Source organism: Carcharhinus amblyrhynchos, chromosome 6 (genome assembly GCF_965287045.1).
Source record: "Carcharhinus amblyrhynchos chromosome 6, sCarAmb.v2.hapA, whole genome shotgun sequence".
NCBI lineage: Eukaryota > Metazoa > Chordata > Chondrichthyes > Carcharhiniformes > Carcharhinidae > Carcharhinus > Carcharhinus amblyrhynchos.
The window spans coordinates 85,346,478-85,468,373 of record NC_137329.1 but is presented as its reverse complement, the minus strand read 5'-3'; the positions used below and the strand labels follow the sequence as shown (position 1 = coordinate 85,468,373).

General features: G+C 41.5%; 1 protein-coding gene across 2 annotated transcripts; it reads right to left on the bottom strand.

Annotated features, from left to right (window-relative positions):
* Window positions 1-610: 610 nt before the first annotated feature.
* LOC145344064 (rho GTPase-activating protein 8-like) lies at window positions 611-84,994 on the bottom strand. Of its 2 annotated transcripts, none has more exons than XM_080190849.1 (13): window positions 84,885-84,994; window positions 60,059-60,164; window positions 59,068-59,211; window positions 51,991-52,078; window positions 50,396-50,527; window positions 43,490-43,576; window positions 37,292-37,390; window positions 27,337-27,447; window positions 25,910-25,983; window positions 23,606-23,683; window positions 15,085-15,213; window positions 6,350-6,453; window positions 611-1,709 (listed from the first exon to the last, which is right to left on the bottom strand). In XM_080190849.1, the coding sequence occupies exons 2-13, from the start codon at window positions 60,084-60,086 to the stop codon at window positions 1,512-1,514; spliced, it is 1,272 nt and encodes a 423-aa protein (XP_080046975.1). In that variant the 5' UTR covers window positions 60,087-60,164; window positions 84,885-84,994; the 3' UTR covers window positions 611-1,511. The 2 variants fall into 2 exon arrangements, with proteins under 2 accessions (XP_080046975.1, XP_080046976.1); XM_080190850.1 differs by lacking the exon at window positions 84,885-84,994 and adding an exon at window positions 81,986-83,153.
* Window positions 84,995-121,896: the final 36,902 nt, after the last annotated feature.

Sequence of the window (121,896 nt, the reverse complement as noted above, 5' to 3'; positions counted from 1 at the left end):
CCCTTAAACACAAAACATTAAAACTTCAATTCATGGGATGCAAACAAAAACAAAGCCTAGGAATAACAAAAAGCTGTGGATCGAAAGATCTTTCATATGAACCTTAGAATCTGAGTCTTGTGCTTTTTTTTAAAACTCTGACCAAAAATAGCATGAGGCCTTGTGACTCTTTAGATGTGCTGCATATAAAGCATTAAACTCTTTCTAACTGTTCAGGTGAGCCATTCACTCACAAGGTTAACATTTAGCGCACAGATGGGGAAATCTTCTCATCAGAATTTCAGGATATGTGATAGACTGGATTGTCCATGGGTCTATGTCACTGGGCTGTGAAGGTTGACTTATCAGTTTTCTCCTATAGGGACATGGGACTTGGTAAAGGCTCCTATCTTTCATGTCTTAGCCACCAAATCAATTTTTACATTGGTTGGTGAGGGCTGTGTTTTAATGTTGTATGAATTATAAAATATTTTACTCTTACAGTTTATACCAGCAGTAATGATTACCACAGCAACAATAAACACAGCAAGCCATCCACAGAAGAGCAATCAGAAAGGAAAGATTCTTCAAGTGATTGCATGTTAAATGTTAACAAAACCAGGCAGTGTAATCTATGCCACATTTTATTAATTTAACAAAATTATAAATACATTGTGGATGAAGCTGTTAAAGTATGAATTGTAACACGTGGGCTGCTTTCCTTTCATCATTAGCACCTGGGACTGAAGCAACCCCAGTGCAAGGAGTCCAAGTTTCCTCCTCCAACAAACAGCTCAATATGGAAATAAGCCACGGTCCTCTCAATCCAGCTGTTAACATTCCCAGATCTCGCTGCAGACATTAAATGGAAAATATCACCACTCCCTCACCTCAGAAACAAGTTTTCCCATGTGTTGCCTTCAATAATGTAATGTTAATTACATTTGAGCTTATTAATTCTTGTTAGACACTTCTCCCTTACATTAATGAAATAGAATAGGCAAGCATTGGACTCTGGTAGTTCTCATACCCCTTTAGCAACAATGCACAATAAAAGATTAATACTGTTTTAAGGCACAAGTGCATGATTCATAATAAGGTTCTATCCACACAATGTTAAAGTCATTTTATTTTCATGTTTTAATCTCTGTACTACACATACCAATGGTGCAGCGGCAAAACAGAGTCAGGGCCCAATTCGCACCTCCCCACTACACAGTTGAAACGAGAATTCGATAAATAAAAGGAAAAGTAGCAGGTCTATGAAAAGTCTACAATGCTTATGAACCAGTGGCATTATCAAAACAAACACTGACTTTTTACATCAAGTTTTCCTGTTGTATAATTATCCAGTCAAAAAACTTTTGATCATTTCAAATCACTTGCTTCTTCACCATCTTTGTATCAGCAAGTGACAAAGTTCAAGTATCATGAGCTGACATCCACTCAGGTCAGAATCTGTGGGCAATATAATTTAATACAGAAATTGGGATCCATTCTGTTCATTGACTTCTTGAGGTTGGCTGCAGCGTTTATGGCAGAACCTCATTGGGCAGAACCCTGGAACTGAAGACTTGGCTATAGTACTCGATCAGCAGCTCAGTAAACATGTTTATTGGTGGGAGGGCGTGCAGTGTTGCAGGTCCTTTTGTGGGCCAAATCAGATTCACTCCAAAGACACATGCCAAGTTTGAAGGGTTCATTTTATTAAAAATACTCTCCTGGGACACCTAAGACATAATAGAGTTGATTAGATTTTAACAAGATGTAGAACATGCTGGATTATCAATGAACACAATGATTTATTTACCTGCTAAGAGTCTCCACTGCTCTAAGCTAGTCTGATTATAGTATTAGCATGGGGTACATGGCAAAGACTGACCCACAGAGCAGTCTGACTCGCTGTGAATGTGACTGCAGTTTCAATCTAGCTTAGAGCAATCTGGAGCTGGTGACACTTATGAGAAGACTCAACTGGCTGAGTATGAAATTCAGCATCATTTTTTAAAAGCAAGGAATGTGTTTCCATGTGTACTTAATTATTTTTTTCTTTTTTGATTTTGTTATCTGAGCATAAATAGCTCTTACACTTTTAAGGTTATATTTCTAACAAAGCTCAAAATCTATACCGTGCAATTGTCCAATGGAAAAACAAAGTGAAGTATCTTCTCTCCTGGACATTAAATGGTAATACCACCATTGAATTCTCCATTGTTAACATCCTGGGGATTACTATCGATGAGAAGCTAAACTGGGCCAGTCACAGAAATGTGTGACAACAAGAGCAGGTCAGAAGCTGGGGATTCTGCAGTGAATCCCAACTCCCTAAAACTCTTCCACCATCTACAGAGTACAAGTCAGGGGTGTGATGGAATGCTCTCCACTTGCCTGGATGAGTGCAGCTCCAAAACTCAAGAAGCTCAACACCATCCAGGACAAAGCAGCCCACTCGATTGGCATCCTTTTCACTAGCTTCAAGATTCACTCCCTGCACCACTGATGAAAATAGCAGCAGTGGGTACATCTGTGAGATGCACCTCAGCAACTCACCAAAGCTCCTTCGAAAGCACCTTCCAAACTTGTGACCTGTACTGCCTGGAAGGATACACACAGCAGATGCACGGGAACACCACTGCATCCAAGTTCACCTCCAAGCCACACATTATTCTGACTTGAAACTACATCACCATTCCTTCACTGGCATTGGGAATCTCTTTTCCTAACAGCACTGTGGCAGCACCTACACCACACAGGCAGCAGCAGTTGAGGAAAGCAGCTCACCACCACCTTTAAGGATAGGGTAGAAATGCTGGCCTCATCATTGCTGCTGCTCCAATCACACAAACAAAGATATTAAAATAAGCACAGGACAAATAGAGCTTTTAAAAATGATCCTGGCACTTCATTGACAGCACGCAACAAATAAACATAATTTTCCAGTCAACTGATTAATACCAGTGAAATGTGGAGTAATTATGCTTCCAACAGGATGGCACAATGATGATAATATTGGGGACTTACTATGCACCAAATATATTGCCCTGACTCTATCTTCCAGCACTGAACTGTACTGGAGGAGCTTTTCCAAATACGCAATTTTTTAAAATTCAGAAATAAAATGCTACATGAATGCTACATAAAAGCGGAGGAATTTAGAGTAGCTAAGAGTAGTGGGTGAGAAGAGGATTGGGAGAGGTTTAAATGTGAACAAAGATTGACACAGAAGTTGATAAAGAAGGGTAGGAGAAACTATGAAGCTGGGCAAGCGCTTAATATAAAAAAGGATAGCAAGAGTTTTTATAAATATATAAAAAGGAAGAGGCTGGCTAGGGTGAACGTTGGTCCCTTAGAGGATGAGAAGGGGGACTTAGTGGTAGGGGATGGGGATATGGCTGAGGTCTTGAATAACTTTTTTGTTTCAGTCTTCACGGAGGAGAACGTGAATAATTTGCCGGGTGTTAGCGATGGAAAGGTGGTAGGACTGGAGGGTCTCAACGACATTACTGTTACTAGAGAGGTGGTGCTCGACAGACTGGAGGGGCTGATTGTGGACAAGTCGCCAGGACCGGATGGAATGCATCCGAGGGTCCTGAAAGAAATGGCGGAGGTGATAGTGGATGCCTTGGTGGTTATTTTCCAGACGTCACTGGATTCTGGGGAAGTGCCGGAAGATTGGAAAACGGCTAATGTTACGCCGCTGTTTAAGAAGGGTGCCAGGCAAAAGGCAGGGAATTATAGGCCGGTTAGTTTAACGTCTGTTGTAGGTAAAATGTTAGAATCCGTCATCAAGGAGGAAATAGTGAGGCATCTTGAGGGGAATTGCTTGATAGAGCAGACGCAGCACGGTTTCGTTAAAGGGAAGTCGTGTCTGACAAATTTACTGGAGTTCTATGAGGATGTGTCTAGGGCGGTGGATAGAGGAGAGCCGGTGGATGTGGTCTTTCTGGATTTTCAGAAGGCGTTTGACAAGGTACCTCACAAGAGGTTATTGCAGAAGGTCAGGGGACATGGAGTTGGGGGTAGGGTGTTAGCGTGGATAGAGGATTGGTTGTCAAATAGGAGGCAGAGAGTGGGGGTCAATGGGTGCTATTCGGATTGGCAGATGGTGACTAGTGGAGTGCCCCAGGGGTCGGTGCTGGGGCCTCAGCTATTTACCATTTATATAGATGATCTGGAGGAGGGAACCGAGTGTATGGTGTCGAAATTTGCTGATGACACCAAGATTGGTGGAACGGCAAATTGTGCGGAGGGTGTGGAGAGTCTGCAGAAGGATCTAGATAGGCTGGGCGAATGGGCCAGGAACTGGCAAATGGAATTTAATGTTGGCAAGTGTGAGGTGGTCCACTTTGGTAGGAATAATGGTAGGGAGGATTATTACTTACGTGGAGAAAAACTGCAGCAGGCGACGGTGCAGAGGGACCTCGGGGTCCTTGTGCATGAGTCGCAAAAACCCAGCTTGCAGGCGCAGCAGGTGGTCAGGAAGGCGAATGGGATGCTGGCCTTCATAGCGAGGGGGATTGAATATAAAAGTAGGGAGGTCTTGCTGCGGCTGTATAGGGCATTGGTGAGGCCGCAGCTGGAGTACTGTGTGCAGTTTTGGGCGCTGTACTTACGCAAGAATATTTTGGCCTTGGAGGGAGTGCAGAGGAGGTTTACTAGGCTGATGCCGGAGTTGAGGGGGTTGAGCTATGAGGAGAGGCTGAATAAACTAGGCTTGTACTCGTTAGAGTTTAGAAGAATGAGGGGGGATCTCATTGAGACGTATAAGATGATGAATGGGATGGATAGGATAGAGGTGGAGAGACTCTTCCCGCTCAGAAAGGATAGTAGGACTAGGAGGCACAGCCTCAAGATAAAGGGGGGGGCGGTTTAGAACGGAGTTGAGGAGGAACTTCTTCACTCAAAGGGTGGTGAATCTCTGGAATTCTCTGCCCGTTGAAGTGGTGGAGGCTACCTCGCTAAATATTTTTAAGACGCGGGTTGATGGGTTTTTGATAAGAGAGGGGATTAAGGGTTATGGGGAGAGGGCGGGAATGTGGAACTGAGTCACGACAGATCAGCCATGATCTTATTGAATGGCGGGGCAGGCTCGAAGGGCTAGGTGGCCTACTCCTGCTCCTATTTCTTATGTTCTTATGAAGTAATGGGCCCTGCCAGTTCCTCAAAAAAAAACTATATTTGAGTGTTTTTCAGCCCAACAAGGATTAATTACATCACAAGTTTTTTACAATAAAGGATAATAACGAACTATAATCCATCAGACACATTTGGAAGATTGTCCAGTGTGGCGTGTCACCAATAGTTTAAAATACATCATTTCAGTTTTCATTCAACCTTAGCTTATATCCACTTGTTTTGATCAAAGGTAGTTTATTGAAGGTGTAGTTATTCTGACTGGACTTGAGTAAGAACACATGTACCCCAGGCAGCCAGATATTTGAACCAATAGGATGGCCAGCTTCAGCTGAGTTGCTCCAGCCCATTAATTCAGATCAGTTCTAAATTCAGGACTTAACTACTTGCCCAGCTGGAAGTGTCATCATCATCAGGATCTGTACTAAAAATCAACAATCCAAAGAATTTGAATTATGGCAGAATTATACTTAGGAACTGGTTCAATGTCAGCATTCAGTTTGGATTTTTCAATTATATTTGTAAAACAAAGCTAGCTCTTTCATCAAATGGAATCAACAGCTCCTTGAATAGCAGGTTCATACTACAGAATTGCACAATAGTAACATGTTCACCAACAGCCTAATATGTGGCACTGTAAATCTAAAATTTTCCTGAGTTCACTGATACTACCAGGACATCCGCTTGAATGTTAGAATAGGCTTCATATTTGTGTGCTTGGGAAGGAAGGAATTAGTCAGGGAGCCAACTCCTACTAGTCACCTAGTGACCTCTGCTTAAAATTGCACGTGGTCCTCAGAGTGGGAGCAGATCAGATGCAGTTGTGATTCCGTCTTTGCGTGAAAGAGTCACAGCCACCTATCAAGCTCATACTCAAGGCCTAGCAACTTCAGCATGGTACTTAGAGGCTTTCAGAAGAACTATATAACGAAAGTAAGCACCTCAGGACAGCAGTGGAGAAAGTAAGGGGTGGGAATTTGTTGCAGCACCAAGTGGGCCAATTGCCCAGTTTCCCCATTGATAGAGCATTGTCTGTATCACTGATCACTCTCATCAACCACAGGCCAGCCTCAGCTCACCGACTTTCTGCAGCCTTATTTTAAAAGAAAATTTAAGCTCCCCTCCTCCCAAGGGATAGCATTGCATTTGTGAATCACAAAATCATGCACATATATGCATGACACGATCTTTGTAAATAACATACAGAGCACTGCAAGACTTTTTTTCCAATACTCACCATGTTAAGAAAGCATATCAGGTACTTCGCAACAATATAGTTGTGTTCTGGAAGGCTCTGTATTATTTGCTTGCATCGAGTTACTCGCAGGCTGCTTTCAACAACTAGAATCAGAAGTGTATGTATCAGATAGAGGTTAAATCAATTGCATAAAAACAGTAGTCACAGGCACATTATCAGCTTTGTGTCAACTTGCTTGGCTGAGCAAGAGGTTCTGTTCCAGAAGGTTGCAGATTTTTAGTAGTGACCTGCCGTGATGAACAGTCTCCTGAAGCATGGTGCTCAGACATGTCGAGAAAGCAGATTCTTAGCCCGTAGATTCCTACTTGTCATCTAGTAATCTCTGCTTAAAATTGTACACATGGTCCTCAGAGTGGGAACAAATCAGATGTAGTTAGGGCTACAAGTGGACCCGGCCTGGGGGACCCCGCCTGGATCCGGCCCTGGGGCTGTTACCTCATTTGGCTGCATCTCCTGCAGAGGAGCATGTGGCTAAGGAGAAGGAAGCTGGTGGTGCTCCTGCTGGTGACAGTGTGGCTTTTGCCTCTCTTCAGAGGTGCAATGAGGAGCTGCACAAACAGCTCCCTTGACACAGTGAAGACTCGAAGCAAGGAAATGCAACTGAAGTGAAAACGTGAAGCAGCTTGCAGCAAGCTGGCAATCTGTCAAGCAGTGGAAATGCTCTCAGAGAAAAAGTTTCTTTATTAGTGTCACAAGTAGGCTTACATTAACACTGCAATGAAGTTCCTGTGAAAATCCCCTAGTCGCCACACTCTGGCGCCTGTTTGGGAACACAGAAGGAGAATTTAGCATGGCCAGTGCAACTAACAAGTAGACTGCAGGAGGGAACCGGAGCACCTGGAGGAAACCCATGCAGACATGGGGAGAACGTGCAGACTCCGCACAGACAGTGACCCAAACTAGGAACTGAACTGGGTCCCTGGCACTGACAGGCAGGGGTGCTAACTACTGTAACACCCAAAGTCCTTTGAACAGCAGCATTCCAATGGCCATGGCTGGAGTTCACCAATGTAACAAATCAAAACTTTAAACTAATCACAGTCTCCCCAGCTTTTCAGTTTCACTGAAGATGTTCTCAATGTGCAGTCACAACCGTGACTATGACGAGTTGCTAACTCTGGCTGGGAAATTCAGAAATGAGGATTGGAGCAGTTCTTGATTGATATTTTAATTACTTTAATAACTAATTGACAGACCCGAGGAGACTGCTTACCTTCCATCCAACCCTTCAGAAACCTGGGAGGACAGGATGATCCTGATCGGACTATATCAATTTTAGGAGATTTAACTCCCCTCACATACTTCCCTTGCTTGAGAAGATTTCTTCCCATTGCCTTTTATAGCACTCACTCTCTATCTCTGATTTTGTAGCAGTTTGTGCTCTACAAAGCCCATTGACTTCATCCCCAGAGTCTCCTTAAAAGTGCTTCTGGCATATTCAATTGTTATGCAAATGTAACATCACTTCATTCTCACCACCACACGGGCAGGTCTCTGTGTTCACTCTGTGCTGACATATTTCTGTGTATATAAAGCAATGAAGCAAAGCACCTCTGGCAGTGCTTTGTTTAAAAATGAAGTTTCAACACTTTAATAAGACAGGTTTCCTGTTTACTGATTGGCAGTAACAAATCGCATTGTAATTCATTCAACATTAAGTTATTTTATATTAAAAACAAATGAAAATTATCTGGCAAACATCTGCAGCACTAAATGTTTAAATTAAAAAGGACTGCCACAACCAGCACCACAGACTCTCTCTAACCCTGCAGCCATCAATTTCATTGAAGAGCAGTTTTTGAGAAGATATTTTGCTGCCATTTGTTTAAGACAATCTGGATGGGGGAAGGCAGCAAAGAAATTGGATCCTTGAATCAAGCCAGCAGGTTTGGATTTTATTAATGGGAACATTCTCTTCAATAAGTATTGCAGAATACACAATCTGTCCCCATAATTTTCCAACTTGCAGTCAAATATAAAAAGACGCATCTTTTTTTCTTGTCCCGTGCAGTTCTTTTCTCAGTTGCTCCTTTTCCCCCCTCTTTGCCAGCACCAGTCCTGATATCTCACCCAGGGAGCGCATTCTGTGATTACTGATCTGCTGGTGAATCTTTGGAACATCACAGGCATGATTTTACAGCCTCGCTCGCCCCAAAACCATAAACTCCCACCCGACCTACGCTAACTGACCTTTCCATGTTCCGCCCCTCACCCACTCCGATCACCGTGGCAGGTGGGGCAGCAACCCCAGTCTGTATAGCGTGCAAGAAACAGTACTTTACGCGTGATAATAATAAATCATATCAAATCAAGGAAACATTCTGGCCCACATTTTAACCCAACAAATTCACAAGCGCATTTTGGACAAGAGTCACTCAGTTGTGGTCATGAAAAGTTATTGTTCCCCCTTCTGGTATAGAGGTCAAATATTTTTACAGTCAATCTAGCCGAACTCATCAAACTGTCCTGCAATTAACAAAACACTTGGGCAAAATTGGATTGCAGATCTACGTTAGAAAATCTGAAACTGCCTGGATTAAATGCAGCCAGTCAATGAATGCAGAGAGAATTTCAGAATTCAGCTGCCAGAGAGAATGATGGATATGTCAGACAAAAAATGAACCACATTTTCAGACAAAAAATAGTTTACAGCAATTTATGTGCAACAGTCAGCATGATGTCTTCTGTACCAATGTTATCCACATATATTTTGCAGTGTTTTCTTCCTCTAATTCTACTGAATACTAATGTTTAAACAAGTGCAACTAATTAAATGCAATATGCTGCAAGCAGAATGTAAATGTTTTATTAGCATAACTCAGCAGTTACATCAGGCCTGGAAGACAATCCATTATTTCATTAAATGACAAGCAAAGACAAAAAGAGCTAAGGGTTAAACTGTTTGTTTTTAAACACATGGTCAGAGCTCAGCTTAGCATCTTCTGAACCTCCATGTGTTGCTGGAGATTGGCATACTACTCCAGACAATGATAACAGGCAGGCCAGGAAAAATCTAGAAATACTTTTTTCGGTTGAACTGGCAGAATAAGGCCAAAATCAATCCTCTCTCTCATCAAGGAAAATTACTTGAACGTTTCTCAGTGAAATGGTAAACTTCAACTACTGAGCTTCACTAGGAAGGTAGAGAAAACACTAAGGACATTCTGAAAACCTCCCTAAATAAATACAAACATCTTCATTGACACAGCAAAATCACTTGCCTTTGGATGCATAAACTGGCAAGAAACATCTGCAAAGGCACCAATCACCTTGAGCATAACTGGGTGGGGCATGCAGAGGTGAAGCATAAACAATGGAAACAGAGCACAGAATCCAGAGTGTCTTACCATCCACCTCATCAAACACCACCTACCAAACTTGTGGCAGAGTTTGTGGTTCCAGGATTGGACTATTCAGCCACCGCAGACCCCACCTCCCAGGAGTAGAAGTAAGTCACCCTCGACCCTCAGGGACTGCTGAAGAAAGAATTGATTTTTTGGGTGTGGTACAAAATACTGAGTTATTGCAACTCAAACAACATTAATTCCTAGATTATACCAAATTACTGATCACAGCCAAGGTAACAACTTAAGTTCTGCATCTGGCATCAGCACCCCAGTGCTTAGTTGTCAATGTAATTGGTGTCTCTCTAGTTAAGGAACTGTAACACTGAAATGCACAAAATGACAAGATACCCTTCATTCCCTGCATAGAAGCCAACCTGTTGTATCTCACTCAAATATCCATTCTTAACGTATGCTACCATATATTAAGTTGATTTTTCCCTACACCCTAGCTCTGCATCCTCTCCTTCCCCATTCTGTACTCTATGAATGGTATGTTTTGTCAGTACAGCGCACAAGAAACAATATTTTTCACTGCATACCAATGCTATATGACTATAATAAATCAAATCAAATAGAAAACAACAGATCCAGCACACATTTCAAATTGTACTAGTGACTATGGCTTTGCTCCTCACTGCCTTAATCTTGTGGGTTACTAGGAAACCATTGGTTCTTCTGAGATAACAAAAAAAGCAGCAAGGCTTGCATCAGAAAAGTAAGTTATTATCTTGGCTTGAGTGCTGACTTTAAGACAATGGACTGGCTCTAACCTCCAACATGTCTGTAAATGCTGAACATTACTTCATGCACATGTTGTGAATTTTAGCGCATAATTCATACGTTTTAGAATGTAATTTGTAGTTTTAGGAATTAAAAATGAGACATCCGGTTGAGAAACTGGCAAAAATTACTGATGTAAATGCAACCCAAACAATGAATGTGCCATCTCTAAGCTTGTAATGGAACCAGACAGTCTGGAGAAAGTATTGTTAGGACTCCATTAGCAACATAAATTATTCATATGAGTTACAGACCCAGAGAGTTGCATTGAAAGTAAAATAATTCCTTTGCATTTCTGTTTGAATCTTCTCAGGGCATGCCACATTGCCATAGGGATAGTGATTCAAGGTGGAGCCCTGGTTAGAAGGTTACTTTGTTAAACTTATGTGTGTGTGCTTGCTGACAGAAGCAGACAGTTCAGTCTGGGTTTTGTGAGGGCAAAACAGCTGGAAGATTTGTTATAGCTTGCAATCCACAATGGTCCTCAGAGCCTTGAGGCAGAAAACAGTGAGCTTGAAAAGTTAGCTTGGAAAGAGCTCCACAAAAGCTGTGGGAGCTGACAGGGATAATATGTCCAAAGCCAGGATGAGGAAGAGTCCATAATCATGAGATCTTCAAAGACAACTGGAGAATTGTTTAGCCAAAAGCTAATAGAATGATCTCCATGTAATTTGTACCTCAAGGGAGAGCTGGAACACCAAGGAGAGTTAAAGTAAACTCTGGAAGCTGTGACATACCTTTTGGATTGATCCCAGGAAAAGTGAATAAACCTCCAAGATTATGTAAGATAAGGGAACTCTAACAGTGAAGTAAAAAATAGAACTTAGTTCACAGCGTAATTCTTTGAGTTACTTTATTAAATTAGTGGCATTTGCTTTGCTTAATTTCTCTTCATACATGCAATAGAGGTTGTCCTTTTTTGAAATCTTGTCGTGTCATTCTGTCAGTTAAATGCTAGATGTTTGGATTTCTTTGATAACAGTCCCTAACAAGCTTGCAACACGGGCTCCATAGCGGAGGAAATGGAAGCAGCAGTGGATAAGGCCAGATTGGACTTGCTTGTTTGTCATACTATTACATAAATAATAAAAAACATTACATAATAGTATCATTGCATACAAGATGCAGTCCTCATATCTACTGCTCTGCTGTGGGTGGGTGGGCTTTGATTTGCATCTGGATTTCCAAACTGTACTTCTTTGAGATGTCTCTGTGCGAGTTAGGCAAGGAAGGACTATGTGGGAGCAATTCTCGGTGTGGATTTTGTTATTTTTTTCTTCAAGTATTTTTATAATGGGCTACACAGGTTTCAAAACTCTGTGGGAATGTTATGTAAAGTAGTTAATTTATTTCACAATATACCAATGAGAATACAGAGACACAGAAAGGATGACACACATAGACCTTCCCTCCAATCACCGCACACTAGTATGGTTTCAGTTGCCCAGCAACTGTCCAATCTAGCTGAGCTCAGGAGTAAGATGGGCTTTTTTTTTCAGTTGTATACTATATCTGCCAGGGTGAAACCGTGAAAAATGAACAGATGGCTAAAGATGGTTAGCGTTAAGAAAAACACGCAAAGTATCAGGTATAAGAAGCAAAGTAATGCAATTTGTTTTGCCAGGAGCAGGGTACTTGCTGAAATTGCTGGTGAGACAACAACCATTGACTCAACATGTAAATCTCAGCCAATGAAGCAAAACGCTGACACAAGACATGAAGTAGGATTTATATCAAAGAGACATTAATGTGAAAATAACAACAAAACTTGATGCAAAACTGGGGAATATTCTTTGCTGCAAGTTCATGTTATGTAGTGAAGTCCTACTGAATAACACTCCAAAAACCATGGGAAATATTTTTTGGATGGCAGGGTTTCCTACCCTCCCACCTCAAGAGTCAACAGAGAAGATATTCCCAGCTTCCGCAGCCATTTAATGCTGATGGGGAGTTAATTGGCTGAGGGCGAGATGTCCGCCCCATGTTAGGATGATGTCCTGCCTTAGAGATCTGCCGGCCAATCCAACATTGCAGTTCCAGCAGCACCGGTCTGAGCACTGGCCAACTACTGACAGTCCCTGAAGAAGCTAATGGAAGCCCAACCACGCAAACCCAGGGTATCGGAGGGGGTGAGGAACCAGGTATGAGAGGCTGGATGGGTGGATTAAAAGGAGGGGTGTGATGTTGTGAAGAAGTGCTGCCAATGAGCACAAGGGGCCGGAAAAGCAGGTCTCCCTCCACCCCATCCGCCAAACAACCAATCTTCTGCCCGACACCATGAGCGTCTGTTTACCCTTGTGGAAGTGAATATTGAAGTTCAAAAGTTTTCACATGTCTACCTTCAATCCACTTGGAGATTGCTGGCAGCTTGATTATATTGGAGTGGAAAAAGTCAGGTAATTTTTAGCAGCCATATTTAAGGCTTGTATCCATTTAAAAGGAAGATTAGCTCCTGTTTTACAAAGCTGTAATGTAACAACTACAGATTCTGTTGTTATGCTCAGAAAGCTCAAAGGTTAACTGAAAAACTGCCATTTACAAACACGAGGGTCTAATTTAGTGACACGTCCAATGATGTCCTAATTCAATGGTGAACTATGCATCAGCACTTAGTACTTTGCTCTGCAAATTCACAGATGTGGCAGGCTTAGCTCATCTTCTGGCATACATGCAGCATATTTACAAAAGTGGCAACAAAAAAGGATATTTTGTTTTACCAGTCACCGGCAAGCAGAACAGGTAATGATAATTTCCAGTTGCAAAGCTTCATAAAAACTGAGATATTGACATTAGGTTACAATGCACTGGCACCTGTCCCAATGGAATAAAGTTATTGACAGGTAGAAACAGTGGAGTAGTGACAGGAATTAGAGCAGTTGCTCCTAATGCAATGCGAGTGCAATGTAGCTTACATCAGGAAGTACAGCTTCCAACTTGAAGGAGGTGCTGGACAGTACTGTGAAGATTCTGAAAGTCCAATCTTTGAACTCCAGAATATTTTCTGCTCTCTGTGTGAGATAGAAAGCAAGCATTATCAAATTATCAGTCCACATGATAGGAAGGTCGATGGCTGTTCCATGGCATGTGACTTCGAACTCCATTTGGAAGTCATATATCCTTTGCAGACCTCACATTCCCACTCTTTCACTGTTTGGATCCCAGCCCAGTGCTCACATCTGGACCACTTGTAATATATATTCTCTAGCTTGAATGACCTATATCTAGGACTCACGAGCTGAGAGCAACTAGCTCCAATGCCTGGGACAATGATTTTAAAAAAGCTGGAATTCTGGCCTTGCATTGTGGAAGAAAACAACACTGAAATGTTCCCAAACATGCCTGAATTCCTGATAACAAATGGACCATGTCACAAGCAATGTTAAAAGTGACATTAAGAAACATTTCACTGAATTGGTGAGGCAATTATTTGAGTACTTTCTCTCAATGGGAAACACAAAGAGCATCACTACCTTTCACAAATTACTTTGCAGTATTTGCAAATAAGAGAACTTTCTGGACATCTCAAGGTTGAGTTCCAACAAAAAGAATTGGTTATTTAGAATCCAAATGTGAGACTGAATTTTCAGACAGGCCTATCGAAGTTTTGATACTGTTCTTAGCTACAACTCGGCTTCTCAAAAGTGGATTTTCACCATTCAAAGTTGTCATCAGCACCTTTGCGTAGAAAGCGTTTTAAAAATATCACCCCAAACATTATGCATATATATTCAAACAACCACATCTGTCGTCAGAGTGGCAATAATACTAATGAGATGTTATTAAGTTATGAACTAAAAGCAGGAACAGGTGATTTAGCATCTCGGGCCTGCTCCGCCATTCAATATGATAATGGCTGATCTCATCTCAGCCTCAACTCCACTTATTCTCCATAACCCTTCAACCCATTGCTAATTAAAAATCTGTCTATCTCCTCCTTAAATGTATAAAAGCAAGTTACAGTGGATGCTGGAATCTGAAACCAAAAGAGAAAATGCTGGGAAATCTCAGCAGGTCTGGCAGCATCTGTAGGGAGAGAAAAGAGCTGATGTTTCGAGTCCAGATGACCAGCTTTGACAAACAGTCATCTGGAATTGAAATGTCAGCTCTTTTCTCTCCTGACAGATCTGCTGAGATTTTCCAGCATTTTCTCTTTTGGTTCCGCCTTAATGCATATGTGTATAAAAATTTTGTACAATGCTTGGGCATTAAAAGGGGTTAAAATATTAAACCGACATGCGGATATAAGTATAGGACCAACTGGTAGATCTGGAAGCAGCTCAGGGGATATACAGCAAATTTAGGAACCTCTGATTTACAATATTAACTAAATAAATAGGATCACAATGGCAATCACATCATTACAATGTGCACGGGTTACTACACCGACTCGGCACCACATTAAGAAAGAGGCGGAGATAAAAAAACACAATCGGATTTGTGATGTTACAGCTACATAATTCCTATCCAACTGTTTACATATATATCTGCAGATATTGGATCAGATAGAAAATGGAGAACATCCCATATTTCAGATTGTGTACTTGAATTAAAGTATCGAGTGGGAAGAAAAATAAAACTTCTGCTTACTTCCAATACTTTGGACCTGGTCATAAATCTGAGAGGTTAGAAGTGGCTGTGGAAGCTCCCGGAGGAACGTTTTCAAGATAACAGCAGGAATATGCTCATCGCCATACTCCTCAAATTTTACAGGTTTACCTGAAAAAGATATAATTAATGATATGCCTTTTCTCACTATATTATGTACACAATGTATCAAAAGTCTTATAGATTTTGCACTCTTTATATTCAGCATTCTGAATTACTTCCTTTGAGCTTTGTCTGTCCTTACCACATGTAGCTTTGCTTCTCATTCTAACATACACTTCATTAATTGGAGATCCTCCAAATGCTGATTTACATAAGAACATAAGAAATAGGAGCAGGAGTAGGCCATCTAGCCCTTCGAGCCTGCCCCGCCATTCAATAAGATCATGGCTGATCTGTTGTGGCTCAGTTCCACTTTCCCGCCCTCTCCCCATAACCCTTAATCCCATCTCTTATCAAGAACCCATCAACCCGCTTCTTAAAAATATTTAGCGAGGCAGCCTCCACCACTTCAACGGGCAGAGAATTCCAGAGATTCACCACCCTTTGAGTGAAGAAGTTCCTCCTCAACTCCGTTCTAAACCACCTCCCCTTTATCTTGAGGCTGTGCCCCCTAGTCCTACTGTCTTTTTTGAGCGGGAAGAGTCTCTCCACCTCTATCCTATCCATCCCATTCATCATCTTATACGTCTCAATGAGATCTCCCCTCATTCTTCTAAACTCTAACGAGTACAAGCCTAGTTTATTCAGCCTCTCCTCATAGCTCAATCCCCTCAACTCCGGTATCAGCCTAGTAAACCTCCTCTGCACTCCCTCCAGGGCCAAAATATCCTTGCGCAGGTGCGGCGCCCAAAACTGCACATTCTCCGAGCTGTTATCCTAAAGATACATGGCACAGCATTCTTACTGGCAGTGGAGGGAGAATCTGCTGGATTCTTGTTTCATTAGCCCTGTTGCAATCATGGTTCCGATGGACAATCCCAACAGCAAGCATCCTCACCTGACCCAGAATGTATTAATTCTTCCAGTGTTTTCCACATAGCTTTGTAGCTTCCTGTCACTGCTTTTATCCCATCTCTCCAACCCCTCCCCCTTATCTCCACACTGTCTATTTGCTTTCCATTCCTCATTGGTACCACCTCCTACCTCATGCTGGGCACCCAGGTCTTTCCCATAATCTACTCTTGTTGACCCAAGCCAACTAAACCCTCACCAATATGCTTTCCTCTGCAGAAACTCAAACCATCCTCTCCACTGCTCCCACACACTGACATTCTACTCACCCTAGATCTTCTGTATTCCTGACCCCATTCACTTAGAGTAATAGTCACAGAGTCATAGAGGTTTACAGCATAGAAATAGGTCCTTCGGCCCAACTTATCCATGCCACCCTTTTTTTAAAAAACAGCCCCTAAGCTAATCCCAATATCCCGCATTTGGCCCATATCTCTCTATACCCATCATATGCATGTAACTACCTAAATGCTTTTTAAAAGACAATTGTACCCATCTCTACTATTACCTTTGGCAGCATGTTCCAGACACTCACCACCCTCTGTGGAAAAAAATTGCCTCTCTGGACCCTTTTGTATCTCTCCCCTCTCACCTTAAACCTATGCCCTCTAGTTTTAGACTCCCCTACCTCTGGGAAAAGATATTGACCATCTAGCTGATCTGTGCCCTTCATTATTTTATAGGCCTCTATAAGCTCATCCCTCAGCCTCCAATCCTCCAGGAAAAAGTCCCAGACTATCCAGCCTCTCCTTATAACTCAATCCACCAAGTCCCGGTAGCATCCGAGCAAATCTTTTCTGCACTCTTTCTATTATAGGAAGGATATTTAATAATATCCTTCCTATAATAGGGTGACCAGAATTGCACATAGTATTCCAAGTGTGGCCTTACCAATGTCTTGTACAACTTCAACAAGACATTTCAACTCCTGTTTTCAATGTTCTGACTGATGAAACCAAGCATGCCAAATGCCTTCTACACCACTCTGTCCACCTGTGACTCCACTTTCAAGGAGCTATGAACATGTACCCCTAGATCTCTTTGTTCTGTAAGTCTCCCCACTGCCCTACCATTAACTGAGTAAGTCCTGCCCTGGTTCAATCTACCAGAATGCATCACTTTGCATTTGTCTAAATTAAACTCCATCTGCCAATTGTCAACCCACTGGCCCAATTGATCAAGATCCTGCTGCAATTGGAGATAACTTTCTTCACTGTCCACTATGCCACTAATCTTGGTGTCACCTGCAAACTTACTAACCATGCCTCCTATATTCTCATCCAAATCATTAATATAAATGACAAATAACAGTGGACCCAGCACTGATCCCTGAGGCACGCCACTGGTCATAACCTTCGGTTTGAAAAACAACCTTCTAAATCCATCCTCTGGTTTCTGTCAAGAAGCCAATTTTGTTTCCATTTAGATACCTCACCCTGGATCTCGTGAGATTTAACCTTATGCAACAACCTACCATGCAGTACTTTGTCAAAGGCCTTGCTGAAGTCCATGTAGACAACATCAACTGCACTGCTCTCATCAATCTTCTTGGTTACCCCTTCAAAAAACTCAATCAAATTTGTGAGACATGATTTTCCACTTACAAAGCCACGCTGATTGTCCCTAATCAGTACTTGCACCTCTAAATACTTGTAGATCCTGTCTCTCAAATTACCTTCCAACAATTTACCCATCACAGACATGAGGCTTATTGGCCTGTAGTTCCCAAGCTTTTCCCTGCAGCCCTTTTTAAACAAAGGCACAACATTTGCCATTCTCCAATCTTCAGGCATTTCACTCATGATTATCGATGATTCAGATATCTCGGCTAGGAGACCTGCAATTTCCTCCCTAGCCTCCCACAATGTCCTGGGATACACTTCATCAAGTCCCGGAGATTTATCCTATCCTAATGAGCTTTAAAACTTCCAGCATTTCCTCCTCTGTAATATGTACACTCCTCAAGACATCACTATTTATTTCCCCAAGTTCCCCAAGATCCATGCTTTTCTCAACAGTAAATACTGATGAGAAATATTCTTTTAGGATCTCACCCATCTCTTGTGGATCCACACATAGATGACCTTGTTGATCCTTAAGAGGCCCTACTCTCTCCCTTGTTACTCTTTTGCCCTTTATGTATTTGTAGATACCCTATGGATTCTCTTTTGTCTTATCTATCAAAACAATCTAGTGTCCTCTTTTTGCCCTGCTGATTTCTCTTAACTCTACTCCTACACGCCTTATACTCGTCAAAGGATTTACTTGATCCCAGTTTCCTATGCATGTCACTTGCCTCTTTGTTCTTCTTGACCAGGGCCTCAACATCCCGAGTCATCCAGCGTTCCCTACTTCTGCCAGCCTTGCCCTTCACTCTAAGAGGAACGTGTTTACCCTGAACCCTGGTTAACACACTTTTGAAAGCGAGCCACTTATCAGATGTCCCTTTGCTTTCCCACAGACTTACAAACAAGGTGGCCAGGGACCCGGGTTCAATTCCTGCCTCGGGTCACTGTCTGTGTGGAGTTTGCACATTCTCCCCGTGTCTGCGTAAGTTTCTTCTGGGTACTACAGTTTCCTCCCACAGTCTAAAGATGTGGAGGTTTCGTTGATTGGCCATGCTAAATCATTCCCTAGTGGGGGCTAGCAGGGCAAATACATTGGGTTACGAGGATAGGGCCTGGGTGGGATTGTCGTTGGTGCAGGCTCAATGGGTCGAATGGCCTCCTTCTGTACTGTAGGGATTCTATGATTTCACACTTCCAGATCCCACAGTTCCTCATTTCCCTCCATCCATGTCTCCTTCACCCAATCCTCACATAGCAATACAGCAGGATGCCCAAGCACAACTCCCTTCTCCCCAGTGCCACATCACTTCAACTCGTGGACCATACAGCTGCCATCCCCGGGCCGTACTGCAAAGAATTCTTCCTGCCAAAATAGACATTTTCATATTTTCCACATTATACTCCATTTGCCAAATTTTTGTCCACTCACGTAACCTATCTATATTTCCTTGTAGCTTTCTTATGTCCTCTTCACAATTGACTTTCCTATCTATCTTTGTGTCATCAGCAAGTGTAGTGACTATACATTTGGTCCCTTCATCCAAGTCATTTATAGAAATTATAAAAAGTGGAGTCCCCAGCATTGATCTTGGTGGCACACCACCTGTCACATCTTGCCAAATGAGCTATTTATGCCTACTCTCTGCTTCCTCGGCTCGTCAAACTTCTATTTATGCTAATATGTTACCACTACACCATGAGCTTTCAATTTTACAATAAATTTTGATGTGGCACTTTGTCAAATGCCTCCTGAAAATCCTAGTGCAGTACATCTACAGACTCCCCTTTATTTGCAACAGATGTTATTTTTTCAAAGCATTCTAATAAATTGGTTGAACATGATTTCCCTCTTACAAAACCAGGTTGACTCTGCCTCATTACCTTGAATTTAACTAAGCACTCTGCTGTTGAATCTTTAATAATAGTGAATATTTTTCCTATGACAGATGTTACACTAACTGGCCTGCTTTCAGTGTTTCTTCATTTTGAATAAAGGAGTTATATTTGCATTTTCCAATCTAATGGAAACTTCCTTGAATTTAGGGAATTTTGGAAAATTTGTATCTAATATCTTGCTAGACTTATTTTTTAAGACCGTAATGTGAAGTCCATCCTGGGAACTTGTCAGCTCACAACTGTAACAATTTACTCAGTACCACTTCCCTGGTGATAGTAATTTTCTTGTATACCTCCCTCCCTTTTCCTGAGTTACAGCTATTTCCAGGATGTTACTTATATCCTCTATATTGAAAACGGATAAGATATTTGTTCAACAATCATCTTATCTTTCATTATTACTTCCTCAAACACTATGTACAAGGCCAATGCTCATTTTTGTTAACTCTGTTTAAAATTCTTACTATCCGTTTCTTTATTTCTAGTTACCTTTCTCTTGTACTCTTATTTTTCCATAAAATTTTAGTCATTCTTTGATGTTTAAAAATAACCTGTCCATTGTTCTGGCCTGCCACCCATTTTTGCACAATTATATGCTTTTTCTTTGAGTGTAGTTTTGTGTTTAACTTTTTTAGTTAACCACAGATAGTGGCTCCCCTCCCTGGAAGGACGTCTGTCAATGCATTGCCATTGACCTAGCCCTTAACCTAATTTGACAGTTCACTTTAACTAGCTTTGCTTTATGTCCTCATAATTGCCCTTGAGTTTAAAATATTAATCTTGGATTCATTCTTCTCGCCCGCAAACTAAATGTAAAATGCAATCACATTATGACCGCAGCTATCTATGGGCGCCTTCACAATGGGGTCATTTAATTAATACTGACTCATTGCACAATATTAGATCTAGTACAGCATGCTTCCTGATTGGTGCAAGAATGTGCTGTTCTAAGAAATTATCCTGAAAACATTCTATGAACTCCCCATCTAGACTACCTTTGCCCATCTAATTTTTCCAGTCTATATGCAGATTGATCATTGCTGTACCTTTCAGACAAGCTCCCATTATTTTCTCCTTTATACCCCATCTGACTGTGTGGGTACCTGTAATACCATTCCTATAAGAGACTTCTTGCTTTCATTACTTTTCATCTTTACCCAAACCACTTCTACATCCTGGTTTCCTGGACCACTCTCCCCAGTACTGACACCAGTGCCCCACCAAGCAGAATCCACTTCTTCCACACCAATCTTTGAACCACACATTAATTTCCCTAATTGTATTTGTCCTATACCAATTTGCATATAGTTCAAGTAAAAATCCAGAGATTATAACCTCTGAGGATCTGCTTCTTAATTTGGTGCCTAGATCCTCAAGATGACTAAGCAGAACTTCCTTCCTTGCCTGCCTAAGTCATTGGCTCAGGGAAAACACATTTGCATTAAATGTTTGCTTTGGCTCACTGCGTTAGAGGTCAAGCTGCAGACACTGATGTATCAGGGAGGGAAAAATGATACTTAGATCAAGTGACAATTGGAAAATGTTGGTCAGAGCATCTAATATTTCCTCTCTGACTTCCTTCAATACCCTTGGGTACATTTCATCCAGCCCTAATGATTTATCCACTTTGAAAGATGCTAATCCCCTTAATACTTCCTCTCTCCGTTTATTTATCAGACTCCATAATTCACACTTCACAACCTTTTCTTTGAAGTTAGTATTACATTTAACTTTTTAGTTAACCACGGATGGTGGCTTCCCTCCCTGGAAGTTTTCTTTCGTGTTAAGAGTATTCTGAAATATCCCTTTAAATGTCTGCAATGTTTGTATTATCCCCCTCTTTTGTGAAGGCAGATGTAAATTATTTATTAAAGAGCTATACCCACAGGTTACTTTTTTGTTTTTTTTAATGAGCCCTAGTCCTTTCTTAGTTATCCTTTTACCATACTGATAAAACATCTTTGGATTCTCCTTGATTTTGTTTGGAAGTATTCTTTCCTGTTTCCTTTTTAATTTCACCTCCTCTTCTTATACTCCTCTCAACTTTCTGTAGTATTGGCATCTGACATTACTTTTCCTTTTCTGCCTTATCTACCTTGACTTCCAAGGGGCTCTAGATTTGGCCATCTCACTCTCTTTCTTTGTGGGAATATGTTTACTTTGAATCCCTTGAATCTCCCCTCTGAATGTCCCCTATTGCACTGACACTTAATTACCCTCAAGTAGCTGTTTGCAGTCCACTTTTTGGCTAAATCTCTCTTCAGCTTAGTAAAATTGACCTCACCCCAATTTAGAACTTTAACTCCCAATCTATCTTTGTCCTTTCTTATAATTGTTAAAATTAACTGAATTATGATCACAACCAGAAAAATGCTCTCCCACCGCCACTCCTTCCACATTCCCAGCTTAATTTCACAAATCAAGCCCATAACCGCATCCTGTGTTATTGGACTTGCTATCTCCTGCCAAAAAAGGTTCTCCTGAATGCACTTCAAGAATTTTGTTCCCTCATTTCCTTTCACACTAAATCTAACACAGTTAATATTGGGGTAGTACTGCTACTGGTCCATTATCTTTGCACTTCTACCACTACCTTGTTCTTCTACCTCTGACAGTTCTACCATACACACCCAGTTGTGCCATTGCCCCATTTTTGCTCCTTAACTCAATTCAAATAGTCCAATTGGATTAAATTTCTAACATACCATCCCTCCCCACAGCTTTTTTTAAAATTCATTCATGGGACATAGGTTTCACTGGCAGGTCAGCATTTATTGCCCATTCCTAGATGCCACTGAAACTAAGTGGCTTGCTAGGGCATTTCAGGGGCCACATTGCTATGGTTGTGTAGTCACATGGAGGCCAAGCCAGGTTAAGATGGCAGATTTCCTTCCCTAAAGGACATTAGTGAACCAGGTGGGTTTTTCTGACAATTGGCAATGGTTTCATGGTCATCAGTAGATTCTTAATTCCAGTTTTTTTTTATTGAATCCAAATTCCACCAACTACCAATGTGGGATTTGAACCCGTATCCCCAGAACATGAGCTGCATTTCTGGGATTAATAATCTAGCGATAATACCACTAGGCCATCGCCTCCTACTTCGATCAAAATTGCAACCTTCCCTCCTTTTCTTTTTCATCACCCCCTCTATCTTGTCAGAAAACACAGTAACCAAGAGTGTTGTCCTTCCTTAAGCCATGTTGCTGTAATAGCTTTGATATCACATTGCCACATTTCTATTTGCGCCCTCAGCTCATTTGTTTCATTCGCTATACCACTTGAATTGAAGTATATAAGCATCACCAACTTCCTTTTTTAAATTTTCTAACCTTCGTTTCCTTTGCCTTCCAGATTTATTCACAACTTTTCTGCCTTCCATTTCTAATTTTGCCCCATCTAATTCACCTTAGACTCTTGACCCCTGCCAAACCATTCCTAACTTGTCAAATATGATGTTTTTAATGGAACTGCATTTAATAGATAACAATGCTCTGAGCTAAAATACAAACTCATGTTTGTTTGAGAGGAAATCCCATGTCTAGGTCTTTAGCTCAACTCAGCTTCTCAGTGACTGGAACCTGAGAATGATTCTCCAATGTTTACAATACTAAATCTTGCTATTCCCCAGCTAAGAGACTGGAGAACAATTGTGTCCATGACTTCTAAAGTAAGGGGATCAAATGCATTTGTGTAAATGACAGGAGCCAGCACACTTAATCCAGAATTTTATCTAAATATGTATCAGTATAAAATCATATTTTAACACTGTTGCCACCTGAAGGGCAATCGACCAATAATCCACATTTGTGAAATCACTCATCATCTGTTTGTGAATACAGCTCTAATAATAATGAACAGAAATATTACTCAATCAAATCATCACCAGCATTGGGTGTCATCAAATATGTACCTGGCACTAAAACAGAGGGTCACTGAATGCTGAATGTTCTAGATATCTTTTTGTATTGTGAGTTAATGCCATTTGTGACTACATTGACACAGAAAGCTAGGTGGACACCTACCCAGGTTATATTGTTTCTGGATTTCCTTTATGACCTGGATGTTGGCTGATCGTCTGAACAAACCTTCAGTTTTAAGTGCTGTAAACAAAATATTGAAGTTTCCAGTTAACTGTTGTTTCTGTCAGTGACAATATTACTGCGCGCGCGTGCACACACACACACACACACACACACACACACACACACACACACACACACACACACACACACACACAATCTGCTAAATGCAATTCAAGAAAACTACATGACAGCATTTTCTGGTATCTTGCTATTGGGTAGGACTTTCATATACATACATACCATGATAGTACAACCACAATTTTGCATCCAGTCATGTTCCTAAGCAGGAAGGCATGAACAATGCATCCTCAACTTCCCAATATATATAGCTACTGGGCCAGGCTCCTCACCAATAGTAATAAACATAGAAATCTACCCATCCCATTCTTCACGCTTGGAAGGAATTAAGAATTGAAATGCCAGTGACTATAGGACAAAGGATGGTGCATTCTAACAACACAGAAGTTGATGTATCAAATTGGGGAAATAAGGGCTCGCCAAAATATTTGTTAAATTTGATGTTCTTTCAAATAGTGAATGATGGATACTGGGGTGTCAACCTTGACAAAATTTTAAAATGCTTAAAAACGTCTTCTGAATCCCAAGGTTAGGAGAGATTATAGTCCTCAACAACTGTGACATTATCACTGCAAATGTGAGCAACTTGCAGAGACAGCAGCATTAGTAATCACGGTGCAGATTTCACCCACAATCCACTGCTGCATTTCTGGTCTATCTCCATCATTAAGAAGAAGAGTTGAGCAAAGGTGAAGCAAGGAATGGGGAGAGAAAGGTAGAACCTCCAGTCTTTTTTCTTAAAATACCACTAAGCAACAAACTTTAGATTAATTTTGAAGGACGATGCCTGGGATTGTGTTGCCCCTCAAGTTGTAGGTGCACAACACTGAAGGATGCATGGAGTGGAGGGAGTGGAATACGTGCTGGAAACAAGCTGCCAATCAACAAGGGGAGGTTAATGATCAACAACAAGATCCAATTAACCATAAGCAGCCATCAATATGTAGCCGTGCGCTTCATGTGATGAAACCACCTGAAGAAAGTGAGACACAATTTGGAACCCATTCCAAGTGCAGAAGAGAAATCTGTCCTTGGCACCAGTCTAGAGTAAGAGTGACTCACCTGACAAAGGAACAGTGCTCCAAAAACTAGTGGTGTTTGCTACCAAATAAACCTATTGGACTTTAACCTGGTGTTGTGAGACTTCTTACTGTATTTACCCCAGTCCAATGCTGGCATCTCCACATCATCAGTCTGGAGAACAGCATGGTTTACAGATTGTAAAAGTTTTATCTTTATTTCCTCTAACGATCACAATCACAACTTTCATGTCTCTGTAAATCATAGGTAGGTTCTACTCGCATCATCGGACCCTGAAGCTCCCACTCAATTCAACGGACTCCAGGCTAATGCAGTGGAACACTCCAGGAAACATGTAGTGGTGGGATCATAGCAGAAAGAGATGATTAGAGCAGTAGAAGTATTCTATTTCTCTGGCCCCCCTCCCCAATTGAGCTGGGTCAGTCAAGTTAAATTTGGCCCTTATTCGAGTTGGGAAACTAGGAAAAAGCTCCTACCTAGCTAAAGAGTTAAAGAAACTGCAAGACAAATCATAATGATTAGGGGGTGTCAAACAATGGCTTAAAATCAAAATATCTGAGCAGGGAAAGAAAGAGAGACAGTTAAGATTTGAGGTGCTAGAAAAGGATGAGTTGGAGCAGAAGACCATGATACACAGGGACAAGAACATGTAGAATGCAATACTCGAAGTTTGGGAAGGATATGCAGCAAAGTTGAAGTACAACAACAACGTTAACAAAATAGGAATCAGAGAGGCTGAGAATGATTCCTATCAGAGAACAAGCTTTTTTCTATAGGTAGAAGTCACCCAACATGTGGAACAGTATGTAATAATTCTGAATTAAACTCAAACCCATTAAGAGACATCAGCAGGAAATGAAATGATTGAAAATTCAAACCTTGGTGCAGCTATGACAGTAAAGAGATGTACAACTTCCAGGTGAGGCCAGAGGAGATAGTAAGGCCAAGAAGTTGATGATTAAAGGTCAAATGGTGGAGCCAATAGCAAGAGGTAGTAGCTGGTCTAACTTACCAGTAAGAGTAAAATTATTCATTCTCTGACGAAGGGAAAGGGCTACAAATTGCTCAAAGATAGTCAAATTAAGAGTAAACATTCTTAACACATAAATGAGGAATGAAACATACCTTTCTGCTTCAGGAACAGCACAGTTTGTCTCATTACCAGAGGAATAAGCTCGCCATTTCCTTTGTTTCGGAGACTAGGTATTTTCAAAAAGTAATGCATAGTCACATTTGTATAGGTTAGTTGCATGGAAATCACTTTTATTAAAATATCTTAAAATAAAATGTTCACTTTGTGAAAAGGCCCATTTACAGGAAGAATGTGAACTAATTTAGCATCTTTAACATAGTAAAACATCCCAAGGTGCTTCAGAAGACGATAATCAGATAAAAAGTGACACTGAGTCAACGAAGGAGACATCAAGAGACCAAAAACTTGTTCAAAGAAATGTGCTTTCAGCAGCATCTTATAGGGAGGAGGGATAGGTAGCAAAGTCTAAGAGGAAGAGAGTTGTTTTTACAGGATGCGGTATTGCAGCATTTACCATCCATCCCAAATTGCCTTCGAGAAGGTGCTGGTGAATGGCCTTCTTGACCTGCTGCAGTACAAAACTATTCGGTAGGGAGCATAGAGCTTAAGGTTCGGCCAGCTTAGTGTAGGGCAAAAGAAGGGAAGAGAATGCCAAAATTGGAGGAATGGTTGCAGGATTGGGGCATGTTAAATGGAGCCAAACAGAGACAAGGCCATTGAGAGATTTAAACATGAAAAATCGAAACTTTTCTGGTCTAGGAGCTGAGACAGGTCAGCGAGCGCACAGATGATTGCTAATAGGAAGTTGGAGCAATTTAAGATAGGAACAACAGTTTTGGATTACTTTAATGTCATGGAGGGCGACAACTAGGAAAGTACTGAAATAGTTGAGACAACAAGTTAATTAATACCTGGGTGAAAGTTTCAGTAGCAGGCATGTCTGGGTGCGAGCTATGGTAAATGGGTGACGGAGGTGTAAGTAGGAATCTGGATAATGGACAGGATAGGGGCCAAGAAATTCAGTTCAAAGTCACATAGTCTGGCTCATCCGTAGGCAGTGGACACGGATGGGGGTGCAATCAATAGTTACAGAGTAGAGTTTGTGATGGGGGTTCAAATCCCACCACCCCCCCCGCCCCCCCAAGTTACACTGATCATGGGCTTCATCTAACCAGCAAGACTCTATATCTGGCTGTGAGCACATCTGCAAGATGCAGATGTGGTTTTGCTATCTTTGTCAGAATTCCCACAGCATTTCAGTCTCCTTTCCAACTTCCGTCAATATTGTTTCAATACCCCACAGAGAAATGGCATAAAAGTGATCATATTTGTTAATAAATTTGAGCATCTTATAATAACATTCTTTTGAGCACTGTTCACTAGGAAACCGACTGACAATCAACTTAGCAACATATTCCAAGTTTTAATGTTTAGATGAATTTTGTTTTAATCGTGCTTCTAAAATAACTTTATAAAATTAATCACAATAAAAGCAGGAATGAAACAGAAGAAGACTTACTATTGCAGACTGACTCCAAATTGTTGATGGGGAAGTGGAGGTCGAGGTGGGGGTGTCCTTGCTGGTCGAGGTGCTCCCCCCTTTTGGGAAGCTCGCAACTTTTCATCGTACCTGAAAGAAGTCACACTGGTACGATTAACATAATCCTTCATAATAACCCCACCAAAATCTTCCTTTCAAGTTAAGTTATAAAGAGTAGAAAAAGCAGAATATTTTTCAAAGGAAGAGACTGCAGAATGCAGCCGTGTGGAGAGTCCATGTACATGAATCACAAAATGTCAGCAAGCAAGTACAACAAGTAATAATAAAGGCAAATGGAATGTTGGCCTATATTGTATGGGGTCTTGCTGCAACGATACAAAACATCGGGGAGATCACATTGATAGTACAGTTTTGGTCACCTTAATGAGGCACACACTCGCATTGGAAGCAGTTCAGAGAAGGTTCATTCTACTGATTTCTCGAATGAAGGGTTTTCTTGTGAGTTAAGGTTAAAAATGTTGGACCTCTACTCATTGGAGTTTAGGAGAATGAGACATGATCTTATTGAAACGTGTAAGATTCTGAGGAAGAGCTTGATAGGGTAGACATTGAGAGGACATTTCTCCTCACAAGGGAATCTAGAACTAAAGGGCACAGTTGCAAAATAAGGGATTTCCTCTTTCAGATGGAGATGAGGAGGAATTTCTTCTCTCAAGAGGGTTGCTATGTTTGGGATTCTCTCTCCTAGAGATAGTTGACTTATTGAATATATTAGACAGATTTTTGACTGACAAGGGAGTCAAGAATTATGGGGAACAGGCGGGAAACTGGAGTTAATACCACAATCAGATCAGCCATGATCTTATAGACTGGCAGAATGGGTTCTCATTGTTACACTTTCTGAAAGAAAGTTATGTATTCTGAATTTCACTCAGTACTGCCCTGTGTATTCAGAAACAAGACTGGACTGCCATGCTGACTATTCTCCTTCAATGGAGATAGAGAGCTTCAACTCCACTCCCATGAAACAATACAACAATAGACTTAAAATGACAAAACTGTTTCAATCTCTATATACAAAATCAGCTTTGCAATTTAAACATACCATCTGTATCTCAGGATCACAAACTAGCCCTTATAATCATGTGTAGAAGTTAATGTTGCACCTTTTCAATAAATTGTATCCTCAAAAATGAACATATTGCTTGTTCTAAAAATTGACATTCCAGTGAACTGCAATGCAATATCATATTCAAATGTAAATAGTCTAGAAGCACAAGCCTGTACCTTATAAACATTGCTGCAATGGACAGTGCTTATATTACAAAAGAGGAAATAATTTCTGTTACGTGTTGTGGAAAAAGTAATAGCACAATAATATAAACCTCATCATCTGATGACAGGAGTTAATTATCTGCTTGAAACACTTTAGTTTAAAATTGGTAAGAAGTTGTTCGAATCTATTTATTATGTTTTTTTAAGATTCAAGTACAAGAACATCCAGATCCTTCTGTACTGCAGCATCTGGCAGTCTCTCGCTATTTCAATAATATCCTATTTTTCCTATTCTTTATAAATTAATTTATAACTTGAAAGGGGCGATTGTGGTGGGGTAATTACGAGAGCTTACTATATTAATCATATTTACAACTGTGAATGTGCCACGCTAGCACTTAAACTGAAACTATTTAGCCCAATTTTATTTCTCTGCCTCGTCTCTATATTGTTTTATAATCTCATTTTTCAAACCTCTATCCAGTTTCATTTTATATAGTCTCATGTCCCTATTTGAACGACCCTCTGTATTTTTTGGGGGGTGGATTCTTCTGACTTCCTCCTGCATTTTTCTAACGGTAGTCTTGAACCTAGTCCATTCTGTGGTGTCTGAGCCACCAATAAAAACAACCATTTACCACTTTTTCCTTCAAAACATTTCAGAATTTTGAAAGCTTTCATTAGATTTTTTCTTACCTTCCTTGCTGCAGTGAAAAAGGCTGATGTTTTCCATTTAATTCCTCGTAAGTACAATTACCCATTCCTGCTACCATCTTGAACAATTTGGCTGCAGCATTTCCACACATCTGATAGCACTCCAATTGGGTATCCAGAACTACACCTAATACTCAATTCGGCCCAATGCAGGACTTCTATGATACCATGTCTTTTAGAAATTCAAATATCACTTCCTAGTTCTTGTGTTCAAGGACCCTTTGTTCAGACTTCAGAGTCTGATATATCTGTTCGCTGATTCTGATTCTGTGGTCAGTGACACAGTGATGGTGGAAGAGAGAATAAAAAAAACAGGGAAGAAAGAGAAACAAAGAACAGAAGAAAGAGCGAAAAACAAAGCAGAAAGGAGATGGGAGGAACAGAAACATTCACTATTTCATTCACTGAAGAAATACAATTCATAACGGATTTGGAGGCCAGTGAGCTGACAGAACAACTCCCCACATTTTATGCTTCCCCAGATAGGAAAATTGCAAGAATTCTTCACCTGGAAGTCAAAGCCAGCAGGATGATTTATACTTTCACGTGTTTCAAAAACACTTGCCTCATTTCCAAATTGTTAAAACAATTCACTTTGACAGACTCCAAAACTGCAAATGCAAACACTGATTTTACCAAAAATTTGCGCACAAGGAATCGTGGTAAATTCAGGCGCGGGCCTGTAACACGATCTGCACCCAAATCCAAGCAGATCACGCCTTTACCGATACCCGATTTGGGCGCAGATCCGTTCCGCACCCCAATCGGGCAGCCCGACGATTTAAATGCATTAGTGCGCCCAACTCCACTGCCAAACCCCATTTTACCATCTTTGGATCTGTTCTGGATCCGTGCTGTTACCAACCTGCAGAATAAAAATCCAAAGCCGATTCCTATTCTGCAGGGGAACGTCCAAAGCCCATCCCCCTCGAACACCCTTCGCAGACCCGCCGCTAACCACTCCGGGGCACACAACCACCACCCCTGCCCCCACATCAGACCCTCCTGAGAGGCAGGCCCCCCCCGACAGAATCCCCCAGGGAGGTAGGCGACACCCCTGGGAGGCAGACGCCCCCCCCCCCCCTCGGCAGATCACACCCTACCTCGATCGCTGCTCTCCCTCCACCATCCTTCTGATCTGCAGTCGTTGGACATCCTACCGCACCTTCCTGGCCTTCCACTGGCATTCACCAGAGGAGTGGGGTGGGCTCAGATGGATCTCTGGTTGGCGGGGGGGAAATGGTGGAGATTCTCTCAAGTCCATCCCCCCCTTGCCCCATCATCCAGGGTTAGGCTACTGAATTGGACGATCAGCCATGACGATGACGAATGGCAGAGCAGGCTCGAAGGACCAAATGGAGGGGTCTGCCGGGGGAGCCTGCCTCCCAGGCAGTCCGATCGTGGCTCATTTCCACCCCCCCACCCCATCCCGGCGCTCTCTACTGTTTTGTCTTTCACAGTAAGAAGTCTCACAGCACCAGGGAATTCTTACTGTGTTGACCCCAGTCCAACGTTGGCATCTCCACATTTTGTCTTTCGCGCTCGGGCGCGCTGTTTCAGATTTCTTTTCGAACTGCGCGTGCGCAGTTCAGAGCTCCGATCGTTCTGGCAGTGCTAAGCCCCACCCACAGTGCAGACTGGATCGGAGCCGGCAAAAAGCGCATGGCACACTGGAACGAGGAATCCAGGCTTGGATCTGTAATACGCCTGGATCCTGCCCTTAGCCTCCGATTGCTAAAATCCAGGCCCTTAACCTCGAAAAAAATGAACAAAACCAAGCTATTACACCATATTTCCTTGCCACACTTCAATTATACACTTCATGGGCAGGATTTTCTAACCCCACATGCCCCAAGACCAGAAATTCCCATCTGAGATCAACAGGCCTTTAAACAGCCCACCAAAATTTCTGTCCTTCCCGCTATGATTCCTGTGGCAGGCAGGATGGGAAAACTCTGCTCGGTATGTTACATAGAAATATAGAAGGTAGGAGCAGGAGGAGGCCATTTGGTCCTTCGAACCTGCTCCGCCATTCACCATCATCATGGCTGATCGTCCAATTCAGTAGCCTAATCCTGCTTTTTTCTGATAACCTTTGATCCCATTCACCCCAAGTGCCATATCTAGCCGCCTCTTGAATACAATCAATGTTTTGGCATCAACTACTTCCTGAGGTAATGAATTCCACAGGGTCATCACTCTTTGTGTGAAGAAATGTCTCGTCTCCATCCTAAATGGTCCACCCCGAATTCACAGACTGTGACCCCTGGTTCTGGACTCGCTCACCATCAGGAATATCCTCCCTGCATCTATCCTGTCTAGTCCTGTTAGAATTTTATAAGTGTCTATGAGATTCCCCCCTCATTTGTCTGAACTCCAGTGAAAGCAATCCTAACCTAGTCATTCTCTCCTCATACATCAGTCCTGCCATCCCCAGAATCAGCCTGGTAAACCTTTGCTGCACTCCCTTGAGAGCAAGAACATCCTTCCTCAGAAAAGGAGACCGAAACTACACACAATGGGGGCAATTCTCCCAGAGTGCCCTGTAACTTTTCTGGCGGATTGGGCTGGGAGATGCAAATCGCTGTTTTTTTTCTGGGATTTATGCATTCGCCAGGGACGAATGCGCATCTCCCAGAGCTGGAGAACAGTTGGAGTCCAGAAAGTGCTGGAAACCGGTGGGAAGTCAGATAAGTTATTTGAAGCTTTTTGTTAATATAGTTTAAATATGTTTAGCACGTGGTTATCAGGAACTTGTCAGGCCTGACTGAATCTCCCACCCTTTCAGAAGTACTTAATTCTGGCGGGGTTCGACTAGCTCCCCATGTTCAGAGAACTAGCGGGAGACCTCACTGGAATGAAGGGGGAGGGCAATCGGGGCCTCCCAGTACCAGCCTGGGCACCCAGTACTGCCCAAAGGGCAAAATGCCCATACCTAGAGACACCTTGGCACTGCCCATTGAGTGGGGGTGGGGGGTTCCTGCTTCCACTCTGCATGGCAATCAGTCTGGGATGGAGGGAGGGCAGCGATTGGGGCGGGCCATCGCCACTGCTGGGGGTGTGGGCTGGACATTGGGGTGCTCTGGGGCAGGAAGGAAGTCAGAACTGGCCCAGGAATTGTTATGGGAGCCATGATTGAGGGCTGGAGGGGCAGCGCCGTGGGGGTCCCAGGCTGGCCAGCGTTTGAGCTGGCCAGCAAACGGGAAGATGGACAGATCAGGGAGACGACAGATCGGGGCCACTGCGCAGAGTTCCAGGCCTGTCAGACTCAGGTGTGAATAGGCCCTGCCTCGCTGGGTTTTTAATCAGATTCACGATTAGGACCTCTGCAGTCACAGAGTGCAGAGATTCAAATATGAAGTTGAACTGAGAAAACAGTCATGATCTAGAACACTTTTCCCACCAATTCAGCATTTCTGGGAGAATCGTCCTCAATATTCTAGGTGTGGCCTCATCAACACCCTGAATAACTCAACAACACATCCCTGCTCCTGTATTCAAAACCTCTCGCTATGAAGGCCAACATGCCATTTGTCTTCTTTACCAGCTGCTGCACCTACATGCTTCAGTAACTGGTGCACAAGGACACCCAGGTCCCGCTGCAACCTCTCCTCTCCCAATTCACAGCCATTCAGGTAGTAATCTGCCCTCTTGACTTTGCTTCCAAAGTGAATAGCCTCGCACTTATCCAAATTACACTGCATCTGCCATTGATTTGCTCACTCACACAACCTGTCCAGATCATTCTGAAGGATCTGTGCACCCGTGTCACAGTTCATCCTCCCACCCAACTTGGTATCCTGTGCAAACTTTGAGATGTTACATTTTCTTCCCTTGTCCAAATCATGAATATATATTGTGAATAGCTGGGGACCCAGCACCGATCCCTTGGCACCTCACTAGTTACTGCCTGCCAATTTGAAAAGGACCCATTAATTCCTGCTCTTTGTTTCCTCTTTGCCAACCAGTTTTCTATCCATCTCAAAACACTTCCTCCAAATCCAACAACCCACCCACCCATCCCCAACATCCATCCATCCGTCCATCCCCCCCCCATCCGTCCGTCCGTTCCCCCCATCAATCTATCTAGCACGATAATCTCTTGTGGGATTTTGTCAAATATTTTCTGAAAGTGCAAATAACCACATCAACTGGTTTCCCCTTGTAACTCGTAGAGTTAACATCTTCAAAGAATTCCAACAGATTTGTCAAGCACAATTTCCCTTTCATAAATCCATGCTGACTCTGTCTGATCCTGCCACTACTGCTCTGCTATAAAGTCCTTGATAATGGATTCAAGAATTTTCCCCATTACCAATGTTAGGCTTACTGGTATATTCTACAGCCATCTCCAATTTTAAGCAAACAAGTATTTCAACACTAGTCTCAATGTAAGCTGTAATTAGATGTCCTTCATACACTGATTAATAGCTACACTACATCAATGAGGAGGCTCAGAGTGAAGATCAAACTTTTGTTATTCCAAAATCTAGTCAACTCTGAACAAGCACATTTCTTACTAACATAGAAATCACATTATTGCCCTTTTTTTTCCCTAAAAGGTCCAGTAAAAATAGCAGTAAATTTGGCGCAAGACCATCTGATAGATTTTATTGAATCATGTCATATCACATAACAGAATTTATCGCTTTATTGACAGTGTTCCCACATTCCATGAAATGTTTATAGTTACTTGTTGAAATTTCGCTCGGTAGTTATTGCATCATATTTAGCTTTGATAGCTTCAAGGAAGAGGCTGTAAGAAGCATACAGATCTTTAGGAACAAAGTTAAATCAAACTACTGTCTCTGATGGCTTTACAGTAGCTCCGACATCTACAAGAGGAAGAATAAGTCTTATCACAGAAATATACAACACAGAAGGTCATTTCCATTACTGTGACTGTGCCAGCTTCTTTGAAAGATCTTTCCAATTAGTTCCACTCCATTTCTCTCTTTTCATAGTCTCACAGTTTGTTTCTTTACAAGTATATATTCAATTCCATTTTGAAAGTTACGACTATTCTAGTTCCAACATCCTTGCACGCAGTGCATTTCAGATCACCATCAGCTTGTTACATTAAAACAAATTCCTCTTGTCACCTGTTTTGTTTTGCCAATTTGGTTAAATCTATATCTTCACTGACAGTGGAGACAATTTCTCCCTATGTACTTTTATCAAAATCTTTCATAATTTTAAACACCTCTATTAAATCCCCCATTAACTTTCTCTGCTCCAAAGAGAACAATCCCAGCTTCTGCAGGCTTTCCTCATAACTAAAGTATCTCAGCCCAGTACTATTCTAGTAAATCTCCCTTCCCACAATCTCAACATAAGAACATAAGAAATAGGAGCAGGAGTAGGCCAACTAGCCCTTCGAGCCTGCCCCGCCATTCAATAAGATCATGGCTGATCTGTCGTGGCTCAGTTCCACATTCCCGCCCTCTCCCCATAACCCTTAATCCCCTCTCTCATCAAAAACCCATCAACCCGCGTCTTAAAAATATTTAGCGAGGTAGCCTCCACCACTTCAATGGGCAGAGAATTCCAGAGATTCACCACCCTTTGAGTGAAGAAGTTCCTCCTCAACTCTGTTCTAAACCGCCCCCCCCTTTATCTTGAGGCTATGCCCCCTAGTCCTACTATCCTTTCTGAGCGGGAAGAGTCTCTCCACCTCTATCCTTCACCTCTCTCCACCTCTCTGCCTCCACACCCTTCTTAAAATACAGTATCCAGAAGTGTACACACTTCTTTAACCAAGGCCTAACTGGTAACTTATAAAGATAGAGCATACTTTTCTTTTTGGACTTTATTGCTCTATTGATAAAGCCAAGAATTGCACATGTCTTTTTAACCACCTTACGCAATAAGTTAATATCAGAAGATTTATATACTTTGCATATTCATAAGAGTTGGCAATTATGCAGGGGAGAGAATTGAAATAGTAATAAAAATGAAAGCAAAATACTGTGGATGCTGGAATCTGAAAACAAAAAAGAGGGAACTCTGGGAAATCTTAGCAGGTCTGCCAACATCTGTAAGGAGAGAAAAGAGCTGATGTTTCGAGTCCTTTTGACAAAGGGTCATCTGGACTCGAAACATCAGCTCTTTTCTCTCCTTACAGATGCTGCCAGACCTGCTCAGACTTTCCAACTGAAATAGTAAACTCACCCCATTGTTACAATTTCTCTACAGAAGCATATGAATGCAAATAATGTAGTTGCTTGGAGAACTTTATGCATGCTCACTGAGGTTCTCTGAATGACAGTGATAATGGGACAAAGGGTTAACATTCACTGGGGACATCAAACCAACAAGACATTGGTCAACCATAATACAACCAGCTTTCAATGGAAGGGGTGATGAATGTGGTATGGGTCTAAGTGTTGATATCAACTACTCTTTCGTAGGTAAGACGGTCTTCATGTACCAGCCTAGACAGTAAAGCTTCATCAGACAACTCAATTGTGAAGGGTGCCAAAGGTGAATTTAATCCTGTGCTCTGCACTTTACAGTAGGTATTTCTGCTAAATATTGGGAATAGAAACTTCACTCATTTTTCCCTTCTCTGGCCCAGAACAGCCAACATTGCCTCAGCATTGGCCCAAACATGATCACCTAACTCAACACAGACAACGGGACATCCTGAGTCATTTCTGCTGGAGATGGTAATTAATATCTATAGTCAATTTCAAATTAAGCACTGCACAAGGAAGTTTTGCTTTAAAATCAAGAATTTAAGACTGGGCAGTTGTATCGTTGATTTACAATTTGCTGCTGGAAAAACAAAGTTGTTATTATATCTCAGATGATTTGAAGTTAATTTAGAGTACTTGAAGGGAATGCAGAAACAATGAAGGGATAAGTCATAGTAATTAAATAAAAAGAGGAGAATTAGCCTCTCATTGGAGAATTGTAGAGATGAAAAATTACTCATTATATTGTTCTTCTGTATTTAAGTTCAGCAATTTCATTTTTTACATGCCTCTATACAACATGCTCCAACTGTATAACTGGTTGGACATAAGTCACTTGAGCTCAAACATCTCTTTCTGTCCATTCTCCGGGTGGAATTCTCCAAGACCTCACCAGTAGGTTCAATGATGGGTTGTGGGGATGGGGGGATATAGCGGGAAGGCCAGAAATTGATTTCATGCCGGTGTGAATTTATAGGGGGATCAGTCATAGTGGATCAGGAAACACGCTGGAAGCCAGAGTGAAACTTATTTGCACCCCATTAATGGGATGCAGATGAAGGCCCAACACCCGATCCTCTGCGGTGCCCAAGGGAAAACACGCTGGTGTGAAACATGTTTGAAACAACGTGTCGTGCAGATGTCAGGACTCATCCGAGTGCCTGGGACTGTATCTGGAGTTTTGGATGGAGGCTGACGACATGCCCATACTTCAGAACAGCACAGCAGTGGATTGGGGCCGGGGGGGGACATCTACTGGTGGATCCTCTAGATTCAGCACATGGAGGATAGAGGGGGGTCCATCTTCCAGCTTCAATATATTCCCAGAGATCCATCTTCATTCTTGGGTTAATAATTCAATTTCAGTGTTTCTAGAGATCCACTGTCACTTCCAGCAGACCCACCTCCTTTATCAATAGTGGTTAATTACGTTGAGCAATATGTTTGCAATATGGCATCTGGATAGAATGGTGAAATACGTAAGAACACTCCACATTCCTGCCCCCGCCAAGGGATTGAGTCCCCAGATAAAAGAATTTCGCCTTTAGTTGGGTACTGGATGAAGTGGCCCCACCAATAGAATATTTCAGTTTCTGGAACAGTTACAACAGCAAGAGAGGAAAGATAAACCTTTGATATTAAATCCCTCTTTGAGTTGCGTGTCTCGTTAATTTTCTGTGCAATAACAAGAATCTACAGTTCATGCCTCGCCATTGAGAGATGCAAATTTAAGACAGCGAGACAATTTAGGCACAATCTGTGCCTCTGTACCTTATTTCCATACATACCGGGTTACTTCTAATGGGATGATGAGCTGATCATAGTTCAAATGTTCCCTCAGTTCACTTAAGTAATTTACGTAAATGACTTTCTTTCCAAATTTATGACTGAAAGAAAATTGGACAATCAATTAGAAAATTTAAAATTGTGCCCTATTGGATTACAAATGAGTTCACCATCCTAACATTATAAATCAATATTTTTTCCACTGGTCAACTCCATCAAGAATGCTTTTGGAGATAGGAATCATTTTATTCTAGCAAAATTTCTAATGATTTGGGCAACTGTAGAAATTGGTACACGGTAGATCATGTGGGTTTCTCTGCTAATGGTGTTTCCCATTTGTATATATTTTACATACATGTCATTTCTGCCATTGGCAGCATTTCAGTAAACTTGTTTGACAGATGCAGAAATTGTTCATGGTATATACACGGTTTCATGATCTGCAAAAATAATAGAAAATGCAAACCATGCTCCCCCGATGGCCCAGTGAATAACTCAGCTACAGAACAGGTAAACCAGCCAACTCTGAGCCAGCCAGCCTATGCTGATCAACCAACAGAAGTTACCCAGCAATTCACAGCAACTACTGTAATACAGGGGAGTAAAAGGAATGTAGTTGTAGTAGGAGACAGGATAGTTAAGGGGGTAGGTATGTTCTCTGCAGCTGAGAGCATGCATTCCAAAAGCTGTGTTGCCACAGTTAAGGATAGAACTATGGAGGGGAAGGATCTAGCTGTTATAGTCCACAGAGTAAGAAAGAGGTTCGACTGCAGGAGTACGAACAACTAGGGGCTAAATTAAAAAGTAGAACCACACAGGTGCTAACCTTTGGAGTACCTGAGCCACAAGCAAATTGGCACAAGATAAATAAGAGTTGGTAGTGTGAGAGAAATGGGTTTTGATTCATGGGGGAGACTGACACCAGTACTGGGGAAAGAGGGAGCTGTACCATTGGGATGGCTTTCACTTGAATCAGGATACTGGTGAATCATAGAACTAGAGCTGCAGAGAGAGCTTTAAATTAAATAATGGAGAGAGGTTCACATGAGGGGAGATTTGGAAAGTACATGTTAATAGTGCAGGGCAACATTACAGGTAATGATAAACAGAGCATGACAGGAATGAACAGAATGTAAAACAATAGAGAGCACCAGCAGACAAGGTTATATAGTAATTAACAATAAAAGGACAGGATTAAAGGTTATTTATCTGAATGTAAATAGCACAGATAGTAAGATGGACGAATTGATAACATAAGTAGACACAAATTAGTATATGATATGATTGCAACCACATCCTTGTAATGGCTAACTGACCGTGGCTGGGACTTAAATACTTAAGGATATTTGACATACGAAGGATGGGAAGAAATGGAAAATGAGGTTGGGGGAGGTTTGTTTAAACAAAGATGAGGATCAATGAGATATTGAGAAATGATCTTGGTTCAGAGGATCAGGATGTAGAGTCAGATAAGAAAGAAGCTACTGGTGTTAGTAGATGCTACACAGAAATAATGGAGGTTCATAAGAAAGCTACTGTAAGAATTGCGGGTGATTTTAATCTTCATACAGATTAGTGTTCAAACAGGAGATTGGGAATATTTTAGACAGCAGCCAAGAATGATAAAGAATAATAAAGAGGAAGGAATTGGAATACAAGCGAAAACTAGCAAGAAATATAAAATGAACAGTAAAAACTGTTCATAAAGTATATAAAAAGAAAAAAAGTAGCTAAGTGAGTGTCCTAAATTGAGCAGCTAAAGATCATTTAGTTGGTGAGACTGGGGAATTAATGGGAAAAGAAGAAAAATCATAGGCTTTGAACAAGTCTTTTGTATCTGCCTCTAAAGTACAATAAGCAAAAAGCATGCCAGAAATTGTAGAAAATCATCTCTTGATAAGGGAGGGAGGAACTTGAAACAATCACAGTCACAAGAGAAAAAGTGCTAGGAAAATTGATACAACTTAAATCTGACAAGTCCCCTGGACCTAACGGGCTGAATCCTAGTATCTTAAAAAGAAGTGGCTGCATTAGTTGTAATCTTCCAAAATTCACTGAATTCCGGAAAAGTCCCTGCAGATTGGAAAACCATCTCATGACTGACATATGGAAAACATTAGGATCTATTATTAAGAAGGTAGTAGCAGCACATTTAGAAAATCATAATACAATCAAGCAGTCATGATAAATGGAAAATTTTCAACTTGGCAAGCTGTAATAAGTGGAGTGCCATGGGGATCAGTGCTGGGACTCAACTAGTCATGATCTATATTAATGAGTCCGATGAAGGGATGCACTATATCATAGCCAAATTTATAGGGGATGCAAAGAGGCTTCAAGGTGATTTAGACAAGTTGAGTGAGTAGGCAAACACATGGTAGATGCAGCACAAAGTGGCTAAATGTGAAATTATATACACAATGGAACAGTATTATTTAAATGATGATATATTGGGAAGTGTGGATGTACATAGGGATCTGGGTGTCCTTGTGCACCAGTCAATGAAAGAGGAGAGGCAGATATAGCAAGAAATTAGGAGGGCAAATAGTATGCTGGCCTTCATTGCAAGTGAATTTGAATTCAGAAGTAAGAATGTCTTACTGCGGTTATAGAAGGCCTTGCTGAGAGCGTACCTGAAGAATTGCGTGCAGTTTTTTTACTCAGAAAGGACTGAAGGAAATGCCGAACAATAATAGGCCAGTTAGACTTGCATCAGTGGTAGACAAATTAGTAGAATCAATCCTGAGAGATAGGATTAATTGTCATGTAGAAAGGTATGGACTTAACAGGAATAGTCAGGATGGATTTATTAAAGAAAGGTCTTGTCTCACAAACCTGATTGAATTCTTTTAAAAGTGACAAGAAAGATCGATGAAGGCAGTGTGGTGGATATTGTCTACATGGATTATAGCAATGTGTTCGACAAGGTCCCACAAGGAAGATTGTTCAAACAGTAAAAGCCATGGGATACTGTGGCAAATTGGATCAAAAGTTGGCTGAGTAAAAGAAAACAAAGGGTAATCGTTGATGAATGCCCTTGCGAATAGAAAGTTGTTTCAAGTAATGTTCCACAGTGTTTGGTGTTGGGACCCTTGCTGTTTGTGTTATATGTTAACGGTCTGGATGTGAACATGGGGGGCAGGATTGAAAATTTGCAGATGACACAAAGATTGACCATGTAGTGGATACTCTAGAGGATAACTATAATCTCCAAAATGGTATCGATGGGTTGATGGAGTTGGCGGTAAAGTGGCAGATGAATTTTAACATAAAGAAGTGTGAAGCACTTAGGAAGGTCAAACAGTAATAGGGAATGCACAATAAATGGGAATCTACTAAGAAGGGTAGATGAAATAAGAGCATACAAATACACTGGTCCGTAAAAACAGCAATTCAAGTAGACAAGTTGTAAAGAAGGTATATGGAATGCTCTCCTTCACTGGCAGAGGTATGGAATATAAAAGTAAGGATATAATGTTGGAATTGTATAAAACACTGGTGAGGCCACAACTGAAGTACTGATGCTGTTCTGATCACCAAATTACATAATTGCTCTGGAGAGAAAGTAGAGGAGGTTTACATTAATGTTGCCTAGGGTTAAAAAAATGTAGTTATGAGGAGAGGTTGGATAGGTTGAGTTATTTTCCTTAGAACAAAGAAGGCTTGTTGACTAATTAGCCTTGGTGACTTGATAGAGGTGTACAAAATTCTGAAGGGAAGAGATAGAATGAACAGGATAAAATTGTTTCCCTTTGAGGAGAGGGGGGGGAATTCTAAAATATGGGACACAGATTCAAGATAAGTGGTAGTAGGTGTTGAGGGAATGTGAGGAAGGCTTTTTTTTTACAAAAAGAGTGGTGGGTGTCCAGAATTCGCTGCTCGAGTTGGTGATGGAAGCAGTAACCCTAAACTCTTTCAGAAAGTATCTGGATCTGCATTTTAAATGCTGTGAACTACAGGATTATGGACTGAGTGCAGGAAGGTGGGATTAGAAAGGGCAGGCACCTTGATGGATTGGCATGGACAAGATGAGCCAAATGGTCTCTGTGCTGTAACTTTTCAATGGTTCTATGGATATACTTGTCATAGAGGGAATGCAGTGGAAATTCACTAGACTGATATGGGGTTAGTGGGACTGTCCTATGAGGACAGATTGGTTTGACTGGGCCTATATTCACTAGAGTTTAGAAGAATGAGAGGAGATCTGATTAAAACATGTAACATTTTAACAGGGTTGGATAAACAAAACGCAGGGAGGATGTTTTCCTTGGCTGGGGAATCTAGAACACAGTAAAAAGTCTGACAACACCAGGTTTTAGTCCAACCTATTTATTTGATAATAATCTAGAACCAGAGGACACAGTTTCAGGATACATGGTAGACCATATAGAACTGAGATGAGGGAAATTTTTTTCAGTCAAAGGGTAGTGAACCTGTGGAACTCCCTACTAACAAGGCTGTGGAGGCCAATTCACCAAACGTATTCAGGAAAGGGACTAATAACTTAAATAGCATTCAGAGGAATGGGGAGAAAGCAGGAACACGGCATTGAGATTGCAGATCAACCATCATATTGAATGGTGGAGCAGGTTTGAAGGGTCAAATGGCCTATTCCTGCTTCTAATTTCCATGTTTCTATAAATGTTGCAGTAGGCCCAATGGACTGAATGACCTACTCCTGTGCCTATGTCCTATGATCTAATGAAGCCAGCTGATTACAACCAGTGATTAGTAGGCCACAGCCAGCCATCATCAGCAAGAGTCAGTCACCAAATGTTAGTCACTTATCACCAGGCAAAATCAGAAACCATCCATTCGTAATTAGCAGCCAGTTGGATAGCCAATTCCATAAAAGCAACCTACAGCCAGCTACTAATTTTGATTGCCCTGCTATGGGGAGGATGTTATTAAACTGGAAAGAGCGCAAAACAGATGTACAAGGATGTTACTGGGACTGGAAGATTTGAATTATAAGGAGAGGCTGGGACTTCTTTCCCTGGAGCGTAAGAGAATGAGGAGTGGTCTTATGGCGGTTTATAAAATCATAGATAAGGTGAATGGCCTAGGTCTTCTATCCAGGGTAAGGCGGTCCAAAATTAGAGGGCACAGGTTTAAGGTAAGAGAGGAAAGATTTAGAAGGGACCTGAGGGACAAATTTTTCTACACAGAGGGTGATGCATTTATGGAATGAGCTGCCAGAGGAGGTGGTAGAGGTGGGTACAATTACAACATTTAAAAGACATTTGGATAGGTACATGGATTGGAAAGATAGGGAGATATGGGCTAAACACAGGCAGATGGGACTAGTTCAGATTAGGAAACCTGGTCAGCATGGATGAGTTGGGCTGAAGGGCCTGTTTTCATGCTGTAATCTCTGTGACTCTAAGATTAATTCACAGCACCCACCAATCAGTTTAAAGCCAGTGACCAACAGAAAAGCAAGTACTCTGGTTTACAAGAAGAGTAACACTGGACGAGAAACGAGACTGCAGAATTGAAAACAGAATAGGAGAAAGATGGACAATAAAAACCAAGGTGGTGAGGTTTAGAGAGTGGGTAGACATAAATAGAAATGCCAGTATTGGGAGTGAGAGCAACGACAGGAATGTGAAAACAACATGCCAAAATCAATAAAGGGGTAGCAGAGAGAAGAACTGCAAGAATTGGGAGGGTGGAAAAAAGGAGACAAGGGTTTCCGAAGTCATGAATGGAGTAAAGGGAAGGAGCAGGATGGGAGAAAAAAGCTCAAAAATAAGTGTTAATAGAACTAGGAGTGGGAACGGTAGCTGTACTGGGGAGAAAACAAAAGACAGTCAGGCTTGTTGCTTTAGGAACTTTGTAATCAAGTAAGTACACAAGGCTTGTGATATTTCTCCTGTTACCATAACAACATTGGATTAATTCAAACTTATTTTCAAAGTCAAGCCATTATCAGCTTCTGGTTCTGGCAGCATTCATTGCCTAATCCCATCATAAAAGTGGCTGAGGCAAGTATATGATGGTGCTGACAGCAGCCAGATAATTAACAGATTGGCTTCAAAAATCTAAAATGGGTCTACACTCAACTACCTTCTTGGTGAAAGTGGAAGGCATCATCTGCGACAGCAGTCTTTGGAGACATCCTAACCCTAAATGTCCCACTCTTCCATCTTTGATTAGAGCTCCCACAGTGTAATTAGAGGCCATTTCATAAAACATACCTTATGAGCGGCTTGAAAATATTCCAAAGAACTCGGATGAAGTTTGTTGGGTGCACAACATAAAGGGCTTTGAGATTTTTCTTGTATCTAGAGAAATGAAAAACCAGTTTACAATGAAAGGAACTTAAAAAATACCAGATAACTTATCTTGTGGAAGTGTCAAATCAATATGTTAAACCTGATGTATCTGGAGACAAGAAACTCCCAGATTTAGTGAAAATCAAACATCATGGCTGGGATTCTCCCAAAAAATTTGAAGTTCCCCATGTGCAGGAAAATGGAAGTAAATCTCACCGTTTTTTTTGGCATGAGTTCCAGAAGGAATCTCTGACACTCCATGCAGCACAGAGTGCCTCAGTGTGATTCACTCTGAAAATCTGTGGGCACAGCTGATTCCAACCCGAGAGCCAACAGCATCGTGCTGAGTGGGCCACTGCGCACGCGCTGATCTATCAGAGTGGAGATCAGCATGTGTGCAATGCCACTCCCTTCCCCCACCAGCCTAATTGTTGACCAGCTCCACAGCTCCCCATTGCTGACTTTCCAACATCCCAACCCCTGATCGCTGGCTTCCCAGATCTCTCTGGGCCAGCACCAATTTCCCTGACCACGCGTACCCCCCTAAACTCCCAATCCACTCCTTCCGCTGGTCCTGAGCACCCCCAACTTCCCCAACAGTCCCAATTCCAGGCCCCCCCACCGCCAGACGGCCAGCCTTGATCGCCTCCTCCTTCCCTCTCTTAGTCATTCCAATACAGATTGGCAGTGGACCATCCCCCCCCAAACTGATCACCCGTCCAATTGCCCCACCCCCAACAGACTCCCCTGGCACTACCTGATGCCCAGTGTGCAATGTCAATGTGCCTCTTGTGCATTATGCGGAGATGCCAGCGTTGGACTGGGGTTAACACAGTAAGAAGTCTCACAACACCAGGTTAAAGTCCAACAGATTTATTTGGTAGCAAACGCCACTAGCCTTCATCAGGTGAATGGAAGTTCTGTTCACAGACAAGGCATACAAAGTCTGGAGACAATACACATCTCCTTAATCTGTGCTTAATGCTCTCTACACTCACATTGTCTGTACCTTTAAGACTTGATTAACTGTAAAGACTCACATTCCAATCATTAGTCTGTAAATTGAGTTTGTGTCTTTATATGCCCCATTTGTGAATAGAATTCCCATTCACCTGCCGAAGGAGCAGTGCTCTGAAAGATAGTGGCGTTTGCTACCAAATAAGCCTGTTGGACTTTAACCTGGTATTGTGAGACTTCTTCCTCTTGTGCATTGCCAGGGTCCCAGACTGGCACCACCCAAGGGGCAACTCCACCCTTACTCCTGACCTCCTGGAGGGGATGGGGCCTCAATGGCCTCTTTTTCCTTCAATGGTGTTGGCTGCTTTTTTCCCCCATTAGTAGGGAACAGTCGTAAACCCCACTGGAGTAAACCACTCCCAGGGGGAGGGGGGAAACCAGGCAACCATTAGGAGAATTTATCTAAAGGCACTGTGACCAATTTTTGGTAACTCAGACCAGGTCACTGATGGAACTGGATTTTGCTGGTCAGAATGTGTTAGTTGTAAATGAGAGTGCATTTACCAACTGAACTGTTGGAAAGCTTCATAGCACAACTTAATCCCTGGAAAATACAAACAAGTTATCTGACTATAATCTCCCTATTATCACAGGATACAAGAAAACAGCATGATATTTAATTGTTCACCCAAAATTCATTATTCCTTTGGATATACTAAATACATTGTGATCTGTCAATATTAAAAATCCTCCTCAAAACTTCAGGCATTATTCCCTATAACTCTGCAGAAGTAAAAAAGATATTAGGTCTTAATTGTTTATCAGTTTTCAGTTGGTGGAATTCTCTGGCCGTTCATACCCCACTACTGCTGCCAGTGAGAAGGGAGAATTTGACGCTTAGCCAAAACTCCATTCACAGTAGCAGGGTGGGAGAATCCAGCCCAACTGTCAACTCCCTGTCTGCTTCATGCTTGCTGGCTACTGTTGTTTGATATAATAGCATTCAGGAGAAAATAAATTATTTTAGTTGGATTCCCGATTTATGAAACAGCAACAAAGTGAAAGGTCTGTGTTTAAGGCTCAGCACTGATACAAAACCTTAGATGATGTTACTAATTTTGGATGGAAATACAGTCAGAGTAGCAGAAAATAAAGCTGAAAAAAAAACAAACTCCACAAAAATGTCAATTAGACAGAAGCCACTTTAGAAGGTTTTCTACACAGTTTGGACTATTGTCTCCACACAGACTTATTTGCAGCGTTTTCTGCTGATTACTTTGAAGGCTGATAGTCTGGAGCAATCTGCCATTTTAGCTTTTTTTTTCCCCAAACAGCCAATTTCTGGGGGAAGGGCAGTTTTGTTAACAGTTGGAAAACATAAAGCGGGAACATTCTTAAAGTGGCCCCAGTGGAGAAACAAAGTGCAATAGTACAAGCTGTACTCTTGTTCAAAATAGGTAGAGACAAACAGTTCAAAACATTTGGCAATGAAAGGGCACGTTTGTTCAATGGATAAAAACTTGGGAAACCTTGCCAATTGGCAATTTTTTCTTCTCGATGTCAGAGTCTTTTTAGTTGCAAATTTATATTCAGCATATTTCACACTGGAGCTTTACAAAGAATACAAATAAAAATGTGCAAAGGATCCATCAGCAGCTTAAAGTGGAAATTTGATTAATAGCTTTGGCTTGGAAACTGTTTATAACCATTGTGCCAAGTGAAAGATTGACCTAATGGAGTTCTGGAACTCCTGTCCGAGTCAGAACATTGTTGAGTCAAATCCCATTCCAGAAACTGAGGACATAATCTAGGATGGCATTTCAATACAGAGGGAGTGGACCAATGTTTGAGATGCTGTCCTGTAGATGATACAATAAACAAAGTCCATCTTATTATTCCATGTTGACAAAAAAGATCCTGCACATCTTGTTAAGGAAGAGGAGGAGAGCTCTATCAATGATTTGCCCATTTGACCATCAATCAACACTTTGAAAAACTGATTCAATGATAATTTATGCCATTGCTGTTTGTGGGACTCTGCTGTTAGATTTCAAAATGAATCATGAATCAGATTAAGGCACTGTATTTGTTTGATTGGAATATTTACCTGATAGCTATTATAACAAAATTGAGGTCATTGCAATGCTTAAAAGGGATAAACCTGAAGCAGCTACTGTGATTCTGGATGTGAGCAAGGCTGACTTCAATGCAACGAGACAGAGATTGCCCACAGTAAACTGAGAAAATCTGTTAATGGATAAAAGGCAGAAGATCAGAGGAAGGTGTTCAAAACTGAATTTAATGTGATGCAGAACTAATTTATACCCAAGGGACAAGATTGCTGCTTGCCAAAGAAAATCACTGTGGCCAACTAAAGAGGTAGAGACAACATTAAAATTAAAATGAAAAAGTGTACAAAAATCCATTAAAAGGAACAATAAACAAATAAAATCTGGAGAATGAGAAAAATACAAAGAGCAACAAAAGGATGACAAAAAAGACCAGAGAATGAAGAAGAATGAAAATTGACTTAAGTTAAACAAAACCAACACAAATTCTTTTTACAATTACAGTAAGAATAAAAATGTGATCAGAAGCAATGTGGGGCCGCTTAAAAACTCTTCAGTGATATTGCCAATAAAAAGGAGGAAACAGCAGACATGAATGGTATTTAGAGTAGAGGGAGAGGTCAACAGGTCTCAAGGAAATTGTTACTGAATTGGGAGAGGGACTCACCAATATTAACGTAAGCAAAATAACAATATTGTTCCAAACAATGGTAATAGTGACAAACATCCCTAGGAGCAGGTGGTACCCACCCCAGTATCTTAAACAAAAGTAGGCGACAACACACTATCTACAGTCTTCCACAGTTCTTTCAATTTGAGACAAATTCCTTTCGACTGGGCTAGCTAGGCTAACTTCTGTTGGTAATGATCAGAATTGACAATTAAGAATAAAGTAACAGAGCATCTAGAGTGTTTCAGCTGATCAGGGAGAGTTACCATGGATGTTAAAGGGGTAGGTCAACCCTGATGAGCCTGATTGAATTTTTGAAGAGATGACTAAAGTAGTGGGCACAGGAATACCAATGGGTGTTACTTATGGGACTTCCAAAAGGTATGTTTCTCAGAACAGAAGGTAGGTCAAAGATGAAGTCTGTGGAACCGAAGGCAGCTTATTGCTGTGGTTAGAAAATCAGCTGATTGGCAGAAGACAGAGTAGTCTGCCAAATGGACTGATACTCTAATTAGCAAGATTTGACTAGTGATGTCCCATAAGGATGTGTGCTGGGATATCAACTATTCACTCTATTCATTAACAATTCACATAATAGAACAGAAAGTCACAAATCCGAGTTTGCAGATGACACAAAGGTGGGGGAAATTGTAAGCATTTATAATCAGGTCTAAATCATACAAAGCCTGAATTAAATCACACCCTAGAGTACTGTGAACAGTTCTGGGCATCACATCTTAAGGAGGATACACTGGGCTTAGAGAGAATGTAGCATAGATTCACAAGATCAATAACTGACCTTTCTTGCTTAAAATTACAAGAAGAAATTACACACTTCTAGGCTGTTAATTCCTGGAATTTCATTGGTTAACTGGTGATTTAATCAGTTTTCAAGATAAAGGGATCAGATAAGGTGGATAGAAAATAAAGTAAAAATTTATTTATTAGTCACAAGGCTTACATTAACATTGCAATGAAGTTACTGTGAAATTCCCCTAGTTGCCGCAGTCCAGTGCCTGTTCAGGTCGATGCGCCTGACCAGCACGTCTTTCAGAACGTGGGAGGAAACTGGAGCACCTGGAGGAAACCCACACAGACACGGGGAGAACGTACAAATCCCACAAAGTGACCCAAGTTGGGAATCGAACCTGTGAAGCAGCAGTGCTAACCACTGCGCTATCGCGCCATTCCTTTTGCTGAGTTATGTCAGTGGTCACGGTGCAAATGTTAGTGCCAAACTTTTGAAGAGTGTAACTGGGAAACACTTTGAATGCAAATGGCGGTAGTACTTTGGACCTCACCTCTGGAACTAGAGTAACTGATGCTAGGTTAATTGTTAATTTAGGAGATGATCTAAGGGATATGGAGCAAAGGTGGGTATGTGGGTATGATCTCAGTGAATGATGGAACAGGTTCAAGGGGCCAAATGGCCTACTCAGGTGCCTATGCTCAACATACAAAATTGCTTCTGTGCTTGCTGCAAAACAATTGTGACTGTACTTTAGAAACTGCAAAATGCTTGGGCACATCTTTGGGATGGGAAAAAAGTATATAAATACAAGGTCATGCTATTTTATTTCTCCCTTTTACGTTGTACGTTTGATCTGTGATTAAAGAGCAGATGCTGGCAGAGTGGTAATGTCACTGGACTAGTAATCCAGGTAAATGCTCTGGGGACAGAGTTCAAATCTCACCATGGCAGCTGGTGGAATTTAAATTCAATTATAAATTAGTTTCAGTAATGGCGACTATGACATCAATAATTGAACATTGTTAAAAATACCCAACCTATAGCACATAGGGAAGGAAATCTGCTATCCTTATATGGTCTGGCCTACATGTGACTCCAGAGCCACAGCAATGTGGTTGACTCTTAACTATCCTAAGAAATGGCCTAGCAAGCCATTCAGTTGTTAGGCAGTTTGTTGAGCTGTTAGAATAGAATAGAATCCCTACAATACAGAAGGGGGCAGTTCAGCCCATCGAGTCTGTACTGACCACAATCCCACCCAGGCCCTATTCCCGTAACCCCCTGCTAACCCTCCCCTGACACTAAGGGTCAATTTAATACGGCCAATCAACCTAATCTGCACATCTTTGGACCGTGGGAGGAAACCGGAGCACCCCGAGGTAACCCATGCAGTGACCCAAGCCAAGAACTGAACCCAGGTCCCTAGCGTTGTGAGGCAGCAGTGCTAACTACTGTGCCACCATGCAATTTGTTGTTGAGCAACAAATGCTAACCTTGCCAGTGAAGCTCACATCTCATGGACTGTTTTACATTCAAATCCAAAGGTGCTGTGACTTTGCAACTGTGTTACTTTGCAGTGGGCAACAAATTTGTTAATAGTAGGAGCCAGAAAATTGAATGCTCCATTTTTCTACTGAGCTCCTGATTCGCTATTGGAATAATGAGGTGTGTTTCTCTGCTGAAACCGCTGTATCAGTTTAGTGTGCTTTTTTTCATTAATTTGTGGGTCATGGGCATCACTGGCTGGCCAGTATTATTGCCCATCCCTTGTTGCCCTTGCAGGGCAGTTGAGAGTCAACCACATTGCTGTGGTTTTGGAGTCACATGTAGGCCAGACCAGCTAAAGACAGCAGATTTTGTTCCCTAAAAGACATTAGTGAATCAGATGGGTTTTTGCAACAATTGACAATGGTTTCATGATCATCAGTAGATTCTTAATTCCAGTTTCTTTTAGTGAATTCAAATTCCATCATCTGCCACAGTGGGATTCGAATCTGGGTGCCCAAAACATTAGCTGAGTTGCTAGCTTAATAATCTGGCAATAATATCATTAGGCCATCACCTTCCTCCTGCTTAAAAAAGTGGCCTCATAACATAATCACAGCAGTGCACAAACCCATTTCAGCATTAATTTCTGAGGAAAACAAAGTGATATTTCCAAGCTTATTTGCTGACATGGACTTCAAAAGGGAGAAAATGGAGATCAAATCCAGGCAACAGTGTGGATGTGAAAGAACGGTGCAAAGCCTTTATTTTCAGAAACAAAGCTTTCTCTTTATCCAAATAAATGCTTTGGACTGCATAGATAAACAAGTCACTACCTTAATATTGGGCCATTTACCAGCAAGCCACTTTGATTAAATTGGAAGAATTCTCCTTACTTTCTGTCAAATTCCTTGTACGCATTCTGTAGCCAACTTAAAGATGGTTTGTTGCTGCTTCTGAGCCCAAAGTGAAAGTAAACAAGAATGTAATCGCTCTCAACGTATTGGTCCAGCGTATATTTCAGGTATCTGGATAGGATGGGGAAAGCAAATTATTTCACTGTCAATGAAATGTCATTGTTACTGTTGCTAACATTTAAAATTTAAGCCACTCTATAACTCCCACTTGCCAGAGACTGATTTTGATTAGAGACGAGAATACACATGTTAAAGATTTACAAGGCACTGAATGGCAACTTTCTAAAGGTCAGTCTGAAATAAAAGCAAATTTACCAGAACTGACAAAGGTTTAACCAAAGGTGAACAATTGAGAATAAGTAAGTAACTTAAGAGCGAAATCTAAATAGGTTGCCTTTTTTATTCTCTATTCCACTTTTTGTTAGGGTTTTGTTAGTACGTGCCATTCCAATATCTTCCTTCTCGCTCCTGACTGTGGTGACTGTATATAACTGTAGATATTAAAAAGCTGCAGTGGAAAACATACCAGGTGCCAGGACCTTTAATGTGAAAACAAATTCTGTCAAATGTAGCTTACTTTTTGCAATACTAAACACGGCCGAGCCAGAGCAGCTTTTCTCACAAGTGAGTTCAGGTAACCAATTTCAATTCAATTTAATAAAATTGTGCAAGTAAATAAGAACAATCTATTGTTGTAAGGTAGAAATTAGGATTAACTCATGATAGAGAAAGGACTCATTCCTCAGGCAGAATTAGCGGTGCATATTTTAATAAAGTATTTTCCCAGTGTGTTTAATAAATCTTTTTTTGAATCATTTAACAGAGGCTGCCAATTCAACAATGGGATGGGAATTTACTTCTGTTGTCAGAAAGTTACTGATTTCTGCTGGCTTCCTAGAGGATTGGACAAGAGGAAAAGGACAACCAGTATGAATCAGTATGGACTGAGTGTACGACATTAGAAAAACCATGCCAGCCGACCCGTTTGTCCTGCCTGCCTTAGCTGGGAACAAATATAATGTCGGGCGAATGTACAAACTACCAACTAAAATGAGAATCAAAGATTGATTTATCAGAATACCAACATCCCATATGTTACATACCACAAGGTGGCACTATCAGATCAATTTTTAATCCTAATGAACAGTGAGAAATTGCAGTCAAGTTCAGAAAATTCCAACAAATCAAGTCACTACAGATGCAACAGATGTATAATTCTGACTTATCAGTGCAGCCAATGTCTTGAGAGGGGTCTACCTGGATTGGGGTGTTCTCAAGCAACTAAATTATTTAAAATAAATGCCACACAACTTTATTTTAATAAAGTTCTATTTCCTTATGTGACAAATTATGGAAATTAATCTTCTGAAGTACAAAAATATATTTAATCTTCCCATTAAATTAGTTTTGGCAAGTTAAAAGACTTTGCTTCAATGCAGAACAAATTCCTTGAACAATAGAGAGAGGAAGTTGCTCAACTGTATCCCATTTACCAAGGAGAAGGCGGAAATGCCAACCTGACTCCTGGGAGCACGAATGAAAGATTTTGTTATAGAAAATTATTTGGAACTTACTCCAGCAACTTCCGATGGTTAAGCTGATGGGAAGGAGGCATTCGGCAACAGCTAAAAATAACCAGTTTCCTTCCATAATTGTCATCACCTAATTGGAAAGAAATCAGATAAAGCTCAATTTTCTACATTAAAATGCTAGAAAAAAGAATATGCACACCCAGGGGAAACAATGATGGGGGTTTTTCAGCTGATATATTTTGTGTGTCAGCAGAATACTGCCAATTACAATTCCTGTGCTGTACTGGAAAGAGTCTTGCTTTGATTTATTATTGTCACATGTATTAGTATACAGTGAAAGGCTTTGTCTTGCATGTTATACAGACAAAGCATACTGTACATAGAGAAGGAAAGGAGAGGATGCAGAATGTAGTGTTACAGTCATAGCCAGGGTGTAGAGAAAGATCAACTTGATATGACGTATGTCCATTCAAAAGTCTGATGGCAGCAGGGAAGAAGCTGTTCTCGAGTTGGTTGATACACGACTTCAGACTTTTGTATCTTTTTCACAATGGAAGGAAGTATAAGAGGGTATATCTGGAGTGTGTGGGGTCCTTGATTATGCTGGCTGCTTTTCCGAGGCAGTGGGAAGTGTAGACAAAGTCAATGGATGGGAGGCTGGTTTGCATGATGGACTAGGTTTTGTAGTTTTTTGCAGTCTTGGTCAGAGCAGGAGCCATACCCAGCTGTGATACAACCAGAAAGAATGCTTTCTGTGGTGCATCTGTAAACGTTAGTCAGGATCATAACGGCATGCCAAATTTCCTTCACCCCCTGAGAAGACAGAAGCATCAGTGGGCTTTCTTAACTATAGCATTGGCGTGGAGAAACCAGGCAGGTTGGTGGTGACCTGGACATCTAAAAACTTGAAGCTCTTGACCATTTCCACTTCATCCCCATTGATGTAGACAGGGGCACGTCCTCCACTACACTTCCTGAAGTCAATGACTATCTCTTTCATTTTGCTAACAGTGAGGGAGAGGTTATTTTCGCACTAGTTCATCAGATTTTCTCTTTCCTCTGCTCCGTCTCATCATTGTTTGTGATCCAACCCACTAACAATGGCATCATCAGTATACTTGCTCAGGATAGTAACACCTTGCACCTTGTTCAGGTTAGAGCACCAATTGATGAGTGATTTGGTGTAAATTTATGTACCTCGCACATATAAAATTTAGCCATTGTCCAATATTGCAGTTTTATTTACAAAGTGATAATTATGGATTGTATATTCATATTAATTGATCATGCAAGTTCTTCTTTGTTGGTAATAAGGAGTAGAGTTTTTAAACAACTCCTGCTGTGAAATAACTGTACTGTAGTGCTAAAACACTTTTATATAATGGTGACCATTGGGTTACTTGTTGGGTTACCAGTTTTTGAATGATTATAAAAGTTATCCCCCTTGAAAGATGAGTTTATGGTATTAACTGTGCAGCACAGTGTGTGCATTTGGAGGATGTGGAATACTCTTACACTATGTGTGGACAGCAGCATACAAAATATTGAATTTAAATGATAATTATTGAGCATGGAGATCTGAAAGTAGATGTGCAGCTATTTAGTTAAGCACACCATTCATTATGACAGATGGTAATTCTGTGTCAGTGATTTAGTTTAACAACACTAAAAATTACAAAATGTTTTGGATGGTTCCTCTGATCTGTGGACTCATGGCACAGTTCACAGTAAATGGCACGTGTGGCCTACCTTTCCTTAGACAGATTGTAGTCATACTGGGGTACTTGTACTACTTAGTACTACATCTAAACAGGTTACAGAGTACGTAGCTCCTGATATAACATGTTGCAACCTCTTTTCCTCTCGCCTTCATTGAATCATAGAATCCATACAGTGCAGAAGAAGCCATTCAGCCCATTGAGACTACACTGATTCTTTGACAGAGCATCATACCCAGGCCCTATTCCCCCTCACCCCACACATTTGCAATGGCTAATTCACCTAACCTGCACATCTTTGGGCTGCGTGAGGAAAGCAGAGCACCTAGAGGAAACCCATGCAGACACGGGAAGAACATGTAAACTCCACACAGACATCATCCAAGGCAGGAATTGAACCTGGGTCTCTGGAACTGTGAGGCAGCATTGCTGACCATTGTGTCACCGTGCCATCTTACACATGACTGATGTCAGTGATGCATCATCATCAACATCAGACTTTAATATCTCCACTGTTATACTACGGGGGGAGGTGGTGGTGGTGATGATCTTAACAAAAAAATGAGCGTGAAAACAGGAGAAATACATGCTTTTTTTTTGGCCTACTTAAAAATTGAATCTTAGCTGACACGATCAAAAGAATCTTGCCAAACTTGGAATCTGGGAGTGGGCGGGGCCTAACCTGCTTGAAAGCAAACTGATAGCAAATAGCTGCATGTGCAGATTTCTATGGCTCGGACCGATGGCTCCCACCCTCCCTCACCATCACCCGCTGATTTCTCAGCTCTCTCGCTATTGCAAAGAATCCACAGGATGATGTAAAAATTAACAAAATTCCAGCAAGTCTTTCAGGGATTTCCCAATGGTAGTTGGAAAGAAATATCTTCTTTCTGTAGGCAGTGGTGAAGGCCGCACTCTACGCTGCATGAGGCTGTTCCACCGGGGACAATGGGAAGAGTTGTCCAGGAGGATTTTCTGCATTGGGACGGATTTCAACAATAAAATGAAGATGAATTTCCTGAAGATGAATAACTCGGAAGGATTCTGCAGCAGCTTCTATGCTAATACCCAACTTTAGAGGGAAAAAGACCTTCAGCTGGCACTTGAGGTATGGGCTTCAATTGACTTTTACTGCTGGAAACAGGTGCTACCACTTCTTTGGCAGCATGATCCTCCATGGACTTTAACATAGAAGGCATTCTCTCTGGAAAACTCTTAATCAACAACCACTGATACAGTAAATAGGTTCAGTGGAAGCAAGTCCTGAATGCTGCTCATTAGAAATACAGCAGACACCTTGAAAAAGGCATGAGAGACTTCATATGGTGCATCTATCAATAGATGAAAGACGGACCTATCTCTAGGGCCTCATCCTCCAACAGACGGCTTAGTGCTGCGACTACTTCTTCCTCAGGTCAGGTCCAACTGGTCTTCACGCAGCTGGTCACTGTCTGCCACAGTGCCTTCTGTATCTGTCACCTCTGGCCTAACTTTGTAAAGAACTGAGATATTTGTAACTGGAGGCTCGCGTGGAGTCTAGTGCCCGATGTCTGTGTGATAGAAAGGAACTTACTGCTGATTGACTAAACTTCCTTAGCCACTGAAAGCTGAAGCTCTGCTGCTTCTAAATAAAAGATTGAAGTTTGTTCCATGAAATTCTGGGCAATATCTGTTTTTTTTCCAGAATGCCTAAAAATATGCCAACGTCCCCAATCAACAAGGGTGTGTGTTGACTGTAGACAGCGGAGAGAATTACCGATCTGTTGCTCCTTATAATGAAGATGTGGAGATGCCAGCGTTGGACTGGGGTGCACAGTAAGGAGTCTCAAAATACCAGGTTAAAGTCCAACAGGTTTATTTGAAATCGTGAGCTTTTGGAGCCCTACCTCTTTATCAGCACTCTGAAAACATGTGATTCCAAATAAACGTGTTGGACTTTAACCTGGTGTTATGAGCCTTCTTACTGTGCACTTGTAACAAAGAGGAGCAATTATCCTGCCTTTGGTTAGAAGGTTTGGTATACCCAGATCATGTAATTTGATGTCAATGAATGAGCGGTATTGGCTGAAACCAATCTAGATTGTCTTCTATTACTACATTTTAAAAGGTGGTACTGACCTGCTGTAACCAACCAATAGTCACAACCAAGACTCTTATCTTCCTCCATAAATGCTATAATTTTGTTTCTGACTTGATTTCTAATGTCTTGGATGGAGCATGTTTCATTAATATTTTCTTGCCATGACTAAATTTGTTGGATTTACAGAAACACTCGCTGTCCAGTTTTGGCACAATGGGAACATTCTGTAGCTCGTGCTAGGCAGTCTGATGTCCTCGTTGATTCTTCACATCAAGCATAACAGAAGCACCTCAAAGTGACCATCGCTATGGAGTTTCACACCCTTTTGTCCAGTTTGACAGGCTTTCATGTCGGTGGAGTGGCTACCCATGGGTCTACCCAGTCAATGCAGTGATGTGAAGCCTCAGAGTTGTGCCGAGCTATAGCCTGGTTACCTTCTCAGTGCTCAGTCTGCATTGTGTTTTGCTTACTTTGATCTAAAGTAAAGTCAAACTATGTGTTGAAAGCTTTCAGAATGGTGTCAAAGTCTGCAATAGACTCCTCCACCCCTGCCTCAGAAGAACATCACTTACTACTGGACCTACAATATAACAAATTATATTCGGACAGGGATTGGCCATCAGGTACGGTCTTCATTTCCTCACTGTTCGCCTTCGCCTTCTGTAGAGTTATCACTCTCTGTCATTCCGCCAATAACACCAATGTATTTTTTTACACTGATATCTCTACAGCTGCCACCATGTTTAAGATGGTCTTTCTGAACTGTCGTTCTTGATATGCATCTTCCCGTGGACAGACTGCAATCATACTTTAATACTTGCTCAACATTTTATTAGGATATATCTAAACAGATTACAGAGCAGCAATGTTGCTTAGCATGTTCCAATCTCTTGCTCAGAGACTGAGGCTAACACATGACTGGCTGATGGTGACATTATATCATAATTTATGTCATATATTAGTATCTATTTTGCTAATCTTTATACCACACAAAATAATCTCACCTTCACAGCTGACATCTTTGTGGTAGAATTGTTTATATCAGCTCAGAGATGCAGGGGAATGTACATTTATAAAACCTCCATGTACTATAAAGCATATTATTTCAGTCAGAGGCATAGTAATGGCATCACTGCCGACTTCAAAAGATTTTGTCGCTTCTGTTTAAATCTGGTACCAAATGAGATGGATATCTTGGTGTGCAGCAACAAGCAGGTAAGCAAAGACAATTACACTGAAAAATATTAGGGAATTCAGAACAGTTCACATTCTTCACTTTTAATCTAACTTTTCAGATAGCAAAATAACTGACAATTGGATTAAGACAGAAGTTAAACAAGAGAAACCTTAAAGGAGTATTTTTTTTAAATGTGGAAATTATGAAGAAATTTGTCAAACATGAAGTTAGCTCCTCAGTGCATTTAGCAGAAATGATGAAGTTTAGTAAATTGTCAAAATCCTATTTACACCTCATTCAACAAGGTGCAATGTTACAAAGGCTTTTACAACAAGACTGACAATGCAAGAGTGGAAGTTCTCATCAAATAACACAATTCTCTCTGATTGCAGCTTAGAGATGCCTCTGCAGTGAACCACTGACAACACATCTGGGTTTTCACAATATTCTATACATGTGCAGACACCAGAAGTTGCTGTCAATTTCAATGGTGCAGTTTCCTGTCAACACCACCAAAATATCCAGGCCAATGTTGACAACTAAATATTTTTCTGCAGATCATGAAAACTGCAAATATTTTCTGATACCAAATATAAACACCCCAACAACCATTCGTACAAGTGCTAGAATAAAGTAGAAGGTCAAATATCTCTGATGTTTTGGATGTGGAAGCTTGGCCTCTTCCAAAAATGTTGTCAGAAGATTTTTTGGACAGCATTGCAGCTTGAATGACCTACACTAGGAAATACCAGACAGTGTCACCAACCTCCTTGTTAAGAGGTGAGCAATTTTTTGATCTGTCATACACCAGTCATGGGAGATTTGCTCCTTGAATAAAGTTTTCTCTTCTTTTCCCTGCTCATATAACTCTTTGGTATAACTCCATTCTCAATATCAGCCTTCTACTGGTTTAAACAATAGAATAGTAGCAGAACGGAATGTTCACCTGTGCTGTTTGCTGCTATTTACATTCAAATATCACATCAACTTCAGACAAGGGCAGATGTGCAACTGAATGCAGAAATTTAAATGTTGATTTAAGGGAAGTGTTACTCTGCTGTCATAATCACACCAATGACTATGTGTTGGGATTCCCATTCAAATTCTCCAACCTGCACAAAGTTGCTGCATTAGTGAGCAGGTACTCACTAAACACAGTGCACAGAACTCAATTCCAAATTTAAGGATTCATGCGATAACTTATTACTTCCAATCAACCTCGCCAGAATTGAAGATAAACCATAACAAGTGAGGAGTCTCTTCTCTCTCTCTCTCCCCACCCCCCTCCATTCTGATTTAAAACTTACTTTACTCATTCAGAATTTGCGTTATTTCCGAATCCTTCAATTTGGTTGGTGAAGGAGATGTGCTGTTGTTTTCCCTAGTCACACAGATTCCAGATGCCCAGTAGGGGATCCTGCACCATTCCATCTCAATCTTCTATTGAAACATAGAAAATAGGAGGAGGAATGGGCCATTCAGCTCTTCGAGTCTGCTCCACCATTCATTATGATCATGGCTGATCATCCAGCTCAATAGCTTGATTCTGCCTCCCATCCTCTCCCCTCCTTATCCTTTGATCCTCTTCACCCCAAGCGATAAATCTAACTCCTTCTTGAAAACATAGAATATTTTGGCCTCAACTGCTTTCTGTGGTAGTGACTTCCATAGATCCACTACTCCCTGGGTAAAGAAATTGTTCCTAATCTCAGTCCTAAAAGGTTGACCCCATATCCTTAGATTATGACCACGGTTCTAGATACCTGTAATATCAGGAGCATCATTTCTGCATCTACTCTTGCTCCTGTTAACCTTTTATAGGTTTTTACGAGACCCCCCTCTTTCTTCTAAACTCCTGCCAATATGATCCTAACTGACTCAATCTCTCAACATTGCAATATTGTGCCGCTCACTATTTTAGAGATATAACAGTTTTAAAGTCAGTCATAATAGATGGCTATATCTCTTACTGTTTCTTCAACTCAAATATGTTTATCCTTGTAGCACAATCTGTTGCACTATTTTATGTTAACTACTATTGTGTACACAATATACACTTGCATAGTCAATGAATGGCAAGCACAAAAATCCTTGGTCTCAGCATGGATAAAGCAGTCAGGACAGTTTAAGTTTTATTTTCCCACCTGCCACTTGGACTATTCCATGTCTTGCAACATCATAAAAAGGATGATTGAGATCCAGGGGAGGGCCTCCAGCTAATGGAGTAGGCGCAGAGACAGAGCTCTCACCACTCAGTATCCTTTGTTCTTCCTCATCTTTACGAAGTTCTGGCAAAATAAACAAAAGAAACCATATTAATGTGTGTCATCACGTTCACTCACATTGCTTGGGTTTCTATAGGGGGAAGAACATAGAGATATTTTTTTCCTTCCCCTCCCTCCCCCCATTCTCTTTCTATGTTTCTGAAAGGTTTCCACAGCAACACTGAACAATGGATTCCTGGTACATCAATCATCAGTTTGACGTCATTTTCCTTATTTTCTTAGAAAGCTTAGTTGCACATTTATTTCTGTGCTGCATATTAACAGACATTTTCTCCTATGCTGGGGACTGTTTACTTTTGGAAGCTAGGACAGGAATTCATTTGTCTGAACTGAAGCTAAATTTACAGGCTTCTTATTTCATATCTTTGTGCACGATAGAATAGAACACCAACTTAGAGAAATAGGACAAGTGTTCAGAGCTACCGTCACAGGGCAATCAGCTTCTGCTAAGAATTTCTGAATGGGGAAGAGAGGAGCAATAAAAAGAGAAAGGAAGTTCATATTTCACCATTGTCCTGCAACCTAGTGACTGAATTGACAGAAGCCAAAGTGGCTTGTTTCCTCTTGTTGGGGATACTGAATATTAATCCAACTAGAGAATGGAAAGAAGTTAACACCTCGAAAAAATAAAGACTGAGCATTATCCACAATCAAAAAGCAACTGAAAGAGTGGCCTTCTCCAGCTGTTCACTAATAAACATTATCTTTTAACAGCCTCCCTGGTGATGACAACAGTCACAATTTCTCGTCATTGCTTCACACCTCACATGAAGGAATTTGTAACATTCCTGTCAAATTTCAAAGGACTGAACTCACTCAAAGTTAAACATTATGCCTGATCTACATTTACCTTTCTCGGCCAACTGTTCCAGATTCATGCCAGCTCCTTCAATGGCACCGGATGTTGTAGAAATGTCTTTTTCCAATGAAGAATCAACCTTTGATCGAGTTAGAAACTGAAAAGAAATATGGATACTTTTAAAAACACATATTTCAATAATTTTCCTCCTATCCAACAATGGGCATATGTGCTGTGAGTCATTGCAAGTCTGACTCAAATAAATGAGTCAGTTATTCATAAACACTTTTAGTTTCTTTATTGCTTATTTCATGACCCTGTTCCTATTCAGATCACACTATTAGATGTTCATCATGCAACTAAATCAAAGTTATCCCAATGAGATTAGGTGCTCTTTCACACAACCTGAGACTAAAAGAACTATATACTTTCCTCCTATTAGCATTGTACTGTGAATAAAAATGGCCAGATTCCATCTCTCAGCTTAAATATTATAATAAGGTAATTGATATGACGGCTTCATTGTTCTTCGGCTGGCAGAGGACTGATTGACACCAAGTGCCAAGAATTAATGGTCAATTAATATCAGAGACACAATTTGTCCATATTAGCTGCTTTTCAAACAGTTGGAAAATAGTTTGTGCAACTAATGGAAAAAGGTGGACAAGCTCAACAACTTTTCCTCACTTCTTCATGTTCATAGCTAAACCAATCAATGAAAAATAGGCCAGGTGTAAATTGCTGTGAAGAAATAAAACTTTGAACAGGATACATCCCCAATTCTTTGCAAAGTGTTTCAGTAGTTCCCTGTGGCTGTGCCTCTGGCAAGGCCAGTGTGCTTGCTGCTACTGAAAGCTGGTGTCTTTTGAAGTTCAGTCAAAACTTTATGTTGCTAATTTTGGACAGCTTTGTTTAAAATATTGATTTGCATTGGAAACATGAATTTCCCAATGGAAATCCCGCTATTATGAAGGGAAGGGTGTATGCAGAAAGCTAGATTGCAAAATCTTAGTGTAAGGCAGCTTCCTTACTGCCCCAAACTTTTACCCTCCCCCTCAAACCCTTCTGGTATCCAGAATTGGGAACACTGCCTAAGTGGCTGTCAAACTGCTTTACATAGATTTAGCAAAATGTCTTGGGTTACGCCTCCATTTAAAAAGCCCATCAAAAGTTCAGCTTTCAGTATGATCCACATTACCACAGCATCCTCTCATTTCTCCAGCAAGTAACCCAACAGCAAAGCAGCTGCCTGAGATCAAGTTTGGTGCATTGATACAACATTAAACATAAATTTAAATATGCTACGTTGCAGCACTTTTATGTGCCCTGCCAGTTGTGTTTTTGGCAGGGGTGGAGAGGGGAGGACATATAAAATAGGGCAGATGTCTCTCAGCATCTTCCCACCCAACCCCAAACTCACCTCCAGTTGGTCAGCCAAATTTCAATAGATCATCAAGGTTCAATTAAGCTGGTTATCAAGCTAATTGACCATGATACCACGTTGTCCACACCATAATGTGGGCTACTCAATTTTTAAAATATCCCTTGAAGGGTTGGGTCGTGATTCTATCTTCCAGGATTGTCCTTTGACGATTGGGGTGCTTGACCCCCTTTCTTCCTATCTGCCTACAGCCTTAAACCCGCCCACTCTGCCCCCCACTGCACTTCCTGATCTGCAAACCCTCCTTGTCCCAGGCCATGGACTTACCTGTTTCCAGGGATCCATGGGTCTTTCTCCTCCTCTTGCCTCTCTAGCAACACCCATCACCACTGGAGCTGCCAGTCAGATTGGCCGGCAATGTTAAGGGCAGGACTTCCTCCCCAGTGGGGAGTGAAAGTCTCACATGACCCTTGTTTAGCCTGCCAATGTTATGCAGCGTGGGCTGGCTCGGAGTGAATGCTCTCCACGCTGACATTGCTTCTGCAGGGTGCAAGCGATCTGCCTCCCTGCAATATTTAGCCCACACACAGTATGAAAACAAAAAACTTTGAGCAAAAAAAAAATTTTAAAGAAATAAATTGAGAATGTAAAAAAATGAGTAATTAGGAAAATGTGCCAAACAGCTCAGCTAACTAATAGAACCTTTTTGCCTTTTCACTTAGGTAGTAGAGCTAGTGACAGTGTTCAAGTCCTGGTCACCAGGCAAGAAAGAGGAGACCAGAGCTAATCTAAGGAGTCGGATTTAACTAACACCAACCTTGTATTTGCCTCTGGTGGTGCACATCCAAGCAAGAAATTCATACTGAAGTGGGGGTCAGAAGTAGTTTGTCTTTTCTTGGCTTGGTGTGTGCAGAGATTTTTGGGGATGGAGGAAGAAAGGGAATACATTGCATATCCCCACACAAAGTAGCCTCTAGCCATATGAACAGCTTGCACTATCCCTGGGGTTTCTTCACAGGCATAATTGCTCTGGTTTTGGAGGCTTGGTGATTAATATCACTGAGGAAGAGTTCAGGATGACTGTGGAGATGACAAGAATTGCTTCCTTTTGGCTCGGTCTAATACTTCAGCTTCCCCAGGCCTCGCCCCTTGTTGTAATGCCACCCCTACTACCTTCCAAGGGAGTTCACCTCCGTTATCCTGATGGCAGTTTACATCCCACCCCATGCAGAAGTGAAGATCGCGCTGGACAAAATATATACCATTACGAATAACCTTGAGACGAAACATCCTGAGGCCCTGTTCATTATGGCCAGAGACTTCAATTGGGCCAAGCTCAAGGGTGTACTACCAAGTTACCACTAACACGTCTCCTGTTCCAGCAGAGGCCCAAACATCCCAGACCACTGCTACACAAATATCAAACATGCCTACCGCTCTATCACCCATTCACACTTTGGCAAATCAGACCACAAAGCTGTGCTCCTGCTCCCAGCTTACAAGCAAAAACTGAAGCGTGAGAATCTATTAAAGAGAGTCATGCAATGTTTGTCTTAGGAATTGGGTAATTTCCTATGGAGCTGCTTAGAGTCAGTGGACTGGTCAGTATTGAAAAACTCTGACCAGCCTGAATGAGTACGCCATTACAGTAATTGAATTGATTAGCGAGTGTGTAGAAGACTGTGTGCCAAAGAAGCAAATCTGTGCGTTCCCCAATTGGAAACCATGGATGAATACAGCCTGAAAATCCCACCCTTAATCTTCAATGTTATTTGCAAGTTAAAAATGAATTGCCAGAGTACTTTAGAATAATGGTAATGCTGGAAGAGATTACTCTTTGCAGGACACCCAGATGTTGAGGAAAAAAAAGTATAAAAGCTCAGAAACTGAATAAAGACATCAGTTGTAAAGATTGTATGCAGGCAACAGTGCCTCGGCATATCGTGACCATTCTTGTAACCTCACTGAAGCTCTTGGACTGAGAGAGTTTGTACGTAGTGCAAGTTGTTTTGTTTGTCTCTACCATCTCATTCCAGATAGGCTGCATCACTGCTCTCAGTGCCTAACAGTCTTATGTGCCTCACCTCAGGAGTGTCATCTAAATCTTGGTGATTCTTTCATCTGCTGCTTCAAACTTGTGCTTCTTTCTGTGTCTTAGGAAATGGTGCTCACCTTTAATTGCCAACTTTTAAAAGGCAGCACCAGAATGAAATTTCCCTCCCTCCCACCTGCCAGGAATGGCATTGCCACTCAGTGATAGCAGTGCTTTTGTTGCAGATTAGCTTAGGTGGGTGGCATTCCCACTCCACCCTCACACTCAGAAGGAGAATTCAGCATTCCAAGTCTCTGCAGCCCTTTTGTAACTAAACCAACTATAATAAAAATTCTGATAAATTCAGAAATCAATTCCTGACACGTTGGGCAGGAGGGGAAGGAAGACAAATAAGCTGGCGCCAATACTGTTCAAAAAGCCCAGGAAAACTTATTTATTGTAGATTTCTAATGGACTTAACAGAACAGAAGTTAACATCGTCTAGTATTTGACACGTGCAAAGTATTATTAAAAAAATCAAGAAGTTTAGGAGGCGAGGAGAACTTTCTATTCCGACAGACACAGGAAATTGATTTATTTTCAAAATGACATTTTCTGTTCCTCCGCGATAATGCTACATCTCACTTCTGATATATGTACCAGATCATAAGCTTTCATTAAGTTTCCTTGCCTGAACAGAATGGAAATGAAATGTACTGTACATTTTGTCCCTTTCACAACACTGAACCTCTTCTGATTTTCAAATTGAAGGATTCCTTTTAAAAACCTTGTTGCCACAGAGATAAAATGCAGTTTGCTTGCAATTTGATTACCCCTCAAATGGATTTCATGAAGCACTATAGAAGATAAATAAATTGCCTGTCACTGGAGATCTATGAGAGAGAAAAAAACTACAGCATTAATATTTCAATGACAATATTTAATCTGCCATCATTAAATAATACTTCAGCAATTATTTGGCATAATATAACCATATTGTGAATGCACTTGCATTAGTCTATTTATGGTGTTTAATCATGCAAATAATATTATTTTGAAAAAGTAATTATTTTAAGATACATCTCCCTTTTGATCCTCAAGAAAAATCCTTATTTCTCTATCTTTTTGCTTTTCACATTACAAATCAAAGGGAAGACAAAACCCTCAATGTTTACTGGCTCAGATGATGTATCAGCACCTTCCAATTCCCTGGCTCTGAAGATGCCAACCACACCAGCAAGTGTTCCTTATTTGAATTCAGGCCATGTGTCTGCAGTGGCATCACAATGGAGCAGAATCTTATCCTCTGCCAACATCCATAAAAGAAAATTTAAACCAGCAAAGAAAGTTTCAAGTGATATTTCAGAGCACAGAGGTTTGGAGCAGTTAGTTGGTGTGCCCCACTACCAACTACTTGAAATAGGATAGCTTTCTTCAATCAATATACTCTCTCAGGGGTTACTTAATAAACAACCCTACCCATAATGCCATCAATTAAACAACCCTACCCATAATGCCATCAATTAAACAACCCTACCCATAATGCCATCAATTAAACAACCCTACCCATAATGCCATCAATTAAACAACCCTACCCATAATGCCATCAATTAAACAACCCTACCCATAATGCCATCAATTAAACAACCCTACCCATAATGCCATCAATTAAACAACCCTACCCATAATGCCATCAATTAAACAACCCTACCCATAATGCCATCAATTAAACAACCCTACCCATAATGCCATCAATTAAACAACCCTACCCATAATGCCATCAATTAAACAACCCTACCCATAATGCCATCAATTAAACAACCCTACCCATAATGCCATCAATTAAACAACCCTACCCATAATGCCATCAATTAAACAACCCTACCCATAATGCCATCAATTAAACAACCCTACCCATAATGCCATCAATTAAACAACCCTACCCATAATGCCATCAATTAAACAACCCTACCCATAATGCCATCAATTAAACAACCCTACCCATAATGCCATCAATTAAACAACCCTACCCATAATGCCATCAATTAAACAACCCTACCCATAATGCCATCAATTAAACAACCCTACCCATAATACCATCAATTAAACAACCCTACCCATAGTGCCAATTAAATAAACCTACCCATAATGCTATCAATTAAATAACCCTACCCATAGTGCCATCAATTAAGTAACCACCCATAATGCCATCAATTTAACTTGATGTTTAAAGACATATTTTCATTGAAAACAGGAATGTTTTGTGTCGAACAATAGATTAATGAATATGTTAATGAGATTACAATTGTAATCAGGGATGCAACTATGACGTTCGAAGTCAACGACTGAGCTTCTCCGAGAGAGCCAGGCGCAGCACAGACAGTGCTCGTTATACTTTATGCTTACTATAGAGTCTTTGTAAATAGCTTGTAACAAAAGGTTTTAATTTAAGCTATACCATGTCATGTCTGTCCAAAGGGAGGCAAAGCGTACCAAGATTTGGCTAAACCAAGATAACATGAAACCTCACCAACCCACTAAAAACCTTCAAAGCATGGCAGCATAAGCTAATCCACACCAAAACGTTTTGATGGTGTGTCTAAATTATATACTATGAAGTGGCATATTTGAATTGATAAATTAATGTTTACACTTGAATGCAATTCATTTTGATGAGGAAACAGTAACTGAGCCTAGGTATATGAGAGATGCAAAACACCAAGAAACAGGAAAAACACTCTGATTAATAATGACTGCAACTCTGTAGTTAGCTGCATCATGTTGCCCGGTCCAGCAAGACCAATAAACCTGATCCTTTGATAATGCTACCATCATTGATGGTTAAAAGAGAAATAATTAAACAAAACTCTTTTAAAAAGCAAAAAAGAATCCTGATGGAGAAAAGGCATTTACACTGGTTGGAAATAATTAACAATTAGCACACATCAGTAAATCACATGTGAAATGGGGAGTGTTTCATCCATGTTGCCGATGTGACACAGTGGGTACTTGAGTCTTTGCTACTGCTCGATAATGAAATGGTGAAAACTAATCATTTTCACATTGAGGTTTCTTGTAGACATTGAGTAATCTTGGTCTTCTGTTGCAACACTAGATATTTTAGTTCCATAAGGTGTCAACACCAAGTAGCTGGTGGTCAGCTGATAGCAATACAAGAAGCTGGCACTCAAAACATAGGGTTTTATTTGGCCCAATTAAGTACCTCTATACACACTGCATTTCTGGTGAAGAGGTAACCATTCTCACAATTTTTGGGGACACATTCCGATACATGCTCCTTGAGATCAGGCCAGTGGCTGGTCCCTGGACCTTTTGTCACAATCTCAGTTAACATTATAACTGGCTAAACACATTCCAGAATGGAACCCTGGCTCAAAATACTGTAACCTTTGTCCTTTCTAAAATAAAAAAATGAAGGAACTGAGTCACATGACTACTAATTAGTTTTAACCAGAAAAAACGTATCCCAAATTGGGAATCGAACTTGGATCCTGCCACTGTGCTGTCGTGAAGCACACAGTGACTGTGGTTAAATACACACTCCACTCTGAATTCAAGTTATTTGGATCTCTCTTCAGAATTCCCCCAGATGATTGTCACACAACAGCTTCTAAACACCACTCCCAAAAACAGGCTTTAACATCTTCTTTCATAACAATGGTTGATTGGTGGAGCATTCCAAAATCCAAGGTTATAAATGACTCTTTTAAACAAAGCTTCCATTTTTAAGCAGTGAATCCAGTCCAGGATTTTACACCAATCCATTCAGGATTTCTTTCTCTTGACTGCTATACAAACTCTTGCTTTAACCTTCAATTCCCAGACCTTTATTAAAATGGCATTAGGCAATGAATTTACCTCCAAAATTGGCTGTCCTGCTTTCAGTCCAGTTACTGCAAATGTTTCTTTGTTTACTTTCCCTTGCGTTCTTCTGAACAATAAACTTGGACTCTGTTCTCTTAACTCCAGTCATCTCAAGAACTTCTTTTCTGTCCCAATTCTTTGGTTATCTGGGCTGTAACTTCCACTTTAGGAAAACCGTATCTTTGTAACCTTCTTGGCCTGCTGAGTTCCTCCTGACAGAGTTGAGAGCCATTCACTCCCCAGTTCCTGTCTCCAACTGCTCTGGCTTCCAGCTAAAACTAACAAAGGAAAGCCCTTCCCTCTGAAAGTGGCCTCCTATTGCTAAGCAATGACTTACTTCTCTTTACTCCTGACACCGTAGCCCTTTCCAAGTTGGCTGGAACTGAACCAATGCCCACACATAACAAACACCCCCATCCAGCATGAATCTAACTATAGGTTTTACCCTTCCATGTATGGAAACATTAAATTAAACCACTTAAAACTATACCTTATTTCTAAAGTTTACCCATACAAATATAAATTCCTTAAAACTACCTCTGTCTGTTTTCCTAACAATCTCCACACATTTGATCTTGGGTATCTTCAGATTCTTCTATTCTCACAAAAGTTTTTCACCAAATTCAAATTCTCTGGCTGCAGCAGTAATTTTCCTTGTTTGAAAATGTTAAGATTTTTTAGCTTGAAACCATTTTCGTACTTCTATTCTTTTCACTGTTGCATTTCTGTTTTTCTTTCACCGCATGGGGTCTTCTCAGTGTGGGCATGTCTTAAACTCCTGCACATCCTCTTTCAAAACATTACTTACTTAATCCAACATGGTGACTTATAGAGTAGGATCAGGCATGCACTTCTGAAGCAAAAATTTGAGGCTGACTCCTAATGAAAGTACATCATCAATGGGAAAGGGGTGTGGGCTTAAGTATAGGTCTAAACATAAATTTTGGTATCAAAAAGACAAATTAAACTGGATTGACTTGTACATCACAATCTATGCAGTCAAACCTTTTTATAATTTATGAGTTCACTTCAGTCAGCATTTGCGCTGTCAGAGCAAAGCAATACTATTCCTGGTATAGGCAGGAGAAAAACAACCCCTTTAGAAAGTGTTTTATTTTGTGTCTACAAATAGTTAGGTGCTGCCAGCAACAACCATAAAACATTGCTGCCAATCGATTTAGGTAGAGCCTGTCATTTGACTTATACAAACCTGAAGGTACAACCTGCACAATTCTTTACTGGTATCACTACAGATGTAAATTTGCACCAAGTTCTTGCGTGAATCTCCATTGTCATCAAGCACACTCCACTGTATAAACAGGTTAGGTTTAGAACATAAGAACATAAGGAATAGGAGCAGGAGTAGGCCATCTAGCCCTTCGAGCCTGCCCCGCCATTCAATAAGATCATGGCTGATCTGAAGTGGATCAGTTCCACTTTCCCGCTCTCTCCCCATAACCCTTAATTCTCTTGTCTGTCAAAAACCTATCTACCCGTGACTTAAATATATTTAGCGAGGTAGCCTCCACCACTTCAACGGGCAGAGAATTCCTGAGATTCACCACCCTTTGAGTGAAGAAGTTCCTCCTCAACTCTGATCTAAACTGCACCCCACCTTATCTTGAGGCTGTGCCCTCTAGTCCTGCTATCCTTTCTAAGCAGGAAGAATCTCTCTACCTCTACCCTATCCATCCCTTTCATTATCTTATACGCCTCTATAAGATCCCCCCTCATCCTTCTGAACTCCAACGACTACAGACCCAGTCTATTTAGTCTCTCTTCATAGTCCAATCCCCTCATCTCCGGTATCAGCCTAGTGAACCTCCTCTGCACTCCCTCCAAGGCCAAAATATCCTTGCGCAAGTGCAGCGACCAAAACTGCACACAGTACTCCAGCTGCGGCCTCACCAGTGCCCTGTACAGTTGCAGCAAGGCCTCCCTGCTTTTATATTCTATCCCCCTCACTATAAAGGCCAGCATTCCATTCGCCTTCTTGATCACCTGCTGCACCTGCAGACTGGGTTTTTGCAACTCATGCACAAGGACCCCCAGGTCCCTCTGCACTGTAGCATGCTGCAGCTTTTCTCCCTTTAAATAATAATCCCAGCAGCCTCAGAATAATGGCCATTTAGGATTGAATGAGGAGGAATCTCTTTATCCAGAGGATGGTGAATCCTTGGCATTCTCTGCCCCAGAAGGCTACAGAAGCACAATCATTAAACTGAAGACAGAGATTGAAAGGTTTTAGACTCTACTGGCATCAAAGGATGTGGGGAAAGCACAGGAAAATGACATTAAGGTAGACAATCAGCAATGATCCAGCTGAATGGAAGAGCAGGCTTGAAGGGCTGAACGGCCTTCTTCTGCTCCTATGTTAAATTACACATCCATCTTTAATGCCTGCGGTTCTGAAATATACTATTAAATAATGTTGATTTTGCAACTTTGTGCAAAACAGCTTGTGCGTGTCTCTTGGCTATCAGTAGTCATGAAGAAATTACTGTGTTTAGCCCGGAAATGGATTCCAGAGCATCAACAGAAAAACAAAAACAAGTTTAAGGTTCCATGTGCAAAGTGGTTCAAAAATCAGAAAGGTAGCTGTCACTTGTAGCCCTGAACATTCCCCAATGGCTGGCACAGGCCAGAGAGAAGGTCCCTTATATTTTTTTTGTTTCAGTGTGCATCCCTGAGAACAGCCCATAGAGCACAGAGTTGTGCATCACTGGACTGTTCAGGATGAACCTTGACAAAAATCACTGCATCTCTTGGGGGGAGTGATCATTGTATGGTGGAGTTTCAGGTGCAGATGGAGGAGGAGAAAGTGGGTTCCCGGACACACGTCCTTTGTTTGAATAGAGGGGAGTACGGTAGGATGAGAGAAGAATTGGCGAATGTGGACTGGGGGAGCACGTTGGAGGGAGGGTCTGTTGAGGAGCAGTGGAGGATCTTTAAGGAGATCTTTCTTGGTGCTCAGCGGAAATTTATTCCGATGGTCAAAAAGGATAGTAGGAGGAGAGGTAATAAGCCATGGATAACGAAGGAGGTGAAGGAAAGTGTTAAACTAAAAGCGGAGGAATTTAGAGTAGCTAAGAGTAGTGGGCGAGAAAAGGATTGGGAGAGGTTTAAATGTCAACAAAGATTGACAAAGAAGTTGATAAAGAAGGGTAGGAGAAACTATGAAGCTGGGCTAGCACTTAATATAAAAAAGGATAGCAAGAGTTTTTATAAATATATAAAAAGGAAGAGGCTGGCTAGGGTGAATGTTGGTCCTTTAGAGGATGAGAAAGGGGACCTAGTGATAGGGGATGGGGATATGGCTAAGGTATTGAATAACTTTTTTGTTTCTGTCTTCACGGAGGAGGACGTGAATAATTTGCCGGGTGTTAGCGATGGAAAGGTGGTAGGACTGGAGGGTCTTAATGACATTACTGTTACTAGAGAGGCGGTGCTCGACAGACTGGAGGGGCTGATTGTGGACAAGTCCCCAGGACCGGATGGAATGCATCCGAGGGTTCTGAAAGAAATGGCGGAGGTGATAGTGGATGCCTTGGTGGTTATTTTCCAGACGTCGCTGGATTCCGGGGAAGTGCCGGATGATTGGAAAACGGCTAATGTTACGCCGTTGTTTAAGAAGGGTGCCAGGCAAAAGGCGGGGAATTATAGGCCGGTTAGTTTAACGTCTGTGGTAGGTAAAATGTTAGAATCTGTCATTAAGGAGGAAATTGCGAGGCATCTCGAAGGGAATTGCTTGATACAGCAGACGCAGCACGGTTTCATTAAAGGGAAGTCGTGTCTGACAAATTTACTGGAGTTCTATGAGGATGTGTCTAGGGCGGTGGATAGAGGAGAGCCGGTGGATGTGGTCTTTCTAGATTTTCAGAAGGCGTTTGACAAAGTACCTCACAAGAGGTTATTGCAGAAGGTCGAGGGACATGGAGTTGGGGGTAGGGTGTTAGCGTGGATAGAGGATTGGTTGACAAATAGGAGGCAGAGAGTGGGGGTCAACGGGTGCTATTCGGATTGGCGGATGGTGACTAGTGGAGTGCCCCAGGGGTCGGTGCTGGGGCCTCAGCTTTTTACCATTTATATAGATGATCTGGAGGAGGGAACCGAGTGTAGGGTGTCGAAATTTGCTGATGACACCAAGATTGGGGGAACGGCAAATTGTGCGGAGGGTGTGGCGAGTCTGCAGAAGGATCTAGATAGGCTGGGCGAATGGGCCAGGAAATGGCAAATGGAGTTTAATGTTGGCAAGTGTGAGGTGGTCCACTTTGGTAGGAAGAATGGTAGGAAGGACTATTACTTACGGGGCGAAAAACTGCAGCAGGCGACGGTGCAGAGGGACCTCGGGGTCCTTGTGCATGAGTCGCAAAAACCCAGCTTGCAGGTGCAGCAGGTGGTCAGGAAGGCGAATGGGATGCTGGCCTTCATAGCGAGGGGGATTGAATATAAAAGTAGGGAGGTCTTGCTGCAGCTGTATAGGGCATTGGTGAGGCCACAGCTGGAGTACTGTGTGCAGTTTTGGGCGCCGCACCTGCGCAAAGATATTTTGGCCTTGGAGGGAGTGCAGAGGAGGTTTACTAGGCTGATACCGGAGTTGAGGGGGTTGAGCTATGAGGAGAGGCTGAATAAACTAGGCTTGTACTCGTTAGAGTTTAGAAGAATGAGGGGAGATCTCATTGAGACGTATAAGATGATGAATGGGATGGATAGGATAGAGGTGGAAAGACTCTTCCTGCTCAAAAAAGACAGTAGGACTAGGGGGCACAGCCTCAAGATAAAAGGGGGGTGGTTTAGAACAGAGTTGAGGAGGAACTTCTTCACTCAAAGGGTGGTGAATCTCTGGAATTCTCTGCGCGTTGAAGTGGTGGAGGCTGTCTCGCTAAATATTTTTAAGACGCGGGTTGATGGGTTTTTGATAAGCGAGGGGATTAAGGGTTATGGGGAGAGGGCGGGAAAGTGGAACTGAGCAGCGACAGATCAGCCATGATCTTATTGAATGGCGGGGCAGGCTCGAAGGGCTGGATGGCCTACTCCTGCTCCTATTTCTTATGTTCTTATATTATCTCCATCCGGACCTTCTAATTGCACATTCTCTCCATGTCTGTGTGGGTTTCCTCCGGATGCTCCGGTTTTCTCCCACAGTCTGAAAGATGTGCAGATTAGATTAATTGGCAGGGTGAATGTGTGGGTAAGATGCTCATTCGAAGAATCAGTGCAGATTCAATGAGCTCAGTGGCCTCCATCTGCATTGCAGAGATAGTATGGTTCTGAAACTATTTTCCAGGATATTCCACAGTAGTGGAAGCAAGATACAGTTGCGTTATTTACCGTGAAACATTAAAGTCAGGCTGCCACCAGTGATGGCTCCAGTCCAATCACAGCATTTCATGAAGGTGGTCAACTGGGAACAGTGCTCAAATAGAGATTGCACTCATAAGTCCAGAATTACTAACGCTAAATGAAGGGAATGAGCTTAAATTATTAAATACAGAGCAAACAACAGCCAAACTGTGGGTCCCCATCATCACCAGCTCTCTATGGATTGGATCATTTATAATAAAAACCTCTCGATGATCAAGTTAAACTGCACATCAGCTGTCCACAGTTCTTCAACTGAAACTGCATTTGTAGCTAGTTAGCTTAATTCTGTGAAATTTCCCAGTCTCACTACTATTTAGTGCTTATACTTTACATTAGCAATGTGTTTTTATTAAAACTACTATTTAGTGCTTATACTTTACATTAGCAATGTGCTTTACCTCGCGCGTGATAGAATATAGACGTTGTGTTGTCTCATCACTATGCCCTGTTTGATGTATATACTTGGCAAAACACTTTACAACATTGGCTCTTCAAGAGTCTTTGTGCCACTAAACATAGCCTGAGACTTCCTGTAAATTCACACGACTTGATTTGAAAGCAAGGTGCACGATAAGCATTTGGAATAATGATGAGAGACGCTCTTAAGCTTGGGGCAGCTGTCACAAAATGGGGAAAGGCCACTGTTTAAAGCCTTTCAATCAAGGCAGACTGAGGGACCAGTAACTGTAAAAAACCCTCGGACTGGGTAACTGTGCGCAACTCTAAAAACAGCGCACAGTGAAATGCGATGAATGTATATAGTTTAATGAAGAACTCAGAACTGCACTGTAATGTATGTAAAGTCTTGGAACCAAACACTGTAAAACATTGAAGTAAATCGTAAATATGACTGTTTTTCATTCTTTGTAATGATTGGAAATGTCTTCTCTATAAAGTTTTTTTTCAGATTATTTATGAATACAGTTCATTTTTGATATAAAAAGCATTTGCGTAATGAATCACAAACTGTCACTGGACATAGCTGTTCAATTTTATGAAGCTTTCACAACTATAGTTAAAAAAAAAGCTCTATGTGTGTACAAACACTTGTGTCCTTACCAAGAAAAATCCTCAGAACATTTTAAATAGGAGGCATTGATCGAGCCCTGAAATTTGTTGGGCTGTGGTTTATTTAAATGCTGGCAATCAATGCAAGAAGTTTAAGCATAATTTTCTACATGTCAGCAATGCTGAAAACTGCCAACTCCCCTATGGTTCAGTTCTGCAAGCTGTTTAGACACAAAGTACTTTAAACATCGTGCAACAAAGCTGAGCTGCAAGCTTTCAGCAAAAGCCAATAATTATGTAACGATACACATGCTTGGCTTCATCTTGGTCAGAAATAATCTGAAGTTAGTGTTTAAACATGGAGAGAGAATCTGCAGAGAAGATTTATAAGAATGTTGCCAGGGCTAGAAAAACTATGGGGAGAGACTGGATTGGTTGGGGTCATTTTTCTTGGAATAAAGAAGGCTGAGGGGTGACTTGATTAAGATGTACAAAATTATGAGGGGAAGAGATAGGGTGGCCAGGATAAAATAGGTTCCTTTGGTAGAGAACTCTAGAACCAGGGAACATAGATTCAAGTGGCAGAAGGTGTAGAGGGGACATGAGGAAGAACTTTTTTTATGCAGAGGGTAGTGGGTGTCTGAAATTCGCTGCCTGAGTTGGTAGTAGAGGCAGAGACCCTAAACTCTTAAAAAGTACCTGGGTCTACACCTTAAAATGCTGTAAGCCATCAGGCTATGGGGCTGGGTGCGGGAAGGTGGGATTAGAAAGGACACCTGCATGTTCTGGGGTTGGCATGGACAGGTTGGGTCAATTGGCCTCCTTCTGTGCCAATTTCTATGGTTCTAGGGGAGATAGGCTGTATCTAATCCAAGTAAGGAAGATCTACATGTAAAATTAAGGAATACAGTTATGACTCATTTGAACTGGATAGATGGGAGAAGAATAAAAAAGCAGTGCAATGAAGACTGTTCATCGGGCAGAAAGTGGGCACAAAGATAGCTTGGACACATAAATTGAGAGACAAATATGAAGTGGAGAGTAAGAAAAGGCAGATACTGGGAAGATGTGGATATATCATTAGGAATATTAGCAATAAGATGCCAAGACTGAAAGCTCTTTAAAGTAAATGTAATTAGACTATTAAAACAATGCAAACTGTATGAGAATAGTTATAAATGGAACAATCGTAGGTAGTGTGAATTTAGGGAAAAATAGAATGGCTAGAAAAGGAGTAAGTCCTATATGTCATGAATATCTGGAAAGCAAATGAAGTTGATCTTCTGGGAAATTAATTGAAATACAAAGAACTAACATGCTCAGACATAGAATCCCTACAGTGCAGAAGGAAGCCAAGTCTGTCCATCAAGTCTGCACCAACCACAATCCCACCCAGGCCTTATCCCTGTAACCCCACATATTTACCCTGCGAATCCTCTGACAGTAGGGTCAATTTAGCATGGCCAATCAACCTAACCTGCCCATCTTTGTATACTGTGAAATAGGGGAGTGCCATTGACCAACAGGGAGGAGTAAAAAGCAAGGCAGCTTGCTCATGCTCCGAAGAATGTGTAATAACAGGAAAGTTACTTTAATTGACATTGTCAAATAAAGCTAAACTGGGAAAACTGCAGTGGTTCAAAGTCAGAGTTGTGAGATATAATCATTGACTGTTCTATGACCTAGTGCTTCAAAAGAAGCCACAAGAACAATTCATTTTGAGTTTGTATTCATTAATGGCTCAGAAAATGTGCAGAAACTAAAAGCTGAGGCAACCTTGGGAGTCAATGATCACAAAATGATTAAATTTAAAAGAATCTGGGTTTAAAAAAATCCCAAGGACACAGAACCAGGCATGCACTTTAAAAAAAAGGTAACATGAAAGAAACAAGAAAACTCTGTAAATTGGTTGGGATGGGTGGAAATGGAAGGTTGAGGGAAAGAACTTTGTGACAAAACTTGGATAAAGGAAAAACAGAATACCTTTAAAAGGAGTAATATTGCCAATTTAAACACTAGGCAAAGTGTTTTGCAAGGCAAAGGCATTTGATAAGGTGCCACATAAAAAAGAACCTATAGTGCTGGAGTGATAGTGACATGGATATAGGACAGGCTAAACAGAGTCCAGGTAGAGTTCACTGTAACTTGTGGAGTGCCACATAAATCAGTGATACTTAACATCAATATTAATAATTTGGATGACGGGACTGACTGTATTGTAGCTAAACTTGTTTTCCTATCTTCATAACATCAGCAAGTTGTGCAAAGGATACAAAAAGATGGCTCAGTGATAAAGATGAGTTAAGGGAGTGGTCAAAAACTTGCAGATGGAATATAATGTAGGAAAAGTGAAGTTGTTCCTTTAGCAGGAAGAATACAAAAACAGAATTATTTAAGTGGAGAGGGAATGCTGAATGCTGTGGTATAAAGGGACCTGGGAGTCCTTGTACATGATTCACAAAAATTCAACACAAAAGTACACCAAGTAATTAAGAAGGCAAATAGAATGTTGGCCTTTATTGCAAAAGGGGATGCAGAATACAAGTAGGGAAGTCTTGCTACAATTGTACAGGGCATTGGTGAGACCACACCTAAACTGTGCTCTTACTGGTCATTTTACTTAAGGAGGAATATACTTGCATTGGAAATGTTGTAGGAAAGTTTAATTTTGATAATTATTTACAATGTTTGTAGTTTAGTTTTGGGCATTACTCAAATAATAAAAGTATGTTTGATTTTGATTTATTGTCACATGTTTTGAGATATAGTGAAGAGTATTGTTTCTTGCGCACTATAGAGACAAAACATACTGTTCATTGAGAGCACGGGGAGAAGGAAAGGATAGGGTGCAGAATATGGCGTTACAGTTACTGATAGGGTGACGAGAAAGATCATCTTAATATATGGTAGGTCCAACCAAAAGTCTGACGGGGAAAAGCTGCCCTGGTGGGTGTGTGTTCTCAGACTTTTATATCTTTTACCCAACCCAAATGGTTTTATGCTGAATTCTGGGACATTAGTTCATCACGTGACTTGGTCTTTGCATCCAACTCAAACTTGACAAGAGAAAAAAGTGTATGGCCCTTAAATCAGTAACACAATGTCAAGGCTGAACAGTACTGGTGTGGAACCTTTCATCTGCCTAGCAATTATTATCAGCCTCTAAATTCAAAGACCTATTATGCAAAGAAAATTAAGTGTTGAAACATTTAGCCTTGTACGTTAAATTAGTGCAGTTAAACTTGTGACGTTTAAAAAAGGAAGCCACTTTCTTTCACAGTATGTAACCACCTTTGATATTGTAAATTTAGAATTAAGTTCTCTAATTAGCTTTTATAACACTATAATTTTTTAATTAAAATATCGGTTACATTAACGAATTGTATTATATTTACCACATCATCACTTCCAAGCATTGATTTTATATGTATTTCACATAAGACTGTGTTTAATTTCTATAATTTTGTAAAATGATTCCGTAATTTTTAATTGACTTTTATTAAGCACTGGCAGATACAACCAGAACATACAAACATGCAAAGCAGTTCCCTGAGCCAAAAAAAAGCCTGTGTCGATGAAGTTTTATGGGACGTCCTGATATCTGTAGATTAATTAGACATCTGGACTGATGAATCCACCTTTCCGTTATCAAATGCAATCCAATCACAAATAAAGCAGATATTGAAACCATCCTCACCTGACTTCTAAACATAGAACTTAAGTACTACCCACTTTATAATCTTCTTTATTAGGTTAAAGGGTTATAAACAACTTTACCACTGTACCATTTGTTTTAGAAGTAAAGTAACTCATTCCAAACAACCACACAGAAAAACATCACCCAGCAAAATAGTCTCGAAGAACAATTAAGGATAAGGATTTGATTTTAACCAGTTAAACAAAGTCTGAGATAATGAGCTCAAGATGTCAATCTTTGGGACATGACAGCATTTTTCTCTACCCTGAACAAATGGGCAAAGAAGATATATAAAACATTCCTTAATCTTAGCAAGTAGTAAAGAAACAAATTCTAATGAGAGGGATAGTCCCAAAAATAATTGACATCTCAGAGGCCAGTCAGGGGAAATGGGAAATGAAATCAATAGATGGCCATCACCTTCAAGAAATTAATCAGAAACTGATCACATTTCTCCCCCTTAAGCCAATCAGGAAATAGTCTCGCTCTGCTGAAGGATCATCCAGACTCAAAACGTTGGCTCTCTTCTCTCCCCACAGATACTATCAGGCCTGTTGAGATTTTCCAGCATTTTCTGTTTTTGTTTCAGGAAATAGATACCGGAGTGAGGGGGTTGAGCTATGAGGAGAGGCTGAATAAACTGGGCTTGTACTCGTTAGAGTTTAGAAGAATGAGAGGAGATCTCATTGAGACGTATAAGATGATGAATGGGATGGATAGGATAGAGGTGGAAAGACTCTTCCCGCTCAAAAAAGACAATAGGACTAGGGGGCACAGCCTCAAGATAAAAGGGGGGCGGTTTAGAACGGAGTTGAGGAGGAACTTCTTCACTCAAAGGATGGTGAATCTCTGGAATTCTCTGCCCGTTGAAGTGGTGGAGGCTGCCTCGCTAAATATTTTTAAGACGCGGGTTGATGGGTTTTTGATAGGAGAGGGGATTAAGGGTTATGGGGAGAGGGCGGGAAAGTGGAACTGAGCAGCGACAGATCAGCCATGATCTTATTGAATGGCGGGGCAGGCTCGAAGGGCTGGATGGCCTACTCCTGCTCCTATTTCTTATGTTCTTATGTTCTCATTTAGGCCAATCAGGATGTAATAACATTGATCACGCTCTGGGTTGTGGCTTGGAAAGAGTTAAGAAGCAGCAGTTTTCACTGAGCAAGCTGCACAGCAAGTTTGATACTGACGAGCCTGCTGTCCACAGAAAAGGGGTTACAGGGAGAGAACAAAGGCTAACCTCACCATAGGCTGAATGGAAAGCAAGAGCTGCAATAAATATTCAAGTCCTGCCCTGTTAATGACATGTATTAATCTACAACTTAGTAAACATTTTCTGAGTTGTTATTTCATCAAATCTTCTTCTTTTGCCTATATGGTTGAAGTCTCAAATGAACACAATTAGAATTTAAGTTCAAATAATACCTAGAATTTACAGCAATTCAGAAAAGGCTTATAAGGCTGATCTTTGGGTCAGAGGTTAACCTATTTGGGATGTTAAGCTGGTCGAACCTATGATTAGCCAATAATTCAGAAGTAAAACAGACAAAAAAATTACTTTGATAAGTTTTGGAGAGAAACAGAAAAAAGGGTGCCCTGGGATAAATATAGGATATGATGAAATATTTGAAAGGATGAAGAGGGGAAACAAAAACACTGCCAATCTGACAAATTTCCTGTTCTTTCTAAAGACACTATTGCCTGGAATATATACTCATGTCCAGCATGTAGCAAGATATTGATCTGTAAAGGCTATTATATCGTATTGTCTAAGCTAAATTTATGCTTCAAACACACTTGTTTCATTTCTTATACTCTGTGCATTTGTGTATACAACTCTTAATTTTGATAAAATAAAAGTAAAATACTGGAAATCTGAAATAAATACAGAAAATGCTGGATAAACTCATCAAGTCTGGCAGCATATACGACGAAACAGAGTTAACATTTCAAGTTAGGGCTGTTTCAGTGCTGTGAGATAGGCAGAGGTTGACATAAAGAAATTCAAACAGAAAGTTATGGAAGATCAGAACAAGAAGTTGGAAGGTAGTAACAAGAACAAAGGCCAGAGAAGAAAGAGACATTGATAAGTGGAGAGGGTTGGAGGTTACAACAAAGTCTTTGAAGACAGCTATTGAAGCACTCGGGCAGCGTGCAACAAGTAGTTAAACTAGTGGCATGCAGAGTATTAAAAATAAGTTTTATCTTTGCATCAAGGACAAACCTGCCCCAAATGTTTACGGTTGTGATTACATTTCCCAAATTGTACAGCATATGGCAATCAAGTTTTGTCAACTTAAAGCTGCTTGTAACATTGAAAGAACAGTCCATGCAACAATTATATCTAGTCAAACAGAACCTGGGCTCAAATGGTAAATGCTCCACATATAGTTAGAATGTTACATATACCGAGAATGTTATGTAATAGTTTCAATAAATGATGGCAGAACATCCATATAGTTAGTCCCTTGAACAAAAAGAATGTAGACCAGAGATAAAATGGCACTGAGTCAGAAAGGGAGTGGCAAGGACAAACAACAAAAAATTGAGAAGATTGAATATAATTTTGAAGAGGCAATGTCAGAAGTATGTTGGTTGTAAGGCATGAAATAAGAGAATATATTTACTTTCCTTTACATTTATTTGCATTACCATTGTGGAACACTCCACTATCAACCAGCTAATGATTGCAATTGAATAACAACTTAACTGGATCTGCCATATCGATACTGTGACTACGAGAGCAAATCAAAAGCTGGGAATTCTTCAGCGAGTAATTGACCTCTCGCCTCCCCAAAGCTTGTCCATCACCTACAAGGTTCAAGTCAGAAGTGTGATGGAATATTCTCCACTTGCCTGGTTGGGTGTAGATGCAACAATGCACAGAAGCACCCAAGACAAAACAGCTGGCTTGATTGGCACCTCATTTGCTATCTTACTTCTTCCACCATGGTGTACTGTGGCTGCAGTGCACAAGATGCACTGCATCAACTTGCCAAGTTTCCTTCAACAGTTCCCTACCACCTGGACAGACAAAATCAGCAAGTGCATGGGGACACTGCCACCTGTGAGTTCCCCTCCAAGTCACACACCATCTGGATTTGGAACTATATCACCGTGCCTTCAGTGTTACTGGGTTAAAATCCTGGCATTCAGTCCTGAACACATTGTGGAAGGCCTTCACCCTAAAGACTGCAGAGGTTCAAGAATATGGCTCACCATCAGCTTCTCCAGAGCAATTAGGAATGTGCAATTAATGTTGATGACATACATATCCCACGATATGATAGAAATTTGGAAATAGGTGGTGGGGCTGGCAGGAGAGGGTTGGGAGATGGACACAAAATATCAGCTTCCAGGTAACCTCTTATGCAGAGTAATGCTGCACAGAATCACTGCAAAAAGGTGCAGAATTGGCACTTACAATAGTTACGATCTGTGGCAATACACCTCTGCTTTAATGTTGAGCACTGGACACATTCAGGCAGTAGCAGATATTACACAGTGTTATGTTCTGGTCCATTAAGCTAATATAAATAAAACGCTTTGTTCCTTTTGCTGCAAAACAATCAGATACTTACTTATGAACTTGTTGGAGCTTGACAAGTTTCTACCAGACATTAGTCATTTTACCAGATGTAATGATGTCATTACCTTACCATTGTTATTTTTAAAACATTTTACTGGAGATGATGTCACCATGTCAAATCTTGATAAACAGAAATTATTTTCCTTGGGAAAGTTTACTTTGAAAGATCTAAATTCTGACTACAGGATCATATCCCTCTTTCTACCCATGTCACTGGTGAACAGCCAGCCATTCAGTGACATCCTGACCACCCTTGCACCCTCCCCCAATGCCATTGCGTCAGCTGTAGAGCCATCACTTTCATCAGTATTCAGAATTGAATACTGGCTGGAGATGTACTCTTGCATTTTCTACCTCTATTCCTTCTTGACTGCCTGGTGGGCATCCATTTCCTCTTTCCCCGCATATTCTATAACTGTGGAATGACCATGTCTGTAAATGTGCTCGCTGTGCAGTGTAGCACCAGCTGACGTTCAGGCTCTGAGTTTCAGATGGAGGGAACATTGGTTGGGCTGGGTGGGGGAACAGAGAGTGAAGGTGCAAGGAAGGAAACTCTTACCAGACTAGTAAAAACTAATGTTGATGACAGAAGGACTTTTCATAGTTTAAAATGCTTCCTACCAAAAGCATGGATTGCATTCCTATAGACCATCATTCGTGACTTGTCTGATCAGCTCGTTAGTGAAATACAAGTTCTACCTCTCCAAGTCATTGTTTACTTGCTGCACAATCACTGTTTATAAAATATACCAAATTTAATTTCTGTACCACCAAGCTCTTTTGCAAAGGAACTGCTGAGAAATCGTCATTATTTATAGCCTAATCTAAATAACTTAATCTCTGGATGAGATGGGAGCACAGTGGTAATGTCACTGGACTAGAGTGCTCTTGCCATGGATTCAAATCCCACCACAGTATTTCATTTAAATTCAATTAATAAAAGCCTGGAATATAAAGCAGCCAATAACAATTACTAATTGTTGTAAAATATTTATCCAAATCACTAGAAAATCTACTATCCTTACCTGGTCTAGATGGGCCTCCAGATCCCCAGCATTGTGAAATTAGGGATAGACACCAGATGCTGGTCTTGCAATGTCAAATCTCATGGAAGTATAAAAGTAAACCAATAGTATTACACAGACATCCAGTGACAAAGCAGGTTATAGTTGGGAATTGAGTGTGTTGGTCATCGTACATTTTAGAAATTCCACATACATGTATCATTAAACTGGCGAACAGTTGTGTGTCTTTCATACAAGGCCTCATGTTGAATTTCCCATCATGGCAGCTGGATCTGATTCTCCTCTTAGCCAATCTTCACATAGATGCACCTTACAGTAACTTGGCTGCCATCACCCAGTGGGAAGCAGACTGCCACACCCTAGCTCAGGGATACACCACCCATCATACTTGCTGAGATCAGAGACATTAATGGGAACTGGGACCTTTCCAACCTATATAAAACCACACAGTACTTAACTACTGCATCACACGCAGGTTTATTACAAGTCGAGACCTCCACAAGTCAAGCTATTTTGACTAATTTCTGCTTTCCTCTTTAATTATAATTTGTTTCAGTTCTAAACAATGAGTCCCTGCATCAGAAATAACAACGCTGAGTTTTCCATTAAAACATAATTCCATCACTCAACATTTATTTAAAAGTCTAGAACTGATTTCATCAATACACTGTGCTTCCAAGGCATTGGGTGGGGAGAGCAGTTGAGGATTAGACAGAGCATTATAGAATTCATTACATTATGATGGCGCCAACACTTGAAACATACTTCATTATCAGTAAAGCACTGGGGGATGCCCTGTGGTGGTGATATAAATACTATTCATGGACAAGATAAAATTACTTGTAAGGACACCGTCAGAAAGCACTTACTATGTGAACCATTTATAAACTAAGCCTGCCCTCAGCTCAGGTCAGTTTAACTTTGGGTCAGCTTGAGAAAACTTCTTGTTGCCTGAGAAACCCACCCCCACTTTGTAAATAAAGATGATTTCTAACAGATTCAACCCTGTGCTCCCAAAGCAGCCCCATTCTAAACAGACCTAGCCCTGTGGTGTTTGTTTTAAACAGCTCCTGCCGTGTGAATTACAGAGTCCCTGTCTGAGTTTTACCCGCAGCCTCTGTCCCTCTGCCCTCTTATACACAAAGTCACTGCCCTGCATTTTACCTGCAGTTTCTGTCACCCTGCCCTGCCTTTTACCCCCAGTCCCTGCCCTTCTCTTTGATTTATTGTCATCTGTATTAGCCTACAGTGAAAAGTATTGTTTCTTGCATGCTATATAGACAAAGCATATCGTTCATAGAGAAGGAAAAGGGAGAGCGCAGAATGTCATTACAATCATAGCTAGGATGTACAGAAAGATCAACTTAATGCAAGGTAGGTCCATTCAAAAGTCTGACAGCAGTAGGGAAGAACCTGTTCTTGAATCGGTTGGTATGCGGCCTCAAACCATTGTATCTTTTTCCCAACAGAATAAGGTGGAATAGAGAATGCCTGGGGTGCGTGGGGTCCTTAATTACATTGGCTGCATTGCTGAGGCAGCAGGAAGTGTAGATAGAGTCAACAGATGGGAGGCTGGTCTGCGTGATGTATTGGGCTACATTCATGACCTTTTGTAGTTTCTTGCAGTCTTGGGCAGAGCAGGAGCCATACCAAGCTGTGAAAGAATGCTTTCTATGGTGCATCTGTAAAGTTGGCGAGAGTTGTAGCTGACGTGCCAAATTTCTTTAGTCTTCTGAAAAAATAGAGGTGTTGGCGGGCTTTCTTAATTGTAGTATAGGCATGGGGAGACCAGGACAGGTTGTTGGTGATCTGGATACCTAAAAACTTGTCGCTTTCGATTCTTTCTATTTCGTCCCTGAGACGTAGACAGGGGCATGTTCTCCTCTATGCTTCCTGAAATCAATAACAACCTCATTTGTTTGTTGACATTGAGGGAGAGATAATTGTTGCTGCACCAGTTCACCAGATTCTCTACCTCATTCCTGTACTCTGTCTCGTCATTGTTTCACATCCCATCCACTATGGTAGCGTCGTCAGCAAACTTGAAAGTCCCTGCCCCCGTGCATCACACACAGTCCCTGCTCCAGGGTATCACACGCAGTCCCTGCCCCTGCATTTCTGCCGGCTCCAAGCGGACAGGATCTCCAAGAAGATCACGCATATCGACACAGACATCAAGTTTCTACCAAGATGTAAGAAAGCAGAACCGCAAACTGCATTTCATACACAGTCCCTGGCCCTGCGTATCACCCACAGTCCCTGTCCTGCATTTCACAATGTGGTTCACATATACTGTGTGTGTGACCAGAACTCTCCACTCACTTGACAAGGGGGCAAACCCCAAAAACTTGTGGGTTTATTATCAAATAAACTTGTTGGACTTTAACCTGATGTTGTGAGACTTCTTACTGTGTTTCACACACAGTTCCTGTCCTGCATTTCAGTCCCTCCTCCTGCATTTCACACACAGTCCCTGCTCCTCCAATTCACATGTAGGCCCTGTCCTGCATTTCAGTCCCTGCCCCTGCATCTCACATGCAGTCTCTGCCTCCGCATTTCACACACAGTCCCAGTCTCTGTCCCTGCATTTCACACGATGTGGAGGTACGGGTGTTGGACTGGGGACTTGATGTCTGTATCAATATGCGCGATCTTCTTGGAGATCCTCTCCACTCAGTATTCTGCAAACTGTGTGTGCCCTGTTATACTCTGTTTGAGACCAGAGCTCTCCACTCACCAGAAGGGTCAAACTCCGAAAGCTTGTGGATTTACTATCAAATAAACTTGTTGGGCTTTAACCTGGTGTTGTGAGGATTTCTTACTGCGTTTCACACACAGTCCCTGCCCCCGCCTCTCGCACACAGTCCGGGCGTTTGAGGAGAAACTCTGTGCCTTTTACCTGCACCGACTCTGTGTCCAGGTGACTTCCCAGTGAGGAGTCTTCCGGAAAACGCACGCGCGTTGTTTCCCTTTCAGCTGAAGCGAACTCCAGGAGTTGGGAAAAGTTGGAGGTGAATCCAGTAATCCCGGGAAAGCAGCGCCTCGTCCCAGAGCTAGCCCGCTCGGCAAGGAGACAGGACAAGAACAAACACAGCCTCAAACTCCAGTCTCTCTGAGGGATTTTGTAACTCGAGTCTCTGTGAGGGGGTTTATAATTTTAGTCTCTCTGAGGGACTTTGTAACTTGAGTCTCCGAGACAGATTGTAACTTGGCTCTCAGCAATGAGGTAAGTGCTTGGTCGGTATTCCTGACGTACCTGCCCTACAAGTTCCTCCAGTTTTTTTAATTTTAAAGGGAACGAGTGAGATTTGTTTTTGGCCGATTCAAAATGCCCTTAAGCACTTCCTCCACAGTGAGATGTGAGAGGGAAAATAACTTGGTAATCGGAATTGCCTTTCTGATTTCTAACAAGGAATGCAGCACTTTGCACCCCCCAGAGAGAACATTTCTACTGCCAAAAAGTATTGAAAACAAATTTTGAAGTAAACTACCAGTTTAAAAACTACATCAAGAATAAAGGAGTAAGATGTATTATGTGAATTTGAAGTATTAAGCTGTATGTAGTCATCATGAAAAATATTTGATAAACTCATCAACATTTGAAATAAGTTTTGTTATTGTATTAAATTAAAAGATAAATATTGTAGTTGCTGAAATCTGAAACAAAAACAGAAAATGCTGAAAAATCTCAGCAGGTCTGACAGCATCTGTAGAGGCAGAATAGAGCCAATGTTTCAAGCCTGGATGACATTCATGCAGTCCCTGCCCTGTGTTCTACAGTAAGAAATCTCACAACACCAGGTTAAAATCCAACAAGTTTATTTGGTAGCACAAGCTTTCGGAGTATTGCTCCTTCAGGTGAGTGAAGAGTTGTGTTCACAAACAGGGCATACATAGACACAAACTCAGTTTACAAGATAATAGTTGGAATATGAGTCTTTACACATAATTAAGTCTTTACAGGTACGGATAATGTGAATGGAGAAAGGGTTAAGCTCAGGTTAAAGTAGTGTGAATTGTCTCAAACCAGGACAGTTAGTGAGATTTTGCAAGCCCAGGCAAGTGATGGGGGTTATAAATAGTGAGCCATGAACCCAAGATCCAGGTTGAGGCTGTCCTCGTGTGCAGAACTTAGCTATCAGTTTTTGTGTGGTGACTCTGTGTTGTCGTGTGTCGTAAAGGCCGCCTTGGAGAACGTTTACCCGAAGACCAGGGCTGAATGCCCGTGACTGCTGAAGTGTTCCCTGACAGGAAGAGAACACTCCTGCCTAGTGATTGTTGAGCAGTATTCATTCATCCATTGTTGTAGCATCTGTGTGGTCTTATCAATGTACATGCTTTGGGACATTCTTTCCTGCAGCGTATCAGGTAGACAACGTTGGTTGAGTTGCAAGAGTAAATACCGTGTACCTGGTAGATAGTGTTCTCACCTGAGATGATGGCATCCGTGTCGATGGTCTGGTACATCTTAGAACATAAGAACATAAGAAATAGGAGCAGGAGTAGGCCAGCTAGCCCTTCGAGCCTGCCCTGCCATTCAATAAGATCATGGCTGATCTGTCTTGGCTCAGCTCCACATTCCCGCCCTCTCCCCATAACCCTTAATCCCCTCGCTTATCAAAAACCCATCAACCCGTGTCTTAAAAATATTTAGAGAGGTAGCCTCCACCACTTCAACGGGCAGAGAATTCCAGAGATTCACCACCCTTTGAGTGAAGAAGTTCCTCCTCAACTCCGTTCTAAACCGCCCCCCCTTTATCTTGAGGCTGTGCCCCCTAGTCCTACTATCCTTTCTGAGCGGGAAGAGCCTCTCCACCTCTATCCTATCCATCCCATTCATCATCTTATACGTCTCAATAAGATCTCCCCTCATTCTTCTAAACTCTAACGAGTACAAGCCTAATTTATTCAGCCTCTCCTCATAGCTCAACCCCCTCAACTCCGGTATCAGCCTAGTAAACCTCCTCTGCACTCCCTCCGAGGCCAAAATATCCTTGCCTAGGTACGGCGCCCAAAACTGCACACAGTACTCCAGCTGCGGCCTCACCAATGCCCTATACAGCTGCAGCAAGACCTCCCTACTTTTATATTCAATCCCCCTCGCTATGAAGGCCAGCATCCCATTCGCCTTCCTGAGCACCTGCTGCACCTGCAAGCTGGGTTTTTGCGACTCATGCACAAGGACCCCGAGGTCCCTCTGCACCGTCGCCTGCTGCAGTTTTTCTCCACGTAAGTAATAATCCTTGCTACCATTATTCCTACCAAAGTGGACCACCTCGCACTTGCCAACATTAAATTCCATTTGCCATTTCCTGGCCCATTCGCCCAGCCTATCTAGATCCTTCTGTAGACTCTCCCCACCCTCCGCACAATTTGTCTTTCCACCAATTTTGGTGTCATCAGTAAATTTCGACACCCTACACTCGGTTCCCTCCTCCAGATCATCTATATAAATGGTAAATAGCTGAGGCCCCAGCACCGACCCCTGGGGCACTCCACTAGTCACCATCCGCCAATCCGAATAGCACCCATTGACCCCCACTCTCTGCCTCCTATTTGACAACCAGTCCTCTATCCACGCTAACACCCTACCCCCAACTCCATGCCCCCTTACCTTCTGCAATAACCTCTTGTGAGGTACCTTGTCAAACGCCTTCTGAAAATCCAGAAAGACCACATCCACCGGCTCTCCTCTATCCACCGCCCTAGACACATCCTCATAGATGTTGCTGTGGCAGAGTTGTGTGGTGTTATGGTCATTGTTCTCCTGAGGGCTGGGTAGTTTGCTGCAGACAACGGTCTGTTTGAGATTGTGCGGTTGTTTGAAGGCAGGAAGTGGGGTGTGGGGAAGACCTTGGCGAGATGTTCGTCTTCATCGATGATATATTGAAGGCTCCGGAGAAGATGTCATAGCTTCTCCACTCTGGGGAGATACTGGATGACGAAGGATACTCTGTCCGCCATGTCCTGTGTTTGTTTTTTGATGAATTTGGTGCGGTTTTTCGCTGTGGCACGTTGGAACTGTCAACCAATGAGTCGAGCGCCATATCCTGTTCTTATGAGGGTGTCTTTCTGTAGGTGTCTGTTGCAATCCTCCTCATCTGAGTAGAGGGCTGTGTATACGGAGGGCTTGTCTGTAGGAGATGGCTTCTTTAGCTTGTTTAGGGTGGAAGCTGGAGAAATAGAGCATCGTGAGGTTATCTGTGGGTTTACAATACAGTAAATTGCTGAGGTAACCATCCTTGATAGAGATGCGTGTTCAAGAATGCAACCAATTCTGGGGAGTAGTCCATGGTGAGTCTGATGGTGGGATGGAAATTGTTGATGTCGTCATTTAGTTGTTTCAGTGATTGTTTGCCATGAGTCCAAAGGAAGAAAATGTCATTGATGTATATAGCGTATAGCGTCGGTTGAAGGTCCTATGCAGTGAAGAAGTCTTGATATGTCTTCGATGAAAATGAACATCTCGCCAAGGCCATCCCCACTTCTTGCATTCAAACAACCGCACAACCTCAACAGACCATTGTCCACAGCAAACTACCCGGAAAACAGTGAACACAACACCACACAACCCTGCCACAGAAACCTCTGCAAGACATGCCAGATCATTGACAGGGATGCCATCATCTCACGTGACAACACCATCCACCAAGTACTTGGTACCTACTCTTGTGACTCAGCCAACATTGTTTACCTGATATGCTGAGGGAAAGGATGTCCTGAGGCATGGTACACTGGGGAGAACATACGGACATTACGACAACAGATGAATGAACACCACTCGACAATCACCAAGCAGGAGTGCCCTCTTCCTGTTGGGGAACACTTCAGCAGTCATGGGCATTCAGCCTCTGATCTTTGGATAAGCGTTCTCCAAGGCGGCCTTCACGACATGAGACAAAGCAGAATTGCCGAGCAAAAACTGATAGTCAAGTTCCGCACACATGAGCACGGCCTCAAGCGGGAACTTGAATTCATGTCACACTATCACACTAATCCCCACGACTTGCCTAGGCTTGCAAAATCTCACTAACTGTCCTGGCTGGAGACAATACACACCTCTTTAACCTGTGCTTAACTCTCTCTCCATTCACATTGTCTTTATCTGTAAAGACTTGATTACCTGTAAAGACTCACATTCCAACCATTATCTTGTAAATTGAGTCTGTGTCCACATATGTCCTGTTTGTGAACACAATTCTTCACTCACCTGAAGAAGGTGCAATGCTGTGAAAGCTTTTGCTACCAAATAAACCTGTTGGACTTTAACATTGTGCTGTGAGACTTCTTACTGTGCTTACCCCAGTCCAGTGCCAGCATCCCCTCATCTGTGTTCTGCACACAGTCCCTGCCCTGTATTCTACATGCAGTCTTATCCATAAAGTTGTGGGAATCTGGAACTAACTGCCTGAAAGTAGAGGTGGGAACGCTCACAACATTTAAGAAGCATTTTGATGATCACTTGAAACACCATAGCATACCAGACTGTGGGCCAAATGCTGAAAAATGGGATTAGAATAAATTGGTACTTAATGGCTACATAGACACAATGGGCCTAAGGGCTTCTTTTGGTGCTGTAAAAATCTATGACTCTACCCTGCATCCCGCCTGAAGTTCCTGCCCTGCCCATAGCACGGTGGAGTCTGAATCATTGAATGGTTTCGAGAAGGAGATAGATATATCTCTAACAAAAATGGGATAAACAGATATGGAGACCAGAGAGAGATCAGCCATGGTCTGATTGAATGGCAGAGCAGAATCGAAGGTCTGAATTTGCCTACTTCTGCTCCTAATTCATATGTTCCTATGAAAGGGTATAAATCAGCAAATAATAGGTGCATCTAAAAAGAATAGAGCAATAATTATAAGTGACTTTAATCTTCATGTTGATCGGGTTAATCAAGTTGGATAGGTTAGCTACAACAATGAATTCGTAGAGTGCATTAGGGATAGTTTTGTAGAGCCAGATGACATGGAGCTAACCAGAGAACAGGCTACTTTGCTTCTAACCAGCACATCTTTGGACTGTGGGAGGTATCCGGAATTTGACTTTATAGAACCGTCCCAGGGAGCCAACTGGGACCATTCTCGAAGTTTCTCACATGAATCATAAAACAGGCATCTTGGATCTGGTAATGATAATGAGGCAGGTTTAATAAATCAGCTCAGATAAAAGATCCCCAAGGAAATAGTGATCATAGCATGGTAGAATTTAATATTCAGTTTGAGAGAGGGCAACTTGGGTCTAACTTGTGTTTAACTTTATCCTCATTTCTTTGAAATTCCCTTTGAGTTAGCTAAAGTGGACTGGGCAGATAGATTAGCATGTTAGGCAGTAAGAAAGTAGTGGCAGACATGATCCTACATGGGGGTTTCCAAGGATGACTCTCAGAAATGAAAGCCTACCTTAATAAGAGAGATGAACTTATTGTTGAGAATATGATCATTTTTGGGGGGCTCCAAATAATTGTTCTGCACCCAGGACAATGTCCAATATTAATGGAACTACTATTAATAGTCGCTGGGAATATAAAAATGAGGATGCTGGCTAGGAGTTGTATCTAGTGGTCCAATTTTGACTGACATTATAGACTTGATAAAGTGATGTGAGCTGTGCCAGGAAAATCAATAACTCACACTCAGCCTCCCTACACCCATGGGAGTGGCCTGGTAGGCTTTGGGTGCATGTATATGTGGACTTTACAGGGACCTTTATGGGTTTCCATGTTTTTAATCATGGTAGTTCCACACTTGCTAAGTTGCTGGAGGTGCACCACATGGGTTCCACAACAACCCGGGTTCAATTGAGAAATTTCAGCAAAGCTTCAGTATACACTGGGTACTGGAGGTTCTGGCTTCCGATAATGGCACAGCCTTTACTTGTGGTGATTTCCAGAGCTTTGTGTTCTTTAATGGTACATGACACATCCAAGCAGCACCTTATCATTTATCATCAAATGGATTGGCGTAGCTGTTATTGGGATGGCGGCTTCATACCTGATTAAGACTGCTATTGTTGGAGTCTTAACAAGAAAACCAAAAAAGAAATTACGATTCTGCAAGGACAGAAAGAACTTTCTCAGAGGGTGATCTGCTTCATCTGAGAAACTTTGGGAATAATCCCAGTTGGCTCCCTGGAATAGTTATGGAGAAAACAAAACCAGTATTGTACAAAGTCAAATTCCGGGATAAAACGTTGAGGAAGTGACCAATTCAGAGGTAGTGAGTCTGTGGTTGAGCAGGTTCCACTACTGGCCATGGAAATGACCACTGCCAGTGCCAGCCCTCAGCTCAAAGCTGAGCCCTTTGAGCTGAGTTGGCCCCTCCAGATAGTGAAGTATGGATTTGAAGGAGATCAAAGAGGTAGGCTCCCAAGTGGAAGTAGAACCTAAGGTGGAATCCGCCTCGGTAACTGTTCATTGCTACCTCTGGAAACATAGGTCCCCTGACTGGTTTACACCACCTGACCCAGCCCCTCCTTTGATAGATCTCTGACGGTTGCTAAACACCACAATGGGGGTGCTGGGAGAGACTTAGACCTAATGGGAAGGATGTTATGATGGCCACCAGACCATGGGAGATCATTGATAGGTCTCCCTGTGGGCTTTGTGGAATGCAAGCTCCCTTATTGAGCAGATGGAGGCTTGCCCAATAGAAAACATACAGCAGGGGCTTTTAAACCTGTTACTTGCCCTGGAGCAGTGCTGTAGGTCCCAAGGAGATGCACTATCTAGTTGCGAGATGGGAGAACATAAGAACATAAGAACATAAGAAATAGGAGCAGGAGTAGGCCATCTAGCCCTTCGAGCCTGCCCCGCCATTCAATAAGATCATGGCTGATCTGTCGTGGCTCAGTTCCACTTTCCCGCCCTCTCCCCATAACCCTTAATCCCTTCTCTTATCAAAAACCCATCAACCCGCTTCTTAAAAATATTTAGCGAGGCAGCCTCCACCACTTCAACGGGCAGAGAATTCCAGAGATTCACCACCCTTTGAGTGAAGAAGTTCCTCCTCAACTCCGTTCTAAACCGCCTCCCCTTTATCTTGAGGCTGTGCCCCCTAGTCCTACTGTCTTTTTTGAGCGGGAAGAGTCTCTCCACCTCTATCCTATCCATCCCATTCATCATCTTATACGTCTCAATGAGATCTCCCCTCATTCTTCTAAACTCTAACGAGTACAAGCCTAGTTTATTCAGCCTCTCCTCATAGCTCAATCCTCTCAACTCCGGTATCAGCCTAGTAAACCTCCTCTGCACTCCCTCCAGGGCCAAAATATCCTTGCGCAGGTGCGGCGCCCAAAACTGCACACAGTACTCCAGCTGCGGCCTCACCAATGCCCTATACAGCTGCAGCAAGACCTCCCTACTTTTATATTCAATCCCCCTCGCTATGAAGGCCAGCATCCCATTCGCCTTCCTGACCACCTGCTGGAAGGCAGAGCAGCCTCTTTCTTGGTACATAATAAAGGGTGCTTGATGGTGGCAAATTGATGTTCAGCTGAATTAGTACTTTAATTTACGAAGTATTTCTGGCGCTTTCTGTTTTTATTTCAGATATATACAGCAGCTTTAGTATTTTAACTTGATTTTGACAGTAAGGATCACTATTATTGCAGTATTAATAATTTGTCAAATTTTTCCTATTCACTGTGCTAAAAGGTCCTTATCTGAATATCAGTAAAGTATCAATTTTAAGATTTCATCTGGCATGCAAATCTCTCAGAGTTTATTCTAAATTATTAGAATATGAACTTTATTTAAAGAATCATATCTCTTGTATTGAGGAATTTTTTGTCTCAAGGAAACTTAAAACGTGAATACCCCATTAATTTAAGATGTATTGTAAATTCATTATTAAAATTATGAAACTAAAATTTAACTTAATAAATGTTTAATTGTCACTAGTAATTGATGTGCAAATTCTGCAGAAGATTGAAAATTGATCCTATTATTTAAGATTTTGTACATTGATGTTTCTGTAGAAAAAGATCTTTTGTGTATTTTTTTAACTGGCACACATTTTACCTTCAACCTTTGCAGACTTTGAGACAATATGGGGCAGGATTTTATGACCTTGCACCTCCCAAAACTGTAAAATCTTGCCCAAAGTCAACAGGCTTTTCCATTGTCTGCTCCTCGCTTGCTCCGATTCCCATGGTGGAGGGGACGGAAAAATTCCGGCCTATGTGTGACATATTGTCAATTCTTTACATATGTAGCTGCTGTGTCTGCAACAAGCCAGGATTTTTAAAAAAATTCATAACCATGGGTGGTATTAAATGCAGGGGATGGGATGTCACATCAGATCTTTTGGGGAAGACTCACCCGTATTCAGTGACTCTCGGACAGTTAAGTGTCCAGCAGCAGGCTTTTTCCAAGACCAACAGCTACAAGGATGGAAACAATGGGTCAATGTCTCCCCTCTTCTCTAAATTGTAATATTGAATGGCCATTAAAAGGCACTTCCCTCAGTTTTCAGAGAATTTCCAAATAGACTGGTAGCAGTAAGACCAAAATAAATCATCCAGAGTCTTTGGGCTGCCGCATGATGCCGATCTTCAACCACAGACTGTCCTCCCTCCTGTGTTCTGCCTAGTAGCTCACCAAGGATCCACAGTCTTCTCCTCACTGCTGACCACACCAGCTGCAGCCTCTTGTCTCTGTGAGATATCTTGCTCTCTCTCTCTCTCTCTGTCCATTAACTTGGAGATAAAAGCCTGTCTTCAGTTAACCTACCATCTTTGTTTTCAGGTGTGCATATTTTGCACCAACCTCCCAGTACATCTCGTGCATGGACCCCCTGTCCCCTTGGCAACCAAACTGCCCAAGCCTTGTTGCCAGTAAGAAATTGATACAAATCACATGATCATTTTCATTTTTCCATTTTACCTAGAATTAAAGAGATGGTTTAAGAGATAATCTTGCTGAATCTCACTTTCATAACAGTCTCGATTGCTGCTTGGGTGGGAAGGAGATGGGGTTGCCTTCTCACAGCATTCCGCCTGATTAAATGCCCCTCAGCTTGATGGAGGGCATTAAATTCTGACCTATGTCTAGACCGTCTTGGAAAAATGCAACACAATGTAAATTTGCCTCAACTGTTAGAATTGTCCCCCTTTCAATGAAGAGATGCATGTTCAATTCCCGTGCCAGACCCTGACCATGTAATCAAATGTAATGACCCCAGTGCATGACTGGGAAAAAAAAGAGCTGTCCTTTGAATATATTGTTCAATCAGTGTTTCACAAAAGAATGAAAAGATTCTATGCTACAGTCCAAAGATGAGACTAGTGTCCATAGGAACATTGTTCCCTCAATCCACATTACCAAAACTAGTCATTCATCCGACTGATATTTGTGGAAAGAATGTTTACATAATTTGCCTACATAAAACGGTAAATGTACTTTGAAACATTTTATTGCATGTAAAGGCTACTGTAAGTAAATATGTTGACTTATATGAATGGAAGTCTTTATTTCTTTAACGTTGAATTTGGTTTGCTTTGCTTTGGATAATATCTAGAGAATGAATCAGTTTGAGTCAACAGATTATATCAAGCTTGACCCCATTTGCAAATGCTGCAAAAAAAGGGGTTGCAGGGACTGATTGATATAGAAAGTAAACTAGTTTTATTGGTTCCTTTGGAAGCTGCTTTTTTGATGTTGTGGTTGACTTACCATAGCAAGGAATGAATCATAGAATCCTTACAGTGCGGAAGGGGACCATTCAGCCCTTCAAGTCTGCACAGACCACAATCCCACCCTTCCCCTTTCCCTATAGTCCACGTGTTAACCCTGCTAGTTCCTTGACGCTAAAAGGCAATTTACCATGGCCAATCAACTTAACCCGCACACCTTTGGACTGTGGGAGGAAACCGGAGCACCCAGAGGAAACCCATGCAGACATGAGGAGAATGTGCAAACTCCACACGGACAGTGACCTGAGCCGGGAATCAAAACGAGGTCCCTGGTGCTGTGAGGCAGCAGTGCTAACCAGCGTGGAACCGTTATGCCCAACTTGCTTCTGTCCCTGTTTTCCCAATTTGTACTAGCCTACATATGCCAGAAAATGACTTTACATCAGGGAAGCAGCCACAGAGAGAGCACTTGCAATATTCATCTGTTGGCACTCAATTATTTCATCCTTTTATCTTTTAAAAGCAAGCTGTAGATTTGTAATTTTTCCACGTACCTAGTAGAAGAGACAGGGCCTAAAGGTCAGTGTCATTCCTGGCTGTATTCATCAGTAACTTCCTGTGCTGTCTGGACAAACTTAGTAAGATCAGAAGGATGACAGACCTCCATGTTGTTGGATTCAGTACGCAAGTGCTGTTGCCCTCCTTAGAAACGTAACAACAGTGCACCATTGGCTGCTTTATAAGAGGAAAGTAGCTGTAACAATCCACTACAGAAGTGAGTATGTTTATATGTATAAATATTATTCACACACATCCCATGCCACATAGAACACTTGCTCAATCAGAACAGGAATCTATCTTATTTCATACTGCATGGCTGATGATGTCTTCACTGGATGAAATCACATCTCTACCATTGCAAAACAGTTTGTATAAAGGAGATTTTTCTCTGATGAGTAAGAACAAAGCACATCATATAATGCATGGAATGTTAATGGTTTCTTAATAGATTTCCTACAATTCATTTGCTGTTGATCCCCTTGTGGTACTATGACTAATAAAGGCTTTTAAACTTGTTAATAAAATAAATGACTCATGACAAGAGATCAAACTATTATTTGTATTCTCTACCATTCTTCCTTTCTGAAAGATAGCAATGCCTACTGGAGCATGGTTCTATGGAGACATGGAGCCCCCATGCCTCACACAACTAGCTATGTTTCGGAGGGAAATTTAACTTGCATATGGGTGGAGGCTGATGTCGGTGTGAGCAGTGAGTTAAAGAAGAGAAGAGCGCCACTGTATGGGAAACCTGACAGGGAGCCGCTGTAGTGTAAGGGCCTGGTACATATAGGGTTAATGTGGGACTGAGTACAGTATCGCCCACACTGTGATGTAAGAGAACATATGACCTACATCAAGGGTCAGTCAACTTTTGCAGAAGCAAGCATAAGGCAACTCCCAGCTTGAACCCTTTATTGTACATTAGTATAGTATATATAGTTATTGTAGTTAATAATAAACATCTACAATTAACCTACTTAATACAGAAGCTTCATTAACTCCTGCCAAACAGTATCCAACACCCTACAACAGCAGCTGATATCCACATTTAACCAGTGTTTTTTGGATTCATGTAGGAACCCCATCCCTCCATCAGACAGTTGGAGCAGTGATTTTAAGAAGTTAAAATTTAATGAAGATTTAACATTCAGGTTTTAATCGCCAGTTCACAGGTTTCCCCTGATAGATCACGTTCACCAGAGCCAACAAGGTGAAAGCAGAGCAGGGATTGATGTAGCTGTGAAATTAACAGGCTGGAGTGCTGTTAAATACTGAATCGAGTGCACTGCTTTTCTACCCAAGTGAAATTATTTGTTCTAAAAATGTGCTTTCATGGGTTGCAGGTGATTTACAATACTTTAGAGGCCATTTTTTCTCTTTTTTTATTTTGCTCTGCAATTTCCAGCTATTGATTTTCATAGAGGCATGGCTTATGCTACTCCAAATGGGTTGACAAATGGCAAACAACGTTCATGCCACATGAGTACCAGGCATTGACCATCTCTAACCATCGTCCCTTGGCATTCAATGGCATTACCTTTGTAATTCCCCCACTATCAACATCCTGGCAGTTACCACTGACCAGAAACTGAACTGGACTAGCCATATAAATACTGTAGCTATCAGGACAGGTCAAAGGCTAGGAATCCTGTGGAAAGTAACACATCTATGACCCCCAAAGCCTCTCCACAATTTACAGGGTAAAAGTCAGAAGTGTAGTGGAATACTCTACCTTTGCCTGAATGAGTGAGGCTCTAACAACATTCAAGAAGCTTGACACCATCCAGGACAAAGCAGCCTGCTTAATTAGCACACCTTCCACAGACATTCACACCCTCCACCACCAATGTACAATATCAGCAGTGTAATGTACCATTTACAAGATGCACTGCAGGAACTCATAAGCCTCCTCAGACAGCAACTTTTAAATCTCACCATCCATGACTGCTAAGGACAAGGGCAACAGGTACATGGGAACTACTTGAAAGTTACCCTCCTAGCATCCTGATTTGGAAATATAATGCCATTCCTTCACTGTTGCTGGGTCAAAATCTTGGAACTGTCTCCCTAACAGCACTGTGGGTATACTGACACCACACTGACTGCAGTGGTTCAAGAAGGCAGCTCTTACTACTTAAGGGGAAATAGGGATGGACAATAAAAAGCTGGCCTAGCCAGTGAAGCCACATCCCTTGAATGAATATAAAAAACACCGCCAGTAGCAGGAACAGCATCTTCAGATACCAGCTGTTTTACAGGATGGAGGCGATGATCATAGACTTTGAGCTCCCAGGAGGCGATACCCACAACACACCATTTACTGGTAGAAGTGCAGCTTGCTGGATGTGACTGAACTCAATCTTCTCAGCAGGTAGTTGCTGACATCTCTTGAAGACCTCCTGAACAATGGACCACCACAGCCTGGATTTCTTCACCTTTAGCTCCTTTCTGCAATCTGCTAGTGAGTTAGAACAACAGGATTTCGTAATATGGTGCTGCCCGCAAGTCTGCCTCCCAGATGACACATTTTCCACTTATGTCCATTTTAATGACTGGTGAGAGCAATCAGATGGAGAGTGCCAATGTATTTGTAAGAAGGATTGGATTCCCACAATCTGAGGGAGTAATAGACTGCACCCATGTGACAATCAAGGGAATCTCAGACAAACTAGAGAATTTGCCAATTGAAAGAGGGTCCACTCCATTAGTATGTAACCACCGGAAGACAATCAAGTTTGTGCAAGATATCCAAGAAGCTGCTAAGATGATTTCATTCTGTGCCACTGAAAATCTCTACAGGTCTCCAAGCTCCAAGCAGAGCCAGCTGGTGGCTCCTTCGAGACAAAGGAAAGCCTCTAAGGCCTTGGTGAATGACATTTGTGAACAGTGTGGGAATGGTAGGTACCCATGATGTGGAGATGCTGGCGTTGGACTGGGGTAAACACAGTAAGAAGTCTCATAACACTAAGTTAAAGTCCAACAGGTTTATTTGGTAGCACAAGCCACGAGCTTTCGGAGCGCTGCCCCTTCAGCGGTCATGGGCTTCAGCCTCTGATCTTCAGGTAAGCATTCTCCAAGGTGGCCTTCACAACATACGACAGCGCAGAGTTGCTGAGCCGAGACTGATAGCCAAGTTCCGCACACATGAGGACGGCCTCAACCGGGATCTTAGGTTCATGTCGTACTATCTGTGACCCACACGACTTGTCTGGGCTTGCAAAATGTTGCTAACTGTTCTGGCTGGAGACAATACACGCCTCTTTAACCTGTGCTTAACCCTCTCCCCACTCACATTGCCTGTACCTTTAAGGCTTGATTACCTGTAAAGTGTGTAAAGACTCACATTCCAACCAATATTTTGTAAATTGAGTTTGTGTCTTTATGTGCCCTGTTTGTGAATAGAACTCCCACCCACCCAATGAAGGGGCAGTGCTCCGAAAACTAGTGGCTTGTGCTACCAAATAAACCTGTTGTACTTTAACGTGGTGTTGTGAGACTTCTTACAATGGTAGGTACTACAGCTGACTTTCCTTATGCCATTGGCATAACATGCATTTTAATTCGAGATTGGGATTAATAAGTAACATGAAGCAGAAATTTCCTCCATTATTTTACAGGAAAATTCCTATTTCGTTAACTTGATTTCGAACATAGTTGTAAACATACCACTGTCAGAGATATGTTGCAGTTGTCCAGGTCAGGCACATTGCTCAAGGTTAATCATCATTCACAAACACAGTTGCTTCCTCCTTCTACCACTGAATACAAGTTTTGATTTGATCTTACACTGGTTACATTCCTGACTATCTGACCATTGCTGTGGAACCAGTTCCAGGTGCTTAGAGAACGACCCAGCAGCCTGAATAGGTAATGTTATCCTCTCAATAATATCAGAACAAATGGCTTTGTAGAGTACAGTCAACAATGTCTTGACTTGAGTTTTTTTTAAATTTTATTTGAGTCACAAGTAGACTTACGTTAACAATGCAATGAAGTTACTGTGAAAATTCCCTAGTCATCACACCCCGGCGCCTGTTAGGGTACATTGAGGGAGAATTTAGCATGGCCAATGCACCTAACCAGCAGTCTTTCAGACTGTGGGAGGAAACCAGACCATCCTGAGGAAATCCACACAAACACAGGGAGAACGTGCAGATTCCACACAGACAGTGACCCAAGCTGGAAATTGAACCCGGGTCCCTCGCGCTGTGAAGCAACAGTGCTAACCACTGTACCACCATGCTGCAGTAAGCTGTTGTCTTATCTTTAAATAAGTGTAAAGAACCAAAAACTCTAGGAACTAATTGTGTGCAAGTGTTTTGGGGTCCAGTTTACTAGAGAGTCATGTGATGTGCAAACAGCACCAGCTCAAAATAGTCCTTTTGTTGTACAAGGCAGGACAGCAAATACTAAACATAAAGAGCATTCATCTTTCCGCACTTAAAGTGTGATTATTTCCAACATCATGCATCCAAAAGACAGTAAGAACACATAATATGGACAACATAGGATGAACTATTTCTAATGACTATGCGGTAGAGGGTCAAGCTCTTGTCCTTGCTGGGTGCAGACCTTCAATATCCCATTGCCCCCTATGCCAATTATTCATTACCTACAAAAAAACACCCAAGAATTGGTTCCAACATTAAAACTTCTGGTCAAGAATGCAATACTTCATCATGGGAGATCCTCACACTCTAAAGCTTCAGAAATATTATAAAAGGCTCAGCAACCAGATTAATTCAATGGTTAGAAAGAATTAAATGGGAATCGATAACCTTAAGCACATTTTTTAAAAGGGGGCAGTGTAGAAAGAAATACTTTCAAAGAGAGTACCCAAAAGAGGTCAATGATAATGGGGTAACATTGGAAAGCAGCAAAAAGTGCTTCAGAAAAATAGATGATCCAGTGGTTCAATTTATGATGAGCCAAATTAAAATTAGCAGGGAGAATCATAGAAATAAAATCAATAAGGGAACACGTCAGATTTAAAATTAAACTAAAAAAGAGAGAAGAGGGGGAAAAATTAAAAGACCGATCAAGAGGAACAAGGGTGTTGTAAGGACATTTATGAATGAAAAAGCCATAATAGATGAGTGAACTGTCTGCTGATGCACCTAAAGAAAGAGTAATGGATTTAGAGAACAAGGTACAGATACTAAGATGTTTAAATATAAAGGACAGGCATTGATGGTGAATTGTTTGAAAATTGGATCATTACAGGACAACAAAATAACCAGGCTACTGCTCAGTGAATCAGCAGAGCAGAATTGGATCGTGGCTTGCTATTATCGGTTCAGTCCAGTGTGGCTACATCTCAGGGGATTTACCACAGAGCTACAAAACCATCATCCTAACCAGTGCTATTAAAATGCAGACCACTTTCAGTGCCCCAAAGCCTCAGACTCTCTCCAAGTAAAACCTACCCTTGCATCAGTTTTCTAAACACCAAGCATTGCCTTTCAACACATACAGCTTGCATGTCCACTGCTGTGTATCTTTAGTTTCAAAAACAGTAAGGCTTATATTAAAAATAAACCATTAATTTACTAACAATAATAAATGGAGTGGTAGAATTCAATACTAGTAAAAATCAGAGGATGCTTCCTAACAAAAATTGAATTTGATTTATTTGGTTACAGTAAATCAATATCCTTATGTTATCTCAATTGCTGTAAAACAAAACCTGTTATGAAACAGCACATCCTCTGATCGCTCTGAGAAATGCAACACTAGATTTGCTAGTGATAAATAAAAAGCAATGGGACAGATTTCGCAGTGAACAGTGAACAAACAACACTGGTCGTATGTTACATTCACTCTTGCCCATAAAATTTTTACAGGCTTTTGCACTACATGTTTATGTCAGCCATCTAGAAAAATATAGCAGCACTATCGACTGAGCATCTGGGACCCATGTGAACAGGGCAGGCAACTGTGTCTCCTTAACCAATCAGACCAAAGAAAGATTAATGAGCCATGCAGAGTCTGAATCAGGAAGGACCAGTTAAAAGATTTGTCTCAATGTCACATCATGCACAGAAAGTAAAGAAGAATGATTGAATTAAAAGCGGGATAAAAGAAATAAAGTTTTAGAAAAATGGTTTTTAAAAATCTATATTAAAATCTGAAGGCGTGAGGGCCCTTCATGTGCCAGAGAAGTTGTTTGACAATAATTAAGGCTTGTCACACTATTTTAAAAAACTTACAGTGGAATAGATGAGTCCCACTTTATTGTGCCCAGCTTTGTGTGCATATTTTTTATTATTCATTTTTGGGACATGGTGTCACTGGCTGGCCAGCATTTATTTCCAATTCCTAGTTGCTCGAGTGCAGTTGAGAGTCAACCACATTGCTATGGCTCTGGAGTCGCATGTTGGCCAGACCAAGTAAGGATGGTAGATTTCCTTCCCTAAAGGACATTAGTGAACCAGATGGGCTTTTCCGACGATCAACAATGGCTCCATGGTCATTAGTAGATTCACAATTCCAGATTTTTTTTATATTGAATTCAAATTCCACCATCTTCCGTGGTGGGATTCTAAACCAATCCTCAGAACATTAACTGAGTTTCTGGATTGATAGACTAGTGATACCACTAGGACATCGCTTCCCCATCAAGGTACATATTAGGTAAGACAGCAACCTCTATGTATTTCAAAGGCAAGTCTCTCAGTGAGATGCAATTCTTGCATAACCCTCGAAGGAGCAAGGCAATTTAGACAGCATGTCTTTCATTTGCATGTTTAAATATACAAATATGGTCACCGGATATAGCCGTCCAAATTACACATTAATAACATTGACCATTTTAGTCTCACCATAATTTTGAGCGCAAATTCTGGCCCACTGTATATAACAGATATTATTGTGGCAGAATTAAATCACAGCTATGGTATCTCTACAAAGAAAAGGATAAAATCTGCATCAAAACAGAATTTTTTTTAAAATTCTGGGCAATGAATGCTTTTGTTGGTTTCAAATAATCCATCAAAAAGTTAGTGTATCCTCCAGGGGAACCAAATATGTACTGCAGGACAACAGACGAGTGAGATTGGCTGCAGACAGAGTGGGATGAGTAGAATAGCCTGATGCAGCTGTGTACCTCTCACTATTGCCTTATAATGATTCTCTTCCCGCACCTAGAATCTGGACAATGTCCCATATTCGCATGCTTCGGCTACTTTGGTGGAAGGGGAGGGGTGCCACAGATGCATCCCAAATCTTCAAAGACCCCTTCTCCTATCTGTTCAAAAGTTTGGGAGTTTTGGGGCCAATAATTCTCTAATGCTGACAGTGTTCAATGGTATTTTATACTTTCTTACTTCTATTCCAACACTTTTCTGCTCTTTGTCGATTCTTACAGGGGAGATATTCCAATACATAGAAAATGTTTTGAGGATAATGATTCAGTCAGATATCTGAGAAAAAACAGACAGGTAAAAGGGAGAAAAATCAATATGTGCTGGCAAGGATGAAAATGAAATACAGAGTTGGAGGAATGCATATAAAATAATAGACACTCATTTATGATTTCCACAGCACAATGGACAAGGTAAATAGTGGAAAAAATAGAAATATCAATAAATTGATGTAAGTATGTTCAAAAATAAGGTAGGTTTTTCTCAGCCATGACTGAGACAATCCAATTCAACACAATAGTGAGATTTGAACTTGCAACATTCTTGATCTACTTCACTGAGGGACACACCACCCATATACTCTGCAGATGGAATTCTCTCCTTTTGAGATGGGATGGAATTTGAGCCAGCGATAGCCATCAGCGAGGGCGGTGACACAGGCACAAAATTCCACAAGAGTCAGGAAACGTGATTCTCACCGGTGAGATCATGTTTCCTGATTTCCATGCCCCTTGCCAATGACGTAATAAGGTTTCTGTCCAGGAAAGTCATTTGAATACATCATAATATCATCATCAAAAGAGATATTGAAGACCAGAATGGGTGAAGGATGTTGAGTATAAAGGTATGATTGAGGGAGCTTTGGGACAAGTTGGGCAGTTTGGGCAGTTAAGCTTTAGCAGTTTAGATTACATTGTTCCTCATGCTCCCTAACACTTGAGACTCAGACACACACATAGAGAAAAGTGAGCAGCATTCTATACCACAGGTGTTACAACTGGAGCCCTGTGGTGGGGGGGAAGGACTTGTGAATTACATCATTGAATCAATGTGGTTCTGAACTCCACTCATTGACTTGGCATAATTATAAGCATTCCTTTGCTCATGTCGAATGAATGGAATCAGTCTGGCCATTGATGAATGGCATTAATTGTTAACCCTTGACTCCTCTTCACTGATGACAGAATTGATGTAGCTGTGTCTCCCTCACTGTCGTCTTCACTCGTGAAGGCTGCATTCCTGTTTTCCACTGTGCAGCTTTTCAAAATTTGATGTGAGTATATTGGGTTGTGCCAATTTCTTTTAAAGCGCAAAATTAAAAATCTAGCTTTCTCTTACTCGCTGGGCAACGAGATCTGAGTCCTGTGTAATTAACCTGGATCTTGTCCACTGTAGCAGCACCAACAAATGAGTATGGGCTGCAAGAAGGAGCCATAGAGCCCAGTTTTGTAGTCCTCCCACTTTTCATCATAGCCCTCCCAGACAGAACCAATCTTACTTTTGATTTTGGAAGACTCCATTTTACCTGAGTATGGAGATGTTAGTGCTGCACCTTTATCAGAATACATGGTTCACCCTACTTCCCTCACTCTCTGTGTAGTTCCATTTTACCTGGAGCCTCACAATGTGCAGGTAATGATGCCACCTGTTATTCTGTAGCCTTCTGACTAATACAGGATCCTGATGTTATGGTGAACATTCACCATCATCATATCATTTGCAGTCCAATACAGAGCTCGTCACACCAAAGACATCGACAGTACATCAGCTGTGCACTGCAAGTTGAGCATTTTTCCTTTGAAGCACACAGGCCTTGTCCCTCTCAGCAGCTAGGGTACACTATGCTCCCAAGGATTGCTTCTACTCCATGGCTGCCGCAGTTCTGCAATGTCCTCTAGCTCTGACTTCAGACTGAGGTCCACATAACTTCTACAATTCTCACCAACTTTTACAGATGCACCATAGAAAGCACCCTCTTGAATGTATCACAGCTGGGTATGGCTCCTGCTCTGCCCAAGACCTCAAGAAACTACAAAGGGTCATGAACGAAGCTCAGTCTATCATGCAAACCAGTTTCCCATACTTTGATTCCAACTATACTTACTGCTGCCTTGGAAAAGCCACCAGCATAATCAAGGACTGCATGCATCCCAGACATATTCTCTTTCACCTTTTTCCATCAGAAAAAAATACAAAAATCTGAGACCACATCCCAACTGACTCAAAAACAGCTTCTTCCCTGCTGCCATCAGACTTTTGAAGGGACCCACCATCTTTCTCTATACTCTAGCTATGATTATCACACTATATTCTGCATTCTGTCATTTCCTTCTCCCCCATGTACTCTATGAATGGTATGCTTTGTCTGTATAGCATGCAAGAAACAATACTTTTCATTGTATGCTAATACAAGTGACAATAATGAATCAAATCAAAAATCCCTAGACTGCCTGTTGTCTGTGACTCTTTTCCATTTCACAACAGGAATGTTTGCATTCATGGACTCCTGTCTGCCCTCCCCTGAACTTAAAAGGGATTCTTGACATTGTTCCGTTTCCAAAGGAGACAATGGACAATAGTGGCCTTCATCAATCACTGCAGCTGCAATTTGTTTAGTGTTCGTGCGAACCATCCCTATTGTGGCACACTAACAGCCCCATCCCATAATCAGCAGCCTGTGTGCATCTCCTTCCAGTAATACCTGAGCTACTCCTTGGACCCCCTTGTTTGTCTGCATCATGCAGCCTTGTCAGGATCCAGCTTCCCTCCCCTGGGTCCCTTTGTCTTCTACTGTTCATTTCTCTTCATCCACCTTATTGTCCCTCTGCCTGTCATTGTGAGCCCTTGCTCTTCCCCACCCCACTTTTTGTACAGCCCCCTTTCCACATCACCAACCCCCCCCACCTTGACTTTGTCTGACCACCCACCTCCTCCCACCTCCCTCCCAGTCGAACTTTGAACTTTTGTTGTGGTGCTGCATGAATCCCACAGCACAGTGCTGCCCAGATAGACACTGATGTGTGATACAGGGAGGGAAAGAGACTCCTGATTGCCCAACTCCAGGAGCTGTATGGATCCAAGTTGGTGACACAGGAGAGTCCATGGATCCAGCAGCATGGTGCTGTATATGAAGACAAGCTCAAAGATGAAGGGTAGGAACCAGTCTGTTCTGGCAGAGTGGCATACAGTACATTAGGTGCAGCACAGTAGAAAGATTTTGATCACCTCAAAGTCCGTGGCAAACTGAGGGCTGTCATGTGCACACCACCCTTTATCAATTGGGTTTGATGCCAACATGATTTCCCCTAGCAACAAGATGGGAAGGCTTGATGGGATTCTGGCGGGCAACTGTTTAAATGAGCATTCATGAGATGCAAATTGAATTCCCACCACCAGCCAGTGGGAAGAGTGACCCACCATTAACCCACCCTCCCTAGGAAGAATTGCAATGTGATTTTATGCTGGCAGATTTCTGACCTCTTGGCTCCTGCCAGATTTACTGCACCTGCCTTCACGGGCAGCTTGGGAGGATTCTGCAAAAAATAATAGGAATAATAATAGGGTAGCAAAAAAAACAGGAAATTTCACCACCTCCAGACAGAAAAAAAATTCAGATAATAGAATCACTGAAACCCTACAGCGCAGAAAGAAGCCATCTGGTCCATTGAGTCTGCACTGACCACAATCCCACCCAGGTCCTAGCCCCATATTCCTACTCATTTACCCGCTAACCCCTCTAACCTACGCATCTCAGGACACTAAGGGGCAATTTTAGCATGGCTGATCAACCTAACCCGCACATCTTTGGACGGTGGGAGGAAACCCACAGGGAGAATGTGCAAACTCCACAGAAACAGTGACCTGAGCCAGGAATCGAACCCAGGTCCATAGAGCTGTGAAGCAGCAGTGCTAACCACTGTGTTACTGTGCTACCCCATACTGGAATAGATAATGGAAATAATCATGGAAAATTAAGAAAAAATGACCTCAATTCCAGAAACGGTGAAGGACTTCTCTGAAATATTCCCTGAAAATGGAAGGAGAAACCTGAAAATAAACAAAATCCAATGTGTTTTTTAAAAGTAATAGGGAGAAGGATGGATTTGATCAGGACAGGGGAGTGGTTGGCGGGGTGGGGAGGGGGAGGTGGTGGGAGTGGGAATGGGTTGGGGGGGAGGAGTGGGTTGGGGTGATGGGAAAGGGATGGTTGGTGTTAATCAAAATGGCCAAATGGAAGTTGGCAATGTTTTCATTGCTCCACATTCAGCTGAGTAGTTTTGACAAGCTTATTTTACTGGTGGCAGCCTCTAGGAGTCTCTTTAATTGTTGCTACATATGAACCATGTTTTCTTGAAAGGAAAAGGTGACATCAACTGTGTTCATGACGGACCAACTTTGCAAATCGAGCCTCACGTTTTCTCTTTATTTGCAGACATATACAACCCAACTCCACGAGGACCCTTGACGCCTCTTTATCAGCCTTGATCAATATGTGGGACAAGAAATACGCAGGAGTCCGTACCACTTAGTCATCTGAAAAACCAGCACAATGCCAGTGAATTGCACAGTCAACATATCGACCATTGTACAGTGTGATGTATAAAGGCGAAGCCTAACCAATTACCCCTCACCCTCAAAAGCACTACCTTTATTGAACCTCCCAAAAAGCAACATGTTGGGGTCATCATTGGCCAGGAGAAGAACTGGATAAACAATCACAGCTGCAAGAGCAGATTGAAGGCTGAGTACTTTGCAATGAATAGCTCACTTACTCACTCTTCAAATATCTCACAGACAATAAGACATTAAAAGAAATCAAAAACTGTCTGTATCAAAACTTTATGTTTTTGTTATTTTTAAACTGGACTTCCTGCTGAATCAAAGTACACACTCAGGTCCTTTTACTATGACACTCCCTTTACAATTGTATGCTGTGTTTTATATTGTCGCTTCATGCTCTTCCTACCAAAATGAATCACTTCACATTTCTCTGCATGAAACTTCATCTTTTATTTTTCCACCCATTCCACCTACTTGTCCATGTCCTTTTGAAGTTCTACACTATTCTCCTTGCAGTTCAGATGTTTCCAAGTTTTGTATGAACAGAAAATTTTGAAAATATGCTCTGTGCACCAAAGTCTAACTCATTTACATATGTTAGGAAGAGCAGTAGTCCTTGGTTAAATCCCTGGGGGACTCCATATAAACCTTGCTCTAAAAAAGCAATTGTTATTTTCTGTTTCCCATCACTCAGTCAATTTCAAAAGCATGTGGCTAGGGTGTGATCTAGAGGAAACTTGTAGATAGTGGTGTTGCGATGTGAATGGGGCCATTCTCCTTTTATATGGTAAAGGAGAAGGTTTGGAAGATGCTGTTGGAGGGACCTGAGTGAATTGCTGCAGTGCACCTTGCAGGTGTACTACCACTACTGTGCATTGGTGGTGGAGGAGGTGAATAATTGAGGTGGTGAATTGGGTGACAATTAAGTCCTGGATGATGTTGAGCTTCTTGAGTGTTGTTGGAGCTGTATCCATCCAAACAAGTGGAGAGTATTCCATCACTCTTCTGACCTGTGCCCTGGACAGGCTTTGGGGACTCAGGAAGAGAGTATTCACCGCAGAATTCCCAGTGGCGCTTGTGACCATGGGATGGGTGCTGTGTGTGTGTGTGTGTGTGTGTGTGTGTGTGTGTGTGTGTGTGTGTGTGTGTGTGTGTGTGTGTGTGTGTGTGTGTGTGTGTGTGTGTGTGTGTGCGCGCTTTTGGTACTTTTACTTCCCAACATAACGGAAATATTTCTTAGAGGTTCTGTCATGTCAAAAGGGTTTCATGGCTGGAGAAGTTTGGGAAATCTTGCTTTATGCTAAGAGAGGGGAATATGTTGTTTTGGATCAGACCAGTTTAATGTACAGGCAGCACAATACTTTCTGCCCGTATCGCAGCCAATGGGCATAGACTAATTGTGCATCACGACACCCGTGTCCATTATTGGATCTTATCAAATTATCCCCCATTTATTTTTGTCTTTTATTTCTCTGTGCTCTTTAAGTTTATTCTGCTGTAATTTATTTCATACTTTATCTTAACTTCCCATCCCTTGTCACCACCTTCCAAATGCTTTTTTTTGCAGTTGTGGTCAGATTACCCCGAGTTTAAAAACCTTCATTCTCTCCCTGGTATTATTAGTTATTTTTCTCTATCCTATTTGGATGTAATTTTTTTTTCATCTTTTCTGAATTGGGCAACTTTCAATATTCAGTTCCTGTGATACATTCAATCCCTATAGTAAAAGTTTAAATGAATTTGAGTTACTGGCAAAAGCTAATGGTTTTGTCTTGAAGTGTGCGTCAGTTTGAGATCTAGAATTAAATAAGTTAATCATTACATATTTTCCTTTTTCCAAAGTCTGAGTGGAGCTTAATTAATAATTTCTGATCAGATTGCACTGAACTGGATTAATTTAGTGGTTTGCATTGGTGATTATGCTGTGTGCTTTTCAAATATATGTTGCTGTCACTTGGCAAGTAGAAGAATTGGTTTTCACCATGAGTTGGGACTGATGCCGTGCTTTCTTCTATGTTATTGATGGTGGAAAGCAGTATGAGTTTAACAATGCCACATTTAGTAGTGCAAAAAAATTAATCGTCTGGTGCTCTGAACACTGCTAGTGTATTCTAGGTAAATTAATCTCTCTCTTATGGTTTGGACTCTGCGAGCAGTTGCATTTGTGAACTGATTTTCTCAAGCAGACCTGGATGAAATTGAACATCAGTATCTTCCCATTTTTCTGCCCCTTGTTCATCTTAAAGATCTTGATGACTGAGGACCTATTCCACAGAACTGTGATCATTTTTGTATCGTGCCCACAAGATTATTTTACCCATGCGCGGTGGACAGCTAAGTCCAGTTCATGTGCCATTGTACTTTACAACAGTGGTCCATCGATATTATAGCAGATTGAAGGATGATCTGATTAAAACGATTAAAATGCTAAAAGGATTCATTGGAGATAATTGCAGTAAAACTATTTGTCTGGTTGGGGAATCAAGATGAAAGAGTGTAATCCTAAAATAGCGCTGGCCATTTCGGAGGAAAATCAGGAAGCACTTCTCCACACAAAGACTTGTAAAAATCTAGAATTCTTTGCCTTTTGGTCACTTAGACAATTTGAGCTATCAAGGCTGAGATCAATAGATTTTTATTAGCTAATGTATCAAGAGATTTTGGAGTTAAGGCGAGTAAATGAAGTGCAGACCAGCCATGATCTAATGGGAAGGTGGAACAGGCATGATGGACTGAATGGCCTACCCTTGTTTCTGTGTTACTGAATGACATGGAAGTCCACCTCTTCCTCATGGCATTAGAGATGTCACGCTGGCTCTATATCCACTGAACCAGTGTCCTTTATGTGTTTTCAATTTTTTAGGTGGATGGACTTTTCAAATGTGAGCATCAAGAGATACTCACAGCAAGCTTTTATTTGATCATTCTTCAAATGACAAAAGATGAAGTTTACAAAGGCCAAAGAACTACCTTTCTCCAAATCCATTGCATTCAAGAAAGTACTATATTTTTAGCTCCACAATAAAAGCTAACCATAGAAAATATTTCTTTGACTTACACTGAAGGTTAACTTTAATATATAATTGTTCACACTAGGTTAAATCTTTGAATTGGCCACTCCTGGTTAGTGGAATTAAAATGGACATTAGCAGCAAAAAATGGGCTACAATGTATTACATCAGATTTTGTTCTATTTATTGTGCTTTCTAATTTTTCCAGTTTTGTATTGATAGTGGAAAGAAAATTAGGCCCCAATTATGATTACCTTCTTGACAGCATTTGCAACAGTTCAACATCTATTCCTCTGTCGTGGAGGTAACACAGGCCCTCTAGATACAGAGAAGGGAATTCATTGTCTTCTCACTGGACAGGATGAGAGAAGGCACACAGCTTTGTCAGCCTGGCAGCATTCATGGTGTAATCAGTGGCACACCCATGGCCCTGCAGCCTCTATGTGGTAATAATGTGATGTTCCATAACCATTAGGGCTCTATCAATCTTCAGTTGGTGTATGACCATATTGAGAAGATCCTCTCAAGTGAATGTCCATTATCCTGGCTGCAGCCATGTTGCCTTTATCCTGCAGCAGTCAGCCATACCCACCATCCTTGAGCTACTACAACAAACCAGACACTGGCTGCTGGATGACCTGCCATGCACTTGGCTCATGACTCCTCTGCATCTCGATCACAGAAACACATCACGCCAATCACGATTGCAACATTAGCAGTAGAAATGTGCTCCATGCACATACTTCCTCCCCAACTCCCCAAACAACCCACAGTAATTTGTTGGATGATAGATTTCTGGATGGCTAGGACAACCTGTGTGCTTCCTTATATATGATGAAATCATGGGCTTACATGAGAACATTTGAAATAGGAGCAGAAGTAGGCCATTTGGCCCCTCGAGACTACTATGCCATTTGATTAGATCATGACTAATCTGTTTGTATTTCAAATTCTAATTCCCATCTACCCCCAACAACCTTTGATTTGCTTGCCTAACAAGAATCTATCTAACTCTGCCTTAAAAATATTTTATAAGTCCACCTCCACTGCCTTCTAAGGCAGAGAGAATTTCAAAGTTGCACAACCCTCTGAGAGAAAATTCTTCTTCTCATCTCTGTCCTAAAAGGTGACCCCAATTCTAAAACAGTGCCCCTTAGTTCTGGATTCACCCACAAGGAGAAATATCCTTTCCATATCCACCTTATCGAGGCCATTCAGGATCTTGTATACCTCAACCAAGTCATCTCTCATGCTTCTAAACTCCAGTGAAAACAAACCCAGTCTTCCAACCTTTCTGCATGAGTGAACCTGCTCATTTCAGGTATCACTCTTGTAAACCTCCTCTGAACTGCCTCCAAACCATTTACATACTTCATTAAACAAGGACACAGTGTTTGAGATGTGGTCTCACCAACACCCTGTATAAGTGAAGCATAACTTCCTTACCTTTATGTTCAATTCCTCTCGTAATAAAGGATAGCATTCCATTAGCCTTCTAATTACCTGCTATATCTGAATACAAACATTTTGTAACTTATGCACCAGAACACCTAGATCTTTCTGTACCTCAGAATTCTGCAGCTGTTATCAATTTAAGTAATACTCGTTTGTTATTCTTCCTGCCAAAGTGAACAACATCTCATTTTCCACATTGTACTCTATCTGTCAGATTTTTGTCCCTCACTCAACCTATTTATATTTACCTAGTACCTCCTTATGTCCTCCTCACAACATTCCTTCTACCTATCATTGTATTGTCTACAAATTTAGCTACCATGCCTTTGCTCCCCTCATCTAAGTCATTGATATCAGTTGTAAAAAGTTGAGGCCCCAGCACAGATCCCAGCAGGATTTCATTCATCGCATCCTGCCAATCAGACAAAATCCCATTCATGCATACTCTCTGTTTTCTGTCAGTATGCCAAACCTCTATCCATGTTAATATGTTACTCCCTATACCATGAGCTTTTATTTTACACAATAACCTTTGATGTGGTACCTTATCAAATGCATTCGTGAAATCCAAGTACAATACACCTACACGGACTCTCTGCACCTCTTACTTTCTACTGCACTCCCTTTCCCTCACTCCTGCATTTATGCTCTCCAGTATTGCCTGAGCTGCTGCCTGAGGAGCCACTGCTGCCTCATCTTGAAGAGCAAGAACTACACCAAATCTCTGATGAAACAACACTATCATTTGATTTGATGCTGCCACTAGTTTAGATAACTGGCATTTCCTTAATTTTAGAAGGGAGGGGTAGAGTTAAGAGCAGTATGTTTTGAGTCACTACAGCAAGCAGGCTGTAGCAATGCCAGGGGTAAAAACAGTTCATATGCCTGCTCACCAGAGGGCAAGATCATAGATACATTGTGCTGCAAGGACTCAGATGAGGACTTTGATGGGTGTCATACAGGAGAATGGTGATGGACATATACACCAAGATGCTTGCTTCGTTGCCAGCCTGCCAGAGAGCCTCTTGCATTGTCAGGGAGCATGGTGAAGTCTAGCTCCATCTTGGCACCAGGCTTTACGTTGAGCTTGAAACTTATCATCTCCAGTGTTTAAGTGATGATCAACTCCAAGTCAGCACAAGTGAACCTAACCATGATGTGTCTGGTGGTCACAGTCTCACCTTTCATTGCAGCACAGCAGAAGCCATCAACTGTTTCAGTGCTGCACTGAGATCATGAGATCCATGCTTGGTACCCTGCAGGCTCAGACTACTGCCATCTTAGCTGCAGATCTCACTTCACGCCCAATAGTTGGATGAAGGTACCCTGGAATTTGAGCTGGGCAAAGGCAGGGAAATACTGTTATCCTGGATATTCTCAACGGCCTCAGTTACAGTGGGTTCATGATGTAGAACACTGCCTCCTCCTGAGGGTCCTGTCAATGCAGACATCCCTACCTTTCACCAGTTCTCTGCTCCTCTAGACTGTTATGGGCCATCTTTACCTGCAAAAGGGAGAAGGATACCAATGATGATGTTGTAATGTCTTTGGGTGTTGTCTGTCCTAGCTGAATAGCTGGAGGTATGTGAAAGCAGCATGTGGTGAGTGGGAAGCTGGTAATATTGGAATGTGTGTGAGAGTGTGGTGGAGTATCTGAGTGTTAGGCACAGATCCTGATTGCTGCTGGGCGGGTGAATGGTAAACACAGTAAGAAGTCTTACAACATCAGTTAAAGTCCAACAGGTTTAAACCGGTTGGACTTTAACCTGGTGTGAGGCTTCTTACTGTGTTTACCCCAGTCCAACACTGGCATCTCCACATCATGGGTGAATGGTGCCAGGTGCATTGGACAACATAAAAAGTGGTGAGATGGAGATGCCACGTGAAGATGCATTCACTAACATTGACCATTCCATATCAGAATCCCTAAAAGATGTTAGTGAACCAGGTGAGTTTTTCTGACGATTGTTTCATGGTCATCAGTAGATTCTTAATTTCAGATATTTTAATTAAATTCAAAGTCCACCATCTGCCATGATGGGATTTGAACCCAGATCTCAAGAACATTAGCTGAGCTTCTGGATTAACAGACTAGTGATAGTACCATTAGGCCATTACCTAATGTTGGCTAATAGCTTTGTAGTATCTCCCAAGAGAAAATTCTGGTTCCCCTGAGGAACAACGACTTCTCCTCTCCACTTATTACACATAGGCCTCCAATGCTGCATCAGGGGTTTTTGGTCATACTGTCTGGCCTATTGCATCACCAAAGTTTGTCCTGCTGTTTATTTCTTTTTCACCATTTCCAGCCCCTGCTGCGGTCAAAATGAGTTTCATGTTTAAGAGATGTATTCTGGCTTTAAGTGGTACAGTTATTTTAAATGTGAACAGCCTCACATAAACTCCAAGCTGAGTTGTGCAATCACTATTCAGTACTGCACTGCACACTACTATCAGTATAACTAACAGGCCACCATAAAGTTTGTGCACTGCCTGCATTAATTAGAGTGGATGCAGTTAATTGTGCTGGTTTTCCAGGACTATTCAATTTTGCCCTATTGACTGTTGTACCCAGTACCTCATGGTCAGCCTGCACTATGAACCATGAATGAATGCCAGTAGCATTTTCAATCAAATTCTCTGTGCTTTCCAGCTACTCACATACCGACAGAATGACCAATGTGGTCACCGGAGAGTTAATCAGGAATGAAAACCTTAAGTGATTTCCCCCATTCCCAACCCATGGGAATTGAGGTCATTGTAGAAACCAAACCACTGCCCTAGTTAAGATCAGCTAACACACTACAGATTAAAGATTAAACATGGGATTTTCTGGTCCAAAGAGTTCAGAACCATGTGTCCAAAGATTTATGCAGCTACCAAGAGAGCTATCACATCAATTTGAATATATCATGATCCAATAATGGAAGTCTTATATTATTTGAAGTAAAGTACCTTGGTATTATTCAAAACCTACTTTTTATGGTCAAGTTTATGCACTACAGGAAATGGAGGGTCAAGCAGTGTGCATGCTTATCAAGTGTCTTTTAGACAATTTTAATAGAGTCTAGAAATATTCTGTTTAAGTATTCATGGAATAAAGCATTTGAGGAGTTAGATATTGGCTCGCTTCCCAGAATGTAATTGCAAACCTGGTTACACATTCATTTTAACTCATGCTCTGTTAAATTGCAATGCTGACTCAGTTAGGATGTATTTATCAGGCATCATAATGAGATGCCGTAAATATGTTCTTTTGTTCTGTGCCTAAAAGTCACACATGCTGCTTCTTGCCTCCGGAACAAGAGACTAAAAATTAAATTGTTTGTGGCGAGAACAGGCTTCAAACTGGAAGCACTTAAAACATGATTTTTTTAAATTCTTCCCAGTTCTCTCTTCTCAGGGAATCACTGTTGGAGGTACGGTTTCCATGGGCACAGGCAGCCAAGTTGTTATTCTTCATGTGTGATTCCACATAACCAGCATCTGCAAACCGCAGTTCATGACCAGAACCTACTCCTGTCCATAGTGATCAGGGAGAGAAACCCTGGCTGATTGGTTTTTCTGCTCCTTCGCCTCATGTCCCATTCCCACCCCAGCTGAGGTCATCAAATTCCACACAAATAAGGCAACAAAATTAGATTTTTGTTTTCTCAGTATGCCTCCTATTCCGTTCCTCCCACCTCCACTCCCCTCGCCCCCATTCCTAAACGGCCACAAAATTCAACTTCTCAGCGATCACATTTTTGATGTTGCGATTGCCTTTTCAACTCCAAAATGCTCTCTGATGCACGCGTATATTTCTGGTCAAGGCATTTTGGTGAGGATGTTGGTGCACTCATAGGAAGTTTCTGCAGGGAGTATGCAGAGTAGACATGTTGTGGTGAACATAAAAACAGGAGTAGGCAATTTGGCCCCTCGATGACTCAGCCATTCATTTCAATCATGGTTGATCTTGTCTTGGTCTCAATTCCACTTTCCTGCCTGACCTCCATGACTCTTCAATCCATTACTAATTGAAATCTGTCTATCTCCTTATTTACTTAATGTCCCAGGACCCAGTGTACTTTGGGGTAATGAATTCTACAGATTCATGACCCTTTGAAAGAAACAATTTCTCCTCACTCTGTTTTAATTCTGCTACCCATCTTCCTAATACCATGACCTCTTGTTCAAGATTGTTTCACAAAAGAAACCATCTACAACTACTTTGTCAAAACTTTTTAACATCTTATATACCTCAAACAGATCTTCTCTCATTCTCCTAAACCTCAGAATATAGGCCTAAATTTCCCAATCCCTCTTCATAAGATAAACTCCTCACCTCTGGAATCAATCTAGTGAACCTCCTCTGAACTGCCTCTAATGCAACAACATCGTTCCTCAAATAAGGGGACCAACTCTGTACACAATACTCCAGGTGCGGCCTCACCAATGCCTTGTATAATTGCAGCAACACTTCCTTGCTTTTATACTCTATTCCTTTAAATGTCAAAATTCTATTTGCTTTCCTTATTACCTGCTGTACCTACTTACCAGTTTTCTTGGACTCATGCATGAGGACACCCAGATCCTTCTGCAACCCGGAAATCTCTCTCCATTTAGATAAGTTGCCTTTCCATTTTCCAACCAAAATGAACAACCTCACAATTTTCCACATTAAACTCCATCTGCTCACCTCACCTCCATTTTAAATTGCGTATTTCCTCATTGCAGTTTACTTTCCCACTTTAAGTGTCATTTGAAAATTTGGCTAATACTTTCAATGAAGTCTCCCTGGAGGCCATCCTTGCCAATTTGATTAATCCAGTTTATGTGCATATTAAAATCCCACATGATTATTGCCGTACTTTTCTTACAAGCCCCAATATTTACTGATTTATATCGTGTCCACTGCAAAACTATTGTTTGGGAGCTATAGTTAACTCCCATCAGTGACTTCTTTCCTTTGCTATTTCTTATTTCTACCCAGCCTGATTCCACAATTTAATCTCCAGTGCTTATGTCATTTCTCACTACAGTATTGATCTCTTCCTTCACCAGCAAAACTACACAACCTCCTTTTCCTTTCTGTTTATCCCTCTGAAATACTGAGTACACTTGGATACTCAATTCTCAGACCTGCTGTCCTTGTAACCATGTCTGAGTAATCATCCCCCTTTGGATCTATTTGTGCTGTTAACTAATTAATTTTGTTCCAAATGCTTCATGCATTCAGACACAAAGCCTTTAAGTGAATTCTATTGTCAAATTTCCCTACTCTTGTTTAATTCCTTGTTGCAAATTGATGTTCACATGTTCTGTCTCTTTTATTTTCTGGTAACAATCTGCCTTATCACTAATCTGCACTCCAATCATCTCCTCTAATTTTGATTTTCTAAATTTCCATACAGATTGCGCGCCCCCTCCCCCACCCCCCGCCTCATTTTACTTAGTTTAAAGCCCCATCTACAGCAACACTCAGTTATGCGATTCGTTAGGACTCTGGTCCCGGCATGATTCAGATGAAGACCGTCCCATTGGAACAGGTCCCAACTTCCCCAGTACTGATGTCAATGTCACATGAATTCAAATCCATTTCTCCCACACCACGTATTACCTCTTTAATCTTATTGATCCTGTGTCAATTAGCTCATGACTCATGTAGTAGTCCAGAGATTATTACCTTTTTCGTTCTGCTTTTTAATTTAGTTCTTAGCTGCTCGTATTCCCTCAGCTGAACCTCTATCCTTGTTCTATCTATGTCGTTGGTATTGACGTGGACCACAACAACTGGATCTTTACTCTGCTATTCCATATTCCTCTGCAGTCCAGATGAGATAACCTGAACCCCGGCACCAGGCAGGCAACACAACCTATGGGACTCTTGATCCTGGTTACAGAGAACAATGTCTATCCCCCTACCTAAACTAATCAGGCCTCACAATGTCAGGGACCTGGGTTCAATTCTGGCCTTGGGTAATTGCCTGTGTGGCATTTACACATTCTCCCTTTGTCCGCATGGATTTCCTCTGGGTGCTCTGGTTTCCTGCCACACTCCAAAGATGTATGGGCTAGTTTGATTAGCTATGCTAAATTGACTCTTAGAATCAAATAGATTGGCAGGGTAAATACGTGGGGTTACAGGGATAGGGCCTGGGTGGGTTGTTGCCAGTACAGGCTTGATGGGCTGAATGGCCTTTTTCTGCACCATAGTGATTCCATGATTACAACTGCACTTCCCTTCTCTGCCCCCACTTGAACAAATCACAGCACCATGGTGCCCTATTCAGTTTGCTCATCTCCCCTACAGTCCCTGCTCCTGCAATCTTACCTTCCAGATCCTGCTTCACTCACAGTCACACCCTGCTGTCCCTGACCATGGCCGAATTCAAGGTAGTTAATCTAAGAGGTGTGACTGCCTCCTGAAACACAGCATCTAAGTGACTCTCTCCACCTACCCTTGATATGTCGTAGTGTCTGGAGCTCTGTCTTAAGCTCATCAGCGCTGTGCTGCAGCTCCTTAAACAACCAACACTTACAGATAAAAGCAAATTATTGTGGATGTTGGAATCTGACACAAAATGTGGTAGCATCTGTAGGGAGAGAAAACGGATCCAATGTTTCGAGTCTGGATGACAAAGGGTTATCCCTCCTTTTAGGAGATACAGCCTGGCTACAAGTAATGCAGGCTAACTTTAAATGATGTGAATCTCCCAGAAATACAAGTTCCCTACTGCAGAGTGCAGTCACTCAGTGATGTATTTAGCATTGGCAGCATGCAGCAGGCAACAGGAGGCTGGCAAGCTGCCTGCACTAGAAGCAGTGGAATTGGGTTAATCGGGTATCATGATGCCTGTCTGGAACTATCAAACATTTCCCCATTGTTTTCTGTTGAACTGGGTGAACAAACTGCTGCTTCATCTCTCTCTCTCCCTCTCTCAGTGCTGCTCCACAATTTATCACAATAGCTGGTGGAAGTATTTCCAAATGATTAGACTAAACTCTACCTACAATGGACTTTTTGTTGCAGAATGTGACCCACAAATGAAATACAATAGAGCATAATTTTTTCACTTAGAACAATTTCAAGTGGATTGGAACTCAGGATTGTTGATGCGAAAGGCACCTCATTGCCTTCAAAAAGTTTGAGAGACCACAACTGTGAACTAATGATGATGTTAATTCTGTTTATGAAACTTTTTATCTAAGGAACATGATTTTTTTCAAATGTATAGCATTTTATGTCATTTTTAGTGGCTCACTCTCCTGTAACCTCTTACCCCCACATCACACAACTTCCCATCTTTTGCATTGGGTCTCCTCAGATTGGGCAGCAGAATATATTCCTTCATATGTTATTGGCAAACAGTGTATTTTGAATAAAGGTGCAGTGTAATGTTCAGTGTAAAGAATCAAAGGACAGTCCTGTACATATGTACTGTCTCAGACATCCATGATCTAGAACTTGAGTAACACATTCTTGTTTACGCTGAGTTTTATTCTGGTGCTAAGTTACAAGCCACAATACACTTAATGCCTTAACTAATGCCTGGTTCGAAATGCTGTGTAACTGGAGTTCATTATTTAGAGTAGGTAGAAATAATAAAATGATACCAATAGATGTGGCTGTGTTTTGTTCAGTATTTATTATGTACATTTGTTAATCCAGTCCAATATATAAAATGTTACAACAGAGAAAAAAGGTCCATTCTGAATTAAATTATTTGCTGCTCCTGTCTGCCATCATGCATTTCAACATAATTTGTATAGACATTTACATTATGTAACAGGCCATTTGGCCCAAATGGTTCCTACTGGTGTTAGTACTCCATATCCTTCTTATTCACTTCTCTCACATGTGTGAGTTAAGCCTGGCCTTTAAATGTGCTAATTTACTCTTTGCTTCAGTCACCCAATGTGGCAGCAAGTTCCGTAAATCACTGCACCCACCTCATTCTGTAAAGAGGTTCCCTCATTTTTTATAATTGGATTTATTGGTGGTCACTTTATATTTATGCCTCCTTGTTCTGGACTCACTCACAAATGGAAACACTCTGTTCTACCAGAACCCTTCATAATTTTAAAGGTCTGTACCAGGTTTCCTCTTTGAGAGGGAAGAACCTCAGTTCAAGCTTTTCTCTCATTTCTTATAAATCTTTATAAATCTTTTCTGTGTTTTCTCCATAACTTCATTACTTTCTGTGGCATAGATACCAGAACTGCCCAAACTGCTGTTAGTTCCTTCACTAAGACAGATTCTGAACCAATTATACTGTATTGTTTTTAATGTTATCAGGGAGCTGGCAGAAGTCTCTATTAACATTAATATTTAAGCAACACTCTGTTGTTAGTAAGCAGTAACTTGTTTTTGTATCCTAGCAGGCATAAGCAGAGCTCTGTTTTATGGAAGAAGGCAATACGGGTGCTGGCACTGTAACTATGATAATGTGCCTGACTTGCAAACTTGGATTGCAGCCAAAGTTCACTTTGCAACATTAAAGGGAAGCATACTATCCATTCATTTATTTTAAAATCACCAATTGTGTCAGGACTTTCTAAGAGTTTTGCTTTCAAGTAATTGTGGTTTCACCTTTTTCAAACAGTGATTGACATCCTTCAGTCTGTCAGGGATAATGGGAAATCATCTGCTACACTTCTTTTAATACTGAATGACCTGATTGTAGAGAGGCAAAGTTTGCCACAAGTGCCCCATAGAATCATAGAATCCCGACAGTGCAGATGGTTACCATTCGGCCCATCAAGTCAGCACTGACAACAATCCCACCCAGGCCCTATCCCCATATCCCGAGTATTTATCCTGCTAATTCCCTTGACAGGAAGAGGCAACTTGGCATGATCAATTCACCTATCCTGCACTGTCCCATAACTGCTGCATCTAACATTGCCCCCTACCTGCAATTCAGGATATTCCCTGCTGCCATCTTGCTTGCAGGGCTTGTATCTGCTTTGGAGCTTCTGAAACCACAGGTCAGCATGGTGTGAATTCCTGCCACAGCTGGTGTTGTTACCTAAAGTTTCCCACTTGTCATGATAGATGTAGAGGGCTTTCATGTCTCTTTTGATCTTTTGACAGCATCCTTTGATTGGACGTTTGAGTGCCTTGTTGGTCTCATGGCCAAGGCTACCTCCCATTTTACATATCCTTGGGAATGCGACTGTCTTCCATCCTGCACACAAGGCTAAGCCAGAGAAAGACTCAGGCCAAACCAGAGAAAGACTCTTTGCTTAATTAGTGTTATAATGTCTGAAATGTTTGTCCTAGAAATGCATTATTTTGTCTTTCCATGTGAAACCTGTTGTAATGTGTCTTTAAAGGATAACAGCACAATATTATTGGAAGGGAAGTGCATCATGTGATCCAGTCTCAATTTCACTTTGGTCTGTGGGCAGAACAGAACATACCCAGTACAGCTGGTGATGTCTTTAAGCTTTTTATTCATGTATCTCTGTTCTCATGTGATTAGTTTAATTAATGAGCCCACATTGTGATTACCCAATCTCTTCTGAGTGATTGGTGCCTTTATAGCATTATAAAAACACAACATGGTGTACAGCGGTGGTAAAACATCCTGGCAGGAAAAATTAACCATTGGGTTAATTGATCTTTGGGTAAGAGTTTTCTCCAAGGCAGCCTTCACGACACACGATAGTGCAGAGTTGCTGAGCAGAGACTGACAGCCAAGTTCCGCACACATGAGGACGGTCTCAACAGGGATCTTGGGTTCATGTCGCACTATCTGTAACTCCCATGACTTACCTGGGTTTGAAAAACCTCACTTACTATGCTGTCTGGAGACAATACACATATCTTTAACCTATGCATAATGCTCTTTCCACTCACATTGTCAGCATCTTTAAGACTTGAATATCAGGTTAGTTGTAATGACTCGCATTCTAATCAGTAATCTGTAAACTGTCTGTGTTGTTATATGCTCTGTCTGAGGCCAGAACTCTCCCTTCACCTGACGAAGGGAGAAACCCCGAAAGCTTGTGAGTTTACTATCAAATAAATCGGTTGGACTTAAACCTGGTGTTGTCAGACTTCTTACTGAGAAAAAATTAAGTACAGACAGACAATCTTAGATTGCGCTACATGACGTGAGATGACCCTTGACATTTTTGCCAGAATGCAGCATCGGAGAGTGTTGAAATCACAGTGTGGTGACTGCACAGAAAAGCTGTGAAGACACAGACTGGAAAAATGCTCAAGTTAAAAAGCTGGTAAACCAATGGATTCCTCATGAGGAGATCACAGTGCAGCGATTACATAGTCTGCCAGCCTGTGAGTGGGGCAGTCCGTCAAGGCAATCAGCACTGAGTTAGTCAGGAAAGGTGAATGAGTAGGGTGAGAAACTGAGAAAAGTTTTAAACCTAAAAAATCATAAAAATCAGGCCGGAGAAGGTTGTGGTTATAATAGCTGGCTTCAGGAGTTGGTGAACAATAAATTGAATAAAACAAGGAGGAAAGCCAAAGGGATATATTGTCAAATTTTTTTCAAAATTCTTCGATTTGCAGTTGACTTGGTATTGAATTCAAAA

Bases quoted from the DNA above. Each gene is read 5' to 3' on its own strand.
- LOC145344064 (XM_080190849.1), bottom strand. From the start codon at position 60,086: ATGAATCTGGAACAGTTGGCCGAGAAAG. The intron at 37,391-43,489 runs GTATGTTTTATG...ATTTTCTTTCAG, and splicing joins ATTTTCAAGCCGCTCATAAG to TCATAAATTTGGAAAGAAAG. The intron at 25,984-27,336 runs GTAAGTCTTCTT...GAAAATACCTAG, and splicing joins TTTGGAGTCAGTCTGCAATA to TCTCCGAAACAAAGGAAATG.